This window comes from Grus americana, chromosome 4, assembly GCF_028858705.1.
Source record: "Grus americana isolate bGruAme1 chromosome 4, bGruAme1.mat, whole genome shotgun sequence".
Lineage (NCBI taxonomy): Eukaryota > Metazoa > Chordata > Aves > Gruiformes > Gruidae > Grus > Grus americana.
In genome coordinates, this window is record NC_072855.1 from 47,413,794 (window position 1) to 47,552,778 (window position 138,985).

At 39.5% G+C, this 138,985-nt stretch overlaps 4 protein-coding genes across 8 annotated transcripts; 1 reads left to right on the forward strand and 3 right to left on the reverse strand.

Annotated features, from left to right (window-relative positions):
• Positions 1-14,871: 14,871 nt before the first annotated feature.
• Positions 14,872-28,714, reverse strand: RBM46 (RNA binding motif protein 46). Its single transcript, XM_054824638.1, has 4 exons — positions 28,564-28,714; positions 22,876-23,343; positions 20,672-21,454; positions 14,872-14,918 (listed from the first exon to the last, which is right to left on the reverse strand). Exons 1-4 carry the CDS (start codon positions 28,712-28,714, stop codon positions 14,872-14,874), a joined length of 1,449 nt encoding a protein of 482 aa, XP_054680613.1.
• Positions 28,715-44,563: 15,849 nt separating this feature from the next.
• Positions 44,564-49,011, reverse strand: LRAT (lecithin retinol acyltransferase). Its single transcript, XM_054824271.1, has 2 exons — positions 48,341-49,011; positions 44,564-47,774 (listed from the first exon to the last, which is right to left on the reverse strand). The coding sequence occupies exons 1-2, from the start codon at positions 48,878-48,880 to the stop codon at positions 47,622-47,624; spliced, it is 693 nt and encodes a 230-aa protein (XP_054680246.1). The 5' UTR covers positions 48,881-49,011; the 3' UTR covers positions 44,564-47,621.
• A 4,146-nt stretch (positions 49,012-53,157) lies between these two features.
• On the reverse strand, positions 53,158-119,555 carry LOC129205689 (uncharacterized). Of its 5 annotated transcripts, none has more exons than XM_054823680.1 (20): positions 119,361-119,555; positions 118,891-118,991; positions 118,462-118,531; positions 117,464-117,594; positions 115,685-115,773; positions 112,925-113,024; positions 111,511-111,554; positions 110,240-110,317; positions 100,584-100,780; positions 97,553-97,617; positions 94,587-94,693; positions 91,916-92,027; positions 85,748-85,847; positions 72,898-72,937; positions 71,803-71,854; positions 68,418-68,529; positions 62,908-62,991; positions 61,249-61,372; positions 56,138-56,228; positions 53,158-55,040 (listed from the first exon to the last, which is right to left on the reverse strand). In XM_054823680.1, exons 1-20 carry the CDS (start codon positions 119,524-119,526, stop codon positions 54,966-54,968), a joined length of 1,938 nt encoding a protein of 645 aa, XP_054679655.1. In that variant the 5' UTR covers positions 119,527-119,555; the 3' UTR covers positions 53,158-54,965. The 5 variants fall into 5 exon arrangements, 4 of the variants coding, with proteins under 4 accessions (XP_054679655.1, XP_054679654.1, XP_054679656.1 ...); XM_054823679.1 differs by having other exon boundaries at positions 85,748-85,850; XR_008576821.1 differs by lacking the exon at positions 53,158-55,040 and adding an exon at positions 62,247-62,286 and having other exon boundaries at positions 56,215-56,228; positions 85,748-85,850.
• An 8,519-nt stretch (positions 119,556-128,074) lies between these two features.
• FGG (fibrinogen gamma chain) lies at positions 128,075-132,993 on the forward strand. The gene is made up of 10 exons (XM_054824717.1): positions 128,075-128,254; positions 128,346-128,390; positions 128,849-129,032; positions 129,136-129,229; positions 130,198-130,328; positions 130,979-131,112; positions 131,230-131,414; positions 131,614-131,891; positions 132,229-132,398; positions 132,774-132,993. The coding sequence occupies exons 1-10, from the start codon at positions 128,180-128,182 to the stop codon at positions 132,786-132,788; spliced, it is 1,311 nt and encodes a 436-aa protein (XP_054680692.1). The 5' UTR covers positions 128,075-128,179; the 3' UTR covers positions 132,789-132,993.
• The last annotated feature ends 5,992 nt before the right edge of the window (positions 132,994-138,985 follow it).

Below are 138,985 nucleotides of genomic sequence, written 5' to 3' on the forward strand. Positions count from 1 at the left end.
TAAAGCAGCTTTTTTTCCCCTCTGTCAGATTAATCTCTTAGCCATAGGGTTAGAATTATGACTTTTTTTATTCATCTTTTAAAAAACTCATTTTCTGTGCCTGTATGTTGAGACCCCGGTTCAAAATAACAGCAGTGTAACAAAAAGAAAAAAAAAAAAAAACAAAACAAAAGCCAAGCTGTTCCTGCCGGAGAGAAGAGGTATTCAAAACATAGCGAGAACCGATAGGATCTGGCTGCTTTAGTGCCTTGAAAGGCAGGCTTAATTTCTTTTTAAAACTGGGAGTTAGCCAAACTCCTACTTTTTGAGCATGCTGAGACTTATCGCATGGCTGGAAGGGAAGGTTTTGCGTATTTCCAGCCCTTTGCTGCCCCTGGGGTTCCCCGCTCAGGCAGGCATGCCCGCAGAGCTGCCCGTGGCTGTCCCGGGACCTGGCGATGGCAGCACCCCCAGCCCCTGCTCAGGAGGGCAGCACCCTGCTCCGTGCCCCGGGTTTCACCTATGTAGGTTAGGATTTCGCTGGCACTGTCCTGTCCCCTGGCTTTCTCCATTAAACTTGTCTTCAACAGCCACCAAAAAAAAAAAAAAAAAAAAATTCTTCAAGCCAAACCTTGCTTCTTTCCCGTTTGCTTTTTCTCCAGTCTGCCCAGATATTTCAGGATACGAAAGTATAAGCCTACGTCTGAGGTTTATTAGGTGTGCACACCTTTCAAAAGCAGCTGTTATTTTAAACATTTGATGCTGATTTTTGGCTGTGGAGGTGCTATGCTGAATGCAGGCTCTGGTGCATCGCAGCTGAACACAGCCAAGGCAGACTCGGGACTGATCTTGTCGTCCTTCTGTGATACGCATTCACTTGTAAAAGCCGATGAATTAGTTGCAGTACAGAGGCTTTGTTCAATGAAAACGTATTCTGAAAAGTTGTTATCGCAGTGAGTGTCTTTGATTATGACAGCACAGATAAGCGCTTTGGGGGGGGGAAAGGAATATTAAATAAGCAGCTCATATTCACATGAGAATCTGTTTCTTGAAAGCCTCTAAAAATCTTCACTTATTATCAGGTATTGCAAAGTTGGAGATAAAAGTTACCAATGTTAAAAAAATGAGACTATCTTCCATTTCATAAAGCTGTAAGTTAGTTTAACAATCAGAGCCTTCATCGTTTTGGTAATTTAAATTTCCATTAGTTGTCTTGTCATTATAGGCTGATATTAATGATGACTGTTACATACTGCTCTCAGTCTGGTACTTTGCACGTACAAGGATTCATCATGATACCGCGTGTCATCTTTCACGTAACTGCTGCTGTTAGTGCTATTACTGAGCTAAGCTGCCTTCAAAGCCTAACTTGAGCTACTGACTTTATTCCCCTGATTTCCACCAGGATTTAGACCAATAGGGATAGTGCTGTCATATCAGAAATTTGGTTTAATGATAAGAGTGTTTTGAAGGCAGTGTTGGCTGAAAAGTGGAAGATGGGTTTTTCCCTTGTCAGGCTTGTGCTCGTATTCTGCTCAGCTGAGGTGTAACGTGCCTTTCCAGAGCTAGTCAGCCTGGGGTGTGAAACTCCTACTACTAAAGGAAAAAAAAAAACCCAGCCAGGAGTAGAAATTTCTAGAAGTGTGCAAAGACCAACACAGAAATCACAAGCAAGCCTCCACTTTTTTTTTTTCCCCTGTGTTGTACTTGAATTGCTCAAGACTCCAAGATCTGATTCAGATAGCATTTAAGAACTGCCTTTAACCTTTCTGTGGGATGTTTAAGAAATCAGTGTCTTCATGTTGCTCTCCAAAATTTTGATGTGTATCTACTGGAAAATAAACTCCTCTGTGCTCTTTAAAAAAAAAAAAAAAGTGTGCTTCACAATAACATTAACATTCTGTCAATTAAATAATTGTAGATTTATCTCTTGATCCCTTATTAAATTGGTGCTTAGCCAAATATTTGTATTTAGCTTTCATAATCTTTCCTCAAACATTTGTCCCTCCAGAACCACAGTCCCTTTGATGCTTTTCTCTGAGCTCCATGTGAATGTCTTTGTTTTGGATTATTTTTCCCCAGAGGTGATAGTTTTCATATTTTCAAGCCAAAAAAATCATGTTACTTTCTGTCCTGGAACTGTACATTTTTCTCATCAATCACTGGAATCTTTCCAAGTTGAGGACACTTTGTAACTCCAATAATGTAATTATTGTCTCATATGGGCCAGGACTTAAGACGTGTGTTGGTAAATACGTGCACCAAATATTTCTTCCTGGTTTGGGTGGGTGTTTGCTTTAAATATTACTTGTTTTACAGCCCTTTTGGTTCTCCGCTCCTAACTTAGCAGAACAATTACAGAGGCTGATCTACCTTGAGGGCTGGTAAGGGCTTTGCAGGCCCTCTGTTACCTCCTTCCGCAGGGGATCTGGGATTAGCCCAGCTCCTCAGCACCCTGCCTTTCCTGCAGCCAGATGCCTGAAACCTCTCCCTTCCCTTCTTTGAACTCGGTGCATCAGGGACTGTGTCTAACCAGGTCCTGGTAGCCCAGCCTCGTGTCTCTGAGCGTCGGGGAGCGTCACGCGGGTCCAAAAAAATCGGAAGCTATAAATGAATGAAAATGGAGAGGCAAACAAATGCATGTCTTAATGTGTATTGACTTGTTAATTTGTAGAAATCCAACTCTGAGTAACTGGACATCGTGCAGGAGTGTGCATGCAATGGTTTGGAGACAGACAGCGCTGCCGCTCTGGCCCGGCTAAGCCAGAGACTGGCGGAGGCGCTTGTGAGCGGCGGGGACAGCTCAGGCAGGTGAAACTCTGCAGGATGGAAGAGAAATCTGCAGGGAAGCGAGTGAAATCTCCCTTAAGCTTTCCCTCTTCCATAAACAAGAAAGATCTTGCCCTACTGTCATAAGCCTCACAACTTTTGAAAAACTTCAACTGAATATCACTTAGCCGCTGATTATACAGGAATGAAGTTTATAGTACCAAAACTAGCCATTTCTTTCTGTTACGAATTCTGTTAGGATGGATGGTCCTTCATAAAAAAAGAAGGGATTCCCGATGCGCTGCAAGGGCAGCTAACGTGGACGTTGTGGAAATCTGGGCGCATCCTGGCTTAGGGAACGCAGCCTGGGAGCACGAGCAGTGAGCTGGGCTCGTGCAGTCTGCGCCTTTCTGCACCCCTAGCTCGAAATCTCAGAAAGCTGTTCTTCCCCGTACACCTCTGCCACCTGGAGACCAACTTAACTATGAACTTTCGTATACTTCCTCTGTGCTTCGCTTCTTGCTTCTTCTTGCAATCCCCCAGTTCATTTTTAGTAGAGGTTTTGGCTGCCGCGGCCTGAGTTTGTTTTATACATCGTCCGCTCCCTCTGTCTCCCAGAACTGACCAGATCACGAACGCTGAAAGCTCGCCAGGTGCTTAGCGAATTGTGTTCGCACACTTGAAATGATTCTACAAAGATACTCTACTACCACAGTACCTGTTTATTAGATATATTAACACAAAATCTATGCAATGATCATGTGGGACCGTTTCCCCCCTGAGTAGGTATCTTCTTGCCAGAGAATTAGAGATGTGGTAGGTGGATTGAACTCTCCCTTTGTAAAACAACATCTGTAAAAGATTACTCATCATGAAAAGGACGCGATTATATTTGATACGTAGCAGAAGCCTGTAATGTAAGCTTCCAACAGCACTCTGTTGCAGGCTCTGTTAAGGATATGAGAAAACATAACCAGTGACAGACACAGCTGAGCTGGCAGGAACCTGTGTGCTGGTGATGCTGAATCCATACTCAAAGAGATGTTCTGGTACCTTATTTCAAAAGCACCCTTAAAGATGGACATAGTCTATTTGGAAATAGTCTGGAAATACACAAGAAGATAATATTTTGATACCAAACAGTGTCACTGAGAGCAGTCGGCACTGTTTTAAGTAAAAGAATCAGAACAGATACGCTTGAGAGGTGTGCTGGGTTTTGGATTTCTTTTTAAAGAAAAACCAATGTGAGCTGACAAGGAAAAAGCAGCAAAAAGTTTTCACTTAAATACAGTAGTAGACTGAAGCCTTTTGTGGAAGAATAATCGATGAGCAAGGTCAGGCTGGACAGGGCTCTGACCGACCTGATCTAATTGAAGATGTTCCTGCGCATTGCAGGAGGCTTGGACTAGATGACCTTTAAAGGTCCCTTCCAACCCAAACTATTCTATGACACAGAAAAATATTTGAGGGGGGGAAAATGCCAAGCAAGGTCCACAAAATGATAAAGTAGCAATGAAGCAAGGAGAATCTAAAGAGAGCTGATGCAAAAGGCAGTATAGTTTGAAATGCAGCTTGCTGAACTGGCTTGGAAATGAGGCCAAAAACCCCAAATATACAATATAGTGAAAAAGTTGACCGTAGTTCACTTTCAAGAGCTGTAATACATCTGAGTCTTATCTATGCTGACTAAGATTGTTTGGGTAGGATATTCTCATTTATAATCAAACATCCTCTTACCCTAGCATCATGAATCCTAATAATCCAACAAGTTTTTAAAATGTTATGAAACAGTTATCCATGTAATGCCATTAAAAATGTCTAGTGGTACTTAGATCTTTATCCCTACTTTTCTTATCTTCTCCGCAACTTCCTCCCATGCAAGAGTAATTAAATAGCGCTTTTTTTTTAATGAACTGTTAAACTGCCAAGAGTATGAGTAAATTTAATTTAAAGTGGAATTTTAAAAGTGTTTCCAAAAATTCCTTCCTAAACTGTCAAACAAGATACTGACATGAAGCTTCCTTGAGTTATGTTGGTTCCCATCTCAGGCTGCTAGCACATTCTCCCATGCCTCTCCTATCTCTGCTGGCTCCTGTTTGACAAACAGTGCACTAGGATGTGAGCACATAAAATGTGAATCTCTCTACTCTGGCTGGGAAGGAAAGAAAAAAAAAAAAAAAAAAGGCTTTTAAATTACTGCTGTCTAGCTTGTAATACTGAGGCTGTTAATAACCTGGGGGAGTGTCTAATTGGGTTGTCCTCTGCACTGAAGGCTATCACTCTCCACAATTTTCTAACATTTTGGAACTCCAACATGTACTCATTTCTTCCTGAAGCAGACAAGCTGCAGAACTGGTACAGAGTGAGGAAGGGATTTGGAAGGCTTAGCACCAAAGTAAGAACCCTCAAAATATGCAAAGTGATTTTTTTTCAGTTTTCTTTCCCTAATATAGTATTGTCCCTATCCCAGTGAATTGCTGAAAATTTAAGGAAGAATAGCTTAGAAAAAGTCAAGTCATACCTATACAGGAGAGCAGCTTCTTTCCATTAGGAAATACTGGTATATCATGCAATTGAAATGGATTTAACAGGCACAAATCCAGTATGAAATGGAAAAACTGCTTTTCTGGCAAGTAATTCTAGAGTAGGAGAGCAAAAGTTCAGCAGACGCTGTGCTACAGCAGGGTTCTTGTGCCAGCCTTTCACCAGCCCTTACAGCAGCTATGCCTGCTCACTTTTATCGGGGTTTGGGGGAGGAAAACAGGAGGCTGAGCTTCCAAAAGACTGCAGCGTTAATCTATTAGCAATCTATTAGCAATCTATTAGTTAATCTCTCTGCAGTGAGAGCACCTCGCTCCAGCTCCTCTCCAAAACTCAAGACCCACGGTTCACCAGCAGCTCAGCTCCAGGGGCTGTGCGAATTGGGGGCCATGTCCCTCCTCCAGGTCAGATAAACCAAAATGAGGGGAGGGAGCCCCGCTAACGCACAGCTCTCGCCAGTTCAGCTGCGGAACAGGACCAGCTCGTGAGCTCTGCTGTGCAGGTTCACCAGACCTAAATACAGTTGAACTCCACCTGCTCCACAGCTCGCTGGAGTCCTCCTATAATGTCGTTCACACAGGTATTCAGTAGTTAGTGAAATATTAGACAAACCTCACATGAGGGTGTGAAAAAGAAGCAGGAAAATATAGTTGACAGCTATTAATAGCAACAAGTTCCCAGTAGGTAGAGCTGGCAGGTAGCTTTGAAAACTTGCTGAGCTCAAAGCAAGAGGAGGTATCAAGAGCTTAGGAAATACCCTCTGCATGTGGGAGGAATCAAGTGGTTTTGCAACAAAGTACTGCATCTGGTCACAGTTAGGAAACTCCAATCCAATTTATGTTGCGAGAGTCAGCACCTCGTGGACTCTGACGCCTTTCTGGAAGATGTGTTTTCATCAGCTGTTATTGGGCTTGCTCCAGGGGCACATAATGAAATTTAGTGATGTGTTTGGACTGCTGGACAAACTGGGTGATATGACTGTTTCCTCTGGTCTTAATCTACCACTGTCATGGCCTAAATCCCTGAATGGATAAAATAAATATGACTTCATGGTAGCTGAAAACCATATGCTTTCTTCAAGGAAAAATACGTAGTGAAAGTTTCATCGAAATACATGCCTTAAAGTGAGTTGAGGTAGCTTTCTCTCATGAATGCTACTTTAGATAGTGGAGGTGGGGTTTTTTTTGCTTTTTTTACACTTTTTCTGGTTTAAAACAAACAAAACCTTTAATCAGTGTCCCTAAGTTCATAGTTTTTCACTGTAAGACTTCATGTGTGAAAGATGCTCACCACCTCCCCTCAGAAAGCTAGCACTACAAAGCTGTCATTCATCCTCTGACATACCGCTGTTCCCTGGGTAAAAATAACGTATTAACAACCAAACATCTCCTTGGATTCTACAAAGAATTTGAGTTTTAGCCTTAGCTGTCTAAAGCAAGAGAGAACTGAAGTTGGGCACTTAGATCTTGTTGTGTGGTCCTCAAAATCTGCGTCATCCTGCAGGCAGCTTGAGTTGATTTTTGTGCGTGCACCCAAGCCCTCCTTTGCTATTTAAGTTTCTGGGGAACCTGAACAACTCCTGCTCAGCCAGAACCTCTTAATTCCTGAAAAATCATGACAGCTTCCTGCTCTCAGCCCAGTTAGACCTTCCCAACAGATGTTATTCTACCTAATCTTCCCGAGGCCGTTTTACCTATGCTGAAGGTGCATATGTTAAAGTATGTACCTACAAACAAATACCATGATCGTTGTCACTTTTTTTTAAAAAAAAAAAAAGGAGAGGAGAGGTCAAAGGCCTCTTCCCTCATCAGTCTGAATCCAACCTCCTACTCTGTCTTCTCCAGGAGTGTGTTGCCTGTAAAAGGCACTAGGAAATCGGAAGAAATGTTCTTCCTTCCTGTTGAAGCTGTAGAGCAGAGCAAGGGAGACATCAGGATTTGGGAGAGAAGGGCCCTGTTGCTGCAGGGACCAGCTGAGGCACTTGGCGCAGGTAGGGAAGGTCCCACGTGCTGCTTCAGGAACGCTTGCCCACCTCAGGACAGCCCAGGATCCAGGACTTACGTCCTCGCCTCAAACACAAGAGGCAGAAAGAAGTACAGAGCTGAGATGGAAGCACGCATCCAGGGGAAAATAGGAACCTCCAGGGACAGTGTTTTAAAAATAGTCATGCTCTTCTTCATTAGAGTAACAATCTCAGTGTTACAGCCCAGAGGTAGGCTGCTAAATCATAAAGGGGTTACATTTAAGATGCCTCTTTTGTACTTCCCATCGACAAGTTCCGATAAGTTTCTTTTGCTCAGAGAGCTATTTTATTGCTTGAAATGTTTTGACTTCTTAAAAACTGTGTAACTCAGTGAATACCATTCTTGACATTCTAGACTTTTGCTTTGCTTAGAGACATTTCCAGCTTTTACAAAGTTCATTTGACTCAATATTTGTTTTTCATACACTAGCAAATACTTCCCTCTGCAGGAAACTGTAAGTCAATAGCAGCCATAGCCTGCGGCAATGTAGAAAAACTGTTGGAGGCCTGAAGTGGTAACTCGTACAGTTAAATTTACTGAAATGGGTGCTTGTTTCTTGGCAAGCTGCCTGAGTGGTTTGGTCATGTTTTATGTTAAGTTTTCCATCACGGTATTTCCATTGACTTTCACGTAGATTCTTTTTCTTCCCCAGTGGAGTTTGACAGCAAATAAGTAACCTGCCACTATCCACGCAGAACGTTCTGACGCCGGTGCTTACAAACATTCCCCTCCTTGGATTGCCAGGGCGGGGGGTGGTGTCATCTTTCACGTCTGTCACACTCTGCCATGGCTTTCTGAAGGAACCTGACTTCCTACCTAAACTGAACTGTACCACACAGACCAGCCTCCCTGAGCCACAACCTGCCTCGGTAGACGCTTCTGATTCCTGCGCTGCTTAATTTCAATTTCTGATTGTGTCAATTATTTAGTGACAGTCATAAACTCCTGTACCTCAATGCTTTCCCCTCCCCATCAAAAACTGGCAATATTATGCCTTCTTTCTGAAGCACTGCAAGATTTAAAATGCAGAGTATGATCACTACTGTTTGATCTACAAGCCAGTACTGTACTCGGTGGTTATTACCCTGGATTATTCACCCCTTTCAAGTCTAAAACTTTATCTGGTAGCTTAGAAGTATTGCTGCATTCTCAACTGTAACACTGGAACAATCTTGGCTTTGCAGGCTTCTTTTTGAAGATATTTAAGTGTCCTTATACTTGGAATTTCACCCACCTTCAAGCAGTACATAAGATTTTTCTTTCCATTTCCATGAGCAGGTATTTGCATTCTAGAGTCCTAAAAATTCCACCCGGTTTGCCAGTGGTTGCATCGTTTAATTGTTTTATGGCTGTTTACATTTTTGGAAACAGAAAAGCTTCAAGAAAAGGACCAGCCTTACAAAAATTAAGCTCTTCTGCAGTAAGGCCAAAGCTATGTCAGTTGGATGGAAGACCATTTACACAAAATTTAAGGTATTGTTAAGGTATACTTAGATCTTTCTTGTCAATTAATGATTCCCATGGTAGTTTTGCAGTGCTTGTACCTTTGGAGAAGGCCTGCCCTTATCCTAGTCCCATATGGGACTAGGCCTGGTGCCATTCCTGATAGCTGGTGCCATCCTGGTGGCTTGAGTGCTGCTTTCACCAGGCAACACGGGCTCTGCCTCCGGAGGATGCTAAGGGCGTTAAGTCATTGTGGTACTGGTGCAGTCTGCAATGTAGTGAGGCGGGCAAGCCTTTTTACTCTGACTCTTCAGCTGAAGAGTTCAACCACAACTTGGAACGACAATTGCAAGTCATGGTGGCCTGAAACAGCCTTGTTAGCACGGTGAAAAATTACGAGGGGTAGAGGAAGGAGCTCTAAGTGACTGCTCTAAACAGTCCCTTTTCTTAGCTTTCAGACCCTAACTGCAGGAAAGTTATATTTCTAACTAACTGCTGGATTGTTACTGGTTTTCCTTCCCCTAGTTCTCCATTAAGTTGAACAGTAAATAGCATGAAGAGACACTGAACAGCTCATTCTTTGTTATGCACAGAACTGAGCTGAGAAATTCGCTGAAAGAGAACGCTTGTTAACAACTGACTTCTTGGCGGTTCCTTTTACCTCAAGGGTGTGTGTTAACCTAGTAACTCCCAGCTGACTTTCTCTTTAATACTGTTTCCTATTTAAAAGACATTCCCATTAATTTAGTAACTCTTGATCATGTTATTAAATAGGACACTAGCTCTTGGTGACAAACTAACAGCCTTAGTTCCCCCCACCCCATCCACTGGTTTTTTTCCCCATTGGAAAACAGGGGTTGAAAGCTAGAGGCTGCTGCCCACACCATGCTTGCTCCATAACATTGGCTTTACCATCTGCCACCAACCACAAGGCAGTAATAATAATATTAAAAAAAAACCCCCAAGCAGATGAAAAATGTTAACTATAAGAATAAAGACTACCTTTTCTTATTTAGGACAAGTTTTAATGCAGTGGGTTTAACGCAAAGGAACAAAACTTTGTTTCACTAAAGTCAGTGACCTCTACTTTCAGAGGGACTTCCAGATTCTACACCAATTATAAAACAGGATGGTATACAAATTCACTTCTATCAGTTATACAGTACTGTTGAAAATATGCAACACCACGTTCTCCCTTGGTCACAATATTTTTAGAAGAAATACATGGTTTGGTGGGGTTTTTTTAAAGGTAAATAAGCTCCAGTGAGAATTTTATAAATATGAAAAATATGCTTGCAATTCTGCACACCGATTAGAGATTAATTACGTGTTCTAAATAAACTTCAAAAACCTTGAATTACAGCTACTGAATGCTATTGCTGCTTCAGCTGCTTATTCCTTACACCTTTGTTCTTATCTGCAAAACAAAGACCAAGTTGTCTGAGGGTTGTATTTGGTTTACATCCACCCAGGACTCATTACACTCAAATGTTTGATCATGGTCTTGTACAGTCACACTTGTTGGGAATACCGAAAATAATTGCCAAGGTACATGCTCATGTTAATAATGATGGGAGTTGCTCATTTGCAGCAAAACTTTTTGCACAAGACTGCTTCAAAGATGGGAGCATGGTCAGAACTCTGAACAAGGAGGACGTTACACACCTGAAAAATACAATCCTGTGGCTTTCTACAGTACTCGTCAGTACCTCCTTCTGTTCACTGATAAGTCTCCTCTCCGACAGGTATTCATTTTACTGCTATGCAATCTTTGTGCAGCTCATTACACAGTTCCCTTAGGTAGCTAACACCACCAATTCTACCTAGGCTTGGTTGACCCAGATTTCCATTAGAAGTATTAGAGAACATTGTTTTAGGAAATCTTTCTTGCACATGCAAAAAGTCTACTGTATTTTCAAGGTGTTGCTACAGATGCCTATACAAAAAATGTGCAATAAAAAAGTGAGTCCTAAGGCACCTGAAAAATAAACATAAAGCTCATTTCAGCAGTCTGTAGACTGGAATTTGCAGGCTGCCAGGCACAAATACTTTCAAATTTGTCCCCCCATATCTTATCAGCATTATACTGTATTATTCTATCTCAAACACTGATTTTTGTCTTTTTTTTGTCCTCAGGGACCACTTAGTTTAAACATGAAGTAAAGCAAGCCCCCTCTTCTTTCCTCTCAACAGAGTTTCTTAAGAAATCATAACAGTTTAACAATTTTCAAATGCGACAGACACAACTAAGCAAATTTGCTTTTTAAAAATTATTTTTCTTTTTTCAAGGTTTCACTAAGCCACTTATAATTACCCTTTCTCTAGTTCAGCAGAGCACCTGCACTGGAGCCTCTGGCTGAAGCTTGCTACTAGAGAAAGCAAAGTGAATCCTGCAAAATAAGTTTGTGAAGGTACTATGTGTAAAATAAGTAGCTTTTACACACACCAAATACTAACAGCATAAATTTAATATAAATGTTAATTCAAGTACAGAAGTCAAACACATGATTTCAACATTAAAAATTACAACACTTAAAACAACTACTACGTAGCTAATATCAAATGCAAATAAAATTAAACTGCTGTAACTGCACCTAAATTAACACCAAAAAGGACTATTTAATATGCTGATGAAACATGTTTAACTAAAATATGTAATGGACCACAATAGTTGACTGTTTGTAAGAAAAATTACTCAACTTTCAATCTTTCCATTGCATTGTTTTCTGTCTACATAATATTCCTTTTTGACAAACACTTTTTAGACAAAACAGCTTACAACCAATACTTGCATAGGTCAAAACCTTAGACTCTTAACATATGCCACTCGGCCCGTTCCTTGACCAGGAACTGAAACTATATATCACATTCAAAAAGAAGGATGATCCCACTATATTAGTTTCAGATTTTAAAAAAGAAAAAAGTCTTTATTTTTTGTCATTCAATAAATAAAGCACTTTATGAGAAATACTAAATAGTCACAATAAAAATAAAGATGGCTCACTCAAAATGAATTACATATACCCAATTTAAAAACTTGAAAACTATTTTCAGTTTAGTGCTAAACAATGTTTTTTTTAAGAAGAACATGGCCTGATTAGAAAGTGAGCAAGCTGCTGTTCAACATGGCTACCACAGGCAAGTAGTAGTGCTGGTTATGAGGGATAGCCTGGGTAAGAAGGTGGCCTCTGAACACAGGAGCACACAGGTGTCCCAGCAGAGAGGTGCTAACAACAGGAAACGCACCTTACTGAGCTGTGCATAAAAGTACATTTTTTTTTGCAAATTTTAATTATCTAAGGCATCGAACCTCAATGTTATGACTACAGCAATATATCTCGTGTAGCTTGATGGTATGTTGACATAAAACCCTTCAACATACCACTCCTCCATTGATGTAATGCTATACCAGAAGCAAAGATTTTATTGGACGTGTTCTTCCTATAAAATTTTGCATCAATTTACAAAAACAAATCTGAGTGTGGTATTTAATTTTCATATTATGTATGTTTATGTATGAAAAGGCAGGGTTGCCAGGGTGGTGTGGTGGTGATGGTTTTGGTTTTTTTAATGTTTGCTTAAGATCTATTACTTACAACAGAAGCTGTAAAAATTCTGCGTGAAACTCAAAATACAAAAGTAGGAATTGTAGCAAATTATTTCAACACTAAATGATACTGTTGTATAAACTATTACAGGTAAAAAAAAGTCTTTTAAACTAATTATCTTTTCAAAACAAATTTAAATCAAGCTAACCAAAATAATTTAACATTCAATTTCACTAATCTTTAAAGTGAGATGTTTAATACACACATGTGCTTCGAAGAATTATTCATTAATAGATATGTAGGGTGAATTTCTGGTAATTATGTGTCAGTGTGGTGTTCATTTCATGGCAAGATCCAAAGCAATTCTGAACTTTTCTTCTTCAGGCCCATTCAAACCAAATAGGGTGTACAGTTGGCTGCAGAAAAAGAGGGGGAAGAGGGTAAGAAAGAGACTTTTGATTACTGCATCACCTATTCCAAGATGGACTTGACTATTAAGAAACTTAAGATAATGGTGTAAAGAAAGCATTCACAGTCTTATGCCAAAGCTGTATTCTTCCCTTTCCTCTGCACCCCTAATACTAACCCAAATCAGTAAGAAATTAGTCAAGAGGTCAAGCAACATCAGAAAGGATGTCATAAAAAAAAACCCAAACATTAAAAATTAGAACTGAATCTTAGGGGTTTTCTTCCTAAAAGCCTTATATGTTTAAAAAAACCCCATTCTTCAGTACTGAACATAGGTGTGTGTATATATATATTTTTGACCAAGCTTTACAATAATGACCCTTTGTTTCACCTCCACTGAACACAAAATATTAAAACAACTTCAACATGCGTATTGGATAACTTTTTCTTTTGATGTGGCCTAGGATACAGTAGGCTTTCTGGGCTGCAAGCGCACATTGTTGGGTCATGTTGAGCTTCTCGTCCACGGACACTCCCAAGTCCTCCTCCTGAGGGCTGCTCTCAGTCCATTCTCTGCCCAGCCTGTAGTTGTGCTTGGGATTACCCAGACCCACGTGCAGGACCTTGCACTTGGCCTTGCTGAATTTCACATGGTTCACACAGGCTCGCCTCTCAAGCCTGTCAAGGTCCCTCTGGATGGCATCCCTTCCCTCCAGTGCATTGACTGCACCGCACACTTTGGTGTTGACCAGCAAACCTGCTGAGGGTGCACTCAATCCCACTGTCCATGTTGCCTACAAAGATGTTAAACAGCACCAGTCCCAATACCAACCCCTGAGGAACACCACTCGTCACTGGTCTCCAGCTGGACATTAAGCCATTGACTGCAACTCTGAGTGCGACCATCCAGCCAATTCCTTATCCACCAAGTGGTCCAGTTGTCAAATCCATGTCTCTCCCATTTAGAGACAAGGATGTCATGTGGGACAGTGTAAAATGCTTTGCACAAGTCCAGGCAGATGACATCAGTTGCTCTTCCCTTATCCACCAACACTGTAACCCTGTTGTAGGTCACCAAATTTCTCAGGCACGATTTGCCCTTAGTGAAGCCATTTTGGCTGTCACCAATCACCTCCTTATTTTCCGTGTGCCTTAGCATAGTTTCCAGGAGGATCTGCTCCGTGATACTGTTGAGCACAGAGGTAAGACTGACCAGCCTGTAGTTCCCTGGGTCTTTCTTTCTTCCCCCCCTTTTTAAAAACAGGGATTATATTTCCCCTTTTCCAGTCAGTGGGAACTTCACTGGACTGCCACGACTCCTATCTTTCTTACTCCTTTTTCTCCAAGTTCTCCTACACTGGCCCCACACTTACAAATTTATGTTCCCTGTCTGTAAGCAGCAGCAACAGAAAAATAACTGAATCTTCAGGACAAATCCTAGGTGACTCAGATTAGAAGCTTCCCGCAGTAAAGTTAACACTGAGCATGGAATTAATGCTATTTTCAAACTGCCTTATAAGCTTTTAAAAACCAGTCTCATGACACTCAGAGAGGATGGTAATCCCTATTTCAAAAAATGAAAGAGGCCTCAGAAGTGACAGACATCTACAGTTAAATTCATCCACAATAGCATATTCAAAAAAAGATAACATTTACCCTTGTAGCATAAAATGCAGAAAGTTAAAAATAACACTTTTTGTAAATCAGAGGAGACAGTCTCTTTCTTTTACAAGAAACTGACTACCCAAAGAAACAGTCCAAGTCATCAGTGCAGTAACAACTCCACTTCTGAACATAAATTTAAACCCAAGCTAGAAATGCAAATAATTCAGAAATGACTGAAAAATGACTCACAGTCATTTCAGGTGTAAAAAACCATAACCTTCCTTTGTGCTGCACAATCCTCATGAACATCAGATGGGGTGATCCATCAGCAGGTCTACAGCAGTAGAGCTATGGTCTCATTTGGAAAAAAAAAAAAAAAAAACGGGACAGAGCATTTCTACAAGCATTCTCGGAGGCGAATATGTGGGGAAATAACCTTAAGACCAACTTCTCTAACAAACAGCCCAAACAGTGCAGCTAAGACAATGTCTTTGAGGGGGCAAAAACCTGCACCAAACACAATCCTGGGAGGTTCACTCACCTCTACTATCCCACTATGCTGCATTCAGGGACAGCAAAGTTATATAGGCTTGCTCAGGGGCTGTGATAAAAACCATTATGTGTAAGTCATCTGATAAATATTTAAGACTTCTAAATTCATACTGTTAAAGAACATCTTATACTTTATTCTGTGCCTTTCTTAAAAAAAAAAAAAAATCACTGAAAAAAACCCCACCAATCACCACTTATCATCTGTATTGGCTAAACAAAACCAGCAATTTCTGTATTTTTTTTTAAACATCTTACATTTTGTACCAGGCTGTTGCTTATTTCAACAACAATATAGTTAATTTTGATAAAGCAAACCAAGGCAGTGCTTAAGCAAAGAAAATCTCTACAATGAAACAGTAAAATAAAAATATTTCACTTGAACTGTGAGACCTTTAAGTTTAATGTCCAAGATCTTGATCAGCAGTGTACCGATACATTTGTTCTGAGACCCAGATGCTGAGTACAGACTCTTGAACTACTTTATACAAGTTTTATCCTTAACTTGTAAATTGCTACTGCACGCAGTATTTTAAGAAGCTTAAATAAGTGAATTCATAGTATTAAGATATAATGCTTGCTCCACCTGTTTCAGTAGAGTTTACTATATACATTCTATGTGGTGAACTGGAATTAAACTGTTATTTACATGCTATAGTTAGTTATTAAAATGCTTTTCCTTCATTCAGAGATTTATCAGTATATTTTCTTTTAAATACTTTCTGTTAAATACTTTTAACTACTCTCTTCTACCTAAAAAATAATTTATTAAATTGTGTCTCAGCAAAATGTCACATGGAATAGTATACGTGAGTAAACAAAGAATACTCTCTTGTGGAATGCATGTCTAAAACCTGGCAGATCCCCAGAACTCAGAAAACTTTACCAAAACTTCTTCCCTTCTTCCCCATCACCTTTAAGTCAGAGTCAGAAGTGAGAGCACTCCCCAGGACTCAGTCTTTGCTGCAAAGGGTGTTACCTTAAGGACTAGAAAGAGGTCCTCACATCTTCTGGTATTTCCTTAAACCAGTGGAATTCCACTAGCATTAAGTGATAACAATAGAAAATAAAAAACCCCACCCCAATCATTCCCAAAAGAATGTTCTTTTCCAGGGTTCAGATGTTTACTCTTACTAAAGAAAGGGACGTGGAAGTTCTCCTACAATTCAGAGCACATCTATTCAAGTTCTTTTCTGCCTATACTTCGAAGTCATCTGGATGAACCAGCTTGATTCCATAAGCTACAAAGCTACGTTACTGATGCAGAGGACCTGAATGATAAGTAATGCCTCTTATTTTGCGATTGACTCAGCACCAACACTGCTTCTGGACCAGAGGTGGAATATAGAGTCTGTGTTAATTAGCACAACTATACAGTCTCCAAATTGGAGCTGCCCCACATCCAATCAGCCTCCAGGACAGGCGAGAACAGCAAGTCTTACATGTTTTTCTAACTGGATACCACATTTAACAGCCAAGCACCATTTTGCAAACAACACTAAGGTGTTGTGTAACTTCTAAGACACAGACTTATTTGTATTGAAATTAGATTCAAATTAATGGAAAAAGTATTGATTTCTCCTATGCAGCATTCATGTTTCTTCCTATTCTGTCCCCCGTCCCCACCCCAAACATCCGCCTTCTGGAACTTCAACATATAGTTCTGCTCCCTTTCTCACAAATGGATATCCAGACATGTAATTTCCATATATTTAAACAAGCCTGAGTTTTTTCACTTCCTTGATCTGTTCACGATTTATCTAGTAATATTAAAATATAGCTTATTCATCTTTCAGTGAAATCACAGCTTTCTGTATTTTATCCAAGCATTGTTTTCAAAACATTCAGGTGACACCAAGTGGTTAATCGTTGTACTGCTGTCTGTTCAGGACTATTGTACACAACAGTAACAACCAAGTATTCTGTTATGTGAAAGTGAATACAGAAATACGTATCACCAAAAAAAAGTCAGCAGAGTGCTTTGAGATTATTAATCATAACAGTCCAATTCTAAAATTCTATCAAAGAAGCCCCTTCTCATTCTCTTACCTTAGTCTGCTTATATGTTTTAAAAAGAAAAAAAAAAACAAACCCCAAAAAACTGCACACATCAACAAAACTGAAGTGGGAAAAAACCTAAGTTCCTGTAAGAGAAGTTACTTACCAGAAGGAATTATTCCCAGTGTTCTCATCTCTGTACCCTCATGCTTATAGTAAGTTGCTTCCACAAAGAAATACATTCAGACTTTTCTCAAAATCACTGCTACTTATTAAAAAAAAACCACAACAAAAACAAAAAAACCAAAACAACCAAAAAACCACCCACAAGACATGCATCCATGCAGCATTATTCAATTCTATTTCTAGACTCCTTAGGGCTATGTTTCAGTATCGCAACAATACTAACATCAAAAAGAGGGTCTTTATCAACATGAAAGAGGTGTATCTTTCCAAAGTCAGCCATTATGTTTGCTTTGAAATAGGGGTCTGCATGCTCTGTGAGGGGCCAAATCCTCAGAAACAAGAATGCACAGAGCACCTTTATAGTTCAAAGATAACAACACAGCATTACCAGCACTAGGCCATTAGGTGGGCAGCCTTTAAAAAACAAGCCTAGGATCTGGGAATTCTGCTAAGTAAGAATTCACACTAATTGTGATCATTTGGCACACTGTAGTGCTAAAAAGCTTTAAAATGCTGTTAATTTAAATTCAGCTTAAAATGTTTTCCCAATAGCACTTGTAACTATAATTGCAGAGATAAAAAAATCTCAACACATTCTTTCTTCATTTTTCTTTTTAAACTTGTTTGCATTCTGGTTTTGACCACTGCTGTGAATAATCATTCTTAGTCCAACTTTTTTTAATTGTTCTGGTGATTCTTTCCTGGAGCAATATAGACGATAAAATACTACCTTTAGATAAAGCTATGTGTAAGCCATAAAATGGGTACGTATGCATGGTCAAGAACAGAACCTGAAGCTGTCTTCATTCTTCTTTAAAGGAGAGGCTCACACCACTATTTCAAGCTTAGCATTCTTTTTATCTTTTGTGTTCAGAATTGCACAGGTTATAAAGTTATGGCCCTAATTTTCATAGTTAGAAGAAGATGGAAACAAACACTCAACTAGTAATATGCCCCCCACAGTGTGTACAAAACCAGGCACAGATACTTAACTGTTTTATTATTAAAAATAAACATTTCTGATCACTTTGACCATCTGAAAGTATCACCTTCGAGAGATAACCTACTAATGCAAACCAAACATATCACTGCTAAAGTGGGGACAATGTATAAGGCTTTGCTTTTTGGAAATTCTCCTTTCTCTAAGGCCTTCTGAGCACGCAAAAACAAAACCAAGGAGAAGCAAGATTCTAAGCCAGAAGAAAAAGTTTGTTTACGTTTCAGTCATGCATTGCAAAAAAAGGCATCACAGTCAAGCCTGAAATAAGTCTGCTACAAACTGCATCCATAAGAAAAATCTCACCACGGCCTAAGTATCAAGAGACTTCCAGAACAAGTGCTAAGTAGCAGTTATTAGGAAGAGAAGGATGGCAACGCTATTTTAATAGTTTGCTATCAGCAGTAGCTTTTCTAATCCACCAAAACTAGAACAGGTGAGAAAAAAAAGAAGAAAAAAATAACACCAAAAAAACCCACAAAAACCAGGGCAATAAAGGGGAACAGAAAAGTCTTTTTTAAAGCATTTCTCAGGAACAGAAGCAGTAATCACTAACAGAGGAGTCCACTTAGCCTTTCAGTTACTCCTGCTTCCATTTCCCTGAAAATTCAGTTTCACTGGCCCAAAACTATTAAGTAAAAGCATTTTAATAAACACTTCTTTATCTAGTCTCGTTTCTCCTCCTTCCATTCCTAAAGCAAAATCAAGCTTTAAATCTTGTGGATGCAGTCCTGGGTCCTGCACGCATGCACAGCTAATCAGAAAAGGATTATTTACTGTATTGTACAATCTCATTGTGCTTCTATCCAGAGCTGCACTATACAGGATCATCAAGTCTGATGCCTCAGACACTGCCTGGCCCACACACAGTAGGCACTATCCACAGACAATGCCACTCATTTCAAACCTGGAAGTCCACGGCTTAAGAAGGCTGATAATCTACACTAGAATGTGAAAAAACACAGCAGTCTATTAATAAACTGAATTAATAGTAATTGAAGTACAACCTGTTTGAACTTCCTAGATATTGTAAGAAACTTGGAAAGAACTTGCCTACCACCAGTCCAAAAGCCAAAACACTCCCTCCCAAACAACTCTGGCATTGCTGCAATTCTGAATTAAAAAAAGGCAACAAAAAACCCACAACCTGAAAAAAACCCAACTTTCTACACACAATTAGACAACAAACTAGTTTGTATTATCGGAACAAGCCTATCACCTCCAACATAATTCTCCACGGAAAGAGAAAAAAGAAAAGAAAATCCAAACCTCTGGCTCTAGGATTCATTAGAAACAATTTAATAATGACAGACAAATATTTCTGTTGTTCTACAAAAGACTAGCAAGAACTCATTTCAAGATACAGCATCTACAGATCTAGTCATGTTGAAAGAAACCATGCAACAAATACACAAGAATATTACTCAGCAGATCAGAAAAATTACATGATGGTTCATAATACTTGCAAAACTATAAAGATCAGTCTTATCTTCAAATATACCAGGATGTAAAGGCCAAAAAGAGAAAAAGCAATAACTAAGCAGAAGATAAACTGTTCAAAAGAACAAGTGGAATAAATTATACAAAGCTTTGCCTGGAAGTATGAGTAGTTTTCAAACCATTATGGTATAGCTCTGTAACAGCCTTCAAATCTGAGTACCAAAGAGCCAAAATTCTGATTTCTTTGAGGATGAAGTTCGATCAGATGATGACTGCAATTACTAATGAACCTGGTACTAGAAATCAGTTCTGTGTTCTGAATGCGCTTGGTGAATGGTCTGAAAAACGCTGGGCAGGAACTAGATGACCAAAGTGTTACATTTTGTATTATTTATGTATTTCACTTTACAGAGCAACAGGGATAACACTGTCAGAACTGCAGTGATCTGTTGTCTTAGTTATGAAAAGAACAGATTTTACCATAGCTTTTTATAATATAAAAACTTCCCTTTTCTAGTAGCTGTATTCTAATTTTAAGAAATGGAATATATATAAATGAAGATGCTAGACTTATAAAGTAATTAATAATAACTGTATCCCTATTTTTTCCCATTTTCCGGTTAAAAAAAAAAAAAAACCACTAAATGACAGCACTCTTTACCCAAAGATAATACACATACAGCCACATAATTATACTCTGCTATAGCCTTAAGAATGTTTATAAAGAAGAATCAAAAAAGCTTCCCAAAACTATTTATTCATCTGAATATGGATCTACTACTTCTGCTTTCCCCATTTATAATAAATCAAGAACACAGTCTTTTCAAATACATTTTCAGCACCATCACTGTCCTCGCACAGATGGCCTTATAACTAAAGTCACTTAACATGTCATCTAGTTCTTCCTTATAAATCATTATGGTAGATAAATGTAAGCAAAGATTACCCTAGCATTGCACTGAATAGATGTTGACACAACTGTTTCTTTAGCGCTCTCACCTGATGGTCCAGACTCAGCTGAAACAAGAAATAATTTTTCTGTATTGTTATATTCTGAATATTTCGTATTCTATCTTTATATAAAAAGACATACACACAGGCCGAGATATAGACATAAAGATCAATTTTACAGTCACTTTGCTAGCTTCAGTTCTTAAGAACTAATTGAAAGCATTTATGCTTACCTAGATGTAGAAGTGTGAACTGTGCTGCCAATTCCTTTGCACTTTCTACTGTTGTACAGAGTTTGTCTGGCATGAAATAACTCTGGGAACCATCTGAAATACTAGGAATAAGCACCTTGTACACCAAGAGTATTTTCCCATCCTGACCTGTGGTTGAATACAAGTAGTATTCTGGTGGTGCCCAGTTATTTTTATTGCAAAAATAATCCAGATGCATTGCTGCAGAACTGAAGTGACTGGATTTTAAAGAATACATGCTAATTGGAGTAAGCTTTATTCCTGGAAAAAACGGGTATGTACATCTTTCAACTTCAGGAGGGCCTGGACTGTGCTGACCATTAAGACGAACTGAAAGAGTTGCTGGTTTCCCTAAAGATTTTTGATGACCATCTTCTTTGTTAGGAAACCCCAAGAGATTTTCAGAACCAGGACTTATGTGACCATTAAAATGTTGTTTCCAAGTACTTTCTTTGTTAACTGGCTTTGCCAGTGTTACCTCAATACAAGCTCCATCAATGCACTTTCCATTCATTACAGACATAGCAGCAACTGCATCTTCTCGGTGGAAAAAATGAACAAAAGCATAGTCTCTCAGCTTCTTTACACGTTCAACTACTCCTGGTTTGAACTTGCTGAATTCAGCTTTAATTGTGTCCTCTGTAGTAGATATCATTAAATTTCTTACGTATAATACTTTGACTCTCTGCATTGTTTCTTCATCAACTTCTTTCTCTGGGTCTGCCCAGTCTACTTGAATAGTGTGACCCCAGAGCTGGAATGTTCCTACAGCAAAGCAGCATTACATCAGTAAGAAATATTCAAAGGAAAACAAAATCATTCTTATCAACTACCTCTAGAAAAAGCAAACATGATGCATGGCCACATGACATAGTGTTTTTTGTTGCCTGCATCTACTTAAGCAAAATATGTAAAATATTACTACTTGAAATTATTAAAGAAAATAAGACTGCAAAAATTCAAAATGTTCTATGTGTACCCTTTGGGTTCATTAAGCCCCATAAGCTGTCAAAGACTTTGTGATTGTGTGACATGCACGTACATGCATATATAAAGCAACCAGAAGCAACGTATTATCTTACTAGTTAGCAAACACAGCATCTTCAATAATATTACTACCTTAAAAAGTAAGGCCAACACTTGGAAAAAATAATCTAAATGTATATGCACTAGCACAAGCCTTACTTTATGTTGCAGCAGACACCAAAACCATAAACTAAAAAAACCAAACCAAACAAACAAAAAATAAGCCAAAAACCCCCACCTCGTTAGTCATTTCAAGCCAACATACTGAGTATCCACAACTAGTTTATTTTACATTCAGTGATCTAGCTATACTTGTCCCACTACTTTGCAAGGCTTATGTAAGTCTTAGGTAACAGTCCTCCTTAATACTCTGTCAGTGATTAATGCAAGACTTGCCTAAATCTTAGCCTTAATAAATACAGGGAGTTTTGTCATTCATTTCAGCAAGGCCAATGCTGTATTATCTGTTTTAATGACTTTGCTTCTCCAACGATATTGTTTAATTTCATCCCTATTTAATTTCTTTTCCTTTCTCTTCCAGAACTTCCCTTTTTAACTGTACCTTTACCTATTCCCTCTTCTTTCAGTAGATTTAATCCCTTCTACTCTCCCTCCCACAACAATTATAAAATAAGGTGCAAAGAAAAAGTAGTCTTCTACTTGTTAAACTCTTAAAATTATTTTCTAGTAAAAGATTAAAGACCTAATTTCAAACATTTTTAAAATATGAAACATCAATAACATCACTCATGATACCCAAAGAAAATAAGGGACACGTTACAAGGATTGTATTTTTTAAGTTCAGCTTTAAGAAAATTCATGTGCAGGGATTAGTGCATGCAAATATAAACTGGATATGTGTGCCCAAGCAAATACGTATCTTGGTGTAGATTACAGTAACTTGCATTTATAAAACGGGTATCTGCTCTTTCATTTTCCAAACTGCTTAAATTTTAGCTTCTTTAAAATAAAAAAAAACCAAAAAAACCCACCGCAAAAAAAGAAAGAAACCTCCAAACCCAGCCTTGATTCATGAACCAAAAAAGAAAAAAAACAACCCTCCCTTAAAAAAACATCAGGGATGATCCAGCGCCCCACAGCCTGCAAATTGGAGACAGATACTCCCCTAAAAACTCCCAAAAAATTACAAATAGGTTTACCTGGGATTAGCCGCCTTCTAGCCATTGCAGCTGCTCTGTGAGATTCATATTCTACAAAAGCAAAGCCACGATTTTTAGTTTTGTCAGTGGCATTTGGATAAACAATGACATCCACCACTCCTTCTGTAACTTTCTTCATTTCATTCAGTATTTCTTCTTTCTTCTTTTCTTTTGGAATTGCTCCAATAAATAGTCTGCAGTTGTCCAAGCTTACGCAGACACCAATAAGTTTCCCTGGACGAATTTCATAATTGTTAAGAATCTTGATGGCTAGCTGTGCTTCCTCTTTAGTAGTGTACATCACAAAAGCATAGCCTCGATTCTCACCACTGAACTCCATCATCAGTCTGAACTCGTAGATCTTCCCAGCTTTCTCGAAAACAGGAACTAATTCATCTTCATACATATCACGAGGAATCTTACCCACAAAAACTTCACATCCACGAGGTGGTGGAGGACCTTCCCAACCTTAAAATAAATTGTCCAACAACAATCTTAGTACAAATGCCAGACAGACATACACCCCCCCTTATAATATGGAGGTGGGAGTTAGTTATTTTAGTCTCAATTTAAAACTAGCATATTCTTGTCCACTATTTAATTCTTATTTTTGTTATGTTTAAATAAAAAAAATGCCATAAGCTCACAATTTGTATTTAATTCCATCTTCAGTTTCATTCACTGGAATCTGTATGACAACCCACTCAACCTAGTATTATTTAAAACACTGATAGGTTTGCTATAAGAGTCTACATTTCAATCATTTTTTGCCCCTTAAAATTGTATGTCAGTTATTAATACTGATATAACTGAGATAGGAGATAGGTGGTAACTGAGAAAGAACATTTTAAAGTTGCATGTGTTTCTCTGCGTTTCTTGCCCGTATTTTAAGAAATTTTGGTTATGGTCCCTAGTGCAGTATTTTCTTCCTTCCTTGACATCATTCAAAAGGTTCAAACATTTTGCTCCCACCTTCTCCATTCAACCACTAAAACAGGACTCCCTAAGGAAGGTAGGATATGGAGCCATCCTTTCTTCAACAGTCAAAAAGACTGAACACTTTTCCTCTAAGAACAGACCACAGTTTTCACAACTGGAGCTGGACGGTAGAAAAAAAGAAATAAAAAAAATCCACAGAAGTCCCTAGTTCACATCTGAAAGTTACAAGAAGATTCATGCTTCTGTCCTTAAGCCACTCATATACTCTTTTATATCTCTGCCATATACACTGAAAGATATGCTCAACAGATAATGTAAAAATGCATACATGCATTTAAAAATATGGAGTTACGGTCTGCAAATATGGCAATCCATTTTCCCAAAATATGCATTAAAAAAATCTTGGGTTTGGGGTTTTTTTTAAACAAATTAGACAAATCAGGAAGAAGTTTCAAAGGCAGACAGTTACATCATCACTAACAGCTTTTCCTAAAGCTTTGACAAGAAAGGTTCTCCACAGAAGAGAAGGCAAGGAGTATAAAGCTGGTAGAAAAGAAAAAGACAACACAGAATTTGGTAAGTAAGTACTAATATGAAATGACAAAGCATAAGGAGGCAAGGTGAAAAAAATTACTGTTGACAAGTTAAAAAAGATAATTAAATATTTCACTTTGGCTTGACATTCAGAATAAATTATATTTAGGTAATTTTGTAATTAACTTAAAACTTTTTCCTTCATGTAAGTATCATCAAAGAGCACGTAATTTACTCATGAAAAAAATTTTTGACAGAATTGGGAAATTTCAGCCTTCTCACAGAATAAATTTTCATCTATAAGCTGTACACTAAGAACTACATGATACACAGGGAAGCTACCAAGGCATCAGAATTCACATGCATTTGGAGCCACACTGCCACAGCTTATCTAGGAAAAACTATGGTTCTGTTCCACACAACATTCAACATTTTTATATTATTCAGCTTTATAAACACTTACGACCACTTCAACTGAGATCTGACAGGACATGGCAAGTAACACAGTTTGCAAGCTAGTACTGCCATCCCTCACATCGTGCCAGTCAGTTGCCAACATAAAAAAAATGCATAAACAGTACACCATTTAGGAGCTCCAAACACAAACTGCACACCTTAATCAGGAAAAAAGGGAAGAGGCTATGCTTGATCATAGGGAAGTCATGAAATTAAGCAACAATGTTTATTTATTAACTAGACAAACTTCTACCGTCATCCTCAGCAGGATAACTGATTAAACAGTGATTCTCAGTAAGTAAAAGCCATCTACCATTCAGAGCCCACCTTCTACTTTTAAAGCTGCATACTAACTTAGCATTATAGCACATTACTGTCAACTGGGAGTAAGTTATGACTCCTGACTTAAAGAAAACCTGGTCTGTGCCACATTTGCCAATAAGCAACATGTATTTAACAGAGCAAACATGGAAACAGTTCATCAAAAGCACCATTCCTTAAGTAGTTACCAACTGACCAGGGTTTCCGTGACTGGGTACTTGATTCATCACTGGACAACAGATTATAGAATTCCTTTTTTTGCAGCAGTTCAAGTAATCAAACTTCAAACAACATTACAGTTATAATCCTCTCACTGTGAGATCCATGACATCTCAAATTTTCTTCTATGTAATTCTAGTGACTTACATACCTAATGACATCATTATGCCTGCAGCAATCTAAGCAGAAGACCCAAACAAAGCAAGGAAAATTCACTTTCTTAACCTTTTTTATTTTCTTTTACACTCTACAGATGCATTTTCCATAAGTCGCATAAACTGAACACTGCTGCCAACTGAAGTGGAAAGAAAAAATATCATTTTTTAGGGTAATTTTGAGCCAGATCAGCTTCTTGCTCTGGATACCTACCAGTCAGATAAGCAAGGTGGTAACAGGAAAACACAACTGACAGTGAAACTATCTCCTTTGGCAACAATGCAAGCTTACAGAAACTACAGCTTAAACAAGCAAAATTCACAGTGAAACTCTTAATTTACAAACAGTACTCGTAACTTCTTACAAGCCAGCTCAAACATTCAAGTCTCATCTGATCTAGAAAACCATTCACAGTAACTTATCATAATTTCCAGCCTAAGCAAGTATGAAAATACATGAAGATTTAAAGGAGAGGTGTATAATTAATGTCAATGAACAGATTTATGGAAGATACACCTTGTTAAACACATCTAGTTTCAGAAAATATTAACAAATTTCATCAATAAAAGTAACTCTGCCACACAAATACACTTAATACTGCCTGGTGTTCTAATTAAAAATCATAATTATAATGTAAAAAATGTATTATATAATTTAAGAACAGGCTCAGCCCTCAGAAAGTAGTCAGTGATGCCCTGCAATTCTTTTTTCAGTGCCATTTTCAAAATAACTTCACATGGCTCCATCTGCTTATTTTATATAGGCTAGTAAAAGTATGTATGTAATTTTAGACAGCAAAAACTTCCAAAGAGAAAAAAATTTCACGCAGCTGTATCTTAAACTACCTATAGCAGTAAGCAATACAGTTCATGCTTACGAGCATCACTTACAAAGATATGGGATCACAGGCCACAAGTGAGAATGAACTGTAAAAATAGCACAAAGAGTCTTCCTTCTTTCTGCTTGTGTAAATGCATAATCTGACTCAAAAAAAAGAATTACTGTACTCCATGTGATACAGCCAGGACTAATGGCAAAATTCTTGTACATTGCTGATGTCAACAACAACAGTGGAAAAATTATTCAAAGTAGAAGAAATGTTTCATAAAGATTTAAAGCATTTGATTAATTTCATCAGAATAACAAGAAATGTTAAGATAAAGGTAACTGACACAAAGTTATTACAGAGAATTACAGGTACTAGGTTTTTCATCATGAAAATTCAAAAAAAAATATTTCAGACTAGAAATAAAGCCCTAATTCAGCAGGAAAGATGCTAATCATTTTAAAAAGCTAAGTGTAGGAGTAGATAATCCCACCTTTTAGAGTTCTAAAAAATCAAACCCATATACTTTTCTGAAAATGTGTCTTAGCCAAAGTCATCAGACTCAACACAATAATAACTAGGCATAAAGTAAACATGTAAGATACACAGAAGTTCAAACTAAAACCACTTATTTTCTTAACACACTCAACATAAGTTTTAGCTCATGAATAGGAGAATAATGACAAAACAGATAATTAGGAAAAAAAAATATATGTATCTACTGAACTATCCCTCCTCCTCTGTTCAAGTGTCTTCACTCAAAACAGTAACAAATTCAATCATTTGGGTTTTACTCATTTATTTCACAAACTTTCAGCCTTTGCAGCATGAGATAGACCCACTAGTTTCCAGCATTTGTATAAGCATGCATTAAAGCTGAATGATCTTGCAACATCTTCAAACAAAAACAACCTTTAGTGGTTGTACTTAAAACTAAGTCATTTAAATTTATTTTTGAAAGCAAATTTCAAGTGCTGAACAAAGGCTTTTCCTTGCACTACCTGTGAATGTTACTCATTCTCTATAAACTAGATCTGCAGCGGCAGTTTCAGCAAAAGTATTTAGCAGGGGATTGGGCTACTGCAAGAGATTTATTATTGCTAAGTTACTTTATCACAGTATCAGACATGTTTCTGAAATAGCATTTAATACACAAGAAAAGGTTAAGTCTTACAATGCAGTAAGATCCTGAAAAGTGTTTACTAAATCCAACAACCACTGTTTCCAAACTGCAATGTACATGTTCCATATACTGCAGGACTCAATTCTTTTTTGTCACTGACTTTAGTGGAAATATAATTGGACATATGGAAAAACATTTTAGTGACAAAGTTTGTTTTCACTGCAGCAATAACTTTCCAGGTCAAGTGTGTAAGTCTCCCACTTGCACCGTGACAATAAATCTTAAATCACCATAAACTAACCAAGAGGATTATTGTAGCTTTTATAGCATCAATACAATCTCTGTTATTCTCTAGAACTTGTATCAACTATTATTTTTTGTTTACACATGGATACATACTCAAGAATTTCTGTTTTCCAGTGTATTAAGTGAAAGAACAATAACACATGAATAATAAACTACAACTGTTGTACTTCACTGTTAAAAACACATCCGATGAATGATAAAAGCTCCAGAAGTTCAGCATTTATCAATTCTTCTTGTCAGTATAAAGGGGGGCGGGGTGGTGGTGTATGTTAGATATGGAGAACAGCTTGGTCAACTCTGACTAAACCAAAATGAGTTAGATCACCTTCACTGATGCTATCTCAGAGAATGGAGGTTTGTAAAAAAAAAAAATTAAAATACTTTGGCCAATGCAAGTGGTACGACAAGAAATCAAGTCGGTTATGCCTGCTATCATCAACTGGTTTGTCTCTTCTGTGTCACTGAACATTTTCAGGCATGTTCTCCGTCATATGGAACACGTTCGGTATTTTCAACTCCACATTTGCTTTGCTACCTGTCAACTTCAGGCTGCTTTTAAAGCTGTGACTTCTTAAATCTGCCAAAAGCAGATGTTCAACATAACCTGTTACAAGAAATCTTAAACTGCTGGGAACTGTAAAGCAAATCAGGACCCTGTACATATTGTGTCTCTTACACTCTTTCCCTAAGCATCTATTACTAGTCACTGTCAAGATACAGGACATGGGGCTATTTTTCAGTCTGATTCAGTATAGCTCTCCTTACAGAAAATAAACTGCAACTTCGTAATCTCAAAAGAAATGCTTACCTGGCGGAGGACCACCAAATTTTCTTTGCCCGTTTTCTTGAACCATGCTGTATCCAGTCTTCTCCATCAGGGCCAATAAAGCAGCCTCATTCTGAGTGCCACTTCGGATTTTGCCACATCCATTTGCTGCAGCTTTATTTTCCTCATGCATATCTGCAATAGCTTCAACATAACATTGCAAATATTTCAATTCAGATAATTCGAAGTTTTTATATGTATACAGAAGCTACTAAAGCACAGAAAGACAACTACACATGCCTATTTACTGTGACTTTGTTTAGCATAAGGTTTCAATCCTACATCCAACTACTACCATCTATATATTTGCTTTCAAAACATTGTTCTGTAGCTGTGGTAACCTTGAACTTTAACCAGCAACCATATATTCTATAAGCAAACTTTCATAAGTGGTATCACAAATATTTTCTAAGTATGCTGCCCTTAAAGTACAATAATTAATTTCTTCATAAATCATGTTATCAGTTGTTTATGTAGAGATCTATATGCTACTCAAAGTGACAAGTTCCACTTCCTTATTACTACATTTTATAGAAATATCAGTGATTTTAAAACTATAATTTAGTACAAAAATATTGTAAAATACATTAAGTCCATGCCTAATTAATATAAAGAATTCAGGAACAAAAGTAATTTAATTAAAACCAATATATAATAAAACTAGGCAGAACTGTCTGGCAAAAGCGAGGCTTTGAAATAATCCCACCTCTGGGGTCCTTATTTTCATGCCTTTATCCATTTCCGTAATTTCCAAAACTAAAAAAAGTTTATCAATACAGTTGTTGCTTCTCTATCTACTATTTACTTGGCATGCCATGTACAACAGCTTTAGGTTTCCCATCACCTAGATGACAGAAACAATCATACCAAAGAACCCATTTGATAAGTACCAACTTTACTAGTCAAGCCCCTAAAAAAATTTAACTTTCAAGTCGGATTTTTTTTTTTTTCACCGACACTTTTTCCTTCTCCAATTTGTATCTTCTTTTCCCAAGACCTCCTGCCTTAAGGTCTGCAATACTTAGACAAGCAATTTTCTTCAACACTTCAATCCTTTGCCCAAAAGGTATATCCAAGTGCCATGCCAGTCATTCTCCAAAAGAAATGCTGCCCAGAAAATCACCACCAGACAAAGAAGCTACAACTCCTGTTTGTTCTGTAGTGCCCCTTATATTTTCAGCTTGCTTTGTCTTCGGGATCAGGCTCCAATAAATAATGTCCTGAGACCTCAGCAGTTGAATTTTTCCAAGAAATCAGTTAAAACCAGCTTAATTTTCACACAAATGTCTCTTGTCAACTCACTATTATTTACCAGATAATGAAGCTTCCTAGGTAAGGCCTCAATTAATAAAGTATCTGGGAGGCAGAGAATAAAGGAAACTAAATCAAGGACAGTGAAGAGTGCATAAGCATTCACATGTCTGTCTCTTTATCAGACTTCCACTATTCAAGATCCCAGGAAACCAGTATCTCAAGCAATGCAGTAAACTCAAACTTGTTGCAATGAACTGAACACTGCTGAAAGGGAGGGGAGAAGAAGAGTTCAAAACCAGTTACAATTGCATCCTTTTTCTACAGTCTGAAGCCACTTTCTCATCTTCAGCTTGTCACTTTTAGTGCTTTTGTACAAACTAAACTATTACTTTTAACTTATTATCCAAATGAGCACCATTATCTACACAGATTATTTATTTTACCTGCAGAAACGAGAATTAGTAAAAATAAAGCCATATATAGCAGCAAATGTTATCCCAGCTATCTTTAGATATAAAGGTTTCCAGATGATTGCTGGTCACACTAAGCAAGCTTTTGCCTCCATACACAAAACATTAACCATCCCCATGGTTGCTAGTCCTTTTATTCTTCACTTACACATTTCACTGAAACTAACCCAGTATTCTCAAGTTAAAACTATTTTGCATAAATTGAAGCTTTTCAAAAGATTCTATTTATGGAGTGATTAAGCCCCTTCCACTGCCATATGTATGCATGTTATGCAATATTACTGTCCAGAGGTGGACTTTTCCCCCCAACAACAACTTAGTCATGTCAAATGTACTTCAAATCAAAGCAATAATGAAACTATTCTTCAATGCATTCTTTTCACAACAGCCTTCATATGACATTATAATAGACTCTACACATCCCTTAATTAGAACAGTGACAGAATAAACACAACTGCCAGTTCTTCCATCCTAGAAAAAGGCTTTTGGTGGAGATATATTTTGTCTTTTCTATCAAACTGGTATTCATTTGGGGGCAGGAATACATGCAACCAACCACTCTGGAGACGTTTATGACACCCATCACTAGTCATTAAAAAAGCCAATCCTCAAGCAACTCCTGGCTTCATCAAAATGAGATTCTACAAAGGAAGCAGGGTAGAGCACAAAAAATCCCCAACAAACGACAGCAGTTACAGGACAACTCTTATCCGCTACTAACTGTGTCCCATCTCCTTTCAACAAGTGAATTACATTTACTGTGTTTCACAGCCTACAAGCCGCATAAAGATTCCTTAATCAGGAACTGTCTCAGCAGTTTCAGGCCTAACAAGGTTCTGGAAATAGACAACAACAAAGTTGGGCAAGGGAGAGGTAAATTAATTTTCCCTTTGTCTCAGTGAGTTCAAACATCCAGCCAAGAAGAACGTTATCTGTTAACAGCAGCAAGGGGACACCAAATTAAAGTCGTGGGAGTTGATGAGGGTGCCTACAGTGCTCCCAAAGATGTGAAAAGTCACAAAGGAGTTAGGACAAGAGACCAGCGGAGGAAGCCAAGGGAGGAGGGATGGGTCCCAGGGCAAAACCACCACCTGAGGAGGCAAGACGGGTATACGGGACAGCGAGAGAAAAAGAGAGAAAAAAGCAGCCCCGGCAATACCCTGCGCTACTCTCGCCGACTTGCACGTTGAGGGCCGCCGCGTGGTCCTTTCTCCTCGCGGCTCCTTCTCCTCACGCCTTCGTCCCTCACGTCGCCTCCGCCTTTCCCCACAGCACAGCAAAGGCCCAAACCTGCCGCTACCCCCAGGGAGGCGAGGCAAGGCCGCGGCACGACCTCCCGCTCTCCCGTAGGAGCCCTGCGCCACACTGGGAGACCGGTCCGGAGGCAACAAGCCCACCCGACACCCCCACCTACCACCTCACTCGCCTGACCCCGCCGCCACAGCTTTCCCTCGCTCTGCCCCCGCCTAGCCAATCACCAGGCAGCCAGGGTGGGCACGGGCATAACTGACAGGCCACACCAGCCAATCATAGAAAGGAAAAGGGCGGTGCCCACCACGCGAACTCTTTTAAAACAGGCGACCGTTGGACGAAGGCAGGCTGCTGATGCGCGTGGCGCAGGTGCTGGGGGCGACGGTGACTGTAAAAGCCGTTGGAACATTGCGTGCTGGCGGCGGCGCTGCCACCGCCCTCAGGGTGGTCACGCGGCGCCGCCGCCTCAGAGCCCGTCCCCGCCCCGAAAGGAGGGCCTGGTGGTGGGCTCCCCCTTAGCGCTTCTAAGGCTGGTGCGTTTCGGGGTCTGCGGGCTTGTAGCCGCTTTCAGAGGCACGTTTGGGCCTTTAGGATGCGTTCAGTGTGCGCTTGTGCTTCGGGGAGTGCTTATGCTCACGCAGGACCGTGTTGACCAGTAATGCCTGAGTGATGAAACAGGCCCGACTTCAATCCCTGGTGATTAAGTTAGTATTTCAGTCTCTTGGAAATGAACCGTGTTAGCTTCACAACAGCTACGGGCGCTTCTCCAGCCGGTTGGGCTGGAGGCCTCGCAGTTTCGGCGCTGCTCCTGGACTCCTCGCAAAACTCGTGAGGGGTCACAGCTGCATGCGCAGCTGTGGTGCGCTGCCTTGGTGGGCACGCATCAAATGCACTGGGGTCAATAAAGAGCGTGGGATTAGTTTGCCAGTTTCTCCATTTGTTGTTACCAAAATGTGGCCCTTTTTCCTCATCTAGGAAATGAAAGTCTCCCAAAGCAAAAATACTTTCACCAAAGACTTCTTCCCCTCCCTTTTCCTAAGATTTAAATACTTAACTGTACCTATTAATAAGGCAGAGAATCACAGAAATTTTAACTTGGGGCTTGCAAATTCATCTTTACTACGAATATGTTCCAGAGCTTTTAGCAATCCAGTTTAAAATATGTACCGCCATAAAATTGTCACCACATCACTTACTCAAGTTTGCTTATTTTTCAAAGAGAAAGCTTACTATCCTTTTATTAATGATCTCATGATACACTAACCATGTATTTTACAAATATGTTTCCATTTAAAAGTTCCAAATGGTGAAGATTAAATCTCACCACCGTCTCATTTCAGGTGTCCGCTTGTTTTTTGACCACATCTAAATCAGTCACCAAGCCTCTAATAGGAATGAACTTGGGGTATATTAAGTTAAATAAAGTTTGGGGTATTCTGACTGCATCACCGTGTCCCTGTTACCTTGGAGACTGCTCTCTCCCTGGCAGAAAACTCCATGTGTCTCAGTTGTTATTGCTGGTGAGAAGTACTGAAAGAATGCGGACAGCCTCCTCTAAGTGAAAAGAAAATAGAGAAGAAAAAAACCAAACAACCACAACTCCTTAGCATTTTCTTTGTATTTCACGTAAGTGACATCTTACCGGATGGGTTACCATGTGCATTACGCCATTTCTGGAGTACAAATGACTGTTTGCTGCTCCAGGATAGAGAACATTAACCCGTTCCAGCACTTCACAGCAGAAGGTCCCGAGGAAAGCATACAAATTTGCCGTCAGCTTTTTCACTTCATGACATGAGTAAAAGCGAACATCAAAATAACCAAAAAAGTATTCAATGCCTACGTTATTATCTCTTATTAAACATCAAAGTCAGACATAGGAACTAAAGACTCAATTGATTTTCTCGCTGACCCCTGCCTCTCTAAAAGAAATTAATGATCCTTTTCTTCCGTTGTTTCCCACGTGCTAATTGGGTATCACAGTTCTCACTACCCCCTTGCCCACAGGTGCTAGCTGCTTTTTTTCTCTCTGACAGTCTAATTGTTCAGTATAATGAGGTTTTACAGAGAACAACTCTTTCTAACCTGTATTTGTCTTGGATTTTGCTGTGACTCATGATAAAGTCTGAGCTTAATGTTTTTATTTCTTTTCTAATAAGACAAGATTTACAGGAGAATGCAATAGTTTTATTAAATCAGGCAGTATATCTGATAACTTCAGGTCTTCAAAAAAGAATTTGCACACCTGAAAGCTTTTAATGGCTAAATCAAAACTATTGACCTCGGCACTCTCTGAAATACTGCTTTTCTTGTATTACAACAAGCAGAATCCTCACCAAGCAAGCCCTTCAGTCAATCTCCCATTTTAAAAAGTCAGGTTTAGTTACTTTTAAACTTTAACACTACATGTAATTCTATCACATTGGAACAGTTGTAGGGGATAAGCCACCTCTCTCCTCCTCCAGGTAGGCACTGCCCCCAGTGAATTCCACCATGTTTTAATTTCTTCCCCTTTCTCTCCCATAGTACTTGATTGTATTCTGCTTTCAGAAGACATATCTCACTCATTTATCAGTAGCCATCGTTTGGATAAGTGTGGTAGAAGGGGAAGGGCAATTAACATTTTAATTCCCATTTCTAGGAGTGACAACTGTTCACAGCAAGGGGACAGTTTCTCACAGTTGTAATTTCTCTCTCGCCATACATACATAAATACCACTCATCCAAATCACTGCTGTATTTTAATTCATTTCTTTTTAATGCGGATTTACTAAAGGATGGGAAAGAAGACCAGGCCCAGAACAATGTTTGTTATTTATCAGAGTATTTAGGTTTTTACTGCTTTATTGAATCAGTACCTTAGTACATAACTGTTTAACTTTTAAACCTGATAAATAGAAACTTATTTTACAATTATTTTACAAGATTTACAGTATAATTTGAAAGAAACATTTGGCAAAAATTCTGGTTTGAAAATTACTTTGAATTGCAAATAATGTGCTATTTGCCCTAAAGCTTTATACAGCTCCTGTTAACGCAGAGTTAATTTCCTCACGAACGTCTTCTTGAAACTGTCACAAATCTGATGGATGAGGAATGAGAGCAGAGTCCTGCCAAGATTATGACATTTATTCCTTTGGCTGAATTTGAAAACGTGAAAGAGGTCGTCTTTTTACACGTTCTATTTTATAGCACTGCAGCAGACAGTTGCTTTTCTTTTCCTTGTGTTATTTTGGGTAGCTGTAACACAGAAGCCCTTGATGTTTTTTAACTTTGGAATGCTAGCAAGCCCCAGCAAATATATTCCTGGAGTGGGCTATTACCGCAGTTGTAATATGCTTTAATAGAAGCATAAGCTTTTTTTTGTCAGTGTAAATTTTACTATGGCCTGGAGCAGGAAAAGAGGGTATGTAGTATTTCTGCACTCTGACAGGTTTGATATGTAGGTAGTGGAAATACTTTAAAAGGAAGCAGACATCCTTTGAAGTTTAGACAAAGGTCTCTGTAGAAAATCTAGACATAATATGATTGTAAATCTAATTATAGTAAGCTGTCTAGAAAGACTTCATTTCAGTGAATCAGTCCATTTCATTTTGGGTTTCAGTTTATCAAGTAGCTGCAATGCCTGTTTAGTAGGATCTTCCTAACGAGGCATGCTAGCGCCTGAAGGGTCTTTTTTTCTTGAGAGGTGCTGTTTTCTGTCGTTCAGCTTTCTGCCTTAAAAGCGTTGGAATCTCTTTTAATTCTAAAATTACAAAATCTGATATTGCTGGAATAAGCATTTGGGGGAACAGAATATTAAATGTAGAGAAAGCATCATACAGAATTGTTTGCTTTTTTTTGTACACCACTTTGAGACACACATGCCACATGATTTTAACATGCAGATATGCAATGAATATGAAAAAATGGATCCTGAAGCATGTTCTGTCTTCACTTAGATTACTATGAATATCAACAATTCCACTGATGTAAGTTGAATTAAATCAACTTTAAGCCAATATTGCTGAGTGCAGAGTGATGTAAAATGTGCATAACAAAGTGTCTAAAATCTCTCTGCTTGTTTTTTCCCTTATTACCCCTACAGTTATTGTTCTCTGCTCCTTCTGTATCTCACTCTAAAAACTTGGACCCTGTGCGACAAAGCTGTACCTTTAATCACAAAGCAAAACGACTATTTTCTGGCAATACAACTGACCTCCAGAGGGAGGGAGCAGATGGGAATTGCTGGAAAAAGTAACGCTACAGAAGGTTTGGTGGAAGAAGAGGTGAATGCCAGGGAATAGAAGGGAAAAAAAGGATGGGAAGGAGGGAAGGGCCAAGGGAGGTGGAGAATCCTGTCCTGCAGTACTGCGGTCTTTTGATGCCCCACCGTTTTCCTGACTGTTTTTTAGGGCAGGTGTTTTAAATGAGTGCTGAAATGGCAGTATATCCTCTGCACGTCTGTACAGGAGCAATTACAGAGGTTTGGTGGGTTTAGTGCTTCTGAAAGCGGCTACTGCCCCAACAACCTTGAAAACAGTTTTCTTTCCACAAGGATGTGAAGCACAAAGATCTACGGAGCGGGCTTCCCTTCATCATGCCGCTGGTGTCTCAGTCCTCACCGGGGGGCTCAGAAAGATGGGAAACAGTCCCCTCTCAGTCACTGCTCAGTTTTTTATTTCTCTGCAAATACTGTCAGAAAATACTTGAACATGTTCAGTCTTAGAACATGTTTCAGCATTGGAATGAAACAGGCATCAGGCATCAAACTGTAAAGTCTCTGGTTGTACCTGATCTGACCCAGACAGTACCTGGAAATTTACCAGGGAGGCTGAAGATTTTTATATCACATTACCTTTTGAATATGTAATAATTCTGGAAATAAATTAGATTGAGAGCAACAGTGGAGAACAAGATTTAATTTTTACTTTTCCTAGATTTAAATACTTAAAATACCTTAATTGTAGTTTGAAAAGTGGAAAGAGTTCACTCTTTCTTTAGGCTGTTCATACTTGGCTTTGAATTCCAGTTTATTTTGAGAATCCTAAAAGGCATTGATTTATATTTATAATTTATAATTTATAATCCAGCTGCTGTGAGCTGCTAACTAGCTTTTAAGTCAGGAAACTCTGGACTGTCAATGCCAATTATAGTTAAATAACTTATGATGCTTCTGTGTAATTTTCTTTATATTTTTCCTGAGGCTTTAAGGGTATAGTGCCGTGCTTGGAGACACAACTAAGAGAGTCTGAAGCAATGTAGCCTGTGATTTTGCATGTTTCTTTCATTTATAGATACACATTTGTATATTATACACACATAGAATCGCATGACTTATATTTGGGCATTTTTATAGTATTCATTAAGTACACCTAACAGAATGATTTTAAATGCTTTTCTGTGTCTAGCTATTGTCTTTCCTACCAAGCCTAGTGACACAACCAAAATTGCAATGAAAAATTAAACCAAGAACCATTGTGGGCATCTATAAGCAAAATCAGTGTTACGCAGTTTAACTGTTCCTTCCCGATTCCTGGTTAGAAGTTACAATAGTGAAAGAAAAATTCAAAATCAACATTTCTAAACCTACTGAGCAGTTACATCGACTTAGTATCTGCTTTAGCGATTCTTTAAATGCGAGTTTCATAGTTAACTTCCCAATTTGTTGGAGACAGTGCATTTTCCTGAAGGTAAGAGAACCACTAGGTGGGAGTATGTTATCTTAAAAGAAGGTTTGTGCACCCCGGCTATTTTTATTCTGAAGGAGCTCTGCACCTCCCTTTTCCCAGCATCCAGGAGATGCTGCAAAACCATCCGCGCCATGTCAAGTTGGTGATCGATTTGGGATTTTTCGATGTTCGCGTCCTCACTGGGTGCTGGGGAGATGCTGCCTGCCTTGCTGCTCCTTCAGCCCAGGAGGACTCGAGCAAAGGCTGACTAGAAGTTCCACCATCCAAAAAGCTGATCTCCTATCCAAACAAGGACCACAAGCACTCTGCACAGGCTAGTTATGTAGAAAGCCCGAAGCACCCAGGCTAAGAAAGATTCAGAGGATCACCTTACTAACATACAAGCTAATAATTAAAAAAAAAAAGAACTTGTGAAAATATATCGAAAGCCAAGCATTTTCCAGGGAGAGAACTGACAGATGATATAGAAAGGGCCTTTTGAGGAAGACTAGACCATAGCAAAACCAAAAATAATTCTTTTATTTTTCTTTCCTTCTTCTTTCTGCAACAATATTCAATACAAAAGTGATAGAGAAGTTTTGAAAGTAAGCCCATTCTTTTCTACAGGAAATACATCCTCATATTAGTCCTAAATTGAGGGGTCAATAAAAGGTGTTTTAGAAATGACTCAAAGTAACAAACTGACAAGGCTGGGTGTAGTCAAGTCTAAAGCAAGTCCAGGATGATATTGTTGGACTGAGAAGTGTAACGTGTAATAAATTTCTGAGGGCAGCCATGGTACTAGAAGGATGGTGCCAAATGAGCTGCTTTCAGAAGTATTTCAGCAGAAATTTATGGAAACTGCAAAAAATCTGACGTCCACACCAGGAATGTCTGAGAGTTGTAAGACTGTAAGTGGAAAAAAAGGACACAAAATGATTATTCATTGTTCCCTGTAGTACAAGAAGGGGAGGGACAGCTAATATAATCATCAGGCAGCCAATTTAAAATAAAGTGCTTTTTCATATGTCATAATCAATCTTGCATAGAACCTGTCGGAGGCCAGACAGATAAGCTAAAAAAGGAGTAAGACAAGTTCACGTAGAGTAAGAGTATTAAACATGACAAAATGAAGGCAAGCTTTAAAGCTGGAAGTTGTGAATTGTTGCTTACAGAAATTTTTGAGAAGATATCAAGACTTTGTCTGTACCCATACCCTGTCCCTAAGTGCTCACTGTTGCTCATTGGTGAAGAATGACTGTGTTGGGTTTGCGTGGCAAGGTTTTGGTAGCGGGGGGGCTACAGGGGTGGCTTCTGTGAGAAGCTGCTAGAAGCTCCCCGTGTCTGACAGAGACAATGCCAGCCAGCTCTAAGACGGACCCGCCGCTGGCCAAGGCCAAGCCCATCAGCGCCTCTGTGATAACATATTTAAGAAGAAGAAAAACACTTAGAGAGAGGGAGCTTTTGCAGCCGGAGAGAGGAGTGAGAAGATGTAAGAAACTCTGCAGACACCAAGGTCAGTGCAGATGGAGGGGCAGGAGGTGCTCCAGGCGCCGGAGCAGAGATCCCCCTGCAGCCCCTGGAGAAGGCCATGGTGAAGCAGGCTGTCCCCCTGCAGCCCATGGAGGAAGGATGAGGGGGTGTAGAGATTCCACCTGCAGCCCGTGGAGGACCCCACGCCGGAGCAGGTGGAGGCACCTGAAGGAGGCTGTGGCCCGTGGGAAGCCCACGCTGGAGCAAGTTCCTGGCCAGACCGGTGGACCCGTGAAGAGGGGAGCCCACGCCAGGGCAGGTTTGCTGGCAGGACTTGTGGCCCCGTGGGGGACCCACGCTGGAGCAGTTTGCTCCTGAAGGTCTGCACCCCGTGAGAGGGACTCCATGCTGGAGCAGGGGAACGATGAGAGGAGTCCTCCCCCTGAGGATGAAGAAGCGGCAGAAACAACATGTGATGAACTGACCGTAACCCCCATTCCCCGTCCCCCTGTGCCGCTGACGGGGGGAAGGTTGAAGCCAGGAGTGAAGTCGAGCCCGGGAAGATGGGAGGGGTGGGGGGAGGTGTTTTAAGAGTTGATTTTATTTTCTCATTCCTCTACTCTGTTTTGCTTAGTAATAAATTAGATGAATTCCCTCTCTAAGTTTGGTCTGTTTTGCTCGTGACGATGATTAGTGAGTGATCTCTCCCTGTCCTTATCTCGACCTGTAAGCATTTCGTTATGCCTTTTCTCCCCTGTTTAGTGAATGAGGGGAGTGAGAGAGCGGCTCTGGTGGGCTCCTGGCCTCCAGCCAGGGTCAACCTACCACAACGACACAGGGCTAAACTGACCTTCAGAGATTGCCAGGTTCATTCCTGTGTTCCCGTGATGCTGAAAAATTTGGCCCTCGTCTACCAGCTCAAGGCTCTCAAAGGTGGTTAAGTTGTTAACAGTGTCTGGTTGTCTTGCTGCAGCTCTGGATTGAGAGTCCAGTTTTTCTAAAGATTAATGGCAGTAGTTGTGTTCACAGAAAAAGATCTCAGAAGCCAGCTGAAGAATGCAATGCCTAGACCAGCAAAAAAAATAGGTAAAAACACTGGTGGCAGCCCAAAAGCAACCGTCTGTAGGCAGCTGTCTGAACAGAGTTGAAAAACTACACCACAAAAAAAAAAAAAAAAAAAAGCACTGCACAGTTTGTGACCTGTAAGATTCTTCAAATCGTAATTCAGTGTAAAGTTCGTAGTCATCAGGGATTCATTTCTGACCGTCATTATTACATTTCCACAGGTACAAGATTTTGGGGAGGTCAGCGAGTGGGTGGGAGTACTTCATCCTGCTCTCTATGAAGACAGTGACAAAGCTGCTGTTGATGTTAGCTGGAAGAAACATAACCCAATGATGCTCCTGTAATAAAGAAGCCTGGAGTACTACGTACTCGATGGTAAATCTGGTGAATTACTGAGAACATGTCCTAATGTGGTTATTTTTAAGTATGCAGTGGTAGTAATTTTTTTTTTTTAGTAACCTATCTTACTATTTTTTTAATTAGGATCAAATGGGTTTTGTATAAACAGATGTCTTGCTCACATCCCATGTTCCCTTCCTGCTCAATTATACAGTGAGCTCACAATTTATGTCACAAATCCAGTGTCTTTCCCATAAGAACAGACTGTTGTTGCAAGCACAAATTGGAGTTTAATTGCAGCTCTGAGTACTGTCTGTAAGAGAGCTTTTAACACAAACATTCCCCAAACTGAAAAATGCAAACTAGAAAGTTATTGAGGGAAAGTAATTTCTCTAACTGGTTTGGGTGGATATTTTCAGTCTGCTTGTAAAAAAACCTCTTTGCAAGTCATAAAAACCTCATTATAATTTTGAAACACATTTCATGACTATGCATCAGGTCTACTGCCTGTGCAATTCTCAGTGCTTTAACTGATTAGAGTTGCTGGAATCGCTCAAAGACATCAGAAACAGAACCTCTCCATTCCTCCCTGGAATTACAGTTCATTGGCCAAGCAGAATTACTGCTTTCTGCAGGCAAGTTTTTGAAAAGACATCATTCCCAGTCTACACCCTCTCTGTGAATACGTGATCAAATTGTCATTCTAAAACAGTTAACTTGTACAACGGAGTAGTTCTTTCTTACGTGCAGTGTGACCAAACCTACTTGCTGTCAGAAATTGGGAGTAATAACTGAAGGAAAATAAAAAGCTGTCCTTACTCTGCGATTGTCAGTGCTAAGTGGCTGATGTGCTGGATGAAGAGATGTGACTTTTGCCTCTGCTCGTCAAGGCCGTGTCCTAGTTCATTACAGATTTGGATTTCCAGAGGAGCTGAGTTTTGTACGCGTCCTGACCATCTTTCCTGATGAAAGACTGAGACAACATGACTGTGGATGTCACAGGCGACAGCTTCACGTATAACTTGAGGCATTGCAGCCTTGCACGCTTGCCAGTCTGAGGTGGTTCCCAGCCCTGAGTGAGGCCTTCGGGCTCCTCTTCCAGAGCTTGGGAAGAGTTAGACACTTAGGGAAGGACTCCTCAGGAACTGGCAGAGCTGGAACCCGTGTAAAGTAACCCACGAATAAAACGAGGCTTGGGATGGAATTTAAACGGTCTGGGGCATATCTGCATGATTCAAAGCTCTTGCTTCAGGTGAGTTGGTGTGACTGCAGAGCAGGACGGGATCATGGGGTGCTATGCGTTCAGGCTCCAGCAGCGACAGAGCTGTGATAGCATGATGCTGAACCAAACAGCCGCCTTCCCCTAGGGCTAAACGCAGTGCTACATTTTTCACGGCCGTGCTGTTGCTGGTTCTGGAGGCAACCAAGTCATCGTTGGCTCCAGGCTACTTACGGTGCACTACCGTGTCGTGTAGACAGACCCTAAATGGATGTGGTTGAAACCAGGTGCCTCCCTCCTCCTGAGCATTCACTTGGAGCTATGTACAATCTTATCTGCAAACAGAAATAGCAAAAATTACTCTCTTTAATATCTAAGTCTGATCTTTCAACCTGGGGTGCAGGAGACCTCTTATTATCTTCACACCCACATTTCTTCACTTTTGATTAGAATTAATTACTAACCTTTTACCTACTGTGTGGCAGTAGTGGACCCACCCCTCCCCATGTTTCCGTGCAGTTCTAAATGGAAATGTGCAGGTACTTTCTGCAAAATTGCAAGGAACACAGGTGCAAATCTGAGTCAGGTCTAAGACTATGCAGAAGGAGACGATAAGGTGGCTGGGCAAGTTTAGCAGAGCATAACCCTTCATTTGCCTGTATTCTTAATTACATAAAATAGCATACCTCCTTAGCATCACAGAAAACTCTGGTTTCACAGGCAGGGAAGCTGCCTTCTGGTGAGGAACCATACACTTTATTTATTATGTCCAATGCAGGGAACCCACAACCTTATGCAAATATTAACCAAGTCTTGCAGCTGGCCAGAAAACAGAGGGATTATTATTTTCCCAGTTATAGAAATGGGAAAGAATTAAGAGAGAGAAACTGTAGCCAATAGTTAGAGAGGTACAGCAGGTTTCTGCTTTAACTGAAAGCGTTTGCTTTAACTAAAGCAACGCTGCAGTGAAGCAGCAAAGCTTTGATCTAACCTGATAGTCTCTCCCTTGTTTTTACCTGAAAGTTTTTGGAATGGCTGCAGTGTGTGTTGTGTCAAAGTCAGAAATGTCCCAATCTTAGCATTTCCAGTTCCTGGCTGCATCTAGGGGTCTGGTTCCCACTCGGAACCTCACTGGGGCCCACAGACCGTGAGAAGCGACACCCCTCTTGGAGGGGGCACATACACGGAGCCCAAACAGAGCCTGTTCCAACACAGAGTGGCCAGAGAGCCATTTTCCCCTTCTAACTCAAAGCCACAGGTGTTGCCCAACTTGATTAAAAAAAAAAAAATCAATAATGACTGTCCTAGCCATGAGATACAGTTAGAAAAGGTGAAGGGTAGCCACCTCATAGCCTTATCCACAGTCTGGTGAGTCTCCTGCAGGATGGACTGGGCAGCTCCCAGGAGGAAGGTCTCCCAAATCCCCAGAAATGCATTTCTGCACTCTTTATAAATTCGAAGTGCTGCTCAATCAGGTTGGGACTCAAGATTTTGGGTAACTAATGGGGGGATGTCTACCTTAAAATTCTGGCCGGGTTAATCAGCTAAACAAGGTGACAGGTTTGCACATTTGCATGGTGCCACTTGCAGCGCTGGGGTAACTGGCGCTCTCTGCCCACAGCCACTGGAGGTGAAGCTGTGCTGTAGCCCTGAGGGGGTTTAGCTGCGGGGACACGAGCCGCAGTGTGCCACCACATAGCCAGATGATGGACCCCAGCCCATTTTATTTACTAGGTTAGATTACAGCCTGTGGCATTAATGGCATACCTCTCGATTTAAGGGAAGGCAAGTTAATCCATTTAATCTTAGCCCTAACATGCAACCCTGTCTCACCTTAAACTCCATCTGGGGACAGGAGAGCAGACACATCCCTGTGCCCAGCGTGCCCAACTGAGCAGCATCCAAGTTTTCACAGGCACGCACCTCTGCGTTCACTGGCTGGTCCTCCAGCACACTGAACATGCCCTGCCCTTGCAAGTAAAATAAACCTACGTTATCTGCCTCCTGCACTTTCACCACCTCGTTCAGACCAAGCACCTAGTTGTAGGTGTCGTGATGTAGTTGTAGGGGATTATGCAGCTGACTTGCTCCGAATCACTCTATCACAGAGCAGCCACCAACTGTTTTCCAATTCACAGATACGCTATAGAGAAGAGGCAACTACTAAAACAAGGTCACAGGGCTACATAAAATTCCCTAATAAACAGGGAAAAGATTAAAAAGCTACAGAACATGTTACAGGAAGTTTTCTACCCTGTGAGACACAGAAACAGTAAACATAAATCACCGGTTTTGTCACAGGTGGAAGTGCAGTAATGCAATCAATGTAATTCTGATTTAAGTCTCCTAAAGATCACTCCACTTCTGCCCCTTCTCCCACAATCTCCGAGCACTCGGGACCATATCTTAAATGTTCTCTTGACTTAAGAAGCAAAGCTAAGATACAAAATACAGCACAGAATACATTTTTAAGAAATTATGCCCAAAATAGCCCTCAAATACTTCTAGTGATCTATTCCTACCGCAGAGGAGATATTGTTTATTTTACCAGCAGCGTTCTGAAAGATGTCTGTAAGGCTTACAGGAGAGTGCAATGCACTGCAGCAAAGAGCCTCAAAACTACTAAGCTTTTGTATCTTCATTTCCCATCGGTAACCCCATTCATGACAGTTGAGTGCTCAGAGGAGTCAGGTCCTAAGCTATTACAAAGCATAAGGAGCAAATGGCTCCTACAGTCACCTCAGCACTTTTTTTTTTTAATTTCAGTGGATAAAGGACATGCTGACTAATGACTGTCTAACACAGTTCTGTATCATTCAGTGGTGTGTGACACTTTATTTAATGTGAGAACATGCAATAAATAATACAACACCGTATCATTTCTAGAGATCACAGTTCTAATGTTACTTGTTGCTGCAGCTTGCTTTCTAAAACCTGTCTGGACGATGTCAAGTCACACACAAGTTTAATTCCCTCTTCCCCACCCCCTCAGACTTTAACAAGTATTGCTATGATTTTGTTTTCATTAAAACCCTCAATGGTATTTATATGTAGCATTCTCCTTCGGCACAGGAGGACCCAAAGGTGAAATCAAGCAGCAGATGACTGTTCACCACAAAATGAGTAATCATTTATGTTCCAAGCTAAAATAAATACAAACAGAAAGCTCACTGTTCTAATGTCTTCATTTAGCAACTTCTTTTTTTTTTTTCTTTTAAACACAGGTTTTGTAGAAACATTTCGAGCCTTGTGAATGGTCATTTTATTTTTATTTTCTTTGGAAAGCCTGAAGTGCAACATCTATCCTTTTCACTTGATGTCTTCACTACTTGCCTTTCCCAGTGGCACAGGGGTGATGGTTGTACTCCTCCATTACATAGTCTCATTTAACCACACAACTTTTCAAAACAGCCTCACCACTGAAATGAGCTTCAGCTCTAGATTTACACTCCCCATCATCATCACTTACAGTTACCGATGAACAATTTTACTTCTAAGCGTACACATTGCCAAACAGCTGAACTGCTCCAGTTTTCCGTGTTTTTCTTATTATAACTAGCTCCTTCATTTCAATGGCATCACAGCTGAGCTCAAGTCTGAAATGCAATGCTCCACCTAGGGCAAGTGCTTATTTTTACTCTAGTAATTACAGAAAAAAAAGTTGACACTGACATTTACCAAAATATTTCAGAGCACAACCACCACCCACTGAGCTGAACATGAGAATTCATGCCTGCTAGTCTTGGTTTTCCCCTCGGAGTACGACTGATCTGACTCATGCCTGACTTGAACAAAATTTCCAGATCTCTGCTAGAATTATAGTTGGTAGGAAAAACTCCTAAACATGCAGCTGAATTTCTGTTCCTATGCCCACATTATTACTTGTCTTTGATGAAAGCATACAGCAAGACATTCTAGACCATTCCATAGTATTTCATGAGCTTCAAAAGACTACATGTTGAAGGACAATTCTCTACTAATGGAGCTGGAAGTCTGCAAGGAACTGCTTTCATTTCCCTCATAGACACCTATGAAGATCCCAGCTTAGTCCCCCAGTCTAAGCCCGATGCTTCTTGCTCAACAGCATTAGCAAAGCAGGAGCATTGGTCCTTTGATAGTGAAGCTAGGAGCAGGAACATTTCTCTGCCTTCCAACAATCCCACTTATGATTCTGTTACTGGTCATGACCCCGTTGTTTATTGTATAAGTGAATCGTAAGAATTACTGGAATTCTTATAAATCCCAAGTAAATAAAGGGAAAAGAAAAGCCCACCTGTAATCAGACACCATGTAACTGCATGCTAATGGACTGTTCAGTGCCCTACTGGGATATGTTAGAGAAATGCTATAGCATTATACTCAATTTCAAGAGGCCGGTAGACGTTTTTAAATGAGTAAGTTCTATTTATATAATTACAGTAATGACTACAGTTCATACCTTATGCACAGCAAGTAAAAAAAAAACACACTGGAATTTATGTAAATATTACTAAACCGTACACTATGAAAAAGCAATTCATGTTAATTAAAAAACACCTTAAATTTAAAAGTTTACCAGAAACAGTTACACTGAGCGTTGCAATCTTTGAAAGCAGAACAGAGTTGTTTACAAGGATCCAACAGTAATCGATATCCAGCTGCTCGGAGCTGGGCTGCAGACTGAAGGTGTACTGAAAGCTGGGCCGAAATCCCCTCTCGGTTGACGGCGGCAGCAGCAGCCACGCTGCCGTTTCCTACAAGCCTGGAATTTCACCCCAGTCTTTACATTCTTCGTCGGTTATAGTGGAGCAGCCAGAAGAAGAAAGATGATTAGAGAGCAGCCAAGTAGACTCATAGTTCAAGAATCCAATCTTCAAGCAGCTGTAAGGTCCGGGGGAAGGAGGAGGGGGTTTACAGCACAGTTAAAATTACTTTCTCTAAAAGTGGGGAAAATGGCCACTTCGGTAGCAGAGCTGATGACAGGATACTGAACACCACTCATAGAAAGAAGTAAATCTGAGGTTCGGTCCTTCGTGAAGACACCATCGCAGTCGCCTTTGACTAGAAAGGCAGGCAAGCATAGCGCGTGAACGTGTAAGTTCACGTATCACATGCAAGGCATTCCAAGAACTGAACAGTTTCTCTGCATACATCAAGACATTGCTAAGAAAAAAAAAATAGCAAAGGTTTTTAGCACTCAAACAATTGGCTAGATGAACTTGATTTCAAATCCAACTTTACATATTCTTGATAAGCAGAAAGGCCTCAACATTGAAGAGGAAACATTTTTAGCACCAACTGCGGCTTGCAAGTGAATACTTATTTGCGGGGGACGAGCGCAGAAAGACGTGTTGTCTTTCACTGAGAGGCACCTTGTTTTAAGGCAAAAACGACAATACAGCCACCACAGAAACTGCTCCAATGATCCCTGATGCATTACGGCACCCACCCAGGTCCCATTGCTGAGGGAAGGTAGGAACTAAATTGGGGTCTGTCCTCCTCCTCCCCACCATGTGCCCTGAACACTGGTAATTTCTGATGTTTGTATGTCACTAGTTGTCATACAGCAAGCTAGTTTCTTCCTGCATCCCTTAAGCCCCTCTGTAGCCATTTACATTAGCCATACTAACCACTATCAGTAGCAAGGAAAATGCTGAGGAATTGCCATCTTTCCTTACCACTAACCCAATTAAAAAATTGTTCAATACTGTAGCAAGTGTTCACACGATTAATGCAAATGAGAGATTTGTGAACATTTCTCAAAAGGGAAATAAATGTAGCCAATCCAGCCAGATGCGCTCCTGCAGCGCCCAGCCTAGGTGCTGGGTTCTTGGCTATCAAAGAGAGTCGGTTTACTTATTTGTATCTCCACTAAAGAGTATTCTAGGGATGGAGGCAGTAACTTCTGAATATGCACTGTATCTATCAAAGGAAGAGGTAAGTAGTTTGTTCTCAATAGCAATCGCTTTGTGTCACTCCATCATCTATTTTTTTTGAATACTTACAGCACCTGGGTATGCAGCTACGAAATTGAGTAACATGAAGGATATTGCCAGAATCACTTATGGCTAAAGGCAAGGAGCAGAACTGCATCGCAACCCTACTTTTTCATGATTTAAAGGTGTGTTAAAATGTACCAACTGAGATTTTCAGAAAATCTATTATTCGGCTTACACAGTAAGCTATGCCTTGTGCACTGTGTTCTAGACAAAGTTATATTTAAAAATGGCACACAAGGTTAAGAAACTTTACGTGACACCGATGAGTAATCTGTGCTTTCATAAATACAGTAGTGTACATCCTATATACAGATGCTGGCCGCATGCCTGCGATAGGCTGTTAGCCAGCCATCCACAGAAAGAAGGGGATAAAGATAGTGGGGAGCGTGGTGGAGGGTGCCAAACCGAGGCAGACTATCGATGCTAATCCCACAAGCACCGAAGCAAGAACGCTCCTCTGGTCCCGAATAATCATCTTCACAGTCTCACAGAACTAGAAAAAGAGAAAAAAAAAGGAAGAGATGAGGGTTAGAGAGGAGAGCCGGAGATGCCCTCTCTCTCCACGCAGGCCGGGGGTTGCCACCCCAGCTCTCAGGCGGGCTCTCTGGAGCACAGGACAGGGTGAAGAGCGAGTTTGGCACTGGCTCACGACCCGAGCTTTACCCCCAGCGCTGCCTGCGGCTGCGGCAGGAACGAGTAACGTCAGAGCATTTTAAGAGCACGTTAATTGTCCTACGAATTCAGCTTCGCTTTCCTGCCACTTGAGCCCGCAGCGGCCAGGCCACCCGCCTTTCCGGGCGGCCCCGCACCTGCGGCAGTGCCCGCTGCGGGGAGAACGGCCGTCAGCTCCGGCCGGCGGCACCGGGCGGCAGCTCCCGGGGCCCGGTGGCGGCGGCTGACCTAGTTTCGGGGAGCCGAGTGCCCGCGGGGCCGCCGCCACCGCCGCCACGAAGGGCAGCACCGTCCCCGGCGCCGGCCGCCGCCTCTCCCGGCAGCTGCCCGCCGTGCCGGTGGATCGGCTCCCCGCGGGGCTCCCCAGCGCCGACGGCCGGGCCGTACCTTGTCGGTCTGGAAGCTGACCGGGGCTCCGTATCGGCAGTAGGTGACGAAGTGCTCGCAGTTGTTCCAGAGCAGGCTGTAGGCCGTGGCTCCCACCAGCTTCTCCGCCCGGCGGGCTGCCTCCTCGCTGCCCAGCACCTGGTCCTCGAAGAGCCGGTCCATGTGGTTGACCAGGATGCTGCCGCCGTAGGCGAAGTCCTCCACCGTGTCCACGCGGATGCTGGCCGTTTTGGTGATGACGCCCAGGATGAGCCGCTTGTTGGTCACCACCTGCTGGATCTGCCGGCGGTCGCCGGTGATGGCGGGCAGGATGTCGGGCATCAGGTGGGCGACGCGGTTCTCGCCCAGGTAGATGCCGAAGTGGATGAAGAGGGTGCGGGGCACCTCCAGCAGGTCGCCCCGCTTGAAGCAGCTGGTGTCGTAGTAGCCGGGGGCCGCCGCCGGTTCCCCGCCGGAGCCCGCGGGCAGGGGCCGGACGTGGACGAGAAGCAGCAGCTTCTCCAGCAGCAGCGAGGCCGCCTGCGGCACCGGGTTCTTCATGGTCGGCGGGGGGGGAAGCCCTCGCTGCCGCCGAGCACCCCCCGCCGCCCGGACCCGCTTTTCTAGGCTACCGGGCGGGGCGGGGCGGGTACCCGGGCCAGCCCACCGGCTGAGCGGCGTGCGGGGAGCGCCCGCCCCGAGGAGCGGCCGGGGTTTATTTGGGAGCGCGGCGGGCGCACCGAGCAGACCCGGCACCCCCCGGCCCGGGCCCGGCGGCGGCTTGGTTGACGGGCAGGCGCGGTGCCCGCAGCCCGGGCCCAACCCGCAGCTCTCCCCCGCCTGCCCCCAGTGCTGCCCAGGTAGAAGGGCAAAGAAAAAGTGCGCTGAAAGCCCTTCATCCGCCCCAGGAGTACAGCCGAGGGCTCCCGGGGCCGCAGCCGCTTCGTTCACCTTCCCCCCCTTCCCGGGGGCGGGAGGCTGCCGCGATGCTCGCTCGGCGGCGGGAGAGGAGAGGGGAGCGGAGCGGTGGCTCCTGAGCGCCTCTTTCTTCCTCGGAAGAAAACGCGTCCCCGAGGAAGAGGGGGAAAGTCACATTTATAAACAAACTCTCCCGAAAGGTCCGCCAGCTGAGAAAGAGTGGGAAAAGGCGGAGGGGCATTCCCGTGCGTTTTGTTTCATGGTAATCCATTATGTAAATGGATAAATCCTGGCAACAGAGCCCACAAAAGAGCAGCCCTGGCAGGGCAACAAAGCCGCCCCGTCTGAGGCTAATAAGTTTCAGTAGCCGAGCAAATTCCCGCCCCCCCGGGGACTGCGGGATGATGGATGGGACAGACATTCATCTTACCTGGAAGATGACAGGGCCCGGAGAGTGGCAGGGGAGGGGGCTGCCCGCCCGCTCGCCCGCCCCCCTCACGGCTGCGGCCTTTCACCGCGTCCCCGCCACCACCGCCGTCTCGCCCCGACCCGCTGCCATCGGCTTTTGTTCGTGCCGCAGAGCCTCCTGCTCCAGCCCTGGCGCTCCGGCTGCAGCGGGAAGATTGTGCCTCTGAGAAACTCGGAGGGAAAGCAACGCTGGAGGAGTAGTGGGGTTAGAGCATCTTCCCCCAAACCCGGGCTCTAAAGCCACCAACGTGCCTGATCATTCCTTCTGCAGGTTGTGGACGCTCAGGCAAACACAACATACATGATGCCAAGTACGAAAAAGGGAAGTAAGAGGAACACTAAGGTCTAACAGGTCAGCGTCTCCACAGGCAAGCCACGTTGAAACAGCAAGTTATCCTTCCCTCCTCAGTCACTTTAAAGCTGAGAGCCTGTGGATTAAGGATAAGATCCCTAGAACACCCTCAAGCTTTGACCCCTTTGGCCAGACCAGCAAAAAAGAGAAAAGGTTCACCATCCCTTTTCTTTCCATCAGGGAAGAGCCCTGGTACAAATGGAAAGGCAAAGGGGATGCGAAGGACCCAAGAGGTAAGAGCCTCCTACCACCATGGATACTGAACCAAGGTTCAGGCAGGATCTTGTGCACAGGAAAGGTGAGGTTTATCAATAAGCCAAAGCAAATTTTCCACTCAGTGAAGAAAAAAAAAATATTTCAGGGGAGCAGGTTACCTCCCTGCTTGCCAAGAAATGATGGCTGGTGTCACCCTCCTGTTTCCTCCTGCTCAGAGCAGAGAGCAGCTTCTGGGGAACTGAAGATTATCCTTACCCTCCTTCATCTGCAAAGAGAGAGGCCCACCATAACCTCTTTTTTGGTTGCTGATTATGAGGGCCAGAGCCCCAGCACTTCTTACTAGAGTGATCAGGCATTTGGGATTTTCTCTGGAGAGTCTCCGCCAAATTTTTATGCAACAGAGGCTTAGCCCTCTGAAGCCCCCTACTTCAAATTGTGTCACTTACAAAAGAGAAAATACCTTATAGATGCGGCTTATGATGCTGGTAGGAACCCTGTGGATTAGCCACCAGCCACACATAATTTTATAATTAAACCACCATCTTTTAAAATGCAGATGTTTAAATATATTTGGAAGGTTTGAAGCTTTTGCTACTAGTAAATACAAACAGGAGGAGAAGGGGGAAGCTTTTCTCATTGTTACCTAGTGCATTGTTTTTAAGGGACAGGAGAAAAAAAAAGATTGAAACCCCTCATCATGATAAAGGGTCTCACCCATTTGGTGATGGTCACAGCAGCTGGACCACTGTGCCATGGCCAGGTTATCGGACTCCACAGAACATCCTAGCACAGAAAGGTTCCCGTCGCCCTCCAGCGAGGATAAGCACCGGTCCTGCCCCGTGCTGCCATCTCCAGACCACCCCTCCCCTTCCCCCAAAGCTGTTGAGGCAGTCTCTGGGTGGGCTGTGTTGAAATAGGTGTCAGAGACACTTCAGTCCCACAGTTCGCATTTCTCTCCCCTGCCCAAAGGAAGGCAGAGGAATTCAGTTGAACTCCCTGGCAGAAACAGACATTTCCCAACAGATCTTTTACTTGGAGGCATCCTTTGTTTGCTTTCCTAGTGCCAGTTAGCTTTAATCCCCAAATCACTAGGGTCCATTTCAAGTAAATCCGGAAAGGAAACCAGGATGAAACCAAAGACGAGGAATTGCAATGAGGAGACTCAAAGTCTTACTGCATGGGAGGGTTTCAAGGAAATAAGGCGAGAGGTGTGAGATTTCTGCAGTGTAATTTCCTAATACCTGAGGCACTAAAGAGCCTCCTCTTCCCCCTCCCCCCCCCCAACCCCCTTGCTCACTCTCAGGCCCAGAAACCCCAACTGAACAAGCACAAAAGGCATCACACAGCAGACAGGTCCATGAGATGCCTTTGCGCCTTTGGCCAGCACACATACCCAGCTGCAGCAAGTGAAATCTACCCCAGGTAATGCTGCGCCACCACCTTGCAACTGTTCAGTGCTTTGCACGCAGCAACGCTCACACCACCACGTATCAGAGTCGTTTCTGACTAAGACCATTCAGATTCTTGAAAGGCAACCGGCAACCCAACATTTTCTGCTTTCAGACCTGAAGGGCTGCACTCCTATTACTTTCAAACTGTCATGGTGCAAAACAGAATTTAAAAAGGTATCCTTATGATTATTTTTCCTCTGCTCTGAGGGGGAATCTCCTCCCTCCCCCCATATTTTAGTGGAAAAATGGCTTCATTGGAGATGGCTAAACTGAAAATATACTTTGTGCCTCAAGCACTCTGGCACATCCTTTATCTTGGGTCACTTTTGTATAACTTCTGTACCTTTAATGCACAAATTGCAGCAGGAAAATCACTTTGAAACATTAAACCAGCAAACACTTGACAGACTATTTGTTTGGACTGTTAGCTGCTACAGAATAATTCAGCTATAAACCCCATGATTTATTTTCGAGAGTTACGTGAGATGCAGTAAGAAAGCTGCAAGAGGTAAGAGAATGCAGCTTTTCTTTTGTAGTGCAGATGAGCCACAACACAAAAGCTTGCCAGGTAAGAGGTGCGAGCCATTTTCCATTACACTGAAACACATATATTAGATGGAACCTTATTTTATAAGCTAGGCATTACTATTTCCATCCTGCCCTCACAGCTAACACAGGAGGGAAAAAGCTGGAAAGGCAGGCAATTGGAAGGATAAGCTCTTGCCTGTTTGAGGAACAGCCCTGGTTTAACAAGCAAGCAAAATGCATTTTTAACTGACTGAAGTTAAGCCAATACTGACTGCATACTTGCTCACCTTTGAGTACAATTTACGTTTTACCAAACCTTTCTCAATTACTCAATCTCTACTGTAGGTGAAGAAACAAATGCAGCTTTAACAAGCTTTCAGGTCAGCTGGGACTGCTGGAACAAGTACAGGTTCATGAATTCAAAACATGTTAAGGAGGTCAAGGAGAATGAAATCTTTGGATAGGGATTTTTGGAGGCTGTAATTTGCAAGGAAAGTATCTGGAAAGCAATGCCACTTGGTTTAAGCTGGTGCGCTGAAAGAAATAACAGACAGAAAACATGTTTGTGAAGGATGGTTTCACAACATCCAAAAAGGCGATTCCCGAGGGAAAAAAATAACACCTTTGTAGTCCCAATCCAATCCATTTGAACACTGTACCGTTCTTTTCAGCAAATTACAGCTTCCATTGTAGAGCTGTAAATGACCAGCTCTCTAGCAAACTATCACTTTTTCAGTTTTTGTATTTAACAAAGACTAGGGACAGAATAGACAAAATCTGACGGAAGAAGGGAACCAGCAAGACAATGCACAAAATTGCAGGCAAGTGAAATAACCCCAGAACAAAGAACCTTTGAACTGAGTATCACTCTCTTCCAGTAGAAGAAACAGCATAAATGACTAAAATTTATACTTTATAAATGTTCACTTTTATTCAAAAATTATTGCATACACATTTACAGAGTCACTTAAGCAGCATATGGAGTGAAATGCAAATATTTACTGTAGCCTTTTTATCCTTATTGGTTTGCTACTGAGGTCTATCACTTTTCTTATTTCCTCTCAGTATCTTTGTCTGTTTTGCTAAATTAATAGGCTTCCAAATCATTACCAATGGCTGTAAAGATAATAAAACCAGCATGCTGTTTTCCCTTTGAAGTTGGATATTTTTCTGCAATGAAGTAATGACTGATTTTGTACAACTAGACTGAATCATGCTGTATACACTGATAACACTTATGGCTCACTAAGAGAATAGTATGTTTACATGAATAAGGTATTCACTTACAATACCTTCAATTCAAATTAACAGAACCACAGAAAAGGTGGGAACAATTAGTTGTATAGTCCTCATTAGCAAGCAAGAGGCTAGGAAATTAATTATGGTGGTAGCACAGATTGAGATTTAGGAACAACTAACAGGTAGTTTTGGTGACAGTTAAAAAAAATGCATTTTCATCATTTTATCTGATATTAGTAATGTGTCATTTTGTCAACATGAAACAATTAATAGTCTCCCCAAAATAAAGGAGAAGATTAATTTCTGAATATAAAATGCCTGAACATGCAGATTAATATTTATATGGCTTCTGCAGAGGAAATACAGTCATTGCTATTGTCCCAGGAAGCATAATATGGATTTTTAAATCTCTGCTTAATCAGGTGAAGAAGTTCAAGAGTGTCCTAATTTGAACATGCAAGTCATATTCTGCAGGAAGGGAGAAGTGGAGGTGAGAACTGGGAGTCAAAAGAGAGGTGAGCACACTGCATTGAAGATGGTATTCCTTCACAGCAGGGGACAGACCTTTCTGTGGTAAGGGCAATGCAAACGACAGTCAAATGAACAATCCAGGCAGGACTCTGCTGCACAAAATGAGAACTTAACAGCCCTGAAAGAAAATGAGGTATCCCTCCACCACCCGGCCCCCCTTCCTCCCCACCAGGATTACACCATCACAAGAGAGCACAAGCAGGCAGACTAGCTCACAGCACTCTCCTTTCCTCATCTTCACATTTATTCCCATGCCAAGATCTGCAAGTTACTACTAGTCAGTGCTTTCAACCAATGGATTAGAGGTGCAGGAAACCCTAATAATAAACTCTGTCATTAATTGGACAAAGTGCTGGAAGTTTGGTGGATCACCAAAGGTCAGCATTTACTACCAGTCATGCTATAACAGTAACCATTACTACTTTTCTTTATTGCCCAACGGGGAAAGCTGTTCCCCAGTACCAGCCAGTGCTGACTTCACAGCGATGCACAGCAGGTTACTCGGTGTCACTCTATGCACAGGACAAACAGCTGACAGGAGCTTGACTATATCGGGCCATTTAATTTTCAAATAAAGATTGAGAGAAGGAAAAGAGACATGGACTGAACAGGAGGTAATTTCTATCTTGGAATGAAGATTATCTTGTCTCATAATAAAGTGTTATGTTGCAATTTGATTAATTCTATTTTACAGGAAATAAATTAATTCTTCATCCAATGTATTATCTAGACAGGAAATGTTATCAGTCACAGACAAAGCTATTAGTCTGGTATTACTCAAAACATTTGCTAATCTGTGCCATATAGCTAAGCCTCTGAGAGATAACTGTCACTAATTTCTACTCTTTGACTTTAAAAAAAAAGTCTCACTCAAGAAGCCAGTTCCTGTTTATAACATGTTTTTATACCACTCAGTATTAAAAGCATATGTATCAAACACCTGTTACTCTATCAGTGATTTTAAGTCAGGAACATTTTTAATCTGGAAATCCAACAGCATCTGTCCAAGTGCTTTGCCCTGTAAGAGAAAAACAAACCAACATTTCATTTTACTGTCTAAATATACCACCTTTGTAAATTAAGTTTTTAAAAAGGGTTCAAGTGTACTTTTTATATAATCAATGCACGAATTCAGTATGTTTTCTAAGTTTTATGAGTATTTATCTCTACTTTATATATAAAATTTTGGGTGAGTTTTATCAAGCCTTGGATTGTGTGTTATCCAAAGTTGTATTTACCTTTTCCCTTTATTTGGCTCATTTATGAACCAATATAATTACGTAAGAAGAACTACACAGTTGAGTTTTAAAGCCTCTAAACCTGAAGAGATTGAATAGTTTATTCAATTTATTTAGTACCTAGTACTAAAATAAATTTATTTTGGGTTCAATTCGGCTATCCGATTCATACACAGCATCATCTTATGTTGTGAATAGTCTTCTCAACTATGTTGAGATTATCAGTACACATAAGCATTTCTCAGCCTATGGTGGCAGAACTATGCTTTGCCATGGGATTGCCACATGAAGGCAGCTCATCTTCAGGTTTAGATGTTTCAAATATTTAATACTCAAATTGTACACTTGCAAGAAAATGTTAGTTTCAGATTCACATAATGTCATCCACAGAAAAGATCTCCTACTCATCTTTCTCTTTCAGATTTGTATCAATTATCAGTATTTTAACTATAGCAGTCATATGCTAAGCTAGAGGAGTTGTCGTACAGTTAACGGTTCCTGTATGTACTAGGAAACACTTAAATCAGAATTGTCTAGTAAATTTGTATTCTCCAAAAAGTGACAGCCTTTGAGAAGCTGATTTTGCTGGTGCATCTAAAAGCACAGGTAGCACATCATGAAGAGGGTAACTGATTTGATGACTCTTAATAGTTTCTTGTACAACTCTTTCACCCAATACCCTAAATCAACCTTCTACTTGCCTGTGTTGTTTTCAAACCGTAAAACAATTAAGTAGATTATGTATATTGACAGGAAATTAAAAGGAACTAGAGTCAAAACCAAAAACAGTTCCAGCCCAAAAGCTGGTTATAAAGAGACTGCGTAACACATAGTGATAAAAAGATAACTACATTAAAATCAATGCTTTGATACATGCCTGTGGGTCACTTCTTAGGGATGCTATGCCACCACCACCAAGGGAATTCTTCAGAACAAAGTTTAATCCATGGATTCCTGGCAACTCATACCTGTAAAATAAAGTCCACACATTGTTTCTCAGGAGATTTTGTAAGAAACACTCATACAGAACATCAAGCAAAAGACTGCGTGCAAAAGTGTCGTGCTTCTGATGGCATCCCACTGCTTAGTCAAGCCTAAAAGTTAACTGAAGATTAACCCATGGCTTTCCCTGCCTTCTTGTTCCTCCCCCTTGCTCCAAATCAATAGTTCTTAATAGTTTTAAAGTAGGACCATAAAGTAATCCTCCTTTCCTCTTACTCAACTTCAAGACTCATTCATTTCTAATGAGGTTGTTTTCTACATTTCCCCCCGGACCCCGCTAAGAGTTAAAGCCCCTATAGAAAGCTCCATAGGCAAGAGGTGCAAGATCCAATATGAACTCAGAGAACATAGTGGGCTACGGGAAGTATTTTTTGTATTTTGCAGTATCAGAACTAGGAAATACTATCGCTTAATTCCTGGAATTCACTTTTGCTAACAAAGGCTGCCAGCTAATTGGGACGGCATCCTCTTTATTACTGAGAAATCACTATGAGTTACTAAATCAAACTCTTATGACCAACTACAGACAATTTTATAACAAATGAAGAGTAGAGCTACATTTCAATGCTTTCTTGGAGCCATGTACTTTGTTCAGATAAAATTTTATTTTAGTGTGATAGACCTATTTTTCTGTTCCATTGCCACTGTAAGCATTTTTCCATCCTTGCTTTTGACTGGTGCAATTCCAGTTTGGAAACTTTTGTAGAAGTTTGGCAAATGGCTCTGTGGTTTCCTAACAAAGTTGTTTCAAATTCCAAAAATAGGTCTGTAGCATATTTCCATTTGCCTCTCCTTGCACAGTTTTTCAGTGTTTTGTCATCTTTCTTGTCATCTTCTTGTTTTTCTTTGGTTTTGCTTTCCTCTAATACTTTCTTTATCTAAGGACCCGACAGCTTTCCTTTTTTCCATAAGAAAGGGTTTAATCAGAACATCAGCAAGACATGAGGAATAATGCAGAAAGATGATATCCAATTCTTACTCTGTCTCCAGGTGTTTGCTGCAACTGAAATCACGCTTCCTCCAACACCATCTATTTTTCTTTAGTGATCTATCTGATCTTCATCTGTTTGGGGCAGATTCTTCAAATCTGTCCTCTGATATAGCTGCATTGCTTACAGTGCTCTCGTACTGCTGATTTTACTACATTCTAGTATTAACATTATTAGTTGTTACTAAGAAGAAAAGTGGTGTTAGCATTCTGCTGATCTTCCTTGAAAACTAGTTGCCAGGCAACATTATCATGCTTAAAGGCAAATCCATTGGGAAAGCAAGGAAGTTCAGTTAATCCAACAGTGCTCTACTTGACAACAGGAATATGAAGAATAAAGCCATTTCCACAATAAGTCATCTACATAATTTATTAAGTTTAAATAGCATAATCAACTACCTAGCAGGATCAAAGGACCTCACAAAATTTTCAACTAAATACTCAATATAAATTACCAATAACCATATACCATGAGAGCTAGAGGTCTACCAAAATACTACACTGTAAATTCTACCCTGAAAAACTGGCAAAGACTTCCAGGCAGCAAGTGATTTCACAACTGGCAGATCTCTCCATGAGAACTAGACTAATGGAATATGTATTCCAGAAGCCAATACTTCAGCTCTCAAAAGAGGTTTCATGAAAATCAATCATTTTAAAAAAAAAATCAGGAGAGAAATTGAAGAGCGTACAAAAGCAGAAGCAAATGACAAAAAGAGTGGAAGAATTTCATTGCACTTTCTGCAGTAATTCTGGCAGGGGGATTATGTAATACAAGCAACAGATCTTAATTTGGAACATCACAGAACAGCACATTCACTTCAAGTACTTTGAGAAAATATTTAGTGAGATACCTCTAGCTAAAACTAGGATTACAAAATAATAAAGAGCAGCATTTTCAATATTTTAAGGCCTGTTTGAAGCATCTAAGCGTCCAAAATATTTCTGCACAGAAAATACACTCACAATTAAAAAACCCCCACACTATAACCATTGTAATAGTCTGAAACAGCAACAATACATCAATGAAAATGTTGGCGTGCACTTACCCAGCATAATTAAACAATTTAATTAACAGATCTAAAAGGAAAAAATATTATCTAATTGTACAATTCAATCAGAAATTTTAAGAGCTGCTCTTAAAAAGCACAGAAAACAAATAAACCCTTCAAAGAAGGGTTTATTCTGGCTGTGACAGAAACCAATAAAACAAGGAAAATTCACTGTTGTAGCTGAACTCCTATGCTTATGCACAATAGGGTGCCTGTTTAACTACTTCCTTTAAAGTGCTGTCTGTACATATTCAAAGAAGTCGAGTTTCCCTGTCAATTTCCTGTTAAAAATGCATGGAAATAATAATGGTACAAAAATTGTTTAGTGCATTTAAATCAAGAAAAAATAGGATTCCTCTCAGAGGAAAGCAGGAACCAAATCTATAGGCTAGAAAAGATACACTGTAGAGAAGCAATTCCCCCCCCCATAATAAATATACATACAAAAAAAAAGCAATCTACAAGCATCAGTATCCACATTTCTTGTTCTTCAGCTTTTAGTAAGCGTATCCCGTAAGAAGAAATCAGCTGTCATAATTTTTATTTCTGAGCACTGGAATACTCTCAAAACATGAAGATAACCATATTTCAGATGAAACCAGCAAGTTCTCACAGGGTAATTTTACTATCCTCCTTAAATGACTTACCTAATACAATACCACTAGAAGTTTCATATTGCACTTTAACATTACCAGATCTCAATTTATAAAAGTCTTGTATACAAAACACCACACAGATAACCTAGTAGTAACCCAGAGGGCATGATGGCTAAAGGAAAAAAAAAAATTTCACATGCAGTATGATTTTCTAGCTACTCATCTTACTACAGCATTGATGTTATTTTTAATGATAGTACCAGTCAGAATTCAAGAAACTAATGTCCTTTTCTAAATTTCTGTCTGAATATGGCCATGTCTTCCTTACCATCACTCAACATGAAAGGTCTGACCTTTCATGTTGAGCTTGTGCATCGCTCCTACGCCCAAGACAAACTGTGATTAACTGTTAATAATGTGATTACTTCCCCCACTGTGTAGAGTACATATGTTTGGAATTTTGGGGGTATGGGGGGAGGGGCTTGAAAAACCATCTTTGGTTGTTATGTTACCTGAAAATCTGGAAGTTTGATTTTTCAGTGTTCTCTAGCAAAATAATCCCACCTTTTCTCTGTTTAGTACACCTACTTAATAGCTTTAATGAAAAAGAATGAAAGGCAACTGGCTGACCATCTCAGTTCTGTAGGGAGGCAGAGCCAGGGTTGGTATGTTTTTAGTAACAACACTACTATATATTTTTTAACCACTCACAATTTAAATAAAGGAAATTAAGGAAAATGAAAGAGTAAGATAGCTCTTTTTATGACAGTTAAAAAAATAAACAAGTAATTTAAAAAGAAACTATACAATCTGAAGCACATGAGCATAATCCTTATAATCCTAAATATTTCCACAAAAGGATTTATTCTTTTTCCCCAGTGGTTTTTCAGTTCACTCACAGAGCTCCATTATCACATCATTAAAAGGAAGCCAAACCCAGGAACAGATAATCTAATTAATCAAAATAAATTGGCTTCATCCAGACACAGCAAATTTCAACTTTTATTTATGAACATAAACAGCATTAAGCAAGAACAATGAATCAATTTCTAGAAGTATCATTAGGAGGCATGGCATTTTTGATTTCTTCCCTTCTCTGCTCTGTTTCAGAGGAAATTCAATTACATTTTTTGGTATCACAATTTATTAGATACACAGATTTGTTAGCACTTTTGAAACAGTGGGTAAGATCTGCACTGAGCTGCTTACGAAGACAAAGAACAAGCACAACTCAAAGATCAGGGGTTAAAATAACTCTAAGCTCTGAGCTTTGAGCTGCACCTTTCTGACTCAAGCTCTTCAAACATGGAAAAAGACACTTAAGAGTTTATCACCCATGGAAATATGTAATGATTTTGGCAGAATCTCTATATTTGCAGAATTGACTTTGTATCAAAACAGGTTTTTGAAGACTTATTTGTTGCAACATTAAGCTTTTGTTTGTTTTTAAGGAGAGACAAAGGTTTAAAATCTGTCAGCTGTTTCATTTGACATCCTTAGGAGAATGAGCCCTATTACCTCATGCTACAGAGCAGTACATCTCATTTGCCAGTACCCAGGAAGGACCCTGAGCATCAGCTGAAAACAAAAATGTTGTTATGTATGCTGTCTGCTGGCAGAGGACATTCTTCTGTAGATGAATACCAGGTAAAAGCATCCTGTTTAGGATGTATTCTCTTTTGTATTTTAAAAAGGGAAATTAGATGTGGTTTTTCTTTAAATTCTGGCAAAATGTGGGTGAGACAGGGTACTCAAAGGAATACTTTCTCTAAAGTGAGTGAGCTTCATAAAGATTAAAGTGTTTTGCAGAGATGGGGATAGGACGAGGCATGTTTCTGATGGATGATCAGGTAAGTTTGGGCTCCAGTCCATACTGGCTGTGTGAATGTTTTTCCAGTGGTGTTTTAGGGATTTCAAACTCCCAGATCTGCAGTGGCTCTGAGGCTCGGGAAGCTTCAGTTACTATGGCTCCTGTAGTCTCCAAATAGTTCAAAAATAATGGAAAGATACATTTCTCAAAGGACATTAGAAGTTATTTCTATTTTGTAGAGACATTCTCTACTGGAACAAAACAAAGAAATAGTCCCAACACTAATATTCTAATTCTGGGAATTTAAATGCTTTCACTAAACTGATTCACTGCCTTTGTCCAGCTTCAGGAGAGGCCCAAGTTCATGTTCTTTTTCAATGACTATTGCTCAAGTTATTTAAAAAGGCAAAGAAAGATACATAAAAATGTTGAAGACAAAACACACAGGTTTGCAATATTTATGTTAACATCCTTTAAGATAACTTCTGATATAATCACGTATCTACCGTACAAGAGTGGACTGAGCAGCAAGCTACTCACCTTGTCACTAGTTCTTCTTCAGGTTTTTCTCGCTCTAAAAGGTGTTGGAAATAATTCTCCAGGGCTTGAGTAGTCAAAGTTTTCTTTAGGTATGGATAGTAGAGGGGATGCCGTGCTATCACACCTGTTAGGTATAGCTGGTGTTAGTTGGAATAAGAGCTGTTAAAACTAATTTGTACTTATCCTCTCAAAACTGATTTGAGATCTTCCTCCTAACTGAAACTGTACATATGGATCCTTTTTAATGAGCTCCTGAACAGAAACCAATAGTATGACAGCTTTCCCTCTGTCAGTGGAGGGGTAGTGTGGAGCATGACAGAAAAGAATGCTCCCAGATTAAGTGATTATTGGACTTTTTCTGGCTGCAAACAGTTCAGGCCACTAAAAGACACCTAAAGAACAACAATATCATCACAACAAACAACCCACAGGCAGTTCTCTTCCCTGAAATGGTTTGCAAGACTTAGACAAGTAATTGCAATTAACCATAACAAGGCATGATCAGTGACTGACGGTTTGGTCCTTGACCCACTCCTTGCATGAGATCCTGACATAAGTGTGAGAAATCACAATTACATTTTTATTGCTGTAAATATGCTTTCATAAGCTTCAGGTAACTTTATGCTGAAGCTGAGGTTCTACAGCAGGATCAGGAAAGCAGATTTGTGTCACAGGAATCTTTTTATCTGCGGACTTCAAAGCTAAATTAGAGGTCAAGTTTGTTGTTGTTATTGTTGTTCCTTAATACAGCAGTAGTGTCTTTATATCTGAGGAAATCTACTAGCTATGCATCATTCATGATTTGGCAATGCTACATTGCAACAGTGGTCAACCATGGGTAAAGGGAGGGGAAAAAAAAAAAATCAACACTCCTTCATTCTTCAACCCAAAAACCAGTTTCACAAACAAGGAAAAGAAAACTATATTCCTAAATATAAATGAACAAAATTAATCAGTTTTAGCATGACAGCTAAGAGCAAATCAAATCCCAAACGCACCTTTAATTCATACTGAGCTTTGAACACCACACGCTCTCATCTTCCAACAAGTAAGAGAGCCAATTGTTGCATGCAGAAGTAAGGAATAGAAGGAATTATTAAACAATGCAAGAAGCAGTACAATCAACGTAAAGAGACTGCACACTGAAATACACCATTTGGATTAACAATATAATAAAAACATTCTCTTACATGCAAGAACAACTTTGTTATTTCCTAACACTGTCAATGTTTTAGCCATACACATTACAAAATTCATGTATGGAAATATTATACATGATCAGACAACCAAGAGATTATATTACATAACATGTACGCATGCAGGAGTAGCGACTAATGTGTAAAGGAAGCCTTAAAAAGGCATTTCTTAACTTTGGGAAGCTCAACTTTGCAACCCTAAACAAAGATCTATCTTTGTGGTATGACATACAAGTATTTTTTCTTAATACCTCAGTTTTCAATAGTTGCTAAACAGAAAACTACAGGTATTTTGTAGTAAAATCCTTGGTTTATACATAGGGGTTTTTTGTTTCAGCACAGACACAATTAAAAAATGAAAATCAAGTGATGTGAGAGACTTCAAAAAATTAAGTAAAGCACTTAATACATAAGTTATGTGAAAATATTATATTACTTCAGAAAGCAAGAAAAAGAAAAATACCTATGTTTGCAGAGTTGCCTTTGTCTCCGCTTCTAGTATAGGCAAGATCTTCTAAGCGGTAAGTATGTGGACCACTTGGCAGATCTATACAATATAAAAAATGAGTATGTGTTAATGATAGCTACAAATAATAGTACATAGAATCATAGAACGGTTTGGGTTGGAAGGGACCTCAAAGATCATCTAGTTCCAATCCCCCTGCCATGGGCAGGGACACCCTCCACTAGACCAGGTTGCCCAAAGCCCCATCCAACCTGGCCTTGAACACTTCCAGGGATGGGGCAGCCACAACCTCTCTGGGCAACCTGGTCCAGTGCCTCACCACCCTCAGAGTGAAGAATTTCTTTCTAACATCTAATCTAAATCTACCCTCCTTCAGCTTAAACCCATTACCCCTCGTCCTATCACTCCATGCCCTTGTAAATAGTCCCTCTCCAGCTTTCCTGTAGGCCCCTTCAGGTACTGGAAGGCTGCTGTAAGGTCTCCCTGGAGTCTTCTCTTCTCTAGGCTGAACAACCCCAACCCTCTCAGCCTGTCCTCATAGGAGAGGTGCTCCAGCCCTCTGATCAACTTGGAGCGAGTCCAGAGGAGGGCCACGAACAGCTCCATGTCTTTCTTGTACTGGGGCCCCCAGAGCTGGACACAGTATTCCAGGTGGGGTCTCACAAGAGCTGAGTAGAAGGAGAGAATGACCTCCCTCGACCTGCTGGTCACGCATCTTTTGATGCAGCCCAGGACACGGTTGGCTTTCTGGGCTGCAAGCGCACACTGCTGGCTCATGTTGAGCTTCTCATCAATCAATACCCCCAAGTCCTTCTCCTTGGGGCTGCTTTCAATCCATTCTCTGCCCAGCCTGTAGTTGTGTTTTTGAAGAACTGCCATTTTAAGGGTATAATTTCTGCATGGTTTGTAGTACTCCTGAAAATGTTTCCAAAGCTTTCTTCCCACGGGAAAACCTAGAGAACAAGAGGTGAGGCTGAAGGCCAAAATTACAGAATTGATCCCTCTTGCTCCATCTCCAAAAGCTCTTTTACACCTTTTTACCATCCCCTCTTCTACCATCCTTGAATATGGAAATTCATCTTTGTCTTAGCAATGTGGTATCTCTGAAGGAGGAGTAGCAGCTACTTGTCATTTCTTGAGTGACAACTTTTGTCCCCTTAACACACAGATCTCTGCTTCCATTGCAGGTGGAAAATACGTGTAGTTGCTACTGTCCTGTTAATTCTGTAATGTTTGTTTATAGAAGAAAAGGTCATAATGGTTATAAATGCATGCTCTATAGGAAACACATTTTTTTTAACTTCTTGATGTCTGACTATTGGATTTTCAAGACTTTAGGAACATAAGGATTGTTGTGCTTCATTGAACAAAAGTTCATATTATTTTTATCCATTTGTATATCAAAAAAACAAACCCACTCCTGCTCAAATCCAGAAACCTCAAATCTTGTGGGACCCACACAGTTTATATGTGAGGTCTGATGGTTGAGTTACACAGCACAGACCTCTTGCAATCATTGATTACTAAGAGTAGTAGGCTGTCGCCATCTAGTTTGTTCCCCCAAAGCAAGAGATGAAGCACTCACTTTGCCACTAAGGTATCTGCTGATGGCAGCATAATACTGAAACTTGAAGCATAGGCTGTATCCCAGTTTTAGGCAGTGAGAATCTAGTAATTTCCAGCCAGTTTTGCTTCTGATCCAGCTCCCTTATGGCCACATCAGCTCTCCCAGCATCCCTGGCTTTTCAGTCCCAGCTTCTCTAACAGACTCACCTATGCTCCTGACTCACATGTAGACTTCTCACCCCCGGGCTGCCCTCTCCTCTTCTCATCCCTCTGTAGACAAGCAGCAGCTCTCCCCCCCTCTGCCCCACGACACCAGTAGGGGGAACATTCAGAGCAGGGAAGCAACAGGTTTCCTGCTCTCCGTCACAACTGCGGGTGCTACGCACCCTGGCTTGTCATAGGACATTTCAGTCTAGTGTGTTAAAAACTGTCAGATTTAGAGGAATGGAAGAGAGGGTCTTGCAAATCAGTCATGTTGGACAAACACCATATTGCAAGACACAATGCAATTTGAAAATGCATCACTATCTTCTCTGTATTGTTATTGCTTCCGCTGAGGGTATCAACTATTGTGCTGGTTTTGTGGGTTTGTTTTTAACTTTAGGGAGACCCAATACTAAAGAAGTTATGCTCTAAGTGCTGGCCAAAGGCAGACTGTATTTACAAGTGTAACCATACAGATTTAAATTCACCCTCAAGATACAAATGAATAAGTTACACTTAAAATTAACACTGTGGTAAGTTCAAGTATGTTTTAAAGTGCACCTACTTTTAAGTCATGGGTAGACTTGCACTTCATGAACTGCATCAGGTAATCAGGTAAACCCAGTGCTAGCCAAATCATCATTACCCTCCTGCCCACAGAGAATTGCTGACTCCTCAGACATGAGCCAGGCTGACCTAAAGAGCTTTAGCAATGCTGGGTAACAAAGAAACTATGTCCAAATCCTACTGCCTGTAGTTTTCACTGTCCCCATCAGAAAGGGAGGCTGCAAGTCTGGGGCAGTGGCAGCTGGACAGATCCCAAAAGTCCATTTGGGTATGGGGTGGGGGATACTGTGGATGACAAAAATGCCCCACTACAACATCACACATAATTTGTATAGTGTATCTTAGCTCATGGTACTTATTTGGTCGAAACAGATCAGGCAACACTTACAAGAGTGGCTTTGTTGGCACATCTGAGTGGGAATAACAGGGAAAACAATAATGAATAACTGGGGGCTCACCACAGCCACCTCTTCTACTGGCACAGCTGGATCAGAAAGAGAACATCTACCCACACCCCAAACAGCAGCATATCAGTGTTAAACTGCTTTCACTAAGACCTGAAGTTTTATAACTTATATCGGATTGCTGTCAAAGATGTAATTCTAAGAGTGATTACAGTTTAGTCTGGCACAATGGTTCTTCATTGGTACTAAGTCATGGTAGCACAAAATTTGAAATGGTGAAAGCATACAATGAAAGAGTTGACACAAGAGGTTTGTTTTGAGCTTGATGCTCTTTTCCATGTTCACTTCCATGAAAGACGCAAGCAGAAATGTGCCACGAAACTTGTCAGAAAATATTAAGAGTGTGTTTAACTGGGGAATATTATTTTTGATTAAACATCTCCATTGAGAGAGGATCTGAAAAAGTCTGGCTAAAGCTCATTGTTCATTCTGGACTACCACACTTCATACACCACAGAAATCACATTATTTTTAATAATTTCATTCAATACAGAATTCAAGAAAAAATGGAGTGCTTCTTCAAAGGCTGAAGTATGACAGTGTTTAAACTGTATAAGCTGTAGAAGTCTTTTCTCCATCAGACATTTTAAACAGTCAGTCTTTGGCAGTCTCCCTTTAAACAAAACCAGTTCAAGACAGTGTTCTGGTGTTCTCATTTATTATTACCCTAATTGATTTATCTTTCATGATCTGTTTATCAGGAAATTGTTTTCATTTAATAAACATCTTAAACAAATCTACAAAAGAATGCCCTTCAAAGCTGGGGCAAATGGTAAATTCAAATTCCACCCTCCCAGAACCACATCTAGCAGCATTTTTGAAATCCATTTTCACATATTTCTCTTATCTATTCAAAGACAACTAACAGTCCCTCACACTTGAGATAACCATGAAACTAGGAAAAATACTTCCCTCCTTACTAAATGCTGACAGAAAGTGTTTTAGCAGAAGTTACTCCTTTTATAGTCTAACCTATTTGTCTTATTTCTCATCCATGCTGTCCGTGCATTAAGCCACAGAAGTAGGTATTTAGTCACACACAGAAAACATTGCTATTTACAACTAAGGGCAAAAGTTTAGAGATCCTTCTCAGGAGAAGCAACCAGAGGAGCTCTGCTGTGCCTCAAAAGTGGCTTTTTTGCCTGAATAAAGCCTGAAGAATTCCGTACTTAAATGCTAACTGATGTCAGGCACCTCAGAATGTTTTCTCTAATAAAGCAGCAATGAGAAGCGTAATAGCTTTTTGTTTCTCCAATATTTAGCATTTTAGTCACCTTGAAAAAGATACCAGGACCTTTGCTAACCCCTTTATTAAATGGAACAATGACTTCCTATTCCTTAACTCGCCCAGTTCAATGGTGCAAATCCCCCACTGCCCTCCTGGGAACTCCCAGATATCAGATTCTGGTGCAACATTAGATTTGCAACAGACATAAGAGCTGAAAACTTACTTAAGAGTTTGTCTTGTTTCTGTGCCACACATGAATCATTGCATTGAAGAGATGTTTGAATAGACGGGGAAAATGAATTCATGCATGGCATCCAGTATCAGTGACTTCCAAACGGTAAAAGTCATATCTGTATTTTAAAATTTCTCTACTGAGACAGAACATTCCATACTAACTTATAATTAGTCATTACACTATTCCATTACCAGTTTTGATAAATACTACTCACCTATATCTGGAATCCAGAATAAATCTTAATGTATTGGTGCCTTCATGGCATTAATTTTTTGAGTATACACAGACTTAAATACCCAAATTACTCTTTCAGCATTAGTATTATTTTTAGAAATATTTCTAACAAGTAATCTTTAGGTACAGTCACCTGATTTAGATTTGAAAATTTCTATCCACAGCTTTAAATTAATTCCTCTCATTTCTCTGGTGAGCAGGAATAAGGTAATAAAGACTCTGGACCACAAGGGAATTATGAATTGTGCTATACATTAAGAAATACTGTATATAGTTCTCCCATTAGAAAGAACATAAAAATCTTCAAGTGTCTAGCACTTTCAATAATCCGTAACGTAGTACCTAGTTTGTATGAACAACACTCAACACTTCCTTTTCATTGCAGACATCCTGACCTGCTCCATTCAGCTCACCAGTTTGCCCTTCTCAAGTTTCTTCTTTCCTTTCTTCAGAGAATTGGTTAGACAAATCTTAACAGCAACACAGGAATGATCATGCTGGATCATTAGCCTAGTTTGTTCTCTTTAAAGAGTCACCAGTTCAAGGCTGAGCCAATTCTTGTTCATTTTGTGAAGGCTGCCATATGGAATAGGGCCAAACTTTAGTTATCTAAATGCTAAGTAGCATTCTGTAAGTCTGTCCTCCATTCTGAACACAGCTATTTTGATGAAAGATAAACCCAACAATTTCCAGGATTAACAAAGTAAGATTGCAGTATACTTTGAAACCATGTTTCAATTTCAAGCCAGCATTCAACTGTCTTCAGTTGTGTTTAAGACTTAGGTTGAGTAACAGTTTACTTACATACTTGTTATAGTCTCAAACACATTTTATACTGTGTGACACTAACCTCCTTCTTTCCAAGAAAAGTAGCTTAAGTGTTTTGCAACAGACTTAAAAATATATAGTGTAACGAGGTAAAATATATTTCACAGACAAAATCTAGTACATGATTTTCCGGGACAAAAGACAGCAAATGATACATTCACAAATAAAAACATGAGCATACCTTTCAATTCACTGCTAATCTTAGGTGGATCAAATGAAACCACCTCATCTGATGTAAATGTAAGATCCTCCTCAAATGACTCAACATGCTGCCCATTTAAAAATAGGTTAATCTGGAAAAAAAAAAGACCCATTTTCAAACCATCAAATTAGAAATCCAGTGCAACATGTGAATAAAGCATATTTCTAAGTAAGTATTGATCTGGCACATTTTCAGTAACAGTTTTACAGATAAGGTTCTGTCCCTCCTTTTTTAATAGTCACAACAACAATAATGATCCATTATACATCTAAAAAAAAAATCTTCATGTAAGGGAAAAAAAGTATAAAAATCAAAGAAATGCTCTACCTAGTTGGGCATGTTTTAAAGGAAGACAAATCTCTCTTTCCATCCCCCCCTATATACAGCAGCATTACGTGGAATCCTGTGTCACCACTCTTGACAGTTGGATCTCGAAACCTGAAAGCTTCCAGCTCTTCCATGGTATAACCCCCTTTTCTTAATGTCACTGTCTGTATTAATGACAAGCTTCTCTTTAGATCCTAAATTCATCTTTAGATAAATTTTGTGAAAGCAACCTATAAAAAAGTTAATACCAGATATTTTGAGTTTATGCTGAGATGAAAATATGAAATAAAAAGTGCCATGCTGTTCATCTTGTATGATGAACTATCTCTACACCCACCACCAAAGAAATCTGAAAAAATACATAGTCAAGTCTGCTATTTCATTAGCTGATTGGGCTATTCACTTAAGATGTAAGCAAAGGTTTCTCTAGTTAAATCATAGAGCACAATCATGTCGAAAAATTAACTGCATCTATTTCATCTGTATTGGAGGACTCCCACTACTACAGGCTCAGACATACAACCAGGTTACACTGCCACAACAAAACAATACACAACTGAGCTGCAGCAGTTACAAGGCTCAGTTGTCAGCAAATACAAGATAATTCTATTTATCTTTGCCCTCTAAGACTGTTCTTAGAGAATAGCTAATAGTGACAAAGGCCTCCAATGCTTATGCAAGAGGAAGATTAAAAAAATAAAAACATTTCAGAAAAGCTGTTCTTGCCTTCAGTAGGTTTGCTAGAATTTTTTCTCCCTAGGGAAAGTTTTAGGTTACTTTTTAAACATGGAAAAGCATACATGGAAAGTAACTACTGTTTGCACTGTAAACCCACTGGTGATCTATGATAAAATCAGGACAATTGCATAAGAGCAGTGGAAACAACAAATGAGATACTGAATCCAAACTGACAGCCAGAAAGGTGTTATTGAACACAAAACAAAAGAACCCACTGTGGCAATGTTAACATTTCTGAAAATCTCCTTATGGAGGTTTGTTTTTTGTTTTGTTTTAGGTCAAATGCTGCACCAGAGCAACTAGGCCCTTTGTAACTGAACTTCCAATCTAGAAAAGCAGTTAATTCCTACCTTTCTTACTCTCTAATCTCCAGCTAGACCACTGTTGTTAATACAGGGCTAAAACTTTGAATCAAGGACTTGAATCAGTTACACCACGCTTTTACATAACCTTTAATATTACTGCAGTACAACAGTGATGGGTCACGTGGCATTTTGTTAATAGCGTATCAGTGCATTCATCAGATTAGCTACCTAGAGCAAGGATTTTGGTTTTCTGTATGGAAAAGAGTAGATGAGACACTGCTTGCTTTCCCTGCTAAATTAGTTTACTATTTAATCTCACAAGCATTTTACCAAGTCTGGAACACAGTGCTCATTAGTAAGTTTACATTTAATTTGATGAACAGAACAGTGCTAGCCTAAACTTCCATAATCATTTCACATTACACTTGGCAAAGACAAGTCATTTGTACAAAGGAAAATTTAAGTGACAATAAGTACTTGAACTTCTTTAAATATCAAGAAAGGTGGGAGATTTTTAAATGGTTTTCCACTATGCAGAGTTTATAAACTTTGTTTTAATAACTAAATAGCATCTCCTCTGTAAAATGAGCCTTAAGTTGTTTCCCACTAATGCAGAGTACTACTCAAAGACAAATGTAACATTTGGGCTTATTTATGCTAAGCACTGTATGCATGTTAAAAAACATTAAAATGAAACAGTCCTTTTCTGAAAGGATTAGAACACTTAAATTGTTTACTAATAGTTGTGTTACAGAGTGTTGTTTTTTTAATCAATTGGGGTTTTGGTTGGCTGTGTTTTTTCTCTCCCCCCTCCCTTTCACTTGCCACCAGTGCTCCTGAGGCTTCCCTTCACCACCCTCAGCAGAAGCCTGTCACAGTGCCTGTGCTCTAACACAGACCAATGTTCTGGCCTTTGGCCCCTTTCTTGATGGCGAACGAGTGAGAAAGTTCTTACCAAGTGAGAAGCATCATTGTCAAGATGCCTTGGCATGAGATACATGCAATAGCTAAAAGTCAGGTAAAGGCCTTGGAAAAAGAAGGGCCTATCTGCCATTTTGTCTGCAGTCTCCAAAGGATGAATTAAGTATCTGATGGCATTCAAAAAGCCGAGACCAACATTTACAAATCCAAACATTTTGTTTTCAGTAAAACCAGTTTCTTCAAGTTTATCTTGAAGACGTCAATCTACACAGAGGTATACGCCTAACAGACAGGAAGTAGGGCTCTAGCTCAGCGTTTCATCTTACACTGATTTCTCACCTAGGGCTGCCTAGTCATCTGAGCCATCACTTCTCAGACTGAAAGAAACTACTGTTACCAACTGACTAGAGCCACAAAGATAGATCTCACAGGCTCCTCCATGACACTCATCACAATAGTCACACAGGCTTTCATTATTTTACAGGTTTTGCAATATAGGCAAGAGCAGAAATTACTACACCTATTTTTATAGACAGGGTATTTGGAAGGAAAAGGCCCAACTGTGTTAAGGTAAAACCTGTGTCAATCAGAGGAAATTCACCGATTTTAATACTTTTTCCAGTAGTATATACAAAATGCAGACCCCCAAAAAACCAGACAGAAGATGTGTCCAGGCTCACAAGATGAACGTTCAACTCTCTGAACACCCAATTGCCTCCTCTTTAAAAAGGAACCTTTAACTTTCAAAAAAATATATAATTTTCATAAGCGCTCTTTGCAAATGCAGTAAAAATGATTCAAACCTACAATTTTAGGAACCTGAAAAGAGAAGTTCACTTTTGATGCAAGATATTTCAAAATTCACAGCAATTAAAATGCAAGGTTAGTAAGTTCAGCTGTTGTAAAACATTCTGTGTTAATAACATTAGTCTCCGGGAAAATATTTTTTAATCAAAATTACCAGAATACTTTGCAGTTTTAGGATTCAAAGTCACTGAAAAACTGCCAGAGTCAGCAGAGTTTTTCAAATTACTTCAAAGAGAACAGAACAGGCTTTAAGCTGTAAGTCTTACCTGAACATTGCTTTTGGGATAATGGAAGAAAAATGGCTTCAAAACTGGAGACCTAGACACACAAAACAACAAGCATAAATGCATTTAACCAGAAATTAAAGAAAATGTCAGATCATACATCTTTAGACTATTTATACATCAGACAAACACTTGGGAAATTAACAGCTATTTAGCCGTGATTAGCGATGGTTTTCCAAACAATTTTGGAAAGCTTGAGAAGTGTAGAAATTCCTTGAATTTCATTATTAAGAAAGTAAGACTTTGTTTAAAAAAAAAACCAAGCACCCCCCCCCCCCCAAGAATTTTGTAGGAGGAGTAGCCAAAGATACTGAAAATATTTTCTTGACAAAGGATGCACTCGATGACATTGAAGTCTGATACCTAGGCTAGTTACACTGAGCTAGCTGAAATAGATTGACAATTTTTTCCCCCATCTCCATGTGCAAGACAGACATATCAAACTATTTGCTTCGGGACAGGAAAGTTTTAGATGCTCTCATGAAAAAGTATGGAAAGGTGGGCATTTAAATCAGCAGCAGATTTTAGCCATATCTAGAAAAATACTGAATCAGACTGGGATTTTCTTTTTTTTTTCTTCTACTCTCAGTATTATTCTGTTCCACTTGCTCATGTAATTGGTTCACGCTAACATTTTGTGGGATGTTCTGGGACATTTGACCTTATATTTCTAGATGAGGTGGGCTGGTACAGACATAAATTTGCTGTGCCCATATTCCAAACTAATGGGTACAAGAGAAATCTGGTCCAGAAATCTGCATGTATTGGCACATGCTTGAGCTACTGCCCTGCCATAAAGTCACATTTAAAGTTCTCCCTACAGGTCATCAAGCAAACATGTCATTGCGAGCTGATCAGTGACTTATGTAACTCATTCAATAACCCAATAAAGAATTTTACTATTTACATATGTATCTGTAGCACTCACTATTAGCCTGTTATCAGTTATTAAGCATAGTGTGCAATGGAAAGACTTTAGTTGCTTCTGTGGTTACTCTTTCAAGGTGGGGAAGCTCATGATGGTGAGTGGTAGGAGTACTAACATTACGGCAAGTTAATGATCAGGAGTTAACTTACACTCTGGGGCGCCCTCCAACAATTCCAGTGAGGCCGGGTGCTGGAAATGGAAATTAAAATTCACAAAAGAACTATTAAAGCCATCTTCAAAACACCAGAGCTCATAGCTTACCATAACTTGGATCATTCCTATAATGCACATTTATTAAATAGGAAAAAATATCTAGCAAATTACATATGTTCTTGTAAATGAATAAAACTGAACATTTTATACAACAGTTAAAAAGGTAAAACATGTAAAAGGTACTCTGACTTTTAAGAAAATAATGAATGTTTCAAAACATGCAAAGTATAAACTAAATCTTTAGCTTCTTCCTCCAAATATTTTATAAACCAATGTCAGTCAGGCAATACATTTGATAGAAAAAGAACTTAGGTTTGGGTTTTCTGTTGCTGTTTTATTTATTTTTAGAGAGAGCAGAAAAACAAGTCTGACCTGAACTACAGTTTGTTTTAATACTTGCTTAATATGACTTTTCTTATTAGATTAACTGTTTCAAATTGACTTGCATCTTTCTCTTTAGCATTTTCACTGGCTAACTTCGCTTTAAGGTGCTGGGTACTGCAGATCCCATTCTCTCTCTGATACATAGGTAACATATTGGCTTAAGTCACTAGCCTGATCCCAGATTTGCAGTAGTGCTTAGACTCTTGTTTATTCTCAGTATCAGGTTGCCAGGTATTACTGCCATTAAACCCATCCAACCAGCTTCGTATTACTGCAAGAAACAGTTCTGCTTTCCTCATCCCGAGCGTAGCTTTTCACTCTTCTTTTCGGCATGGATAGCATGCATACACAGTACATCAGAGCTCCACAGAGTATTGCAGGGGAAAAAACCAGTAAAGTGCACACATTGAATCAGTCTAGGAATTAACAAGTGTGTTAAGCAGTCCTTTAACAACAAATGCTGTGGAAAGCTGCCCACATGGTATATTTACTCAAATCAATCCTGGCTAAAGTGGGCTTCGTGCTTCCTCTGGGTGTGAATTCTCTGTTTGTCCTCCAAACAGATTAAAAGCCATTTAACCATGCTGTTGTGGTACTAGGCTCACACTGATGACTTCTACCCCTCAGCAGGCTATTATAGCTCACATTCGGTGCCTTGCTCATGTGGACGCACACCATAGCGGCACAAATAGTACAACATAGCACAGATTAGAGTCTTGCCATATTTGCGTTCACCGAAAGTGATTTCCCTGGACTAGTGGTTACCAAGGTGTTTTAATGAAGTTTTTGAAGAGGAGTGCTGTTATGTAGTCCTTATCTTGATCACACTGCTCTATAATCAGAGGCACATTTGGAATCAACAAAACTAAAACTCAGCGCATATTTGAATGACTGATTCAGGGATGATAACTACAGTAAATAAACCTGAAGTTATGGAAGAAGTCTTTTGCCTAAGGCTAGTCCATAATCACTCTGCCAGCTTGGCCAGTGTGCTAGTTAAGAATGTAATGTGCTACTTGCACAATATAACTAATTCACAAGATTAACAGACTTCACTGACTATACTTTTAGCCAGAGGCTGAAAAAACAAACCCAACCAGCCTCAAGACACAGCAGCGTTTATAAGGTGTTACAGTTGAGAACAACTGGAAGGGATTAGGGGTGTATTAACTACACCTCTTCCTCCAAAAAAGCCTATGATATTTTTTAGTACAGAAAAAAAAAAGAATGCCTTCAATGAAAAAAAAATAAAATTGCCATGAATAACCACCTCCCTACTCAGTAAGTTCTGCTGCAAAAAAACTGTGGTAGTGGACAGAATGTGAAAGAATCCCTTACATTAGGGTTACACAATTTTAAATCATCCAGTGAAGATTCAGCCCTAGACATATTACCCATGCACTCCTTCAAGCAGAAAATTGCCATTCAACATTAAAACCAACTGCAGTTATTTTACTGAATTATACGCCTAGTTTGTTTATTTAGGTTGTTGGGAGAGGATGCTCATGTTGAAAATATAGGTTCATAAAGTTAATTTAAATTATCTGTGGATTGTCACATGGCTCACTTCCTGCTAGGCAGCTGAACTGCTCATTAAGGATACCAGATTTTGCTCTGACATCAGTTTCAACTTCCTGAAAGCTCTCAGAGAAACCTCTTCACTTGCTTGCTCTCACACAATGGAACTTGGCTCCTACAACAAAGGAGTTCTCTAAACACTGACAAGAAAACAAACCATCTAAGAGCAACCACTGCTCACACCTCAAGGCTATCACAGCCTTCTACCGCTGCTTGCTATTACTAGTCTTGCAAAGTTCTCCAGCACAAGCTACTGTAACAGCAGCTCTGCCTCTGGAGATACTACTGCTACCCCTGCACATAAATGCAATTGCAGAGCAGAGTATGCACCAATATCCCAGCTGCAACGTTATTAGTTTCTATCTTAAGATTATCCAATTCATTGTTTATGTTAATGTAAGATGTGAGTACTTGTAAGTACAATTTAATTTTATCTATATGCAATTCCTATTTAGACATCAGGCAGAGAAGATGAAGCAAATCTTAAATTATGGCTTATCATCAGTGATTTGTTATTTGTGTAAACAGCACTAGAGCCCAACACCTCACCTCAACCCAGGGCTCAGATCCCCATTACACTTCTCCAGTAAAACTGAAAGGCTGCAATGAAAGGTGAAGCACAAATGGGCAACAGTGCGTTTGTCACTGTGGCCAGACCTACTTCTGCTAAGTTAATTGTGATGTCCTTAGATCAACTGTTGCCCCAAGACACTTTCTTTAAAGAGATCTACTTATACTGTATTTTATGCTTACTTTACATTGCTTGCTTAAATATTTGTGCAGATGCTCTCCCTCCCTCCTTTCTGGAAGAAGATGTCTTTATCTATAATTACATTAATAATTTGTCATACTTGCAGAGAGTATCAATCAGGCTGCAGTATCGAGTTGATAATCTTATCAGTTAAATTGAAGCTGTTGATCTTTTCCCAGAAACTCTACGTGACAACTTTTTGCAATCAGAGCTGCATTCATTAGTTCCTCAAGGCAGATAAAGTATCACTAAGCACAGCGTCATCCTATCTGCCTCCAGTCACCCTCTTGGACAAGTTGCTTCACCACTAGTTGATGAATGACTCGCCACCACCATCTGCCAGCTTCTGTGCCTCAGAACAGCACCAAACTGATGCACTGCAAAATGAGCTGAATGCCTTAAGTTGGAGTCCTTTCTTTCAATCTATTTATATTCTGTTCATGTTTGTCTGTAGGTACAGTATTTGTCTGGTGTAATCATCATACTGAATATCCTATTTGTTTTGCTTTAAGTGTATATGATCCAAAAGCCCATCACTTCCGAGAACATTTTCCCTCACAGTGCCTGAGGACCTAGCTTGATAACCACAAATTCTCCAGGTGACTGGGCATTTAAAAGCCATGAGTCAGTACTGGCGATTACACTGCTTGAATTCCACTGATTTCATTAACTCCCAAATATATGGCATGACTGGAGAAGTGTCAGGCACTAAGACCACTAAATTTACTTCTTTCTAGGTGACTAGGTACTGATACAGGACCCTTCTTTTGGATTCTATGCTTAAAGATTTGAGTCTACATTGACTTTAGAAAATAATCTATTATTTAGCAAGTGCTTTGCTTTAGTTAATCTGCACAATTCTTCACACAGTCTTAATCTGTCTGTTCATTTTATGACTCTTCCCTCTAGCCTACCTTCAATCTTACCCATTTTCAGCCCAATTACTTTAGAAAAAACAAGTTATCATCCTCTGTGCATACATGTATGTATATTTATATTTGCCAGATTTTTTTCCCTTTGTGCTCATGATTCTTCCAGCACACCTGCAAGACCCCAAATTTTTGGTCCAATGGCAAATTTCACCCAAATCTGAAGGATGGAGAGGAATCTCAAGAATATCAAAGCACGCTAATACCCTACAACCACCACCACCCTGTGATCTGGCAGCAGTGTAGCGACAGATGTGCATGTAGATAATACGAGGTGAAGTCCACTCAAGATACACTCCTTGACACAGCAGTTCCACCATTTCTGATCCTCCATGTATGTTCTGTCTCTACAGAACTCAGATGAGGACGGACTTGCAAATACCAATACTTTTAAAGCTCATATATGATATGCTGGAAAAGACAACAACTTTCTGATAAATTTCATGAATATTGGTAGCAGGCAAACAAGAGTACTGGGAAAACCAATGTTGCTCTCTGTCGGGGCTGTCAGCTCCCCCCTCCTCATCCATTGTCATTCATTCTTCTCTCCTCTCCTGCACCAGCTCTGGTGTTTACACAAGCATTTCAGGGAGTAGATCCACTGAAAACCAGCCCTGGCAAAAAGAATGCTTAAAATCAGCCCAAACAAGCACTATTTCAATATGCAGAACCACCACGTTCTACTGCATTATAATCTATGCCATAGCTATGGCACCCTGTAAAATGGCCCATGGCAGAAAAAGCTCCGGTTGGAATGTGCAATTAACATACAAGATGCAAATTCCCAGCAAAACAAGCTTCATTCTGTCCAGCTCTCATAATTCCCCTCTAGATTCTCTGATGGGAGGAAAGCCTCATGTTTTGCCTCCTTATTAGTTCCTCTATCCTATTCAAATCCTACTTTAATGGCCACACCCAATTTTGGCTTATTACTTCTTATTCTTTAATCTACTTCTGCCAAAAATAAATATTTCTGTGTATATATACAAATTTGTATATTTTTCAACAGCATAAAAGGTTATGCAATATATGAAAGAAAGATGCTAGACTGCATGAAACATTTTGTAAAATGTTTTGGAGTTGAAAAGCATGAAAATGCTCTGAGTAGTAGAAATCTAAAAAAAAAAAAGCTTTAAGTACTTTAAAGCCAACAGGTGACTCTTTGAAACTTCACTGAGTTCCAAAATACAATGATGTCTCTTGCTCACTAACTTACAGCATTTGACCCTAGATGGTTTGTCCCACACATTTCCGGTGACTGAACTAGCTCAACCAAAAGGTTATTAATCTATTTACTCCATATTCTAAGGAATTATATATATATTTATATATAAACATATCTGTGGTGGGTTGACCCTGGCTGAAGGCCAGGTGCCCACCAGAGCCGCTCTCTCACTCCCCTCATTCACCAAACAGGGGAGAAAAGGTATAACAAAATGCTTGTGGGTCAAGATAAGGACAGGGAGAGATCACTCACTAATCATCGTCACGAGCAAAACAGACCGAACTTAGAGAGGGAATTCATCTAATTTATTACTAGGCAAAACAGAGTAGAGGAATGAGAAAATAAAATCAACTCTTAAAACACCTCCCCCCACCCCTCCCATCTTCCTGGGCTCAACTTCACTCCCGGCTTCAACCTTCCCCCCCTCAGCGGCACAGGGGGACGGGGAATGGGGGTTACGGTCAGTTCATCTCACGGTGTTTCTGCCGCTTCTTCATCCTCAGGGGGAGGACTCCTCTCATCGTTCCCCTGCTCCAGCATGGAGTCCCTCTCACAGGGTGCAGACCTTCAGGAGCAAACTGCTCCAGCATGGGGTCCCCCACGGGGTCACAAGTCCTGCCAGCAAACCTGCCCTGGCGTGGGCTCCCCTCTTCACGGGTCCACAGGTCCTGCCAGGAACTTGCTCCAGCGTGGGCTTCCCACGGGCCACAGCCTCCTTCAGGTGCCTCCACCTGCTCCGGCGTGGGGTCCTCCACGGGCTGCAGGTGGAATCTCTACACCCCCTCATCCTTCCTCCATGGGCTGCAGGGGGACAGCCTGCTTCACCATGGCCTTCACCACGGGCTGCAGGGGGATCTCTGCTCCGGCGCCTGGAGCACCTCCTGCCCCTCCTTCTGCACTGACCTTGGTGTTTGCAGAGTTTCTTACATCTTCTCACTCCTCTCTCCGGCTGCAAAAGCTCTCCCCCTCTAAGTGTTTTTCTTCTTCTTAAATAAGTTATCACAGAGGCGCTGATTGGCTTGGCCTTGGCCAGCGGCGGGTCCGTCTTAGAGCTGGCTGGCATTGTCTCTGTCAGACACGGGGAGCTTCTAGCAGCTTCTCACAGAAGCCACCCCTGTAGCCCCCCCGCTACCAAAACCCTGCCACGCAAACCCAATACAGTATCAAAAGACATCTATTCCTCAAGCATTATTTTTTAGGTGATCAAACCAGACAACTCTGAAATCCAAGGTTTTATACTCAACCATTCTTACAATACAGTTGAGTAGAAGCACAAAAATACATACAATCTTTGTTTATGGGGTCAATTATACAATCTTAGTTATTCTATCTATGTCCTCTGAATACAGCAGATAAACTGTCTTCTGCAGTATTATTCTCAAAAAAATGGGGACTGCAGTAAACTGTTAGAACAAGGGCATTTCTGGAAGTATCTTCCAACACGCTTAGGAGATCAGTCATAATATTTACATGTACTCAAGCACTTTAAAATCTCAAGTGCTATTAACCAGCTGTCATCTTAGTGTCAAACTCCGGTCATTTTAATGTGAAATAAGGGTCAGCACATGATTTCAGCTATTAGTAAAACATTTCTTAGCTACTGAACCCCTATTAAACTATAAATGTCAGTTTCCCACAGCAAAGCTCTTCTTGAGCCTCTTCTACACTGTATTTTATTCAGAATAAACTATCTGAAATTAAGACGACAAAATAAATAATTTGTGTTGATGCAGTGTATTTAAATGCTAAACATTGGCTTACTGGACTGTATATATTGAAGACATTTTCACTGAGTAGTACAAACCTGGTCTGTGATTGCTAGCTTTTATGAAGTCAGGGTGAATGTCTACAGACAGGCTACTACAGATTTAAAAGTCTGAGTCTCTGTGTCTAGGATTCTTCACTGCCGTGTAGAAAAGCTCACTTTATAGAACAGGAAAATAGCTCTGAAGACCCTGCTATTAAGACTGAACATTAAAGACACATTCAAAGTTTTTATTTTTTTTTTCAGGAGACCATACATGCACAAAACCAAACTAACTTGCTAATTGCTGTGAAAAAAATCTGGCTATTATCAACCTTCAAAGTATTGAGAAATAAACTGAAAGCATACTGTTACCAAGTGAAAGTTTAACAAACTTGGGTGTTAACTGTAAAAAGAGATAAAAAGATTGGATTAGGTGTGGTTTTTTAAATAGCTTTTATCCCTTTAAGCCCATCAGAAGAGCATAATACAAATGAAAACTGATTTTGAACAGGCAAATTAAATACCATGCTCAACAGAAGAAGTTTAGAGTAAATGCCTGCCATTCCAAACAGAAAATAAAGAACAAATCACCCTCTAATGTATGGCAAGTCTATATGCAGTAGCTTCAAATTCTTCTCTGGGCTTAAGAATCTCATCTGCAATTTTAATAATACTTCAGAAAATTTCTGTGCAAGTACACTCATGTACTCCACTGGTCTTCAACAAAAACCAATGGGAATCTAAAAAGCATTAGAAAAAAAGCATTAGGGAATAGCTATGAAAATCTGTCTTTCACTCTTGATTATGGAAGCTTTTTAAAAGACGCCACCTTCCCAAACTTCTCTTGCAGGTCTAACTCCTTGTCTATATCGCAGAACACAAACACATATATGCTTCAGTCCACTCCAACATTTAGGTAGCATCCCTTTATCTTTTCTTTCTGACAGAGGATGGGATTTCATAAGAAATAGGGAATTTCAAATCAGCACACCTTGAGGTGGTTGGCTTTCTACTGATTTTTCAGAAGTAAAGATGGGGTGGTGGTAGGGGAAATCAGCACTCAAATTAATCAGAAATTATACAATGGTCTCCTTTTGAGGCCTAAATTTTATTATCCTTTATATATACCAATACACAAAAAACATATATCTAAAAATGTTTTGAAATAGTCAAAGCTGCAAAATGAGTAAAACATTAAAAAATACTGACATTAAGACTTTACATTCACTAGAAGAGCTAAAAAGCACATCTCTGACACTCAAGACATAACACACTAAGTTTTAAATCTCTGTTGTAATATGCTTTTTAATCACAGGAAGAAAAAGAATTTCTTCTCATCTTACTGTTCCCTGCAAAGTCTGAAAAACCATAACTGAAAATTCCCTCAAAGTTTATCAGGGAAATAGACTAAATTCAAATCACTTGAGTCAAAAACTTTTGAGCTAAGTGAAAGCCATCAAAACTAGGCTTTTAGTACTGGCTATTAAAGAAATTAATACGTCTTATCTACAATTTATAATTCTCATATCACGATACTATTTACAAAAATAAAACTGCCTACCAAATCTAGCTCAGGGCTCCACAAGTAGTGACTAGCAGGCTGAAACAACCTGACAAAAGACCAAGAGTGACAGTGCTCTTGGATTTTGTCTCAAAAGATGAGGCTGATAAGCAGAGATAAATCTAAAAGCCTAGGTTCAGTGCTGCCTCCCTCTCAGGTATGAGTACTGGAAAATCCCATGGACCAGAGCAGGAGCTCTTAGGACTCCCCACCCTCATTCTGAACTGTCAGATCTCCTTTCTCTATCCTTTTTTCCCTCTACTCCCCATTCCTAAATTTTAGCCAGCCAGCAATATTGCTGAGTCCCTCTCTAGCACTTCTTACAGGGAAAGCAGAACCAAGGACTCCGATTCAAATTCTTTTGTGGTTATGCCTCCTTACACTATCTCCAGAAACATCTGTACAGTAGATGGAATACTTTCCAATGTTACTAGACATTAGAAAGCATAGTCAATGGTGTTTACACAGCTTGCTAAAGATTCTTGGATTAAAGGTGCTATATATGAAAATCATTGTCTGTATAACTGTCTTAATGTTCCCTTAAATGTTTAGGGATTTGTGTATTTAGAATCACAGAATCATTTTGGTTGGAAAAGACCTTCAAGATCATCAAGTCAAACTGTTAACCTAGTACTGCCTAAACCATGTCCCTAAGCACCACTTAGGGTAACATACACAAACTGCTATTGAGGTGAAAGAAGAATATAGTTAAAAATAGTACTTCACAATCACTAGATACAATCCAAGCGGAAGAAAAAAAACTTTTCCTTTTTTTCTTTCTTCCTTTTTGTCTGGTACAGGCCAAACAGGTTCTTTGTTTCTTAAAGGTCACTCTCCAAATGTCCAAAAAAAATAACAGAATGAAATGTTTCAGTTCAGGTGACATCAACCTGTAAGTCAACAACTCCTTCATTCTCCTTGCTGCTGGTTATGAAGGATTTATAGTTTTTCCTGCTTTTCCTCAGTTTTTCATTAAAATAACATACAAAGTAAGAAAGAGTGTTATTTGCAGTCACTCTCATAGTTACTACCTCTCCTGGAAGAGAACTAACACAGGAGAGCTGAGGGGAACATCACCAAGCTGGCAATCCTTAAAACACAGGACTTCGTCGCTTAAAGAGTGCCTGTGTTTTCATCAGGAAAAGCCACACATGCTTAAAACCTCACTTGGTTTGCATCCCCACAACTGCCACCATTTTGGCAGAACAAAGTCACGCAAGGTTACACCACACAGACTCACGTGGGATGTGCAAAGCCACATCCGATAGGCATGCTCCATTCGCGTAAGAGACAGCAGCCTCAGCTATTTTCGCTCAATGCCCAGCGAGAAAGTGGTGCAGCACTGTACAAAAAGGAACCTCGGGTGCTCACTGCCCAAAGCACTTACTCAGGGTATGGGAGGTTTAAATTCAGAGTTCTTCTCTGCCTGTGGACACTCCGTCCCTCCCATAAGAGTGACTAAACTCCCATGGGGCACACTCTGCTTCTTGCTGAAGCTGTTATGCTTTGGAGAATAGTAATCATTAGCAAAAATGGCCCAGTGAAACAGAGGAGGAAAAGCCAAGGGGAAGGGGGTGGGAAATGAACATCAGGTGCTGTTTTAGAGAATTCACCTAGGACAATCATCTTTGTTCTGGCTTCTGTTCCCAAGATTGCTTACACATCTATCCGACAACAGTTTTAATTTAAGTCTTGTCTATGGAACTGCCTGTTTTAAGACAATTAAGCAGCGGACATTCCTTGTTCTGCTCCTCACAGCAAGTTCTGGCAACCTACACCACTGTCAGAAACCAAGCATCATTAAGCTGATTCAGTTATTAGTACACCACTAATTATTGTTTGGCAGTACTGCACAATTTTTAATTTTTTTTGCCAAGTCTCACTGAAGAAAAAAAAAAAGACTCTTCATAACCACTGCCTTAAGTATTCCACATCAACAAGTAGCATACTACATTTAGATCCCAAGTCTGACCCTTCTCTGCATGTTATCTGTGCAGGCAATATGGAAATCTACTACACAACAGCAACTGAAAGAAGTGATTGTATGAAGCAGTCTCAATATATCTTCAACAAATTAAAAAAAAATGGCTATTTATGTGGTTGTTCAAGCACTCGGAAGCATGACAGTAAACAGCTCTGATACCCTTTGACATTGGTCATTTACATCAGAGGCCAAAAACCTTGTTGCAGTCCTGTACCTGGCAAGCAAAAGTGCTATTTATCACCAGATGCTCCAGATGATTCCAGAAATATGGTCTTTCCCACTGCTGCTCATTAGCAACAGTTCTACGAATTGAAATAGATTTTTTTTTTTGAGAATAAATGCTGAAGGATGTTCTAAAAAGTTTAAGCTGTTATTTTATGAAACAGAACTAGCACCCCACCATCATCCACACAGACTGCCTAACCTGATTCTACACAGGAACACATCTGTTTCATCACAAGGAGCCCTGAAAACATGACCTGAAAGCTTGCCAGCCACCTTAAGACACACATGTTCACATATTCTGGTAACTCAATTTCAATATTGGACATATTCCACCCAACCCAGGTAGTGCAGATTTTTTGACTTTTTTCATTCTGTGAAGAACAGGGGTGAACGGAAAAAACCAAAACCTTAATAAACCTAGCACTTTTAGACTTCAGTCAAGGTTTATATACACAGCAGTTGCTTTATGAAAGAAGAGGTACAGATTAAGAATCTGGAGAGACAAGTATACGTCCATTAGCTTCAGATCTTACAAATAAGTAATTGTTTTAAAATCCACCCAGCTTTCCTTCAAAAAAATATTTTCTAGGGCATTGTCTATGCATATATAAAATAATTAGTATAGATCTTTACTTTCAGTTATGTTACATGGTCTACTTGAATAATGACAAAAGGAGAAACTACTTAAATTATGAATGCTCATCTAATTACAGAAATGGCAGTTTGGTCCAACTGTGAAAATACCATCTTTCATTCGTTAGCAAAAACAGTCTTTAGAAGCAACTTACATCTATGCTAAATGCTGACCTACGAACCAGCCTTCAGAATTGCAAAATCTTTAAAAATTATCTCGGTGAATATTCCTGATTAGTTCTACATTATCATATTCTTTCTTGTAGGAAAAAAGGACAAAAAAGGATGACCATGCATATATAAACACAAGACTTTAAAAAACTCCACCCTACATTAACTGTATGTCTGCTACCACTGTAAAGACAACACCACAGGATGTGCATATTTTCATACAATTTTGAATCCACTGAAAATAAAATATTTATTAGTTCCTTAACCACAAGGCACCATCTCCCCACCCCTCCCATTAATCAAGATTCTACATTTGCTACATTCTGGTTAAGCTCATGTAATTTAATTTTGAAGAGCTATATAAATCCTTGATATATTATTTCATGAGATACATAGAAGCCATTACAAAATATCTAAGTCCTAGTCCTCAAAATAGGCTGTCCAGATTTTAAATGGATAATAAAAGTGGGATAAGTATCCATAATGTAAACAGCAACTCACAACATATGAATGCACTACTCACAATTGAGATGGATACAGTGGTGCCACTTAAGTGACAGAGAACAGAAGGAAAAAAAGAGTTTGCTCAAAAGAATCAAACAGTAAGTCCTCCTAGAAACTGAAGAGAATCCAATGACACAAAGACCAAACATGAAGGGGTTTTTTTTTGAAAAAATATTTGGTAAACAATAGAAGCATAGGTGATTTCACACTAGGTGACCCTTACACAAATACTTAAAATACACACTCAAAACTAAGACAGCATAATTAAATCCCGGTATTTTTGCTTTACTTCAGGTCAGTTAAAAACAAATCTTGCAATAGTTGCACTATACCACAAATTCATACAAAATCAAATGTTAAATACAGATTAATCTGAGGTTAGACTTAATAGTGCAGGATCAGGATTTCAGTTCAGTAGTCAATATACACTGTGAATAAAGAATTAGATGCAGGTCGTTAGCATTCTCACTGCAGTATTGTATTATGATTTTTGAATTATATCTGAAATTTGTAATTACCTACATAAGCAGCTACACATGTTAGAAGTACAGTAGTATCTATAAAAATCCTTTGCAGTAACATGGATAACTAATTGCTGAAGAGACCCTTCAAAACCCTCATATACAGCACAGCTCTTCATAAACTGCAGTGTTATAGCTGGACACTGTGATAAATTTTTGCCAGCTGAGTAACATTCTTCACGTTGATTGCCAGTGAGATCTAAAAGCATTACTGAGTTTTAATAACATGGTAAAACAGACTAAAGATACTGATTATATCAGTGTAACCTTGGGTAGGAAAACAATGACAAATGAGGAAGAGGGGAAAAAGGCAGGAGTGGACAGTAGCAGAAACAGGAGGATAAAGAGTCTCAAAGGAACAAGAAGGTGGACTTCCAGAACTTTCACTTTATCATTTTGCTAATGTCTGCAGGTCCCACTTCTGCACCAAATAAAAATCCTTAAAACACTACCATATCACTGCACACAGCACAATGAAACTGAACACAACTAAGCCTTTGGGTGCTAGTCATGATCACAGGAAAAAAAAAAAGAGTAACTTTAAAATTCTTAGAAGATTATGTGACTATTTACCCATGCCAGTTCCAGCTGGTGCAATCTCTCTGGAGAAGACTTCTACAGCTTCTTTTTGCTTATGGTGTACAGCAAGCCAAATAACAGCTTCCCGAGGACCCTGCTTAAAAAAAAAAAAAAGGAGAAATTAGATTAGCTTAGATGCAGAACATCATCTAAATTTACCAAACTGAAAAATAACTGTAGCTCAGCATTCAAGTTAAATCTAATGGAATGTTAAGTGTTCATTGCTACAAACTACAACTTTCATTCAGTGACTTTTCATCCAGCATCACTATAATGAAACGTTAACAGAAAATTATATTTTTTTATTTTGCTGCCATGAAATCAATTATTGGATATTTCAGACTGCTAGGACACTATGCCTCTTCTCCAGCATTCTCAAAGGACTAAGTACTATAACTAACAATACTTTACAAGAAACTAAAAACTTGCCTTCACTGTTAGTGGAACTGGCAAACAAACTTTCCTCTTATTTTAAATGCACTGGGAATACTTTGGGGTCAAGTTAGATGGCCAGGTTTACTTCTCTTAGCATCAAAAAGCAAGCAGATCTGCTCACAGAAAAGAATTCAAACCTAATCCTTGGGATTGGGAAATGGGAGAACTGAACTTGTAAAAGCCACCACATTTCCAGAGAAGAGAGCAGACGCTCCTCTAAAGGTAAACCCAACCAGTACTCTGCCCTCTATTCTATAGCCAACTAATACCCCTGCCCTTGCAGATAAATAAGCACTCTCTCTCACTTAAGATTTTACTTCTCTGAAAACCTTTTCTACTACTGAAAGATCTACCACTGGAATCAATACACTGGTAAAAAGCCTTAGAGTGAACATTACAGTCTTTTCCTCAGTGAGACCTATTTATTTAAGAATTTGCAACCACTTCTGGTCTACCTTTGAGTCTCTAAAAAAATGTGAAACACGCTCAAAATACAAGTCTGTCCCTAAGTGTCTCTTGTCCCAAAGCACAAGGCACAACCATTTCCATCATACCTATGAAATGGAACTGCACAAGGTCTCAAAATCTACTGGTCAGGAGTTTCTCACACAGCATTACTCCAAGTATGGAGCTTTTCAGCAAGGCATTTCCTCCCTCCAGTAGTCAGCTCTCTGGAAGTCAGCTTTTGTTTTCACCAATGAGCACAAAGAAAGTTTCTAAAGGTTCTTTGGTAACCTTACATGAGATTCTTGGCTTACTTAAAATCAATGTAAAATTCAAAAAAGGAAGAGTTTGACTACGAGATACTAGGGGATTTCTTCCAGTGTTTATGTCCTTTTTCATATCAACAGAATGTACTTCACGAAAGCGTGAAAAACATACTGAAGTTTGGAGTTTGTTTTTTTTGTCTTTGTTATTCTATAGAGCTCAGAGGACTTCAGCTCTCTAAATGCCCTGTCTAAGGAATTCTTGTAGATTTGGTAGCTCTTCTACTAAAAGTGTAGAAAAGTCAAGGAAAATTGAACATGTAGCTACTTAGGATACTGAAGAGGACACTTTCCTGGAAGAAAGAGACAACTGAATTTTGGAAGATCCAAGCCCTTCTGAATCTATGCCAGACATTTGCTACACATGACTAAATAACCCATTTCTAGTTTATTCCAACTTTTTTCCTTACATATAACAACTTCTGAAGCATTTAATAGCTTCCCAATTGTGCATAAAATCATGAGGAATGTTTTAAAAATAACATTTTTCTTCCTAGGTAACACATTTAGCAGGTTTTAGCTAAAGGTCTATTTCTTTACAAATACAGAAGCCAGTGACATTTCTGAAAGCATCAGAGATTAAATACTCAGCAGGCACGAAGGACACAGATGCTGCTAGAATTCAACAGCCCCGACTTCAAAACACATGGGTTGGGGTGTGGAGCAGAGGGGACATGGTTTTTTGGTCAGATGAAAAGAATGGAGCCATGACTCCTTTAAGGTGTCCTCCCTCCTCTGGGCTAAGGAACAGCATCATCCTACGCAGCATCAAGGGGTTTTTATGACTTAACACTGAAGAGACAGAGTTACTTTCTTCATGCTAACAGCATCTCTCCTCTAATACATAGAGCAGGAGAGAAAAGAAAGATAAACACCTTGAAGGTGTTATACACAGGCAGTTGTTAGATAAACTGAATTAAAGTTGTGATCAAACAAAGCCACAGGTATCATCCTTCTTGCTGTACGTTTCGATGTTTATTCACTACCCCAAGTTGAATGGGTGTCCCTGATTTCAAGAACTAGAAGTCATGTCAAACCGATTCTAAAATTACGTGAAGCAATGGTCAATTTACACAGCTAGCAGTGAAAAATGCTAGACTATTTTGCCTAACAAAACATAAATGTATCTCATTGGAATTCTAGTAAACTAAGCAGTATCTTAACAAAACAAACTGTCAAGTAAGACTTGACTAAACATTTTAAACTAGAAAAAATATTTTTTTTCCTCTTTAAATAACCTGGGAAACTACATGCTGCATCTGAACTCCTAAAATGTCCATCTTTTAAACACATCTCCTAACTCTAGTTCTACTTATTTTAATTGCCCACATTTCTGTAAAGCTGCATTCTTTAAAAAAAATTATATAAACCAGCAAATTGAATATTAGCTTTTGGAATATTGATGTCTTGTATATTAGTATCAATTCCCTGTGTGTATACAGTACATTTTTCCCCAAAAGCAATACTGTTGAACATGTCAACATTTGAAAATCTCAAGTCAATTCCAGGAATTTAAGTAACTTCAGCAATGTAGGAACATGGATGTATTTCCTAGTGGCAGCTGCTGAAACAGTGTTTATCATAAATGTTGTAATACGCTGCACCAAGCATTCTGGCTACTGTAAAGAGTATCCCAAAGAGACTGAATAGAGGATTTAGTAGTCTGTTAACATAACAAACTCAAATACACAACAAAACTCAAACACAAGCAAGCTTGCTTCCACCAGCTTATACCAAGGGAGGAAAACTTCCTGACTTTAGAGCTGGTGATCAGCTAAAACCCAGTAACAAAAGGACCTTCGTGTTTTAGTATGTTGAAACCTGAGTCCTCAATATACATCAAGTTGAAAGATGATTGTTCTCTACTTCCTATTCCAGGGGCATATCCACACAGAGGTACTCTGAGGTACCGTAACGGTAAACATCATTGCTTTCATCTTTAAGTACCCCTGTGTAGACATACTCACAGGGAGACACACACTCTGTTTCTCAGTCTCCAAGATCCCAGCTGGGAAAATACCTGCCACAATACTATTGTACAGGAAATCCTGCAGACTTGATTCACATTTTTATTAGCTCATCTCGATATCCATGTAGGCAAATCCTAAAATAAAAATTTAGCAGAGCCAAGGTAGGAGAGGTTATATTATTCTATCAGATCATGTATCACTGAAATGATAGAAGTTTCCTTCTATGAATACAGAATCAGATTTCCTGATCAAGATAATATTAAAAAAAAGCAACCAATCAGTTTTCAATTTAAAAAGTTTCACTAGATTGCTATAAAAATTGTTGCTACAAAGAAAATATGCAACCATACCACAAATGCTTGGGGTTTTTTTTGGAGGGTTTCTGGTTTTGTTTTGGTTTACATTCTATGTTCCCAAAGCTACCAAGAGATTCATTAAATTGCGGCAAATAATAATTTATAGGAAATTAATTGCAGAAACCAGACTTATGCATTCACATCTGCTTCCTGGTTCTAAACTGTACTGTGTCTTCAATATTCTATTTAAGTTCTAGGTTTACTTCCTTGCCCATAGATGCAAGATACAATGGCGTATAAAAATAAGCCAAATCCTATTCTTGGTGGGTGAATCCAGTATTAAAACTGGATATATAGACTATTTTAAAGTCATTTATCTTACAGTGTTGTAAATTGCTTAACAAAGGGTTAGTAGAAAACAGGCACAGTACATACAGTTTTTATATAGCAAACTAATAACTGATTTATTATTAATAGATATCTCTCACATGAAACATCCAGTATTTCTAAACCATGAACTCATTAAGGCTGTGACACTGTTGTAACTCCTTCCTCTCCAACAGAAAAGCGCAGAGTAGGAGATATTAAAAGTTAAACCCCACTGGGGTTACCAAGTGTTGTTGAAGGTCCCTTTCTTGCTCATGCTGGGCTGCTACTGCCAAAGCAAGCTATTGGAGTGGCAAGCAACAGCTAAGTAACCAGGCGGGGAAGACTGAGGAAGGAAAGGAGGCAAACATTTCTTCATTTCTCAAGGATACTCAGTGCTGTCAGGAACATTTAATACTCAGCAGTTCAGGGTACAGTATACAGGCCTACATAAGCCTGTGATATACAGTGATTTTACAGCTGAAGGCAAACTTTAGCACCCAGTTTGACAGACCTGTGTGAGAATTAGTCCAGCCACACCAGACATCTACACTGAGCTCCAAATATTGTTCGACTTACACTGTTTTGGTATTCATATACCTATTTGGCTACTCCTCTTTGAATTCAGATGGTAGAATCTTCAAAGCAGGAACTGTTTTCCTTGTGTTAATACACTGCCTAACATAACATGGCCCTGGTTTTGAGCACTGTTATTTGCAACTCAAATAACTATGTCTAATTTTGTATGAAAAGACGTAGTAGGAAAGAGCATTTCAGAGACTACATTATTCCTACCTGAAGCCCCAACAGGCAGATGTTTTCCTTAGGATTCTATGACTTTGTATTTTAAATGGAAAAGCAAACCCTACCCTCCACTCCTGTTTCCTCAAGCTGCTAAGTCTGCTTTCCAGATGAAAATCCTCTGGTTAGTTTCTTCTAAACTCTTGGAGAAACCTGGTGAAGGGGGAAGGCAATACAGCAATTTCCTGTATTTCAGCCTCAGCTCTCACGTCCTATTTCAGGCATGTAGGGGAAGCACATACAACCGAGATAACACTCTATTTACTTTTAATACAAGACCTGGGAGTTGAGGCTGGAAATACAGAAAATACTACAAATACTCAATTTCATTTGGAAAGTTTGTTTAATTTACTGTAAGCAAGGCAAACAGAACAATAAGGAAGGAGAAACTGCTCTTTTTCAAATCATTATTAACTCTATACAACGAGAAAGAAAACATTCTATGTAACAATTTCATTAAAGAATGTATTACAATGCATAATAAGGAGCTGGTACAAACAGAACACAGACAAGTTCAGCATCTGGAACATCTGTTCCTATGTTTCAAAATTTTGATTCTGTAATCTCAGTAACACGCTTAACAGTGCAGGGTTCATGGTCCTAAAAGGAAAAAGACCACATTATAAAGCTGGTTCCTCAGAAGCAACTCTTGCTGCTGTGCAGAATGACATTGAAGCTCAAGCATTAAAATGAACAGCTGCAGATATAACTTGCCCAATTTCTAAAAACACTTATTCTCTATAGTAATAAGTTCACTGCCTTTCTCCACATCAAGTTCTTGTTTCCTATACATACAAGTTGTTGGCTATTAAGCGCTGCAACTCCTAAGATCAAACTCAGAGCTGAGTTTTGCCACATGTACCTTTAAGAGTTTTGCATGGCTGCCATTGACAAAGAAGAATTAGGTGCTACTGTTTTGGAACGAACTAAAATTGTAAGAGTGCATGTAAGTGAGGACAAGATTTACAGTCTTCTTCCTTTAAAAGGAACTTTCACATTCTAGATTAGTAAAACAGACTATGGATATCACAGCTGCTGTGGCTATAACCGTCATTCATGCTCTTATGTATGAATTTTTTAAGTCACAAAATACGATGCAGAATTATATAGCTGAAGATTGTTTCAAAGAGTACTCACAGACAGTTTGAGTTACACAGGCAACAATAATCCTACCATTTCCTGACTCTGCAATCTTTGTAATGTGGTCTTTTAGAGTTATATCTGATGTAATTTAAGTCTACACCGTAAGAACTTTTATAAGAAGATACTTCTTTAGATGAACATTAGAACAGACTACAACAACATTTTTGTAAGATTTCATATCAGTGCTTCTGCAAGACCCAATACTGCAAAGACCTTGTCAGTGTTAATTTTGTACACTAAGTAGCAACACTGAATTCTTTGCAAGATGATGGGGTGAAATTCCCAAGATGATAGTGACTTCCTTTAAAGTTGTGGAAAAGATAACAATATGGAGAGATTACAAGAGGTCAGTAAAAGTTTAAGAACGCTCCACTGAATACTTACACCATCTATACTCCTTCTAGCATGAGGTCCATATGTATCTTCAGACCCTAAAACCTGTATGTTAACTGCACTGTAATCTTCATACCCAAGCTGACTGAAAATAAGACGAGTCCTGCAACAAATGATTTTTTTTTATTAGTAAACTGCCTCAAAATTATTATCTGAAGTAGCCCTGTGTAGTCCACAGGAGTTAGCTCTGTCATGTAAACTGGACTATGAATACTTTACACGAAACAAATATATCTGAATACTACAAATCAAGTGATCACTGACAAGGAAGTTATGCCTCTGAATTTATACCTAGGTTTCAAATTGAGCCTTTGTTTATTCAAATTATTTGAAAGATGACACACAGACAAAAATCTATTTTAGCTCTTACTTTTATCTTTATTTTAAAGACAGCTTGAAGTGTAATTACAGTATATGCAGTCTTCCTGGTTTTCATACTGGTAATTCAGTTCTTAACTCTGTTTCTGCTATAAGGCATTATGAACTACCAATAAATACATGAAACTACCTCATTACATCACAGGCACCAATGAAGAAAAATTGAACAGAAGAAGGAACCTTTATTCAAACCTTAAAGGTACTATTTGGGATTAATAAACATATGACTCAGAGGCCAAAAAAGTAGATAAAGTTTTTAAAGAGAATGCTTTGTTATTACTCATGTAGTAATGGTACTGAAATCCCTCAAACTCTTTCTGTAAGGATATTTCCACCAAAAGCACATTGTCAGAAGTGCCAAGTTTGTCTAATCACAATTAATAATGGGGATGAACATTACCACCTTTTATACACTATGAAAACACACACTGATTTAAGAGAGCCAGGAATTAATACTAGGTTTTGACAAATACAAAGTTTGGATTAAAGAGACTGCAACAACTCTTGGAAAAACAGCCCAGTTCAAGCACTAAAACTGAAAGTGACTGCTATAGTTTTAAAACTTTATTCTAACTTTTTTTACTGTGGGTTTTTTATTTTTTTATTTTGGACTTCATATGATTATCTTTTTAAAAGAATCCAACCATTAAAAATAGTCCAATTTATTACTATGTTGCAGATTGGAAAAAGAAGTTAAATTCTGAACCACCTAAACTGGTTTCCAAGCAATCTTAGTCTAGCACCCTTCTATCTGTATAAAGTCTTTCGCCAGTTAAAACACTGGAATTACATTAGGATGAGAAAAACATTTTGCATCAGTGGAACATTTTGAAGACACTATTAATCTATCATTGTTATTGTCAATATTAGCATGGTACCTGAAAAATACACATACACAAGTCTTTTGAACATGCTGAAGAAACTATTCCACACATTAAGTTGCTTAAAACTGTTTGAGATGGAGAATATATTCATGGGTAATACTCTATATTGTGATTTTTAATGCACAGAACAAGCCACAGCTGCTCCAGGCATGCCTCATGGGCTAGAGACCACTTATCAAGCCAGTGAACCAGCCTTTGGCTATCTCCCATCAGCCCTCTACTGAGGATTACTCAGGACAGTAGGCCAAATTAACTTTCTAGTGGTCACAGAGGCAGCAGCACCACAAGCTGCTTTAGACAAAGATTCATGTAGTCCAGTCTGAAATAAAGTTCAAGAGAAAACATGAAAGGGAAATATACCATTCTTTTTTTTTTCCAAAATAATCACCTAGCTTCCAAAAGGATTGCTTTTCAGGGACTTCCCAGTCCCTGAGTCTTTGTATTTAACAGCTCTTGAAGGGTTTTTTTCTTCATAGATTTTTCTCAGTGGCTCTTGGACACATACACTTTTAACATTTGCACTCTGAAGAAAGTGATTCCATAGTTTAATTACACATCCCGTATCAGCCCACTCTCATCCGCTGTGTCTCTTCAGGAAGTCACACAGCTTCTCCTTCATCAGTGCTGAACATGGACACATGAGTAATAAGTCACTAAGTCCACGGTAAATGTTCCAGTTCCCATAGGTATCTATCCTAGTGTACTTGCTGCATGGGTCTATAATAGGATGGGGGGAAGTTTTATATAAAACATGGCACAAAGATAGATCTCATAACTAGAAAGACTGGGGCTCTTGGAGTAAATGCTCAGAGACTTCCATGAGGATATGTGGAGTTATATTTAAGAGGAATCCCTCCTCACCCAAATATGCTGGCATGACAGTACGACTACGTATTTATTAGTCTGTCTTACAATTGTAAGACTGTTCTAGCAAACAAAACTATTAGTCACATTTTACAAGGTACTAAGATAATTCTGTTTAAAACACAAATTTGGTAAACTGCCTACATTTCATAGCACTATGATTTTTGATAAAAAGAAGTTCTGTCAAAACCAGTGAAAACAAGTTTCAGACAGGTTTCTCTCTGGCACCTAATACATTTTAATCTGAATCAGAGCTTTTCCCTCATTAATTTGGGTTTCTCTCCATTATCCAGCCATCTATTTTCAACAATATTTGAGACCTTTCTCGCTCTGTCAAATGAGCTGAAGTATAATTATATGTTAAAAACAGGTTTCCTAAACAGTCTACTTAGTCTTGAAATGTCCTCCCAATTGGAATATTATCATCTTTTATGGTTCTTACAAGGTTAATATGGTTGCCATCGTATGTCACAGTTCTATTTTCATCATCTCTGAAAACAAAAAGCCAAAACCCCTTCCAAGACTCAAATACTAACCTTTGCAGAATACTTTCTGCAGTGCGTTTTCCTTTTTGTACTGCCCTTGGACCTCCCACTGGACAGACAGCAGTAGCTCTGAAGCCATCAAGGTAAGTGGCATTTACCTAACAATAAAGGGATTATGAAATTACATGGGATTCAGTACTGATATGCTATAAATGCTCTCTGACAATCATTATCCATATATTAAGCAGAAGTGGAACAGTAACACACCATCATCACCACAAAAAATTTACTCCATTATTTAGAATGCAAAATTCTGTTGGAGGAAGATTGAAATCTGCAAAACTGTGAAACTCTGAATCACTTATCTTTAAATTCTCCTGTACTTATCTATTTTGGTAGATAGAACACATTCTGATATTGAAAGTCTGCATCATCTATCACAGTGAAATAGATCAGACATAAGTTTCCCAGAAGTATGAAGTAAATGTGGAAAAATATCACATATACACACACAAAAGGAACATGCTATATATTGCAAACATTTAATTAATAAGCATTTTACTAGACTTCCAGTGCTACAACTGCTTAACAGAGCTCTAATACAGTGAAAGTCATGACCATAATATACAGCCATAAATGGCAGAAAAGCCTTAACAGATACATATAAACTAAGGGTGATGTGTGTTTTCAACTTTTGTTACCTAACAGAAAAACAAAAACAGAAATTGAAGAACCTGGTAAGACATTCAGCATAACTCTCTACAACCAGGAATGTTCCTCCTACAGTAATTTTTCACTTTACCCAGTCTACTTTTAAGTGTCCCAAAACCAGTGTTTCAGCTATTTCTTTTGAGAAGCTATTTCACAGGTAATGTATTTCTTTCCCTGAAATTTACCTTATATCTTAATTTCTCTTATCATTGTTTTCCTAACTACACTTCACCTTTAATGCAGCAAATCAATTATTTTCCTCTACACTTAAAGTTACTGAAAGATGTAATACACCCCTAAAATATATTTCTAGCTTGTTATAATCCCCATTCAGTCACTCCTTACCCAAGCTGAACATACTTAGTTCATTTCCTAAAAACTACCTCAAAAACAGGTGTGCAAAGCATATGTCCATTTATCACTGACAGCTAAACAGTTTCAAAAATGGAAATATTTCACAGGAACTCTAACTTAAATATTTTAGAATATCATTACACTGTTTAATACACAAAAGATATTAAAAAAGATTCCTAAACACATACATTTCAAGTGTCCTTCTTAAAACATAATAATAAATAAGAAATAAATTAAAGCTTATTTTATTGCTATGTAAAAACAAACTTTCATTTTTTGTTTATTCCGTTTCATGGTTCATCAACTGAAAATCTCAAATCTCAGCCATTTCCTTTAGATATACGGAAGTATGGAAATGTAAAGTTGAGAACAAAAACTGCAGGAAGACAAGGCTGCTGAACAGAACAGTTGTTGAAACTTGCTGAGAAGCAGCAAAACATATTCTGCTTCAAAACACACATTCAGACGAAGGAATAAAAAGTACACTCACTCCCTTCTGTATTTGCCCATATCAAATTCCACTATTTACTACAGGAATAAGAGCAGTGACATAGTTATCTTTTGAGTGATGGAATTTGATGTTTTATACAAAAGTATACTCTTCATTCTATGTAATTATTAGGAATTACTTCTAAATTGACTTCTCTCAGTTATACAATGACACTGTAAACCTGATATTTAAAACTAAACAGCTTTTAGGAGTGTGCTTATTTATGTTGTAAGACTTTCTTGTTGTTGTTTCAAAAAGCAAATTGAAGAGACAGTTATTCCCAGATGCAGACACAGATCACTCAGAGAAAAAATTCTGAGGAAAAGCAAAAAGCTGACAAGACAACATTGTACTGAAATTGTAGGCTGCCTAGTAAAAAACCCGCTTCCTTATACTAGGTGAAAATTTAGAAAAATTCATGCTCAGATTGCACTCCCACAATACTTTTAAAATACAAACGGGATTACTAGGAAGCTGACAGAAGTGAAAAACTTATGAAGGGCATGAGAAAAGTGACCTGTGATATACTATTTGATTCTAAAAATACTTTGTCAGTGTGCTTCAATTATGGAGCCTTTAGAGAGCTCTTCTATTCTGAATTTACAACTCACCAATACCAAACCTACTTTGATGATGTTATTTGTCTTTGAAATACTGTGTCTTTTAAAAACTGAAACTCTATCTTATATAAAACTGGTTTTAAAAATGTCAGTAATATTTTCAAAATGCAGCAAAAATTTTAAAGAAAAATTGTGCCTTTGTTACATTAACAGAAATATTAGCACAATTCTGTGCTTAGGTTAACTCACGTTTGATGTGGCTGTGCTAAGCAGTTAATTTCTGATCTCAACCTTGCTTCTGTAAAAGTCAGTTTTGCCACTATCTTAAAGCAAGAAAAAGATCCAGTCTTACTGGTCCTTCACTAGAACTGTATTACCTTAGCATCCATCCAGGGATGGGAGTCCACTAGAAGACTATACTAATAAACATAAAACTTCACAATTTCTACTAGAAGCATGAGTTTCTTTCAAGAGAGTATTTCAGGAGACTCTCTCATTCTTAGTTGTTCTCTTGACAGATGTAGTTACTCATTACTTATCCACCAAGTAGTTTTTTAAAAAGGTAAGTTTCACAATGAACCAGAACAAAATTAACACACCACTATAAAAAAAAACAACTATACAAGTGTTAATGGGCTAAGATGTTTTTAAAATTATTATATAAAAAACCATCCCGGTCTTCTCTGGAGGTTTGTGGATAAGTCCATTGTACAAATTAACATGGTTTTATGTACCAAATAAGGTTTGTCTTTTTTTCTTTCCCCCCCCTCTTTTACTCTTGGGACAGGAAGGATGAGGATTTTAAAGTGATAACAGTTTTTGGCAGAAAATATGTAGTATTTTCTCCAAAATACAGTTTTGCAAATCAAAAATACCTTACACTTCACAGAAAGAGATAATACCTTATAAAAGGTTGAAGGAGGCAATCCTTTTGCTCCATGAACTTTTACTGCCCCACCATCAAAACCTATATTGGTAAAAAAATAAAAATCAATATTTAAGCTTCTTCAATATAACTTCAAAGACATTCTTTTGTGATATATATTAATCAAATGCACTTAATTAAAAAGCAAATCATTGATAGCTGTACTGCCAGAGAAGAGAAAACCTTTCACAAAACAGTCCTCCCTGCCTTAGAAACACAAGCAGTAAACTGGTAACTAAATTTATGACTTCAATGAGCCTTTTAATAGAATACTTGAAATGTTTATTCATGTACTTAAAAAATACTTAACACAGAAAGCAGCCTTAGGACTTCAGACCCAATAGTTATTTTCCACTTAACAGCCAGTTATTGCACACACACAGAGCACAAAGTTTACTGTAGCTGGCTGGAGCAGGCTGCAGTCCTTCACTTGGCAAAGAAACAAAACCAGCGAGAGCTTCTTTGCTGATAGCTCAGTAAGCAAAGGGACATCTTAGCTTTAGCCTTCTTGTCAATAAGAGAAACAGAACTATCTGAATGCATGTTCCAGGGCAACTACCATGTTAGTATTAAGAATATTCATGCCAAAAAGAAACTTGAGAAAATTGCTGCCATGGCATCGGGTTCAAGCTTGAACTGGAAGAAAATTAATAGCTGCAACTCCTTGAAAATTAGCAGTGCAGCTGATGTCAGACAGAATTACACTGTAGCTCATCTGTACCTAACCTGCGCTTGCAAATACTTAGTAAGCAGTTCAAAGCTTTACACAAATACTCTGAAGAGATCAAAGCAAAATATATCTGCAAGAGTGAATGTAACTAGGAAAAATTTTTACATGTCACTCAAACAACATCATCGCTCTCTGCAAGATTTACATAAGGTTAATTTAACACACTCAATACAGAACACCCTTACAATCAGGGTGAAGATTTGAAAGAGTTTCATGTTCCAGGTAAAGGAGGATTACAGAGAAAAACCCTGCAAAACAGAATGCATAGTGTCCACTGAAAAAGAAAACAGAAGCACCTCTCAGTTCAAACACTGCAAGTAATCCAGCAGGAAAATAAAATCGGCAATGTTGCATCAGATGCACTTGACCCCTTAACCAAAGTAGCAGTAGTTTGGTACAAGCTCCAAAGGAGGTAAAGGCCTGAGCCACAGCCAGGTCAAGAACAACTCTCCTTCCAATCTGTTCTCTAAAAACCCACAAAGGAGCAGAGTGACACACTGAGCATTGATGCACATGAGCTTGGAACACCGATCATTCAATTAACACATGAATAGCGGGGTGGCTTTTTCAAGACTCATTTATCAAGAAACAAAGTTGTGGGTACAAGGAGTCTCATGCATACCTTTTCCATCACATGCAATTTGTCTATAAGCTAACCACTGTATTCCATAAATATGACAGCCTAAGCGAGCCTTCCTTGAGCTCTCCTGGCTAGGCAGCCTGGTTGCATGGCAGCGATCTCCCCTTGAGCTGGGACACCTCTCAAGGTTGCTTCTCCAGGCAGAGAGGCCTTTCACCAACAGCAGATCTTTGGTAAGCGACCGATATCGTTGGTACTACGATAACCTTGTAGTATGGTAACTTTAAATTTGTGCCTTGGTAACTTGAAATCATTGCTCAAATTACTGTACAGCACAATCATAGAGGGAACCTTGCCATCGAACTTTGTGAAGTCGCACTTTTACACCATACTAAAACCACTTTTGCCAATACCTTTGACAGTGGTTCATTAAGCAATCTAAATCACCCATTTGCAACAAATTGGCATAGTCAACAGGATCCTAAATCAGGATTCACGACAAATGTAAACAGCAAAACTAGATAGCTTGCCTGTCTTTACTGGTGTACGTGTCAAAGCACTTCAAACTAAAAATATTTAAGAAATCTGCCCATTTTCCATCTGTTATATTTCTAAGAGGGCTAACTGAAAGTTCATGTGAAAGTTCATTTTAAGTTCAAACATGTCATATCGGGTCATTTGCAAGCTAAAAGTTCATAGGAAGGTTAGGGTTTCTTTTTTAAGAAAAAAAAGACTAGTGGCTAAGAGCAACAAGCTGGCCTTAGACTGCCATTTGGTTATGCTGCATGAGCAGAAGGTTCACTGTACAGTTTTACAGTACTTTTATTATTGAAACAAAATATTTTTGATGCTACAGTGTTTTGAGTTTTATCACAGAAAGTTTTTAATTTGAGATTTCAATTGTTCTAAGCTTTATAAAGACACAGCATACAGTCACAGATAAGTTCCAATAGAATGAAAAAGGATATACAATGCAGATACGATAAGAAACAAACTTCAAATGACTGTAGCTAAACATTTTTTTTCCCAAGCTGTCTTATCCAATCTACAGATCTTCAAATCTGTTAAGCCTGGGGTTTTTTGTTTGTTTTGCTTTTAAAGCAAAATCCAGAACATACGTTATATCCATCTTTAGTCTAGTGCCTATTGAGAGTTTTGAGGATAGCAAATGGGCTTTTTCAAACAGAGATTCTCTGGTGGAAATCCTGTACCTAAGCACTCTTCCACCACTTCGAATGATCCACCTAAATGTCTAAGAAACATCATTATTAAGTAGTGCTTTTAAAGACACAGCTCTCCATTGTTACTAACATTTCAAATGCTATATGAGAAACCATGTACAAAACATACTTTTTTTTTGAGCAAAGAAACTGAGCGGCAGTTAAAAAAAACAACACTGACACAGTGGAGCTGTCTCAGTGTTGCTCACACAGAATATAGTTTAAAGACTTGGTAGGTACAAGGAAAGCAAAGGGAAATTTAAATTAGTCAGCCAGCATCATAAATAAAGATGTTTAAAATTCCTTTAGGAATTTCTAGCAAAATTCCTTGAAAAAAAGATCAGTTTAATACAGTATCACACTAAAAAAACTGATTTAACAAGCAATATGCAAGGAAAACATGGAAATTAAAGTAACTGCCTTAGTTTGATAACCCAGTTCATCAACACAGATCTCTCTAAATCTAAAGAGGACTAACCTGGAATTTCAGTGATGGAAACTTCGGAGAAGTCACATGTGACATCTGGTAAAAGATAGCGCTGAGGATTGCCCAATTCATATACCAACTGTTCAGCTACGGTGCCAAAAGAGATTAGTCCTCCTGTGTCTGGTGGTTTGGAAAGAATAAAGTCTCCTTCAGAGGAACATTCTACTATGGGAAATCCTATGTTGTGCCTAGAATATGAAAGACATTGAAAAACCCCTATAAATACAAAGGGAAAGGGAAAAGAAAAATGACTAACAACATTCCAGAGTTTTATGGTAATGACTAATTAAATAAAACCAATCAAGAGTTATAAAAATATCTGGTTGTTTCTGCAGAAACACACACAAGAAAAAGCACCGAACAAACTGCTGAACCAAAATAAGAGGATGCATTTTATTGCCTGGCAAAGGAGTGCAGGTGTAACAACAGATTCCAACAGTAAACAGATAAAAGTGGGGAATGGAATGTAGAAGGACACTAACAGAAACAGTTAAAGGAAAAAAGCCAAAAGAATTAGAGGACTATGATTAAAGAGGTAAATTCAGAAGAAAAACCATGATTGCTAATTCTAGCCTAGTTTGGCTACAGCAGCACACACAGCATGAAGGTGAAGATATGTAAACACCTTCATCTTGCACTCTGGATTTGTAAAAAGGCAGTCAAAGCTGGAAGAACAGAGTGTGCTGGAAGCCTCAGAGACAAAGGGAAGTAGGAAACAGGAATAATCACACCTATAAGAGCAATTTGACATGTTAATAATAAGTTATACATATAAAAGTTATAGTCAGAAAACAGAAAGATACATGAAAGTTAAGATCTTCAGCCCAGAAGACAGAATGAACAAAAAATTATGAAGCATAGCAAAAAAAAAAAAGCTGAAAACCAGAAAGTTATAAACATGTTTTATAAATGGAAAATATTCTTCCTCTTCAGATTATCACAAGAGTAATATACAGAAAGTGATCAAGTAACTAATAGTGAGAGGCACATGCTGGTCATTACAGTAGTAGAATTTTCAGAGTTATGTGGACCAAATCTAGATATCTGCTTTCCCAGCTTTTATTTTATTTACAGAGAATTTGAGCAAAAGTAATGACTTAAAAGAAAATTGAACAGTACCTGAAAATTAAAATAGAGTCTTAATATTCTTCTAAAAAGGCTACCTGGCTCACTCCCCTTTCACAAGGAGCTGGAAATTTGTGCAAGTTTCCCAGAGACACAAAAAGAGGAGTTAGGGAGATCAGCCCCTTGCAAAAGCAAAACTGTTCTAAAAAGGTCCTGATAATGAAAGGTGATGAACATCAAAGTCAACAACCTTCAGGTCCTTTGTACACACTGAAGATCAGTCCATCCCTGAAATTAACTCTTTTTTGGTGCTAGTGGGAATAATGTGCTGAACATACAACTGAATTGGTTATCAGCAAAGGTTAGATGAACATAGTTTGTATAACAAATCCACAAATTTTTGAAGGAAGTAAGCAAAGAAACCAGTGAACTCTTAAGCGACATTTGTAAGAGTTCATGGGAGTTTAAACAGATTCCTTATCATTGGGAAGCTTCAAACATAACCCCATTATTTAAAAAAGGATTAAGAGACAAGCTCTGTTACCAGAGATCAGCAACTTTAATACTGCTAGTATAAAAAACTCAGAAAGCATGGTAGCTGGAGGACACCTAGAAAAGCCCACGACTAATCAGTAAAGGTAATACTTCATTAGACTGGTCTTTGAAACTATTTAAACCACTAAACAGATAAAGGGACACAAAACCCCCCACCCTGGTGAATAGAGAGAATTGAATGGAATCAACAATTTTTTTTTTTTTTTTTTTTTTTTTTTTACACAAGTTATTCTAGATTTTTTTTTTTTTTGAGGGGAAGAAGAGGGAGAAAAGATGGTGTCAAGAATTATGTAACATTCAACTTTTTAGTGTGGCATAGAAAAAAAACCACCCAAAAAACTTCTCAATTCTCCGTCTTGAACATCATTGTATGGTAACAGACTAACATATGGAATCATCCCAATTTTACAGGTAAGGAGACAGATACAGGAAGCATCATGATTTGCCCAGTGTACACAGCAGTATCAGTGGCTGAATAAGGCTAGAATTAAGGTGCTTTTACCCTCTTGGTGCCATGCTTGTGTGCTTTGACCCTACCATCTCTCTGTCTTGTCTTAAGGCAACAGCACCAGGTGCCTTGCTAGCAGGCTCAACCCAGCTTATTCCAATCACCTACCCAAAAGTGAAATAATTTCCATCAAGATAGACTACTCAGTGCAGTCTACACGAACATGCAGGAACAACTGGTATCCTTGCTGCAGCCCACTGATCTAAGTCATCAGCACATGCAGCTCTTCTGACACATTGCTGCACCTACTCCCCAGTGATCTCTGTTTTGAAGGAAGAGGTAAACTGTAGACACTCAACTTTCTACTCTGAAGCAAGTCTACTACCATCGATTAAACTTCAGTTTACTCAAGCTCCACTCTCAAAAGACCTGAACCATTAAGAAAAAACAACAACATAGTGAAGCAAAGAAATTTCACCCCCTAAAATGGTTAAGATCTGGCAAACACTTAAATCATTAAAAGCAGACCAATCACAGAAGACAACAGATAAACAGTATCACTATAAGCAACACTATTATTCAGGTCCCTTAATATGCAAAAGGCAGGACAGACTCTGATTTTCCTGTTATCTTAGGGACAAAGTCAAAGATCTTTGTGGTGGAATTTTTTATGCTGCCAGAATAGCTGTAAGGAGACCACACAGGTATGAATGTACTTTGTGGAACAGCTTCTAAACCTCTGAGGTTGAGACATATTTGCTGTATAAAAAGAGACTCAGATCTTACCACTTGCTGCAAAGTGTTGACCCAAAGCTTGTAAGAAAATTGTATGAAGATGACCTTGCAACACAAAAAATCCTCAACAAAAAAAAACCAGAAGAAACACAAACCCACCTGCCACCCCAAAAAAACCACCCAACAACAAAAAAAAAAGCAAAGGGGAAAACCAGAAGTCTTCCTAGGAAAGGAATGCTGATACAGGACACTGGCATATCCTTGCATGAGAAGAATTTTAGCTATATTTAAAGCATTCTGGAATCCACGACCCAGGCCAATGAGAGGAACATTACAATCAGTGACTTAGTCTTTGGTCATCTCTTTCATTGTCACTCTGTTTCAACAGCTAGTGAAGGTATCAAGGAAGATGTTTTGCCTTTGAGATAAGCATGAGGAACGTTTCTTCCTCAAGGTCCAACAACATCCAACAAACTTTTCTGAATGCTCAGTTAGATGCAGAAGATGGGTGTTGTCCCAGGTCATGTCAGCTCTGAAAGCTTCCCTCACTTTTTAACAATTAAAAACAGATGCAGTGAACCGAGCAAGAAGCCCCTGGATTCGAGCTGTATTGTGACTGGATGACTGGGAAAACACATACATCCTATATTACCTTGTAGTAGATGCCAATAATAAGCATGCATATGTTAATGTAGTTTAAGAGAAAAATGTATTTTGTATATTACTAAAAGCCATTCCTTAAAATTAATTTTCAGCTTGGAAACAAACTGGGCTAAGTCACCCCTATGGCATGAGTCACTCAAGTGACAGCTACTTAATCCTGGCATCAGAGCTCACTAGCAGCAATAGCTACCTGGACGGGGTATTCTAGCAGATACTACAGGTACCATGGTCACACCGTCACCTTGATCAGCACTTCCACTGAAGGAAGTAACTCTTTGCCAGATTCACTAGTAAGTCTTGCTGAATGACTGCAGGCCGTATGACATCTGCTCTGTATCATGCCAATTTTATGCTGGCCATAACCCACAGCCAAGTTGTAATTTTGTACAGTGTAGCAGGGGAATTAAACCACAGAACTATGAACTTGAACTTCAGCAGCAATTACAGTCATGGCATCCAAAGTGGCACAGTGGTCAAATGGCACCCTTTAACAATAGAAGAATTGCATCAGTTTAGTGATAAAATCCTCTAGTAGGATGGGGCAGTATCAAGCAATGTAAACACTTCTGAAGGGAAGCTACTAAAATGACTTATAATTATATGATCGTGTAATTAATAAAATACTAGAGATAAATATCAAAGTACTACTTTTAAACATTTTTGAGCAGTTCTTTTAACACAGAGTTAAAATACAGGAGTAATATATATATCAGTTTGTGAAAGGAGATGACAACTATCATTCTTTTATCTAAAATGTCTGGTTTGGGTTTCATATTTGGTATTTAACAACTAAGTTATACGCATTAGTAAACCAGAGCACTGAATAAATCTAAGCTAAGATTAAACCTCAGCAAACCCCTCCAAGCTGGGGCTAGGTAAGGAGTTAACAGCTAAAGCAGGTCCTCAAAACTAGTTTTGCTGCTGAAGCCACCTTCTCATAACCACCTAGAGCTGCTGTCCTACTCTAGTAGTAATCAGGGCTCTGAAATTGAGTCTACTGCCTGCCAATGACTTACTCTTGGATTTTTAAATTTTTTTTAATGTAAAATGCTGAGTTTTAATTCAGATTGGCTCTCAGAAATGTTACACCTTATGGGCATGTCACAGGTGATAACATGAACCGTCTAAGCAGAGATCTCCTCTTGGTCTACTCTGGAACAATGCACTAGTCAACTTCTGTGCAACTAAGACAGCCTTTCTTTTTGTTTTCCCACATACCTCACACCATTTGCATTACAAAAAATTTAAAATCCATTATCAATACTGGGTCCTCCTGGTCTCAGGGAGAAAGACACTGTCTGAGATAAAATGGGTATTTCTTCCCTCATAAGGTGCCAAAGCCCTTAAGTATCTTATTCTGGCCGCTACTGGCAGACTGAGGAGACTACTGGCAAGAGAAGATGCAACAGTTACTGTAGTAAATTTACTTTGCAGGGGAAGATGCTGCAAGAAAGAAAACAAAAAAAAGCCACAGCAATGTATGTGACATGGAAGTGAACCAGGGTCCAAGTAGGCTATGGTATGAACTTTTAGCTTTATAGCTACTGCAGTTTCTTGGGATGTGACTCAATGACTGTCAGGCTGAGGAGAGCTCCAAGGCAAGCTTCTCAACTCCCTGGGCATGTATTTAAACCACAATGCTATTAGGCAAAAAGTAGAAATTGCTACCACTTCTTAGCAGTGTTTTTACAACCAATTCAAAACTGCTAATGTGTCAGGCAGGACACAAACTTGCATGTGTCTTACCCACATCTGTTTACATGCAGGTACCAACATGTTTCCTAACTTCTGCTGCAATTCCAATTTAGGCAAAATTTATTGAGTGCATCACCTACCTCCTCTAACTAGGGCATTTCAGAGTATGCATTGTATGTAAACTCTTAACACCTAGACAATTTCAGGCCAATCAGACAGGCTGCCTGGTGTTTTCAGCTGCCTGGAAAAGATGGTGCTACAGAAAAAAAGCCATTCCACATTGCTGATTGGGACTCACATGCTGGATTCTGTTCAAGTCTCAAATTAAGCAATCTGGATCCAGCCCTTAAGAGACTCCAACTATTGACTTACCCTTTTGGTCATCCCAGGCCAGAGGATTATGCAGTCTCAACCATTGTACACTCTTGGCTTAGGGCAAAGTGTCAGTGTTTATCATCTCCTCAAAATGATTACTCTACTGAACAGCATTAGTTTATTCTCTCCTGCATTTCAAAACAGAATAAAACAATGTACTAATCACCCACTGGCACTAAATAATAGTAAAAGACATCAATGTCTGGGGTTAAATAAAGATTAAATACAGAACTGTGCATTATCAATATAGTTCTGGCATCGGTTCATTGCATGAACTCCTTATTGAGTGCTGTGCACTAGACATTAAATAGGGAGCAGTGATGTTTTAACTTCTGACCATCTGCCAACATATATTACTACACAAACAACAGAAAAGGAGTAATAACATTTTTGATTTTTTGATAACATTTACTTAAAATAAGTCATTTAAGAACACTCAGTAGCCTTCTATAAACTGTGAACTAATGGTTTCTTGCATTCTCTCTGCCGAACATCAGAGAATCCACACACGAGGTAAGTCAAGCAGCCTTCCTCTCACTGGAAAATTAAACAGCATCTATCCCCTCTACCTGTCTGCCTGTTCACATGGAAACTGGACAAAACTTCAGAGCTTCAACATTCCTGCATTTAAGTCAAATACATTACAGAGATACATCCAGCACAATTAAAGACACCCCAGTGCCCTAGGTCAGCACACAAATCAACTTAAAGCCTAGCTTCTATCAGCTAAAGTAACTAGAGGGTCACAAGTTGGAACATGTACTGAACGTGTTTTACATTAAAAACTTACTTTACCAAGACAACAAAGAAAAAGAAAGAATAGCTTAGGTTTTAACAGCTGACCATTCAATTGCCACAATATGTCCACATGAACATTCCTGAGACTTAAAGCACCCTTTTGCAGTGGCATTGAGTTCCCAGAAGTGTTCTGCATCAAACATTTCAAGAAAATGAGAAAAAACCCAAAAAACAAAACACACACCAAAACCAAACAACTATGTTGGTTGAATGAAGTGGGTCCAATCCAGTGCCTCAATACTCAAGACATGATACTATATGCACGGAATGTGAGCTCTAACTCTGACTTGCCTGGCTTTACTCAGTTTAAGTGCTCTTGTTTGCATAATTAATTATTTTTGCTTATACATAAGCTATAGACAGATAAGGTTTATAAACCTAAAATTTGATAACTCTACCTTTGTTTACAGATGAGAAAAATTCATACCCATCAGTCCTCCTTAGCAGTACACTTACACATTTTTCAGCAGCCAAAGACAGAAGAGTAATGTGGACTACTGTTCTTGGGGAGAAAAAAGCCTCGAGTCTAATTTTAACCAAACCTACTCTCTGCAACAAGATGTGAGGAAAAAAGAGAGAGAGAGATTGCCCTCTAGTGTTTAGTCACCAGAGAAAAAACGCTGTGAAAGATTTTCTCAAGCTCTAGCACAAAGGTCAAGTAAATGTTTGCAGACCTGAATGATAAGTATGGTCTTGGCTGCATGAACACACGACTGAAAAATTCATACGTGAAAGGCACTTTAATGACAAACACAGAGATTTCACTTGGCTTCCTCCCCCTACATTTACTGACTTTGCTGAGCTGGTTTGGATTTAACATGTATCACAGACACTATGATTTATTGAGATCTAAATTACACACGATTACTTTCAGGAGACTGCTGAAAGCATAGCTTTTCCTAAGTGAGGGAGAAATCATTAACAGACTGTAGTCATGTAATTTCTGCAAACTCTGTCAGAGCTCTGTTGACCTATTGGCAACATAAGTAATGTTGGTGGCAGCAGGTATTGCATGTTTTGGTCATTACTGAAACTATGATTATCATATTATTATTGTGCATTATTATGCAATACATTATCTGCACTGAAAACGGATTCAGACTGTCTAAATAAAAAACCCATCAAGTTTCTTTAACTTAAGGAGTCAAAAGGTTACTACTAAGCTATCAAATGGAAAATACGTTTTTCTGCAGCCCAAAAGCTTTCATAGTATTTCCCCTTCATGTATTTGGGCCTAAATATATTAAACAACTATTTATCAGGGAGAAGGAAAAAAAAAAAAAAAAAAAAAAGGACAGCAAAGCTCTCTAACAACCCTCCCTCCTTCCCCCATATCCTGGATGTGCTGGACCACAAGTCCACTTTGGACAGTCTTCTACTCTGCCTCTCCAAATACAAAATTAAAAGCTCTCACGTTATTTTCGTTTCAACTAGTTTTAGGAGTTTATCATACAGGCTGACATGTAACATGCTTTTATTTCAAAAACTTCAATTAAATGCCTAAGACTTTTTGAATTTGCAAACAAAACCACTAGTTTTAAGGCACCATGATTAATTCTTTAGCAGACTTAACCTGAAGGTAAGTAAATTACTGTTATATTAGCACAAATACAATCATGCATGGTTCAGAAGTACGCATGCAGATCAATGGGGACAAGGCAGCAGAGGTGTTAACCTTCTGCACTCTTTAGTAGTGATTCAAGTCAGCACCAGTCAGCTCTAAGCCACAAGACTACTATGATTTTAGCACAGTTATATGATTTTTACATACACACACACACAAATATTAGCTATCCATATACAATGTATGTATACTTATCTGTAAGATTAGCTACTCCCACTCTAGTAGCTCACAGCTTAATATACTCAAACATTTTTTTAAATCAGACTGCCATTTCTCACAGAAAAATCCTTAAAAATAAAGAACTACCAGACATTTTAATAATAAAAGTAGTATTCTGGTTTTTTTCTTTTATAAAGCAAGGTCTTTCAGAGTCAGAGTTACAGGAGATTAAGAAGTTTCATGATACAGCATAATAAAATCATTAGGAGATACATCAGATTAGCAGTTATAAATTTCCAAACTGAACAGAGCAGCTTGTTACTATAAACCCTCTCATTTGATTTCCCATTGAACACAACATTGAAGAGCAAGTACAGTTTGTTCAGGGCTAGTAGCTTTCTAATAAGTGAAAAGACATGTTTGATCCTGTTCTTTCAATGCCATATGTGCCTTCACCTGTAAGTCAGCAGCGTGTGGAAACCCATAAAAACAGAATACATCTTCCAGGATCATGCTCTGAATCAGAAACAGTCACTACAAGTCAGAGAAAAGAGCTTGGCAGCCCTAGGGAACTAACTCAGGAGAGCAGCTCTTCAGATTGCAGGGCAGAGCGTTGTGCTGGTTCATCCACCTGGACCACAGGCTGCCCCCAGTGGCCTCCTCCCAGGGTCAACCTAGGAGCAGGAACACATGGATGAAAGCCACCCTTCCCTCCTACATTTCTCCCACTCCTCTTCAGCCCTCTCCTCCATCACGTAAAGGAAGCCCTGCCTTTCTCATGATGTGACACAGGATAAGGTTCTTTCCTCTCATCCCAAGGAAAATAGGAATAAACTGCAGCCGGAATCACTTATCCTAGGCAAAACACGTTCCCTGTCTACTCTTAAACAAGTCTGTCAAAAGCACGCTACACTAGTCCTTCCTTGTGGTACTTCTGAGAAGTCAGAAGAACCTACCTACATGAAAGTCCAATTCAGTAGGTCTGAACACAAGATACACATGTAGCTTCTTAAAGGATGGACAGCTCAAGACATTTGTGGAAATCAGGTCATACAGTAGGAGAGGACTCTGGCTTACATTCATCTCTACCAAAGCAAACCACATTAAATTTGTGACTGAACAGTACACAACTTTGATCTGAGGACTGATAAAACAGCATCTAGTATATGCATATTGTCTTTTCATTACAACCATACACGAAAGCAAATAAACAAGTCTTTCAAAAAATCAGATGATAAAAAAGGAAACAAAAGATAATCTAAAAGAAAGAAATCAAACGGCTAAGTTCTTTTTCTCAAATCATCTGCTTCCTAAGTTAAGAAAGCAAGCCCCCAGTTGACCAGACAGGAAAACTTCAATAGGGAGAACAGACCTTGTGGAAGAGTAACATTAAGGCAGAAAAATATCAAGACACCCATACTGCCTCCCTGAAAAGAATAAAGCAGAAGCAGTTCTCACAGCATAGATATAGCAGGAAACCTCATCTTTGGTTCACTACAAGCATACAATGTTGATGTCATGGTTACCTACCAGTCTGGTACTGCATGCCAATCTGTGAATATTCCACCTGTACATTGAGCACCACATTCAATGAGATGACCTGCAAGGCTGGGAAAGTGGCATTCAAGTAACTAAATATTCTGTAAAATCAAGTTTCACAAATCCAGCTTTAAAGTGTAATAGTACAATGGAAATAAAGCTAAATAAGAAAACATTGTATTTTTTCCTCCACAGGCATCTAATATATTTATAAATTACACATTCAACATACCAAGGGATTCTGCAAGTTGAATAAGAGTTGAAAAGAGTAACTTTTACATGAAAAATCAAATTAATTTACTGAAAAAATGAACATCTAAAAAAATTATCTGACACCAAAAAAACCAAGTTCCATTAGTCATTTCAAGAAGTCTTTATCTAAATTCACTATCTTAGCTGTCTGCACTATGTGCAACTAAACATGCAAAGCCCATTTTTAAAATTAAGAGCTATAAGATCTCACTTCCAAGGTGAAGGACAGAATGTATTATGCTTATGTATTATCACAATCAAAGATTTGAAAATGACAATTTATAAACACTCGACAGAATTAAGGGGAAAATCCTCATATATCTATCATCCCAAATTCAGTAGAGCTGGAGTTTATCTCCACATTTATTCTCAAGCAACAGGAGGTCCAAGCATACTACTACTAGGTCTACTCAGGTTACCTTAGTAGTAATTCATGTTTATGGACTTCAATGCAGTCAGATGATGCGGAACATTAAATTAGGTGGCAAAATTTTACCTTATGCTTTCTAGAGCAGATTCCTAACCTTAAGACTTACAAATAGGACTTGCAAACAGGAGTACTGACACTGAGCTTCTGAAAAACCATACGAGGATGCTGACCTCCTACTGAATCTCTTCCTGTGCATCTTTGAGGATAAGACCTTGTACCATCTCAACTATGAACAGTAATGGCCAAACAGAACAAGCTGGGAGGTGCTCGTCTGTACCGTAAGATTTCATCTCATTACACAAAATGGACAGGCAGAGAAAGTTAAGCTGCTAAATAAAATCATTCACTCCTTTCCTCATTTTGTTATTTTAAGTTGGTTCCAGAATGAATTTTCTGCAATTTCAATTCCAAATGAGAGTGTACTAAGTGAGCCTTAAAAAAAGAACCCCAAAATAATAAAACATTCAAATAAATCAATTCAATAATAATACACAAAATCACTAAGTGCTTAGAAGTTCTGTTATCCTAACATTATATGATATTAAATATAAATTTACCCATTTCTTCTTATATCATTTACCTTCCTGCAGCTAGCAAGTCAAATTCATCCCTATTCCAGCCAAACTAGAAGAAAAAAAAATACAGATATGTTAAATACATACAAGTTTCATACAATACAGAAAACTGCATGTGTTCACTGCTTTGAGTAACAATGCATTGGATATATTTTTACTTAACTGCAGAAATCTAAAGAACAATGATTGGCAGGCACTGTACATGGATTTGAGTTACTATACAGTAAATTAGTAAAAAAGCTCCGATTTCAGTTTTCCTCTTATTAATACATCCAAATAGAAATTCTGAAAATCACACCCTCTTAAAAAAATGGAAGTGCAACATGCAAATTTTGAATACTATGAATAACCCAGAGGTTTAAAAGCCTAGCATCTATTTTGTGTCATATAAACAAACCACTATTTTTTTTTCATCTTTTGAAAGTTATTAGTTCCTGGAGTACTATCAGTCATCCTTAAAAATTGGAAGTATGCTTTCTGTTTCAGTAGCAATTATTTTTCCTCAAGTTCAAGACAGTGCAAGCAATATATTCATTGTTTCTTATTCAGAACTTAACAGAAATCTCCCTAAAACTTTTCAATAAATTAGATAAGGCCTCTCTGGAGTAAATAATACACTGTGACATATTTTGAGAATGTAAACACCCAGGAATAAAGTAACAAGTCATAATGTCGATTACAAATGTCAACATTTAATTCTAGATTAGGCAATAATTGACATGCATGAAGTCAGGAGAGCATGAAGTTTTAGAAATGATGTTTGTAAACAGAGACTAACACATACCCTCTTTTTTATTTTTTTTAAATATGCACCAAGAGAAAGCTTCCATATTTCACAGTGTGTGGTCATTCACAAAAATGTATAAACCTATTCAAAATACTTCAGAAAACTACATATCCTGCTTGTATAACTTGTTGAAATTCAAGAAATTTGAGAAATGTTGCATTGAAACTCAGTCACTTAAAATAAAACTGCTTACCCATTGAAAAAGACCAGCATCTTAGACCACCTCATGTGCCTCAACCTGCTCCCCCCACCATCCCCACCAAAAGAAAGCGAGTTTTGCTATCACCACCTTGTGGTAAAGAAAAATATACTTGCTACTTGACCTTGCACACCAAATTTTAAAGAGACAGAAAAAAAGTAAGAGCAAGATACTGGTGAAACATGGTAAGACTCCCTTAACTTCACCAAAATGCTTCCCAGCTTCATGATACACAACTTCATAAATATCTCTGCTATAAATTTGAGAAGTGAAAGCTAGCATCTTTTCATGCATGCAAGGAAAAAAGCATTGGATGTTCATTATTTTGAATTTAGTATCTACATTTTCATAAGGAGCAAAAGTTATCTGACAATGATTGCTGAATATCCATTCACACTTGTTTATTATCATATGGAAATTAACACGTACTTACAGAATGAATGAGTGGTCCTAATACAATCCCACTGTCAACGCATCTTCCCGTCACAACAATATCGGCTCCAAGGTCAAGAGCTCTACTTATTGGTCTTGCACTACAGATTACAAAACACAACAATAAGTACTTCACTTTATAAAGCATTATTAAAAAAAAAATCAGTTCCCTACCACACACAGGATAAAAATCACTTTAAAATACCATAGGAAATCAACTAAATCAACTTTAACCAATTTGTCATTTTGTATATACAACAAGAATATTTCAAAAAGCAATCATCAGAACACCCTATCAAATTCAGGTACCTAAATGACACAATTGAAACACTTGTCTTGATGCTCATAGAAACTGTCTTGAATGTAGTACAGAAAGGGTCACTGCCATTATCAGCAACAGAAATTAGTAAGTGCTTTTCAGAGATTCATTACTCCTATTTCATTTGTAGATCAGGTATAAAGACCAGTATTCTTCAAAGAAAAAGTTTAGTGGATTTGTCCTCCAATTTTAAGCCTTTCAGGTCAATTTCCATAAGTGTTTTTAGAACTTGTAATATCAACCAACTTCAACAACAGCACCACGCAATCATTATTTTCAAAGACACTCAGGCAACAGATTTTCCAGATCGGTCAGGTAAGAGTCAGCCCAGTCAAAATTAGTCAGGCTTGAAAATATTCACCCAGGTGAACAGCTTGAGTTTATACATTTTAGTGAGCAAGCTTTGACCAGAGTGTCGGGCTCCTGGCTTCTAAACCCATGCTATCTGCTGGATCCTTCTATTCTTCATGAAATAGGCAGCTTGGAAACACAAGCCACAAACTGTATGCCTTGGAGAACAAAACCAAGAGCAGTGTTCTTCTGCAGTTTCTATAGACTTAGCCCTGGTTTTGTCAAGAGATAAGTTACAAGACACAGAAGTTGTCTTAGTAATGTAAACAAAAATATAAGCCCCCCCTAATGCTACATGAAACAAAGGATACTAATTAGAACAACAAGCAAATATACAACATACAGAAACAATTTACTACTCTGGGCATAGCATTAAGTAACAGTCACAGGTAAAAAGCTCAAATTGGGTTTCTACATTCATACATACAGGATACTGATAGAAAAACTGTGTAACTACCTTTAAAAAAAGCCATAAATAAAGCCATTTGACTCTTATTGTTAAAAATGCACTTGAATTCAGTCCACAGAACTCCTAATAGCCCAAATCAGGAGGGACAGAAGAAACTTCAAGATCAATACCCCAATGCAAATTTTTCAGATGGAGTTTACATACTTGATTCAAGAATCAAACTTGATTTAGGGAATTAAGAAGCGAATTACATACAGAACTTACAGATTTTACCCAATACACTCTGATGTTGCTTTGGTTTACAGGTATATATAAATTTACTATTTCCTTTCAAGTAAGCATCCACTGCTGATGCTGTCAAAGAAAAATATAACTGACTGATTTAAGAGGCTGATAATAGCTTTACATTTCAATGCAACTGAGATTAAGGGGCCCATAAAGAAACACTGCTTTTATTAGAAAGCCAAGAGTCTACTGTTGTAGCATCTGTTAATGAAGCAGAGACAGAGGTAACATTTCTAAAACATCTCATCTTGATACTAGCCTGCTTTTTTCCTCTCTGCTTTGCATTGCTTTTTTTAATTTGTGACTAAATCATGAATCACCAGAACTGGAATGAACGCTTTCTCACAATTAAAAATATAAAACATTATTTGTTAGATTTCATTTACAGTTACTCCGACTTGCAACATTTGCAGATCATAAGTTTAACAAACAGTGTTTTCTGTTGCTGGATTCTCTAAAGATGAACTTAAAAAGACTTATCTATTAAAAGGTTCTCATTTTACAGAGACAAATACATGCTGTATTAGGTACAGCCATTCCCTGCTATCTGCCACCAATGCATTTTTGGAAAGTGGAATGATAAGACAAAGCACAGCAGTTTTTTCCATAAAGATTAACATAAAAAAAGGGAAGACTGTGTGCACAGACTTTAGAAGTATACCGAACAAAGATACATGCAACATGGAGGATGGAAAAGCAAAACCAGGATCACCAGGATCATCATCTGGAAGAGGTGCTGGCTTTTGGGAACACCTGACCATTGTCCCATTTCTCAGTCCTTCCTCCCCTTGATAGACTTGATTGACATTGATTCACATGAAGAAGCTGATGGTGACAATGAAAATGCAACTGATCATAAAACAGGTAGCTAGAACACCTGCATTTAGAGATTTATGGAAGGCCTTTAGTATCAACAAGGAGGCAAGGGACATCTTTCAAAATAGTGATCCATCCCGGAAAGCCAGCTTCCAAAATTTCAACGGTACAAAGCCTGGCACACAATTCAGCACAACCTCATGGAACCTCCTACAGCACTCAGAGCATGTCCCAGTACTTTAATTCCTTGGCTGCACTTTTCTGGTGACAACATCCTAAACTGCTCCATACAACAGGATGCTCTGCATATGAAACAGGACTTTTGTGATTGCTGTAAACTATTTTGACTGGAACTAAAACCTGAGGATTCACAGGAGATGTAATGCTAAGGAGTCACAACTGGCAAGGTTCTAAATTAAAAGTTTATTTAGAAGTTACAACCTTTTTTTTTCTCCTGGTAGCCTGAATAATGCAAATGTGACCCTCACATACTAGGTGGTTCTATGTGCAAAACAATTTCATGTAGTCAATGTGTTAAAGTTATCTTTCCATAATAAAAACAACTCGTTAACATAACTCACCCAAGATACACGTTCATGCTATGAATGATCTCTGGAAATGGTTTGCCACTCTCTAAATCAGTGATACCAGCTCCTTTTAGGTTCTCTTTCTGTTTAAGAACAAACAAAACACCAAATCTATGATTATTTCGTAGTATCTACTGTAAGCCTTTTATTAGTATCAGACAATAGATCCACTTCATAGCAACTCTAAGCAAAGTATAATCATTAAAATTAGCAACAATACAAATCAGTTGAATGACTAAAAATCCCTAGACACACTTTTAACCACAGTGTTCCAGCACACAGAAAAAATAAATCAGTCTTTAAAGAATGCTAGTCCCTTCCCAGATGATCAAGTACAATGAATTGTTACATTCCCTAGGCTTTCAAACTGTCATTAATTGCTGTTGGACCAAGTAAATCAAACCCTGCAAACAGATAACAGCAATGGTAGCATGGCCAGAAAACAAGGCTAATTCTGCAGCTCCAGGTGATATTCAGAACACATTGTGTTTCCAGAGAGGTAGGTAGGGGGGTGGGAGTTTTTGACAATGCATTAGGCAGCTTGGAAAACCAGTGGATCCAGGGGCCAGTGACTATTACATAGACTCCATACCTAATGCTAGCTACAGGGGGAAACTATAGTTTGGAAAAAACCTTCCACTTTCAATTTATTTGGTATTCTATGGTAAGAACTGAAATCCTCCAAGCCACAAATAACACTTCCTAGTGTAATTTATGGTGTTTGGTATCAACAGTAAGATTTGTCTGTAGTAAAAGCTGTCTCTTTTTTGTTCTTGTAAGATAGGTACTGACAACAGCATAGAAAATCATCCATTTCAGATCAGAAACAATTCTCAGCTCAAATAGCAACCATTTCACTGTCATCGCAGTAATGAGATTCTGGACCACTGATGCTAAAGTAATTTCAGTATGGCAGAAGTTTCTTGAAAGGAAGTCCAAGCACTGCACATAATTTGCAAACAAAGAATCTTACTTGACCATCTTCCACATTCAATAGCATGCAAGGAGTAACAAGAGCCTACATAGATAAATAATTTTCCAAGTTACAGGCAGATATTTAACCACAGTGCAAACCTATCCCCTCTTAACCACTATCAAGGTATAAACTGCTTTCACAGTATCTTTTCAGATATGGCCAATGCTTTTTGCTGAACCAGACTTCATACATAAAGCATCATCCTTTAAATCAAAAAAGCCATATATTTCATCTCCAGATTTCAAAGGGTTTTTTTAAATATTAAAACTTAATCCTCCCACTTAATATTACCTTACTGGCCATAAACTAATTACTTAAAGAGAAAAACAGCTATGTGTAAACAAAATAACAACAGGCAACTATTAAAAACAGCTAGAAGGGATGAACATTTGAACACGTTGTAACGACACCACACTTCTATTTAAGAGATTTAACACTCAGGATTATTTAGTTTAGGCAGAAACAATACGTAACAGCACACCCCAGCTTCTCCTGAAGAGCAAGCAGACTTTAGATCAGATTCATAGTTTGCTTCAAAAAGCTAAACAGCAGATTCAGTGTCTTATAAAATTCACCCCCACCACACACTAAATATAAGATGTGCCAAGAATTGTTTTCATGCATTAAAAAAAATAAAGAAAAAATCAAGCAACAATTTTTAGATGCTTTTAGCAGTAGAAGGCTACTGCATAAAGATACACAAAGTAAGTTCCTACAGGACAGTAAATGTCACCTTCATATTATATAGAATAAATAATTTCCACAATGCCACTAAGCCTTAAGACAAAGTAAAATACCTCACTCATTAGGTCATCTCCAGCAACAACAGCTATTTTCAAATCAACATCTGCTTTCTTTGCTACCTCCTGAAGGGCAGCTGCACAAGCATGTGGATTAATTCCTCCAGCATTACTGACAACACGAACACCTAAACAAAAAAGACAAGTTCAGTTCAGCAGCAGCAATCACTTGCATTTTAAAAAACTTAAAAGCGTGCTGAAACATGAGCAAGATAGCATCTTTGCAAGGTGTCAGACATCTAATCAAATAAAGTACTAAAGTCACATTAAAATATGAAGACTATTTAATCTGTGAAAGGATCAGAGTAAGCCAATGCAAAATTGTTTACAGAAAAACAATTCTTATAAATACTTCTCATCTTTCCTTTATGCATGAAAGGAGAAGGTGACCAAAAAGACAACATGATGACACAGACAGACACTATCAAAGCAACTCCTACGGGAACAGTATTTGACACCAGTCATTCAAGCATCCATGCTCTCCAAACAACTGCATTTTAGCAGAAACATGCATCTATCTCTATAAATTCCAGAATGTGTTAGCAAAGTATTGGGTACTTAGAAGTAATTCCTTTTCTCTTCTCAAGCTCAGAAAGCTGTGAAGCTATGCTAATGTAAACAGAAGAAAAGTGATATTCTAGAACTATAGAGGAATGTTGAAAAACTTTTAGATTGCATTAAAAACATCTAGATCTCACATTTTAACAAAGATCTGTAAAGCGATCTTCCATTCACAAATTAAAGCTACAATAAGAAATACATAGAGATATAGGTATATAATTAGAGCAAGCATTTCAAATTAACCCAATTTAAATGTCAACATCAGACCTGCACTTCACATCTATTATGATGGGATTTTTGTTTAAATCATTATTCCCAGAGGACAGCTAAACACTGGGGTAAAAAACAGCAGTTTCTAAGAATAGCAACTATACAAAACCCACCTAAGCAACTGAACTTAGTTAACATACAAATTGACACAGGGAGCGGCATACCTTTCCTGTGAATATCTTTTATATAGGGAGCCATGGCAGTAGAGACAAAATCCGGAGTGTAACCTAAAAGCTGAAATAATTAAGAGCTGTAACGAGTTGTTACGGCTAAGTAAATCCAATCCCTTTTCTTGGTTATGGGAAAAGAGAAAATAAGGGAGAACAACTAGCTCTCAAAATGCTTGGATCATGCTATAGAAAAGGACAGGAACACTTTCACTAGATGAAACTGAATACATGAAAATAAATGCATGCAAGACATATACAAGAGCAAACATGTCCCCAGAACCTGACATGTTTTTTAAGCGGACTCCGTGCATGATCTGGTTTGGAGGAGAGCTGGGGAGGTCCCGGAGCCCACCCAGCCAGGCCCTCTCGCCTGGGCCAAGCCGGGACGCTGGGGCTGGGCAACGGCTCCCGGCGGCTACTTACGGGAGACCGGGCTTTGGCGGCTGTCAGCAGCGACATGGTGATCTCGGAGAGGTAATCGAAGACGAGGAAATCCAGCTTCCCTCCGTACAGCAGCTGCGGCACTGGCGGGGCAGGGCAGAACCCGCCGTTAGCTTCGCGGTACGCTCACCCCGCCCGGCCGCGGCCCGGGGGCTGCCCGGCGCCGGGGCCAGCGCCCGGCGGTCCCGGCCCGCCCTAACCGCCGCGGGGCAGAGCCGAGGCCCGCCGGGCCGCTCCGCCTCTGCCCTTGGTGACGGCCTTGCGGGCGGCCCGGCCCGCCCCGCCCGGTCGTGCAGCGGCAGCCCCGACCCGGCCGCTTACGCAACGGTGCTGTTTACGGAGCTAGCAGCCCGACCGGAGGCTTCACCAGGCCTCGGCGTCCCAACGACCGCTCCCGCCGCCCGGCTGGATCTCCCCGCTGCCCCCGCCGCCGTCCCCGAGCCGCCGCCTACCTGAAGCCGCCGTGTCCCCCCAGAAGCCCGAAGCACAGCCGATGCGCACCGCGGCGCCCGCCGGGGGCTCGGAGCCACTGCTGCGCTGCCTGCTCCAGCGGGGCGGGCGAGCCGCAGCCCCCAGGAGCCGCGGCCCCCGAAACCCCAGCAGCGCAGCACAGCTCATGGTGGCGGCGGGCGGGCGGGCGGACTTATGGGCACCGCCCCTGGCTGAGGCCCGGGTCCGCCCCGCGGCCGCCCCGCCCCGGCCCAACCCGTGGCAGCGGCCCAAAAGATGCTGGGGGTGTGTTGGGGGCCTGCAGAGCTGGCTGGGGAAAGGGATGGGAGGTGGTTTATAAACCCCGAGTTTGTGGGGGAAAATGACAGGAGCTCAGGGAGTCCCCGCTCGGCCCGGCTGGCCCGCTTTGTTCAACACGTTAGCGCCAGGCAGCTGAACGGCGGTGATGGCGGCACGCCAGGAAGCGCCTAATCGGGCCTCTGTGGTTTGATTCTGGTTTTATTCTGGCCCACGCAGGATGTGGATCAATGCCAGGCGGGTTTGGGGCTGCTGCGTACCTGAGGTGCTGCAGGGTTGGCAAGGGCACCCCTGTCACTACCGAGCCACCACGAGTGGGGTGCGGGGGCTAACCCCTAAAGTGGAAACCCCATTCAGGCATGTGGTGATGTCAAAAGCATGTCAGTCTGGTTATGAAATTTTTATGAAACATGTTCCGCCTTCCCTAAATAAAAAAGTGCATTTATTAAAAAATAAGGCTTTCTGTAGGAGTACATATCTCAGTTTTGACAGGAAGCATTTCTCAGGTCCCAGACTGAATTTCTAGTCAGGGTACATGAGGTAAACGTCACCAAACCAGCAAATTCCCCAGTATGGGAGGAGGAATGATTTCCCAGTCCTGAAGTCTGGATCGGAGGGCTGTCTTTGAACGTCTCCACAGAGGGCTAATTGCGTAGAGGTACTTCAGAGTGGCTCCCTGGCTAGAGAAAACCCACATCATTCGTCAGATATGAGAAGGACTGTGAATAGGAGTCTTACATGCTGATCCGGTGTAGTAACTGCTAGGTCTGCCTTAACACGTACGCTTTGATTCTAGGTGGTTTTGAATAATCTTTTGCAAATGAAAGATTAATAACATTTGGTATCTTTGCAGGAACACTCAAAATTCAGTGTGACACTGACAATGCTAAAGATATGATGACAAGAGGTGGTTTTACTGACGTAAAAAGTAGCCATGTTGAAAATATTTAAGTACTTTTGAAAATTATTGATAAAGCATCCTATTAGATTGTGTCTAATTGCAGTTAGAAATGATGCGGTTGAGAGAAGATAGAAAATAATCATGCTGTGATCTTAGAATTAGGTTCTTATTTAGGGAGGTGCAATGTTTTCCTGTTGCAAAAAGGCCATAAAGCACCATCTTCTAACCTTCTCAGTACCTAAAACATGATGAACAATTACTGTACTAAGTTATTAACTAGGCAGAACCAAGGATGTCACAGAGAAAGAAAAGATGGTTCCCTATACATGGAGAGGACCTAACTTTTGATTATTAAATCATTAAAGTATTTAATTATGATGTTGAAAGCTTGGCAGGTTTTGAGTCCCTATAAACTAGTAAACATCCAAATAATCACAGTGGGGAAAAAAACCCCAAACAAACATGTTATGTATACATAGCTGACTCCAGATGGCTTTGTCCTAAATATACCAATGTATGTTTATTGTTGCTCCTTAAACTTTGAAGCAAGAACAAGGAAGAGCACGGTCTGGTACAAAATACAGCCATAAAGGCAAACTCTTTCTGTAGTTAAATTTTAAAGCGTCTTCCCTGTGCGTTTCGATATGGAATACATTGCAGTAAGATTCCGACACACTGTAATGTAGCAGGAAATATGGCTGATCCTCGGCAAGTCTTGCAACAGGCTCAAATCCCGTGGTGAAATTCAAGTGCAGTTTACCTTGGCTGAGACTCTGTAATCAACGTGCTGCAGTCCTCACTCAGTTCTGTGCTTAAACATATCCAAAATAAATGCCAATCACTAGCAAACATAATCATTTATAACCCATGAATGTAAGTAAAACTCCCACTGAAATGGGTTGGGCCAAGATTTCATGCTGCAAAACTGAATTTCTGGACATGAGAAGACAAGACTGTTCAACCAAAGCAAACCAGAGGCCGGTAGATGGCTGTGTTTCACCACCGTCCGCACCCGCCTCGCATACAAAACTCATCCCCGGCCCCAAAAAGTGTCATCTGCTCCTGCCAGCATCCCCTGTGCTGTCTGCACCACGCAGAGAGGCAAATGTGCGCATTTCACCCCAGGTGAACAAGTGCATTTTAGCTATATTAAGATATATATGCACATGTGTACATTGGTAGAAGAGTCTTGGAATCTAGAAGGTGCTTTATTCTTTTAACTCCTTTGAAATATTTTCGTGGCATGGATTTTGACAGCAACTGCCCATGGTTATGTGAAGGGCTGGATCTTGCTTTGTCAGAAACCATTTTAAGGCCCTTAGGGAGCCTTAAATACAATTTTAGCAAATTTGCATATGGATGTTTACGTGTGTGAGAGAGAATTAATATCTATTAATATCTTAGTATAAAATACTAAGACACATCTATTGGTTGATCTGCCAAAAACACGAGGAAAGGATTTAGGATTGTTTCGTTATTTGCAATGGTGTGCTAAAGAGCTGAAGGGATCCAAGCCAGTATTCTGTTGGTTCCCCAGCGAAATGCGTTCCTTACTCAATTTAGACTTGTGCATAAGTAAGTAGGCTATTTAATGAGCTTGTTGAGGCTGCAACAAAATAATCCATTTTATCGCTGAGAGCAATTTGTACACTCCCTCTATTTCCTCCATTTGATTAGACTGATGTTTTACTTAAAATAAAGACTAAGTTTCATTGTCATCATTGTGATTCCATCATGAGCAGTAATGATTAGCTCAGAGCCCATTGTTTTACACACAAGGTTAGGATCGGTTTGATGAAAATAGAGGCAAGTTATTTAGAGGCTCTTTTCCTGGTAGGCTTGGGAAGCAATGTTCTGCAATGGTCAAGTCTTAATTTTGAGATTTTGAACTTTATGTGATTTAACAAGTTTTCAAAACAGTGTATTGCTCTTTGAGGACATGAGATGGCACTGTGTGGTTGTCAGTGAAGCTCAGAAGAAGCTATGGTCAGTAACAAGCCTGTGTGAAATTCATACACGGAGGTGCTAGTAAAAAACTTGACTCTGTCTGTGGCCTATATAGGGGATATGGGTCAACAATAATAGACACTCTGTCACATGGTAGGAGGATTTTTAATTCATCTCATAAACTGTGAGAAGGAAGGAGGAAAAAAAAAAATCTTCTGGCTTTAATTTTTACTCTGGAGAAAGAAAAAGGTTTACAGAGTAAACAAAAAAAATAATTAAAGCATATATTTTTCCGGTACATTGGTCAGTCTGAGATTCACAGTTTCCTTCGGTGACCCTAAATACTTAGATTTACTTTTATTATGCTAGTGCCATTAATGTTTCAAATGTAGACCTGTGCTTCCCTCCCTGTGAAGAGATCTGTGCACCAGCATGGAGCACAGATGATGTGTAAAGGGAATATGAAATTCATTGTTCTACTACCATCATCCTGAATTAATAGTGTTCAGAGCTAATCCTGGAAGTCAGGGCAGACAATGCAGAGTACATTTTTCCAAAGCAAATATACTTTCCATTATTTTTCTAGGATTTTTCTGACAGTCAAGCTTCCTCTGGTTGCTTAAAAAAGTACAAGCAAAGTATTCACAGGCCAGGGTTTTATTGTGAAATATATTACATTTTTCACTGGGTTTCCTTTAGTGTCACTGTAAATAAGTTCCTGTCCAAACCAATATTATCAGCAGATACTGACAAATAGTTTAGTTTATCGAGTAGGCTCTGTTTAGTTTATTGAGGCTCTGTCCTCTCAAGTAATTACAAAATATTCAGCAAATATTTGAATTTATTGCTTATCTCATTCCCACAAATTCGTGCATCTCTTTGTTTAACAAACGGAGTTCACTGCTCTTGCCCTCAAGGTAAAGCATGCATTGCAATCTCTCTTTTGCAGACAGTCTGAAAACCAACCTTTTCTACGTGGATCAACAGTTGAAAATGATCTCTGTAAATCAGTAAAGGGAGAGAATTTGCAATGTTGTACCTAATACCCCTATATGAGGCACAAACAACTCAAAGCTCAATAAACTGATCCCAACGCACGGTTTGGGGGGTTGTAGTAGTTTAGTGGATTTTTAGCATGTTGATGGATAACATCCTACACTCTGGGATTTGGAAAAACCACAGCTGTGACAAAACAATAATATATGTAATCTTCTGAACTATATTGATTTTGTTCCTTTATATCACATTTCTGTTGCTCTTAGGAGATATGTTCTCTCTTAATTCCTTAAGATTTGAATGAAGTTTAAATAAAATCTGAAACGTTTCAAAGTAAGCAAACAAGCACTAAAAAGAAAGACTATGGGATTTTTAAATAGTATGATAATAGCTCATTCAGACTTTCAAACATCTGGCTTATTGTCCTGAGGTATTTTCAGAAGTACTTTAATGATGAAATGCCCTGATTTTTGGCCTTTTTGATTGTTAATTACTTTTGAAATTTTGTTTGCAATAATATTTGAAATCAAAATAAGACAAATTACCTACATAAAAATTGATTATTCTTTACAGAAATCAAAAGGTCTTTTATATTGCTATATTCTGTAGAAAAAGTGCTGGGGAAAATGGCCACCAGAATATGAGTCACAATCCAAACGACTTTTAGGAATTATACATCAGTGGAGTTTCCCTGCTTAGATTTAAAAAACCCAATAATATCCCACCATTATTTAAGAATACATTCTAAAGCGAATGAAAGTATCTTTTCCGTATCCACGGTCTGCATGCAGTAAAATATCCCATGAATTCTTTCTCATATGGAAAGCCACAGCTGACACAAAATACATACATTTCATACTTTCCCTCAGAAACAGAACCATTTCCAGCCTGTATTTGAACAGAAACATAGTAAATAGCTGTACCAGTGTCATTACTGAAAGGAAATTAAAGCCTGTCCCATGCAGAGCAACTGAGTGTTGCTGACTCAGGAATCCTCCAGGCATTTCACTTCAGGAAGGATGAGGAAGAAAACTGTTGCACAGAGTAGACTATCCGATTGGCAAAAATGCTACCATTTCCTTTTTGCCCAAGTTTTGAATATTGAAAGAGAAAGAGAAAGATGAGTTACAAAACTTTTTTTTTTTTCATTTTCACTTTTCTGCTGATGTGTGTAAAAGCAATTTGTTTTGTAGCACACCAGCAGTGTGACCTCAATACCTGACAGCTTTTGAATCGTCTGTTTCTCATCCTAATTATCACTCACTCATTGACTGAACGAGCAAAGGGGATTTTACCCACTAATCCGTATAGCTTACTAGTAATACAAGCAGGGTAATGCATATTGATGATGGATTGCAAAGCAAAGCAGATCATTTTTTTTAATATTTACTTTTTGGAGGGTTTCAACATTTGTTTTTGATATTTATTTTTACATAAGTAAATTAACTTCTGGACGATCTGGAAAGGAGAAAAAAGGCAATTTTGAGTCAAGTCCACTGAGCACTTTCAGTTAAAACAATAACAAAACCCCACTGGAAATGTTAAAATGGGTCACTGTAGCATTTCTGAAATGGTATAGGCTGATTTTTCAAGTTAGATTCTTATGGCATGCATGTAAGTATAACTCATGGGTTTGACAAACAGTTGTTTTTCCAAGACAGCCATAAGAATACTCCGGTATCCAGGAACTAATTTACAAATACAAGCGTATTTCTTCTGATTTGTATTTCTGAGGGAAGATTTACTACGAATAACAGGAAAGTGTTGGATACTCTCCCAGTGGCTGTTTGACAAAAATACTGATCAAAATTGAATCGAAGAATGCTTTTTTAAACAAATACTGATTCATCTTTACTATCTACTCAAAAAATAAATTGTAAGAAAAAAGTAAACTGAATTTGAGAACACTTCCTTCTGCCTGTGCTACATGAATCGTTCCTCATTTGTTACCAAATCAGCAAATAAGCTTACTGGAAAGAAAAAATTGGCCAGAAAATAAACAGAGACAACTTATGTTGGACACGTCGCAGGGTACAACTAGGTCTCTAGCACATTTGTTCGGTAAACGGGTCAGCTACTTTGCAGCCAGGACCAACCAAGACAAAATGGTATGTATGGGAGGAAAAATACTACATAGCCATTCCACTAAGAATAGACGTTGTTTTCAACTTAATAAAAAGCAGAAGTTATAAGTCATGCAAGGTGAAACCATAGAAGAAAAGGAAGCAAATATAGGAAAGGATTAATTATTCAAGGCCCAGTCATGACCATGTAATCAGTAAAGCAAGCAAAAATCTCCTGAGATTTAAATATTTACATCTTCTGCTTCTAAGTACAAACAGTTGCAACCAGAAATACAACTAGACAACATTTACAAATGCAGCGTACAGATATTTGATAGTCATTAAAGTAATGTTTAATATCGATTCCTTCATAAATGTAAATCTATACAGTGATAATTTTGTGTAACACAAGCACCTCACTGAAAATTCATTTTTCCTGTTCCTAACCCATTTGCAGGCATAACGATCCTTTTGTTTTACCAACCCAATTAGCCACTTATCTAGAACAATGAAAACATTTATGTGTTGAAATTATTTCATTACACTGATTCTCATGTTTTAATTCTAAACTGTTAGGCATTTTATCTCAAGATTAACTAAGCTGTTACTGCCGGTGTTGATTGTTGTCATCTTTTCTGACTCCTGAAATTCTTGCCTAGGAACACAAGACAAACTTTTCCATATTCTGTTACCAAATATACTTCTGGAAGAGTTTCAAGCCTATATGTACTACTGTTAGTGACAAAAGGGAAGGGGATGTTCTTTCCTCTGTTAAAGGATGAGGATTACCTGGATTGTGTTACGTGGTTCCCCTATCGTGTCATGAACATTACGTGCCCATCTGCACTCTTGAGTCTACATCTGTGGTGGAAGCTGGGCCAGTTATTTTACAAAGTTCGTACAGCAACCCGTATGACCTGCGGCCAGTGAAGCAGCAAAGCGAGCTCAAGCAATGTGTGAGCAGCAGCGGCAAGGAGATTCACTGGTAGTTTCCTGAGCCCGTGTTAACGGCATTAATGAAGTAACAGCAGAAAACACAAAAGCGGGTAGACTTTTACCCAGTTTTATTTACTTTATTTTCACTCTTTAGGAAACAGAGCTAACCATGTAAAAGGTGGAGCTGTGTCCTCTTTGTATCAGTGAGGACAACAGAAGCACATTCTGCACCTGACTCTTGAAGGTAATTAATGCCAGATTTGGAAGGGTAAACTTTTAGCATTGGTCATCCTTTGGAAAGGACTTTTGGCAGCCTGGCAGCTAATTCACTGGCCATCAGTAAACTTACTGGAAAGCTAACTATCCCATGAACGGTACTTCAGCTTCACATAAGTGTCCCACAAATTTGATTTTCAGCATCATAAATGCTCAGATTTCCTTCTGGCAATATGTGGCTTGGTGGGAAACCTTCTGGTTGAGCAGACACGGCCAGATGCAAAGAGGATATACAGGTCAGGAACTCTCCATGTTTCAGGGCATAACCATATCTAATTTTGTAATAATATAACATCTAGCTTTGGTCTGTGGATTTTAAATAGCTATTAAGCAAAGTTGAAACATCAGTCTTGCTGTACAGAGGTGAAGTAATTTGCCTGAAATCACAAAGCTGACACCAGTAACACCAGATCTAGCAGTGAGCCCCAGTCTCATTGTTCTTTTCATCATTTGGTCAAACTTGTGTTGAAGTCCAAAGCTTCATTCAACATTGTCCCATCACACATGATATTGTACAGACACAAAAGCAGGCTGTATCTGGAGAAGCCACAGCCTAAAGCTCAGGTGCAGGGCACGAGTAGAAAGCTATTAATGCTATTAATACAGATAGTAAGCAGAAGCACATACGTAAAATACTTTGGCTGGGATAAAGCCCATAGCAGAAGAGGGAGCCTGTCACCAGTCTGGTAGGTGTATTGAATAAGGCAGATACTGACAACATTAGTTTCCCAGCAAGGAAGCTTTGACCAAAGTCATTCAAATGGACTCCTTGAGTTGAAGGATAGGGAGGATTCATGCTTTCATTGCCTGTGAGAAATACCACAGACTTCTTTTCCAGATATGCCACCGCCCAATGTGACTTCATACCTTTGTCTGCTTCAGTCTTATCTGCAGAATATGGAGAATGATGTCAATTCTTTTTGCAAAGCACATTGCGAGCTGTGGTGAGAAAGTGCTACGTAACCGGAAAATATTCTTGGTATTTATTGTTAGGCTATTGGTAGTTGTTACATATAATTCAAGCAGTTACTGTGGGTTTTCCTTGCACTATTTGAGTGAAACTTCCGCCAGCCCCATCCCGAAGCTATGTGTGAGTTTTCTTACACTCGTGTTACTAGGAGTAGCATCTCCATGCCTTGTCCCACCTTCTTGCCTCCCCTGAGACCTCCTGGCTGGAGCGGGTAAGTGGGAAGCAGGTTCTGAAAATGGGAGGAGTAAGAGATGTGTGCAAATTCTGGGAATCCACCTCAAACCCCTACCCCACCTCTTCCCGCCACCCCCCTGTGCCCGCCCCCAGCTTCAGCCTGCTCCCTTAAACTCCTGCCGCCCTGTGCCGGGTTGAACATTGTCAGCTGCTGACTGCACGACTCGCGCTGAGCAGTCGGCAGTGCCTGGTGGGACAGACATGGTGGTGCTGAGGTTACGGAGCTGGGCTCCCCTGGGGCCTCTCTTCTCCCTGCTCTTTTCTACCAGCATGGCGGTAAGTGAAGAGACAGTGTTAGAAAACACATCGGCGCGGAAAATGCCGTCGGAGAAAATTCACTGAAAATGGTCTTCTTTCTTCTCTTCAGTACATTGCTACCAGAGAAAACTGCTGCATATTAGATGAACGATTTGTAAGTACCTGAACAATTTTCTGCTATCTTAAGAGTCTAATTAAAGCTGTTCTACGCTGATTATTAACTGCCATTATCACTTGCAGCTTTATTTGATCTTCTTTGTTATTTTCAATACTGACCAAATGAACTGCGCTTAAACCTGTTACCTATTAATAGAGGTGTATGCTTGGTAAAACTGTCAGGAAGGCTGCACAGTTGACAAAAGCATATATCCAGAAGACACTGCAAATAACGGGATGCATCGTTTTCTTGCTATGTGTGTGTACGTACACACAGTGTGAAACTAAACTGCCTCTGTAAATTCAAATAACCACAGACAAAATGGCAAATGCCTGCCCTTTTTTAATCCACAATCATTTGTATAAATGGTGCCCGAAAGTTCCCCTGCCCAAATATTCTGCTCTCCTTTTTTTTTGCTCCTGAAACATTTCCAATAATTATTCTTTCCTCTTTAGGGTAGCTACTGCCCAACGACCTGTGGCATTGCAGATTTCTTTAATAAATACCATCTCACTATGGATAATGAACTGCAGGAAATGGAAGGGATGTTGCGGCAAATTACTAACTCCACAGGAACAGTAGAACATTTGATTCAACACATCCAGGGCCTCTATCCTCCAGAGAAGCAGACACTACCAAGTGAGAATATAAAAATAACTACACAACTGAAAAAATATAATTTATGTAGTTTTCTTGATTTTTGTCTAATTGCAATAATTTTACACCTTTGTCTGTTTTACAGATACAATTGATGATTTTACTCAAAAGTCCAAGAAAATAATTGAAGAAATTATCAGATATGAAAACACTATTTTGTCTCATGAAAGTACTATACAGTAGGTATCTTCTACTTTTTATATCACTTGACAGTCCAAATTGTTTTCTGCCTCCTCTTTTACCAAGTGCAGCTAAGGCTTCCTCAGCAAGGTTTTTGTGCTCATGTGGACCATTGCGCCCACACTGTCATTAGTAGCTGCCTAGCAAGACCCAGAAGGATCATGTGGGTCTGCTATTGCATTCTCTGCTCATTTGCATAAGCCATTAATTGTGCAAGAAGTGCAAGATAAGAATGTCAGGAAGCATGGCGATGTTTTTATTTTTGTTTCTTTTGCTGTGCCAGCTAGTCCTAACATTTTCTTTCACGACCTTTGGAGATGTTATTAATATGAGTTTGTGCTGTAACGCAGAGTGCATGGAATATTTGTACAATCATTCACTCTGGCTAATTTTTCTGCACGTATCCATGAAAATCAGATCAGTTACATAGGTGTAAATCATAAGTAACTATAAACTCAGCAGTAGTCTTTAGTAAACCAACATTGAAAATAAAATTGAAAACATCATTAAATTCTCTAAATCTTGGGATATGTTTTTTGACCTGAATGTAGAAAAATCTCCACTTCTATAACATTATATCAAAGACAATTTAGACATTCTGACACTTGCTGCAGTTTATTTACAACATTTATGTTTTACAAATGCATCCATAATTAAAGAGGAATCATTTATCATTTACTTCAGGAAAACAAAGAAAAGCTTTCCATAGAGTTATATTCATACATTAATTACTGGTTTGAGTTTTGCTGATTAGAGTCAAGTCAAGTTTTGGATAAGATTAAGTGCATGCTTTCCCATTTTGTCTAGTTTCCTCAGCTTTAAGTATCAGTGCTAATCGAGGCACCCCCTTTTACGGGGGGTGTACGTAGGAGCATGCTACATAGGTGAGGCGTGTGTGCAGGGAAATGCGTGTTACGTATTCAGAAACAGCTGAAACAGCAAGCCATTTTTATGTCTCTCTGCCCAGGCAGTTGACAGATATACACATATCGAACAACAACAAGATCACACAGCTGAAACAGAGGATTGCCCAGCTTGACTCACTCTGCCACGAGCCATGCAGAGACACGGCTGAAATACAGGAGACGACTGGAAGAGGTGCGCAAAACACTTCTTGTACGGTGGAGGGTTAATTCAGTTTACAAATATTGCCGGCTGGCATCACAGCGATGGGTTATTTGTAATCTTATGGGCCATAGGTTTCTGCGAAGGTTGCAAGTTATGAAACCAGTGCTCGGATCAATGTAAGGGCTAGGTAGATGCTCTGCAAACAGGGTATTCAGATGGAACACAGGTCTTGCTTGCTCCTTTGGACTTTTTGGCCAAAATATGATTAACCCAAAATGTATGCTGAACATGAGGGACAGGAGGAGAGTTTCTATAGACATATGACAAACGGAAGGTAATTCATTATCACATTTCTACTGAGTCACCTGAAAAAAAATTTATTATTCCATTACTTCCAAAAAGGCCATTTTTGTTGCTGTAGAAATTAATGCAATGACTGTATTTTACATTTAAATTTCTTAAGCTGTATGTGAGACTAAATTCCTCATCTTGCACAAGTTCTGTGACCTTTGGTAGAATTTTATGGCAATGACATTAAAGTATGTGGATTAAATAGCTAACTTTGCAACAATGACGTTTAGATCAACTGTATTTCTTGCACTAAGAAAGTTGCAATATCAAATATATCTGAGGGTAAAACTGTAGCTAGATTAACAATCTTCTGAATATCTTTACTTCAGATTGTCAAGACATTGCAAATAAAGGTGCCAGAAAAAGTGGTCTTTACTTTATCAAGCCTCAAAAAGCCAAGCAGTCATTCCTAGTCTACTGTGAGATTGACTCATATGGCAACGGCTGGACGGTGTTACAGAGGGTATGCCACTTATGTGTTATTACCATGAGCAAGCTTATTGCACCAGCACTGTTTTTATTTACCTACATAAGATACATAACTTTTTGATTGAGGTTTTTGGTTTTGTTTTTTTCCCAGAGACTGGATGGGAGTGAGGACTTCAAGAAAAATTGGGTTCAGTACAAGGAAGGATTTGGACATCTGTCTCCAGATGACACCACTGAGTTCTGGCTGGGCAATGAAAAGATTCATTTAATAACTACACAGTCCACTCTGCCATACACCTTACGAATAGAACTGGAGGACTGGAGTGGCAAAAAAGGGTACTTGCTCATGATGCTTCTGAAAATGACAGCTTAAAACCTACTGCTCCCACTGCTGCATCAGTTTGCACAGCTCTCTGAAAAAATGAGGAGCCCTTAGACCTGCTAACATGCATAGGACACTGCATTTTCTGCAGTGCTAACACCTATGTTATGGAATGCAGAATGCTCATATTCACCGTTTATCCTTTGTTAACAGCACTGCTGACTATGCTGTATTCAAAGTGGGAAGTGAAGAAGACAAGTATCGACTGACTTATGCCTACTTTATCGGTGGTGAAGCTGGGGATGCCTTCGATGGCTATGATTTTGGAGACGATCCAAGTGACAAATCCTTTACCTATCATAATGGCATGCGGTTCAGTACTTATGATAATGACAATGATAACTTTGCTGGGAACTGTGCTGAGCAAGATGGATCTGGATGGTGGATGAACAGATGTCATGCTGGCCACCTCAATGGCAAATATTATATAGGTAAAGTATCTTCTAAATACCTATAACCCATTTCACTGAGAAAGAAAAAATGGGTCACTTTCACTGAGTATGTTTTGCCATCTGATTTTTCCAAAGCTGGCATAGCCCATTCTTTGCAACAGCTGAAAACACCAGCAGTAGGAACGTGTGTCTGCTCTCCAGCCCAAAATGGGAAAATTAGTCCCGAGAGAAGCAAACTAGGGGAAGAAGGGCAGTGAATGGGGGCTGTTAAAATGCCCAGGGAGGCCACAGAGGTTTCAGTACCAGAAAAACATATGGACACATTTACTACTTTAGAAAGCAACTAACTGTTTTGCTCCAAATGATATTTTTTTAGATGGTGTGTACACAGCGAAAGATGCTAGTCCATCTGGATATGACAATGGCATTATCTGGGCAACCTGGCGTGACCGGTGGTACTCCATGAAGAAAACTGCAATGAAAATCATCCCATTCAACAGACTGTCAGTAGATGGACAGCAGCACAACTTAGGCAGTGCCAAACAGGTTGGTTTGACTACAGGGCCAAGGAGATATTTAAAATTATAACACAACATAGTTATCATTTCAAATGCTGAGCATGGACAGCTGAAGTGTTAAGCCCACTGCACCTTAGTGAAGTTGGCTTTGTTTACCATTTTGTCACAGAAGTATCTGTACTTTGATTTTAGTATACCTTCCACATTACTGTTTCTTTTAACAGAGAGATAAATGGATAGTCTAGTGATCAGAAATAATTCCTTTACTTCTTGTGTTTTAAATGCTACATTTTTAATTTCCAATTAGTATAACTATGTATGAACACTATCAACATGTCATCATCGCTTTATCTACTTCTTTCTTTAGAAGAACATTAAAATGTTCTTTTTTTTTCTGTTGTAGGTTGGAGACTCATAAAGGGACGTTTTTCACAAAGACTGATCTGAACAGTGAAAACAAGTCTTTTATCTCTTAGACACTGAACATTACACAGTTCAGTTTTGACAATAAAACACCGTTGACTGTAAAATGCCCAAGCCTCTTCCCTGAGCAGTGCTTATGTCTGTATATGGGGGTTATTTTCTGTACAAATTCTCAATAAATTTTTGATTATTACAAAAAATCTGAACTTGTTCTCTGTGCTTTACTGTTTGCCAAACAAAACAAAGTAAACCTTATGATGGTTGAAAGGTTATTGTGATCAATCTTGTTTGATTCATTCCTGGATTGCATGCCAGTAGTTTCTGCTGTTTGTTTAGAGGCAAGTGTTGGAGCTATTTCTCCATAAAATGTGGCTTGTTTCCAAAAGTTTTCATTCTGTTTTCTGATGAAATTGATTTGTGACATAGATCAAGTACACAGCAACTTGAAAGAGGCCTGATGTAGGGCTGGAGGCTGCTTAACTGAGCTTATCATGAAGTAATGCATACATTTTCAGTCAGGATGTGTTAAGCAGTATACTATCAATGACCAAGAACAGATATTTTACTCCAGAGCACACATATTAACAAGTTTCTCAAATATTACTCATAATAAAAGTTTCATTTGCTATATAGCACACAGTATTACGCTGTACATCTCTTATTCCTGAATACCTCCTTTTGATTCATAAATACTTAAAAATTAATCTAATGTATTTATTGCCACTGATGAACCAAAATATGTTAACATTTGTGGCATAAATTCATTGTATTTTGCTTGCATTTTCTTTTTCTAGGTATGGTAATAATTTTCCATGTGATCCACATGAGCAAACTCACAGTACAGCTCAAGAACAGCAAAGAGTTTGCAATACTGTCCGAATGTACTCACTCAGAATATTTGATGAGTGCATTTGAGGGGTGCAGTAGCAAATCATATTAGGTTTGTGGATAAACTGCTCAACAAAAAATACACTCAGAGCTAGAGTAGAAACATATTTTTATATACATAAATATATATATACAAATACATATATATATGTATCAGGTTGATATATTAAGAAGTGAAATATTAAATGTGTCTTGGTCTTTATTTTTAGCTACTATTGAGAGACCAGATATTCACCTGATGTTTCTGAATAGCACATTCCAATGCTTGATTTTAAAGCCAGAGAGGCATTACATTAATAAGACAGATCTTAAAGGCAGTTTATGCTGCCTCAACACTTTCCCAGTTTTGGTGGCCAGGTCTCTAGCGAGGCTGCTGCTGAGCCTCTTTCCCTGGATCTGCGTTTCCGTAGCACAACAGGCTGCTCTCCCTCTATCATTTTTATTAAGGTTGTTTTGACTTTGTTCAACTTTTACCCTTAAGCCAAAGCGTAAGAGGAAGGTATGTTTCTTAGGAATAGGTGAGAAGAAGCCATCGTTAGCATAGGGACACCATGGGGTTAACAACTGTTTGGGATGACGGCCAACCCCTCCACACCACTGAACCAGGATATTTGCAGGGCTGTGGCGCACCCATGCAACCAGCCATGCCGCGTGGCTCACCGCCAGCCTCGACGCCCAATTCCTCACCGTTTTCCTGAACATTGCTGTTCAGTGAGGCCTCTGCTATGGTTCCTTGTAGCTGAAGCAGCATGCACAGAGAGGCCTGTGGGAAGGAGCGAGCAGAGGGTCGATAAGCCCAGTCTGATCCTGGTTCTGCAAACAGCCACTTGAGTGGCGTTGGCCAAGTCCCTGCTGCTTTCTCTTTTCAGTTTATCCCACCTATGACATGACTTTAAGGTTGTTATTATTTATATATTTGCAACATGGAATTAAAAAATATTCCTTTCAACTCTGTCACTTTAGCTTCTGTATGCACGCTCCTCTAGGATTTGCCTCCCCCAGTTTAGCTTTTGGCTGCAATGATTTGTTTGATGACGATCTGCTGGAACTACACACATTTCACTGGTGTGAGCTGGCATTTTACAGGTTGCTCACCAGAACTAAGATTGATTTATTCTTCCAGTTGATTTGTTGATTGGTGTCCTAACATCTCACAAATCATTTCGAACCTCTTTGGAGGTGACTGTCTGCTTGAGCGGTTGGGAGGGTCAGAGCTATCGAATCCAAGAAGCCTGATCTTTCGCAGAAGTCCTATACCAGAGCTCATCAGGGTCTCTGCAGGATCCCAGCCTGCAGTGATATTCTCTGGGCCCTCAAAGAAGGCTGGCAAGATTCATGCCTTTTGGAGATCCTTTCTACTGTTTCCAACCCTTTAAGTATCAGAAAGGGGCCTGAAAGCATCTCCTATTTCTTCTCTTAGAGAAAGAATAATAGTCTCAGTATTAAATTTTGCAAATAAATACATTGCAATTTGACTCAATGCTCTTTTTTTGTATACCAAGAGGTCATATTTCTCTTTTCTAAATCAGTCTTTATCATATATGACCCTCATGCCACAGCCTATAGTCAAAGGTAAGCCTGTCCCCCTCCGAGTTCATAAAAGTTCATTATAGGATTTGGTGGCTATGAGGATTTTGCCTTTCTTTCATACCTTGTGCTTGCAGCCACTCTCCCAAAGACCACTGTAGCACAAACCAGAGGAATCGGGAACAGAAATACTTTCTCTTTTGCATGCTCACTCCAAAGCAAAACCAAAACAAACAAGATGAAAAAGTGTACCAAGAAAGGATGGAGGTAGAATGAGGCAAATCAGGTGGACAGACTGGAGGACTTGCTGTGTCCCTCAGTCCCTGGGACACTGCATGGGGAAAATGTGGGACCAGATGCTAGTAATGAATTCAAAAGAGTTACGTAGTTCAAGGAGCATATGAAGAGGAAGTGGAGCTGGGAGCTGGGGCTGAAGGAGAACGGGGTCTAAGCCAAGGTATCCAGAGGGACAGGAATGAGCAGGTCAGAGAAGGAGAAGGCATCGCTTGGAAGCTGGTGGTGGGGACTGGTAGTAGGGCAGGAGACTGGGGCAGTGCTGCGCAAACAAGAGCTGGCTCACATCTAGGGCACACGAACCGGAGTTAGATCCCAGAGTCCCCCACTATTCCTGCGGCAACCTGCCAAGAGCAGGGCAGCTGAAGTAGTAAACTGCGCTTCTGTCCTTTGATCGTGAATTAAAGTTAAATCCAAAGTTTATCTAGCTCTTGGCCTTTAACCTTTCAAACAAACACAGGGAGAAGTGACTGGATGATTGCAACATGAAAGCAAAGGTACAGGCTGAAGGTCAGGCCCAGATTCAGCCCTCAACTGGAAAGCCTGGAGGAGCTCCTCCTTCACCCCAGCTTCACCCAGCAATCCCCTTCGCATGAAGCAGGAAACCCCTCTTAGCTTACCTAATATTTATGATCAGTTATCAGCTTTTTCCAGTCCCACTAGCCTTGGTGGCCTAGTTTTACTTGGACCAGAGCTTAAGTTTTCTGCATCTGATGGTCACCAGAGAGCTGCGCTCTCCATCACAGTCAGAGGGAGCCTGGCACATGCTACTGCCATGTCCAGCGTTGCACTGGTTGCTGGTACGTGGGACACCACCCAGCAAATTGTCGCATCCTCTGTTGGCATGGTTGAAAAGGCAGAAATTCTTCTGCTTGATTTTTAAGGCCCATTAAATTACAAAAATAACGTTCAGAGACTATTGAAGATCACAAAATCAAGCTTTTACAGATTGGGAAAAGCCAGAACTAAGGTGACATGCCACATCACATCTGAATTATGAAGGATGCTCTAGTTGTTGCACAGGTTGTAATGCACGTAGTGAGTAAGACCAGGTGGGGCACAGTTGTCTCTTACTTACAACTGATACCCTGCAGAACTAGGTGCTATCCCTGCCCTCTTCACCCGGTTCCTGTGGGACCAGAGGCAAGGTGCTGAGCCATCTCAGAGCTGGCTGCTGGATGTTCCTCCTGAGCCCCGGTGCAGGCAGAGAGCTACAGCCGCCATCAGTGGGATCTGCACGTGTGGTGTGCTCCAAAGACTCAGACTGTCAAAATGGATCTCAAAAATTAATAACCACTTTTTGACTTAACCTTCTCACCTGGCTTCTGCAGCTGTGAGAAGAGGAAAGTCATGCCCAGGGAATGAATGTCTGTAAAGCACTGGGGTAGCTGAGTGATGGGCACCATAGGAAAATCCTTGAAGCTTTAAACAGTCTGCACAGCATCATCATACAATGAAAAGAGTGTACAGCTCTGGGCAGCTGCTTGCTGGCAGAGCACCATCCATGCTCAATGTGAGGAGAAAAGGGGTTCGGTGGAAGAAACCTGACGTGTGATCCTGCGGTAAAGCAGAGTGCATGAGTGTGTGCACAAGGAGAGCACGTTAGGGTTGTGCCTGCAAATCTTGTGCTCCTGAGCATGGAGGTCCTAAGGTTGTGACCTCTGAGCAGAGTTTTGTATCTATCTGTCATGCAGGCTAAATTAGAGCTTGTTGGTTTGAGTGGGAGACCCTCCATGGACCCCAGTATATTTTGGATGAAGTCCGTTTTACTCTGTTCTGTAAAATACTTAATCCTAATCCTGCAAGACTTCCTCTCATTGTGGTCTTTCCCTCCTTTAAGCATTTTATGGTCCTCTGAGCTTTTTATAATTATTTCACAGAACTGCTGCAACAGAGTGAACAAAACTGTGTAGGACTTGCATTGGGGAAGCATCCTACCCCTGCTGAAGTTAGCAGCTGAGCATTTTGGTGTCTAAGGATATTTACTATCTGCTTTGAGTTCAGGAGCTGCCTTACGGACATTTATCAACCAAACCACACAGCCATGGCTGGCTGATCTTCAGACTGAGCAAAGGTAATATGTTGTGTGTTTGGACATCTGTTGCTGAAGTTAGTTGGGCTGTCTCGTTGCTGAAATCAGAAGAGGTCTGTTGCATCATAGTATTACCGGCACTACATGGGATTCAACAGAAGACTTTACAAAGCATCTTGCAGGGAATTGAAATAAGCAAAACATCTTGTTTCAGAACGTGCACAGATAAGATTAAACCTTAAATATAACAGAAACCCTTTGTCATGCAAAACCAGATCCTAGTGGCGTAGGTGTTAATCAATGTAGCACCATCTTATTGAGCTCTTCTGCCACCTGAGGATATGGTATATTGGTATAAGTTAAGTTAGGTTTAAGAGGGTTTTCCTAGATAAGAGCCAGGCCAGAAAATAAATGCAAGGCCAGAAATGGGAGGAAACAAAGGGTCCAGTTCAACTGCAGTGAGCTTTATGGGCAGAGGGTTCAAGGCTCCTGAAGGCAGAAAACAAGAGGATAAGCAGAGGAAAGGGGGATAAGACAAAACTTCAGAGGCTGCTGGAATGGATCCAAAGCTAAAATCAGCTATTTTGGATTAAATATGTTGTAAGATGCCAGAGTCAAGCTTAAACATGTCCCTCTAAAGCAGAATATGATAAGATGTTGCAACCTGTAGATGATGGAGAGTTTTGTGAATGTCGTGCAGTTTTAAAAAGCCAAGAGAGGATTTTGATCTTTCAACTGATCAGGCCCACATTTGCTCAAGCATCAAGGGTTTTCTTGCTCATTCCTGCTCGCTGCGGTGGCAACTTTTGAGATGGGCAACAGGTTTCTGACAGCCACGTACAACAGTCCCCAGTAACAGTAAGGCTTGTTATAGAGCTCACGGCAATCGTCAATTGCCACACACAAACTATACCCATTATACAAACATTTAAGGAGACGTGACTCCTTAGGAAGATTTAATTATGCTTAACATCTGCTCTGGGACATTTTCAAGTACCGCTCTACTGTGCTCTTCATAAATACATGTTCATTTCAAACAAATCCCACTTGATAAACAATTATAATGTACCATTTGTGTAAGAGACAGCATAATGTTAAACACATCATGAATTACACAAACACCAGTAAGGTCCAGCTGTAAGAACTGATGTAAACTGGGCTCTGCAATCCTCAGGAATTAATTTCAGTTGATGACCACATGGTCATAGACAGACTGTATCAACCTTTTTTAGGCTAGCACTTTCTTTGGAAAGGCCAGTGGATTTCACAGCAGTGGAACACGGTCACACAGAAAGGGCAAGCCAATGACTTCCTTTTCCAAATAGCACCTCTTTGATCATGCTATCTAAATACCCATCGCACAGAGTATGTGTCTTCCAGCAGGTAAGCATTGCTGGATCCCGCTAGGTCCTGCATACATCTTAGTTGAACGTCCAGTTACGAGAAACTAA

What these genes read in the sequence shown, in the direction of transcription:
- RBM46 (XM_054824638.1), bottom strand. Translation starts at nt 28,714, where the DNA reads ATGCATGAGGAAAATAAAGCTGCAGCAAATGGATGTGGCAAAATCCGA. An exon ending in TAGAAGGCGGCTAATCCCAG is followed by an intron (nt 21,455 to 22,875) that starts GTAAACCTATTT and finishes GCTTTGCTGTAG; the next exon opens with GAACATTCCAGCTCTGGGGT. An exon ending in GTTCACACTTCTACATCTAG is followed by an intron (nt 14,919 to 20,671) that starts GTAAGCATAAAT and finishes TTTTTATCACAG; the next exon opens with CCCCTGAGCAAGCCTATATA.
- LRAT (XM_054824271.1), bottom strand. Translation starts at nt 48,880, where the DNA reads ATGAAGAACCCGGTGCCGCAGGCGGCCTCGCTGCTGCTGGAGAAGCTG. An exon ending in TCAGCTTCCAGACCGACAAG is followed by an intron (nt 47,775 to 48,340) that starts GTACGGCCCGGC and finishes CTCTTTTTCTAG; the next exon opens with TTCTGTGAGACTGTGAAGAT.
- LOC129205689 (XM_054823679.1), bottom strand. Translation starts at nt 119,526, where the DNA reads ATGAGCTGTGCTGCGCTGCTGGGGTTTCGGGGGCCGCGGCTCCTGGGG. An exon ending in GAGATGACCTAATGAGTGAG is followed by an intron (nt 115,774 to 117,463) that starts GTATTTTACTTT and finishes GTTCTTAAACAG; the next exon opens with AAAGAGAACCTAAAAGGAGC. An exon ending in GAAGAAGAACTAGTGACAAG is followed by an intron (nt 56,229 to 61,248) that starts GTGAGTAGCTTG and finishes TTTATTTTACAG; the next exon opens with GTATGAGTTGCCAGGAATCC.
- FGG (XM_054824717.1), top strand. Translation starts at nt 128,180, where the DNA reads ATGGTGGTGCTGAGGTTACGGAGCTGGGCTCCCCTGGGGCCTCTCTTC. An exon ending in ACAGGAGACGACTGGAAGAG is followed by an intron (nt 130,329 to 130,978) that starts GTGCGCAAAACA and finishes TCTTTACTTCAG; the next exon opens with ATTGTCAAGACATTGCAAAT. An exon ending in GCTGGACGGTGTTACAGAGG is followed by an intron (nt 131,113 to 131,229) that starts GTATGCCACTTA and finishes TTTTTTTCCCAG; the next exon opens with AGACTGGATGGGAGTGAGGA.